The sequence below is a fragment of the Ranitomeya variabilis genome, chromosome 2 (genome assembly GCF_051348905.1).
Source record: "Ranitomeya variabilis isolate aRanVar5 chromosome 2, aRanVar5.hap1, whole genome shotgun sequence".
In the NCBI taxonomy this organism is placed as follows: domain Eukaryota; kingdom Metazoa; phylum Chordata; class Amphibia; order Anura; family Dendrobatidae; genus Ranitomeya; species Ranitomeya variabilis.
This window is the reverse complement of record NC_135233.1, coordinates 1,055,679,408-1,055,823,586: the sequence shown is the minus strand read 5'-3', so window position 1 is coordinate 1,055,823,586 and position 144,179 is coordinate 1,055,679,408. Positions and strand designations below refer to the sequence as shown.

Sequence of the window (144,179 nt, the reverse complement as noted above, 5' to 3'; positions counted from 1 at the left end):
CTCAACTAAGGGTACCGTCACACAGTGCAATTTTGAATGCTACGTTCTAGCGATATCGTTATGATATCGCAGTGTCTGACACGCAGCAGCGATCAGGGACCCTGCTGAGAATCGTACGTCGTAGCACATCGTTTGAAACTTTCTTTCGTCGCTGGATCTCCCGCTGTCATCGCTGGATCGTTGTGTGTGACAGCGATCCAGCGATGAGTTCGCTGGTAACCAGGGTAAACATCGGGTAACTAAGCGCAGGGCCGCGCTTAGTAACCCGATGTTTACCGTGGTTACCAGCGTAAAAGTTAAAAAAAACAAACCGTACATACTCACCATCTGATGTCTGTCAGGTCCCTTGCAGACTGCTTCCCTCTCTGACTGAGCGCCGGCCGGAAAGTGAGAGTAGATCACAGCGGTGACGTCACTGCTGCGCTCTGCTCTCAGTGTACGGCCGGCACTGTCAGAGCAGGAAGCAGACTGCAAGGGACCTGACGGACATCAGATGGTGAGTATGTATGTTTTTTTTTTTTTTTACTTTTACGCTGGTAACCACGGTAAACATCGGGTTACTAAGCGCGGCCCTGCGCTTAGTAACCCGATGTTTACCCTGTTTACCAGCGAACCTCGGCATCGCTCCAGCGCCGTGATTGCAAAGTGTGACCGCAGTCTACGACGCTGGAGCGATAGTCATACGACGCTGCGACGTCACGGATCGTGCCGTCGTAGCGATCGTAATTGCACGGTGTGACGGTACCCTAAGTGATCAGCAGCAACAGCATTTAGGGGTGCCGAGGCTACCAGAGATGCCCTCGACACCGGGCCGCTACCCCCTCCCACTGAGAAGTGCACCACAGTATCGTGGCCTGACTGTTCGCCCACCGCCGGGCCACCCTCACTGTCCAGCCTTTCAGCTGATGCACCTCCTGCTACGTCCCCACTACTACAAGCAGAGACGGAGCTCTGCGCCTCACTACCATGCTCTGTACTCTCCCCACACCTTTGCATTGGATCCACAGCAGAACCCGGGCTCAGCTGGGCAACGGGGGCTTGACCCTGCAGTCGACTCAGGGGGTACAAGGAGGAGGCATGCACATAGCTTACCACTTCCTGTAGCTTTGGCCTTTTTCTTCTGGCTCCCAAGTGCCTCCTCCGATAAATCATCACCAAGATGGAAGTTCTGAAGGCACCCTGAGGACTCCAGGAGCTTTTCCTCTGCCATTAGTGCCCCTCCCTGGCCACTGTTATCACTGTCTTCCCCAGAGCCAACAACTGCGCCCAGATGTCAATGACGCCTGTCTTGCAGGGAGCTCGCTCCAGGTGGCCAGCGGGTGACTTTGCAGGCTGCCAGGTGGGGCTTTCTGGTGGTCATCATCCTCATAATCATCATCCACCTGGCTCTCAGGCTGCAGCCCCATCTGCCGTACAATCTCTTCATCTTTGAGCTAAATTTCTTTGTGCAGATTTTCATTCTCCTCCAGTACTTCATATGGTGCCGTTCTCCTTTCCAATACTGGTATGTGGGATTTTCTTTCACCATAAGTTGATAAGCTTTATTTGAACAGTCTTTATTCTCCCTTTGCTCTAGCCTCTGGGTCAATAGGAACTTCCACCGTTGCCTTCTTTGAGATGATCTGATCATTCCATAGTTTCCTTTTTGTTGAGGTTTTGGTCTCGGTAATACGGCCAACAAGCTGACCAGTGGCAGACTGCTGAATCACCTTAAGAGTCCTCCGCTGTACACTGTCATGTGCTTTGTCATTAAAATAGTCCTTGATAGAAGTAGCCGGTCTGTCCATATCAGTTCTGGTTTTGTTGTTGGAATGCATGATAATTGCTCCAGCACAGGCCACCGATGACATCCAGCACCTTCTGCTTACTACAGAGAAGGCGCTGATGAACTCATGCAGCTCCATTTGCCTTTACTCTCTGTTATCAGCCATTTCTCCAAACCTCTCCTCATTCAGTAGTTTTTCCTTGAAAGGAACACTTTTCTCTCTGATAAATGCTTTTCTGACTTCCAGCTCATTAAGTTCATGATTAAGCCTCCTTACCTCTGCCTGGAGTTGGAGTCTACCTCGGTTTGGAGGCTCCTGCAGCTTTGGCGCTTGTGCAGCGCAGCTCCTCCCGGAGCCTCCTGATGGTCTTGCTCGCTTCTTCATCCTCACGGAGGTGGCTCATGACCCGGGAGGCATAGGTGGACACAGACTCCGGGTGCCTCTTCAGCCCCCACCTTTCCTCAGTGAGGTTGGCCTCACTTCCGTGAGCACTCAGCTTTCCTCCGGAAGGACCGTCATCATGCACGCTTACAAGCTTCTCCTCCATGTTGGAAGCCTTGCGGCTTCTCTGGGTCTCTGCAGACCTTGGAAGATTAGGAGCCACATTGCTGCGACTCCTGGTGGAGCGTCTCACCCCCCATGATGTGCAGGCCGGTTGCTGTTTTCTCCCGCTCCCCCCCCCCGGCCTGGTCCGGGGGACAGAAGCCTGAGACTTGGCTTAATTGCTCATCCCAGGAAACCCACTCCCTCCCTGGGTAGGAGAGAGAGCAGGTCCCCAGGAGGAGAGTTGTTGGTTCTCTGGAGCTCAGGAACACACAGAAGGATCAGTAATGACCACACCCACAATTACCAGTGCGAGCAACAGTTGAGCAGAGCTGCACTCACTATTCTGCTGGTGCAGTCACTGTGTACATACATTACATTACTGATCCTGTACTGATCCTGAGTTACATCCTGTATTATACTCCAGAGCTGCACTCACTATTCTGCTGGTGCAGACACTGTGTACATACATTACATTACTGATCCTGTACTGATCCTGAGTTACATCCTGTATTATACTCCAGAGCTGCACTCACTATTCTGCTGGTGCAGTCACTGTGTACATACATTACTGATCCTTTACTACTCCTGAGTTACATCCTGTATTATACTCCAGAGCTGCACTCACTATTCTGCTGGTGCAGTCACTGTGTGCATACATTACATTACTGATCCTGAGTTACATCCTGTATTATACCCCAGAGCTGCACTCACTATTCTGCTGATGCAGTCACTGTGTATATAGGGCGTTGTCTGATCTTTCTTCAGGAGCGCACTGCTCTCTTGCCTCCTGCTTGCTGGGAGGGCGCTCTCCTTATGATTGTGAGTTTGGACCATAGACATCACTGACCCTCAGGCTGGATTTCTGCGCTCCCCTTTACTGTTAGCAGAGACCACTTTGCCTGTGCAGCATTGGAGGAGCACAGAGCGGCAGCTGCAAGCTATAAAGTAAAAAGCCCGCAATAATGCTCCCCGAGCATAGGAAGCTAGCCACCAATGATAGCCTGCAGAGGTGGCCGGTAACCTAGGTAACGAGCTGTATACCATAAAATTCATAATTCTTCCATTCTTGATCACAGAGAATGTTTAATAGGAAGTAAATTGCAAAGTTGTTTGTTTTCACATTTACTTTGCAATTTTGCCCATTTACAAAGTTGAGAAAACCCAAAGTTAGGCTTCTGGTGTGTCCTAGCTAGACAAGTCTCTCCAGTCCCCACCATATAAATGCTGTGGCACCATGTAGTACCAGTATAACCCACGTACCATGCAGTGACGGTGCCCAATACTAGCACAACCTCTGATGATGACGCTTTCAGCACCAGATCCTCCTTTTGCACTCACATGAGGAAGCTTTCCCTAATTGTCCTACAAATTACTCTTTCCTCCAGTTGACAAGTTTTTATTTTTTTGGAGAATCTGCCACCTGCTGTCTGACATTGGAATAACAAAATTGGCAGAATGTGACCTGCGGGTCAGTTTATTATAGGGGATTGGGTGCATCCCTTGTAGGAAAGTGTAATAAATAGGGGGGACAAATCATTAGTGCAATCTGGGGCCCAAGAGGTAAGGGGGCCCCTACCGCCTCCAGATCAGGTGGAATTGTGCATTATAAAGAGCTATTGGACTGCAAAGGGCCCATATATTGCTCCAGCACAGAGACCACTCCTGTTCATGTCTGCCCCTGCAGTGATACATGTAATGCAGAGCTTATACGTGCGGCCTGCGGAGCAATGCTCCGATCCAGGTCTGCGCTGAGCTGTCGGGGCGCCCCGTTATCTGCATTGTACTCCAGTTCTGGCTGCTCCAGGGTTGATCTGACTTTGATCGTATGTATACTGACACCTCTATATAACACTATCTGTGCCATGATATCAGAAGTCTTGGAATTGATGATTCGGAGTCCGGTATTGGCTTAGTGACCATCCCTCCGTGCCTCGCTTATCTTTTCCACCACTCACACAGATGACCCCTCCAATAATCCAACACATCACATCTCACACTATTGTATCCTGATGTGTTGGTAAAATAGGTGATGCCAAAGGGGTTTATGGGAGATGATATCTGTGCCTGCAGTCACATATGTATGGCCAGCTTAAAGGGGTTCTCCAGTGCCTTTAACTACTGTACCAGGAGGTGGCAATGGTGACATTGGCTCAGGTGAATTCTGCCACGTGTGGCGCACGTCGGCAGGTATCATGCATACAACCTAATCTAATGGACAGCACAGGTGCGGCAGCGTACCTGATAGACGGGCACAACACCTGGCAGCTCTGGATGCTTCTCCCCATCTGATGTGGAAGAGACCGGTGCTGGAGAACCCATTTAAAGGAAACTTGTCAGCAGCTTTTCTGTTGTGAAATTGGATTCTGGGCTCCCCCGGTGGCCACTTGTGGAATTGTACTTGTGTGCATCATCCCCTCTGTTCACCTGCTCCTATCAGGATGTGGGAGTCGCTATATAACCTTGCTCCTCTGTCAGTTTCATGCCGGTCAACAATGTAATCAGAAGCCTTCTGTGCATGTTCCTGCTACTAGACAACTCCTAGCTAAGTTGGACTTTTGTCCTTGTGTGTTTTTGCATTTTGTTCCTGTTCACAGCTGCTGTTTCGTTACTGTGTCTGGAAAGCTCTTGTGAGCGGAAATTGCCACTCTGGTGTTATGAGTTAATGCTAGAGTCTTAAAGTAATTTCTGGATGGTGTTTTGATAGGGTTTTCTGCTGACCATGAAAGTGCCCTTTCTGTCTTCATGCTATCTAGTAAGCGGACCTCGATTTTGCTAAACCTATTTTCATACTACGTTTGTCATTTCATCTAAAATCACCGCCAACATATGTGGGGGCCTCTGTCTGCCTTTTGGGAAAATTTCTCTAGAGGTGAGCCAGGACTGTCTTTTCCTCTGCTAGGATTAGGTAGTTCTCCGGCTGGCGCTGGGCATCTAGGGATAAAAAACGTAGGCATGCTACCCGGCCACTTCTAGTTGTGCGGCAGGTTTAGTTCATGGTCAGTATAGTTTCCATCTTCCAAGAGCTAGATCTCATATATGCTGGGCTATGTTCTCTCGCCATTGAGAATCATGACAGTTTGACCGGCCCAAAAAAGGGTTAAATTACTGGCTGAGAAAGGAGAGAAAAAAGAAGTCTGCTACAATTTTTTTTTTTTTTTTTTCTCCTCTAGTTCTGAGTGTGCTCTTAATTGAATCACTTGCTAGTCTGCCTATGCTGCAGCCTTCCTCTCTTTCTCTCCTTCTAATCCTTGAATGGCTCTGTGTTCACCTGTTTCAAATGGATCTTCAGAGTGTAGCTACAGGTTTGAATAATCTCGCCACAAAGGTACAAAATTTGCAAGATTTTGTTGTTCATGCACCTATGTCTGAGCCTAGAATTCCTTTGCCTGAATTCTTCTCGGGGAATAGATCTCACTTTCAAAATTTTAAAAATAATTGCAAATTGTTTTTGTCCCTGAAGTCTCGCTCTGCCGGAGACCCTGCACAGCAGGTCAGGATTGTAATTTCCTTGCTCCGGGGCGACCCTCAGGACTGGGCTTTTGCATTGGCACCAGGGGATCCTGCGTTGCTCAATGTGGATGCGTTTTTTCTGGCCTTGGGGTTGCTTTATGAGGAACCTCATTTAGAGCTTCAGGCAGAAAAGGCCTTGATGTCCTTGTCTCAGGGGCAAGATGAAGCTGAAATATACTGCCAAAAATTCCGCAAATGGTCTGTGCTTACTCAGTGGAATGAGTGCGCCCTGGCGGCGATTTTCAGAGAAGGTCTCTCTGATGCCATTAAGGATGTTATGGTGGGGTTCCCTGTGCCTGCGAGTCTGAATGAGTCCATGACGATGGCTATTCAGATCGATAGGCGTCTGCGGGAGCGCAAACCTGTGCACCATTTGGCGGTGTCTACTGAGAAAACGCCAGAAAATATGCAATGTGATAGAATTCTGTCCAGAAGCGAGCGGCAGAATTTTAGACGAAAAAATGGGTTGTGCTTCTATTGTGGTGATTCAACTCATGTTATATCAGCATGCTTTAAGCGTACTAAGAAGCCTGACAAGTCTGTTTCAATTAGCACTTTACAGTCTAAGTTTATTCTATCTGTGACCCTGATTTGTTCTTTGTCATCTATTACCGCGGACGCCTATGTCGACTCTGGCGCTGCTTTGAGTCTTATGGATTGGTCCTTTGCCAAACGCTGTGGGTATGATTTGGAGCCATTGGAGGCTCCGATACCTCTGAAAGGGATTGACTCCACCCCATTGGCTAGTAATAAACCACAATACTGGACACAAGTGACTATGCGTGTTAATCCGGATCACCAGGAGGTTATTCGCTTTCTGGTGCTGTATAATCTACATGATGTTTTGGTGCTGGGATTGCCATGGCTGCAATCTCATAACCCAGTCCTCGACTGGAGAGCTATGTCTGTGTTAAGCTGGGGATGTAAAGGAACTCATGGGGACGTACCTTTGGTTTCCATTTCATCATCTATTCCCTCTGAGATTCCTGAATTCTTGTCTGACTTTCGTGACGTTTTTGAAGAACCCAAGGTTGGTTCACTACCTCCGCACCGGGAGTGCGATTGTGCCATAGACTTGATTCCGGGTAGTAAATACCCTAAGGGTCGTTTATTTAATCTGTCTGTGCCTGAACACGCGGCTATGCGAGAATATATAAAGGAGTCCTTGGAAAAGGGACATATTCGTCCTTCGTCATCTCCCTTAGGAGCCGGTTTTTTCTTTGTGTCTAAGAAAGACGGCTCTTTGAGGCCGTGTATTGATTATCGACTTTTGAATAAAATCACGGTTAAATATCAATATCCGTTACCACTGCTTACTGATTTGTTTGCTCGTATAAAGGGGGCCAAGTGGTTCTCTAAGATTGATCTCCGTGGGGCGTATAATTTGGTGCGAATCAAGCAGGGGGATGAGTGGAAAACCGCATTTAATACGCCCGAGGGCCATTTTGAGTATTTGGTGATGCCTTTTGGTCTTTCAAATGCCCCTTCAGTCTTCCAGTCCTTTATGCATGACATTTTCCGCGATTATTTGGATAAATTTATGATTGTGTATCTGGATGATATTCTGATTTTTTCGGATGACTGGGACTCTCATGTCCAGCAGGTCAGGAGGGTTTTTCAGGTTTTGCGGTCTAATTCCTTGTGTGTGAAGGGTTCTAAGTGTGTTTTTGGGGTTCAAAAGATTTCCTTCTTGGGATACATTTTTTCCCCCTCTTCCATCGAGATGGATCCTGTCAAGGTTCAGGCTATTGGTGATTGGACGCAACCCTCTTCTCTTAAGAGTCTTCAGAAATTTTTGGGCTTTGCTAACTTTTATCGTCGATTTATTGCTGGTTTTTCTGATGTTGTAAAACCATTGACTGATTTGACTAAGAAGGGTGCTGATGTTGCTGATTGGTCCCCTGATGCTGTGGAGGCCTTTCGGGAGCTCAAGCGCCGCTTTTCTTCCGCCCCAGTGTTGCGTCAGCCTGATGTTGCTCTTCCTTTTCAGGTTGAGGTCGACGCTTCTGAAATCGGAGCTGGGGCGGTGTTGTCGCAGAGAAGTTCCGACTGCTCCGTGATGAGACCTTGTGCCTTTTTTTCCCGTAAATTTTCGCCCGCCGAGCGGAATTATGATATTGGGAATCGGGAGCTTTTGGCCATGAAGTGGGCTTTTGAGGAGTGGCGTCACTGGCTTGAGGGGGCCAGACATCAGGTGGTGGTATTGACTGACCACAAAAATTTAATTTACCTTGAGTCTGCCAGGCGCCTGAATCCTAGACAGGCACGCTGGTCGTTGTTTTTCTCTCGGTTTAATTTTGTGGTGTCTTACCTACCGGGTTCTAAGAATGTTAAGGCGGATGCCCTTTCTAGGAGTTTTGAGCCTGACTCCCCTGGTAATTCTGAGCCCACAGGTATCCTTAAAGATGGAGTGATATTGTCTGCCGTTTCTCCAGACCTGCGGCGGGCCTTGCAGGAGTTTCAGGCGGATAGACCTGATCGTTGCCCACCTGGTAGACTGTTTGTTCCTGATGATTGGACCAGTAGAGTCATCTCTGAGGTTCATTCTTCTGCGTTGGCAGGTCATCCTGGAATCTTTGGTACCAGGGATTTGGTGGCAAGGTCCTTCTGGTGGCCTTCCCTGTCACGAGATGTGCGAGGCTTTGTGCAGTCTTGTGACGTTTGTGCTCGGGCCAAGCCTTGTTGTTCTCGGGCTAGTGGATTGTTGTTACCCTTGCCTATCCCGAAGAGGCCTTGGACGCACATCTCGATGGATTTTATTTCGGATCTGCCTGTTTCTCAGAAGATGTCTGTCATCTGGGTGGTGTGTGACCGTTTCTCTAAGATGGTCCATCTGGTTCCCTTGCCTAAGTTGCCTTCTTCTTCCGAGTTGGTTCCTCTGTTTTTTCAAAATGTTGTTCGTTTGCATGGTATTCCGGAGAATATCGTTTCTGACAGAGGGACCCAATTCGTGTCTAGATTTTGGCGGGCATTCTGTGCTAGGATGGGCATAGATTTGTCTTTTTCGTCTGCTTTCCATCCTCAGACTAATGGCCAGACCGAGCGGACTAATCAGACCTTGGAGACATATTTGAGGTGTTTTGTGTCTGCGGATCAGGATGATTGGGTTGCTTTTTTGCCTTTGGCGGAGTTCGCCCTCAATAATCGGGCCAGCTCTGCCACCTTGGTGTCCCCGTTTTTCTGTAATTCGGGGTTTCATCCTCGATTTTCCTCCGGTCAAGTGGAATCTTCGGATTGTCCTGGAGTGGATGCTGTGGTGGAGAGGTTGCATCAGATTTGGGGGCAGGTGGTGGACAATTTGAAGTTGTCCCAGGAGAAGACTCAGCTTTTTGCCAACCGCCGTCGTCGTGTTGGTCCTCGGCTTTGTGTTGGGGACTTGGTGTGGTTGTCTTCTCGTTTTGTCCCTATGAGGGTTTCTTCTCCTAAGTTTAAGCCTCGGTTCATCGGCCCGTACAAGATATTGGAGATTCTTAACCCTGTGTCCTTCCGTTTGGACCTCCCTGCATCCTTTTCAATTCATAATGTTTTTCATCGGTCATTGTTGCGCAGGTATGAGGTACCGGCTGTGCCTTCCGTTGAGCCTCCTGCTCCGGTGTTGGTTGAGGGTGAGTTGGAGTACGTTGTGGAAAAGATCTTAGACTCTCGTGTTTCCAGACGGAAACTCCAGTATCTGGTCAAATGGAAGGGATACGGTCAGGAGGATAATTCTTGGGTCACTGCCTCTGATGTTCATGCCTCCGATCTTGTCCGTGCCTTTCATAGGGCTCATCCTGATCGCCCTGGTGGTTCTGGTGAGGGTTCGGTGCCCCCTCCTTGAGGGGGGGGTACTGTTGTGAAATTGGATTCTGGGCTCCCCCGGTGGCCACTTGTGGAATTGTACTTGTGTGCATCATCCCCTCTGTTCACCTGCTCCTATCAGGATGTGGGAGTCACTATATAACCTTGCTCCTCTGTCAGTTTCATGCCGGTCAACAATGTAATCAGAAGCCTTCTGTGCATGTTCCTGCTACTAGACAACTCCTAGCTAAGTTGGACTTTTGTCCTTGTGTGTTTTTGCATTTTGTTCCTGTTCACAGCTGCTGTTTCGTTACTGTGTCTGGAAAGCTCTTGTGAGCGGAAATTGCCACTCTGGTGTTATGAGTTAATGCTAGAGTCTTAAAGTAATTTCTGGATGGTGTTTTGATAGGGTTTTCTGCTGACCATAAAAGTGCCCTTTCTGTCTTCATGCTATCTAGTAAGCGGACCTCGATTTTGCTAAACCTATTTTCATACTACGTTTGTCATTTCATCTAAAATCACCGCCAATATATGTGGGGGCCTCTGTCTGCCTTTTGGGAAAATTTCTCTAGAGGTGAGCCAGGACTGTCTTTTCCTCTGCTAGGATTAGGTAGTTCTCCGGCTGGCGCTGGGCATCTAGGGATAAAAAACGTAGGCATGCTACCCGGCCACTTCTAGTTGTGCGGCAGGTTTAGTTCATGGTCAGTATAGTTTCCATCTTCCAAGAGCTAGTTCTCATATATGCTGGGCTATGTTCTCTCGCCATTGAGAATCATGACACTTTTCCCTTTAGATTCTGCTGTCGTTGCCTTATATGCTTCATTACTCACAATCCCTTTAGGTAGCGCAGAACTTGCTTGAAAAATAGTTTTCTAAAGATCCCGCTGTGCATGCATGTCTGTGCCAAGCTGTCATCCTTGGGGAGCCTCCAGACTGTACCTTTCAGCCTCCCCTAACTGACATCTTTACCTTTGATCGACGTATGATACAGATGGTACTAACCATCAGGGGCGTAACGAACATGGTTGCAGAGGTTGCGACCACGACCGGGCCCGTGCGGGTTGGGGGCCTGCTGACATCAGCAGAAACTTCAACTGGACGTGCGTACATCCAGATGAAATGTATTGTATTGAGTCTGTGCCCGGCATTACATGCTACCAGCCAATCAGAGGCCATCAGCTGATGTCGTCATGCATTTGACTGGGGGTGCATGGCAGTGACGTCATGCGCCGCCATCGCTTGCACGCTGAAGTCAGTTGCCGGTTTCAGAAGAGGACACCGCACAGCGGGGGAGCGGAGGGAAGGTGAGTAGAATTGTTTCTCTTTTTCTATGCATCAAAGAACAGCACCAGAATGGGGGAGATATACCAAGATGGGGGATATATATACCAGGATGGGGGACTTATTACCAAGATGGGGGATATATACCAGGATAGGGGGCATATACCAAGATGGGGCCCAGGATAAGGAACATATACAAGGATAAGAGACATATTACCAGAATAGGGGATATATACTGGACAGGGCCCAGGATAAGCGACATATATACCATGATAGAGGACATGTGTATATATATATATATATATATATATACACAGTATATAATTATACCAGGGTGTGGGGGCCCGTTCCAAATCTTGTGACCATTGGACTCTAGTTATGTCACTGCTGACCATCAAAGACAGAGAGGTTATCAATTAAGAGCAGAGGGTTGGTGCTGCGAGCCATCTGTAGACACGAATTGGAGCACTCAGCACACATCTGCAGCACGAGACCTTTATAAAAGTTTCAAACTATAAAACTGTATAAAAATATTTTTCAAGGTATGCCGCAGTACTATAAGGATATAAAGGGTCTGTAGGGACATGCGTTACATTGCATATTAAGTGGTGACTGCGGTATATAAAGAGAAAACATGCTGACATTTTCCCTTTAAGAGAAATATAGCATATATATAATTTTGGACTGTGATATATGTGACAGACACAAAGATTACACAAACATTGCAACTATCAATAGTTAACTGGGTCAGTCATGTTGTGATCAGCGATCTGCCGCAACCGCAATGTGACCTGAAAGCAAGTGTTGTATGATCATAGTAATCAGAGTTCTGCTTTTTAACAAGTGTTTATCTCACTCCAGAGCGGGATTCACAGTTACGCTGCTCAGTATTGCTGTATAATCTCCCCAATGCTCCTGCTGCTCCTGTCTGTGTGCTATATAGAGACAGGAGGGCAGAAATCCCTCATATCTTTATGTGCAGTGTATGGGAAACATCACAGCAGTTAAGCTCTGTTCACACACAGCGTTTTTCCAGTGTTTTGGGGGTTTTTTGCTACATTTTTTATGTGTTTTCCAGTACCAACAAGAGCTCTGAGTTTTCAGAAATCAAAAATGTTTTTTTTTCCTGACTGAATTTGAGAACTGCAGCGTTTTGTTTTTTTAATCTGCAGAGCGTCGATTCTTTCAGTATTTTTGCAGCATTTTTTTCACACGTAGAAAGCAATCAAAAATTGCAAAAACTCTACAAAAAAAAGCAGTAAACTGTTTTTTGCTGCGTTTTTGGTGAATAAAACTATGTACTGTAGACAAATCACACACATAATCCGTACCCTAAAAAAATACCAAACTACAGACCGCCGCAAAAATTGAAAAAACTCACCATAAAGTGCTGCAAAAATAACAAAAAAACCTCTATTTTGAATGCGGAATTTTTACTGCCAAGAGAGCAGGTTTTAGCTGCTGAAAAAAATACGTTTGTGACCATTGCCTTAGTCTCCCCCACTAGCTCAGAGACAACTGAAAGCTGGAGATGGAGCGAAGAACGGGTGAAAAACGCAGAAGACGAGTTTCATAACGACACAGACATAAAAGCATATTCTGATTGGACAGGTCCGCTTCTGATAGGCGGCACTGAATGTTATTTTTCCATTTTTGTGTCTGTTCCCTTTACACATACCGTACAATTTCACCTGCCTATGAAGACAAATATTTTCCCAGGAAGGCGTCCGATCAGCCATCAGCCCCACTACCCTAATTCCGGCGCACAATGTTGGTGGGTTCCAGGCTCATTCTTGTGGTTTCGGACATTTTCTGGAGTGATGTCATTGTGAGTTTCTCCGCTCTGGGACACGGAACATCTGCATCCTGTTATTGAGAGGAAATCTAGAGAGGAGATTACCTTTAGGATCCTCGTAAATTCAGCAGACGCAGGTAGAGGACAAAGAATCATTCAGTCTGGAACACAGGGGCCATTCACTGTCCACGGCGGCTAAAGAGAGCCCAGGCTCCAGCAGCTGATAAACTCTTTTGTGGTCGCCCTGCTTCTCTGCTCCTCGTCTAAGAATCGAAGAAAGTGATGAGATCATGAAGAAGCCAACCCAAGACCCAGAGGGGAAATCTATGGAAAGCCTTCGAAGAGCTTAACTCTTTAGCTCTGACAATAATATGTTCTTGGAGGTTGCAATCGTTGGTTCTAGACCTGCGGCCTCCAACCCGTTGCTCTCCATCTGTTTCCAAACTACGACCCCCAGGTTGCACTGGAAACCTGCAGCAGTTTGTGAATGTTCAGGAGTGAACCAGCAGGAGAGTCATAGGCTGGAGGCCACAGGTCTAGAGCTGCTGTAATGTCACAAGAAGACCAGCAGGAGGCGATAACGAGCCTGTGCTGGATGCTGGAATTCACTGATTATTATTATTATTTATTGTTATAGCGCCATTTATTCCATGGCGCTTTACATGTGAGGAGGGGTATACATAATAAAAACAAGTACAATAATCTTGAACAATACAAGTCATAACTGGTACAGTAGGAGAGAGGACCCTGCCCGCGAAGGCTCACAATCTACAAGGGATGGGTGAGAATACAGTAGGTGAGGATAGAGCTGGTCATGCAGTGGTTTGGTCGATCGGTGGTTACTGCAGGTTGTAGGCTTGTCGGAAGAGGTAGGTCTTCAGATTCTTTTTGAAGGTTTCGATGGTGGGCGAGAGTCTGATGTGTTGTGGTAGAGGGTTCCAGAGTAGGGGTGATACGCGAGAGAAATCTTGTATGCGATTGTGGGAAGAGGAGATAAGAGGGGAGTAGAGAAGGAGATCTTGTGAAGATCGGAGGTTGCGTGTAGGTAAGTACTGGGAGACGAGGTCACAGATGTATGGAGGAGACAGGTTGTGGATGGCTTTGTATGTCATGGTTAGGGTTTTGTACTGGAGTCTCTGGGCAATGGGGAGCCAGTGAAGGGATTGACAGAGGGGAGAGGCCGGAGAATAGCGGGGGGACAGGTGGATTAGCCGGGCAGCAGAGTTTAGAATAGATTGGAGGGGTGCGAGAGTGTTTGAGGGGAGGCCACAGATTTTGTATGTAAAGCGCTGTGGAATTAATGGTGCTATATAAGTGACTCAAATAAAAAATAAAGACATTTTGCAGAAAAAATTTTACTGGAAATTGCACATAAACTGATATTTTTTTTAAATATGCAAATGGTAGTGGAAGTAAAGATCAAATATAGAATAAATAGACCCTTAAAAGATATGAACATATTTTTTATTTAAATGCAAGTATTTTTTTTTGCTAAAGATCATTGGGTTTTATTAAAAATGTTGCAAATTTTGCTGCAGAATGAGTTCACTGAGAATCCTCCAGTGAGCTGGTATTGATGGGAGCGTGTATAACTCTTACCTTCCTGCTGAGCTCTTCTTAGCTGCTTTATGACCACAAAATTTAGCTCAAATTGTAAGTGGTCACGAATCAGCTCAGCGGTCAGTACGAGCTCACAGACAGAGTCTTAGGTAATGCATGGGGCAGAGGTCCGGGCTCTGTGCGGTCGGTCACGTTTTTCCACACCAAACTTCCCCCAACCAGGCCTGTGTGTGGAGCTTGTGCGCTGGGTGCAGTCATTGGGAACAGAAAAGGACCTTCCCAAAACTGTTCCCACAAAGCTGGAAGCTACAATGAGCTGTGGTATTAAGACTTCCATTTACTGGAACTAAGGCCGACCCCTGAAAACAAGCCCATAACATTACCCCTCCTCCACCAAACTGTCCACCCGGCACAGTGCAGTCAGGGGGTAACGTTCTCCTGGTGTCACCTAACCCAGACTCCTCCATCAGATGTCATATAGAAAAGTGAGATCCATCACTGCACAGAACACGTTCTCTCCAGAGTCCAGTGGTGGCACCAGGTTTTCATGGGCCCACCGCCCCTTTATCACATACCACAATTCATAATGCACTTATACGGCAGAGAAATATAGGTATAGCACAATGCCAAACATTTCACTTACTTCTTACATTAAATGAGTGAAATCTATTGTGCATTCTACATTAGCTCAGAAACCGGACAGTATAGTCCTCTATACAGAATAATGAGCCCCATATATTGCTCCAAACAGAATAATGAGCCCCATAAATTGCCCCATACAGTATAATGGCCCCATATAGTGCTCCATACAGTATAATTGGCACCACATAGTCCTCTATACAGAATAATGAGCCCGATATATTGCTCCAAACAGAATGATGAGCCCCATATTATGCTCCAAACAGAATATTGAGCCCCATATATTGCTCCATATAGTATAATGGGCAGCACGTAGTACTGCATACAGAATAATGAGCCCCATATAATGCTCCATACAGTATAATGGGCACCAGAGTGCTCCATACAGAATGAGCCGCATATATTGTTCCATATGGAATTGACTCCATATAATGCTCCATACAGTATAGTGAACCACATATAATTCTCCATACAGTATATGATGGGCCCCATCTATTGCTCCATATATAATGGGCCTCATATAATGCTCCATACAGTATATAATCGGCTCCATACAGTATACTGAGTCCCATATAATGCTCCATACAGAATGGGCCCCATATAATGCTCCATACAGAATGGGCCCCATATAATGCTCCACACAGAATGGGCCCCATATAATGCTCCATACAGAATGGGCCCCATACAATGCTCTATACAGAATGGGCCCCATATAATGCTCCATACAGAATGGGCCCCATATAATGCTCCTTACAGAATGGGCCCTGTTATGATCCTAGTGGCAAGGATCGCAAATCTGACTAGCTAAGAAACTGAACCGACGACTAGCTCTGGGGAAGTGGTAACTGGATTGACCACAACCTGATCCTATCCACACACAACTATAGGTAGCCGTGGAACGTTACCTGGAAATCCTAGACGTCTCGTCACGGCCTGAGAAACTGACTATTCCTAGAGAGAAAGTAAGTCCTCACTTGCCTCAGAGAAATGACCCCAAAGATATAGAAAAGCCCCCCACAAATATTAACGGTGAGTTAAGGGGAAAGCACATACGCAGAGATGAAATAGATTTAGCAAATGAGGCCCACTAACACTAGATAGCAGAAAATAGGAAGGGAACTGTGCGGTCAACGAAAAACCCTATTCAAAATATCCACGCAGAGATTGCTCGAGCCCCCGCACCAACTAACGGTGCGGGGGAAGCAACTCCGTACCCCAGAGCTAACCAGCAGCAAGAAATCACATATTAGCAAGCTGGACTAAACTCATCATAAACAGAAATCATATTGCAGACAGATGAGCAAAAAATAATCAAACAGAACTTAGCTTCTCACGAAGAGACAGAAAACGAAGATATTCAGGAGTAATCAGAATAGCACTGAATACATCGACAGCCGGCAACAAGTGGAGGTGAAGCAGAGCTAAATAGGAACCTCCCTAGAGAATAACGAGGCAGCTGATCCAGCCACAGACCCGCAAGATAACAAACAAAGCCACCAGGGGGAGCCCAAAAACAAAACTCACACAATACCACCTGTGACCACAAGAGGGAGCCCAAAAACAGAGTTCACAACAGTACCCCCCCTTGAGGAGGGGTCACCGAACCCTCATCAAAACCCCCAGGGCGATCAGGGTGAGCCACATGGAAGGCACGAACCAAATCGGCCGCATGAACATCAGAGGCGACAACCCAGGAATTATCCTCCTGACCATAGCCCTTCCACTTAACCAAATACTGAAGCCTCCGTCTAGAAATACAACAGAATCCAAGATCTTCTCCACCACGTATTCCAATTCACCCTCAACCAGCACAGGGGCAGGAGGCTCAACCGAAGGAACCACAGGCACCACATACCTCCGCAACAACAACCGATGGAACACATTATGAATAGCAAACGATGCTGGGAGGTCCAAATGAAATGACACAGGGTTAAGGACTTCCAAAATCTTATAAGGACCGATAAACCGAGGCTTGAACTTAGGAGAGGAGACCTTCATAGGAACAAAGCGAGAAGACAACCACACCAAGTCCCCAACGCGAAGTCGGGGACCCACACAGCGACGACGGTTGGCAAAGCGCTGAGCCTTCTCTTGTGACAGCTTCAAATTGTCCACCACATGATCCCAAATCTGATGCAAGCTATCCACCACAATATCCACTCCAGGACAGTCAGAAGTCTCCACCTGACCCGAGGAAAAACGAGGATGAAACCCCGAATTACAAAAAAAAGGTGAAACCAAAGTAGCAGAACTAGCCCGATTATTAAGGGCAAACTCGGCCAATGGCAAAAAAGTCACCCAGTCGTCCTGATCAGCAGAAACAAAACATCTTAAATAGGTTTCCAAGGTCTGATTAGTTCGCTCGGTTTGGCCATTCGTCTGAGGATGGAAGGCCGACGAAAAAGACAAATCAATGCCCATCTTAGCACAAAAGGTCCGCCAAAATCTAGACACAAACTGGGATCCTCTGTCGGAAACAATATTTTCAGGGATCCCGTGCAAACGAACCACATTTTGAAAAAACAGCGGAACCAACTCGGAGGAGGAAGGCAACTTAGGCAAGGGCACCAAATGGACCATCTTAGAAAAATGATCGCACACCACCCAGATGACAGGCATTCTCTGAGAGACAGGGAGATCTGAAATAAAATCCATGGAAATGTGCGTCCAAGGCCTCTTCGGGACAGGCAAAGGTAACAACAAACCACTGGCACGAGAACAGCAAGGCTTAGCCCGAGCACAAATTCCACAAGACTGCACAAAGGAACGCACATCCCGCGACAAGGAAGGCCACCAAAAGGACCTGGCCACCAAATCTCTGGTACCAAATATTCCAGGATGGCCCACCAACACCGAAGAATGAACCTCGGAAATGACTCTACTGGTCCATCTACCTGGGACAAACAGTCTCTCCGGTGGACAACGGTCAGGTCTATCCGCCTGAAACTTCTGCAGCACTCGTCGCAAATCTGGGGAGATGGCAGACAAAATCACCCCTTCTCTGAGGATACAAGCCGGCTCTGAATCTCCAGGAGAGTCAGGCACAAAACTCCTAGAAAGAGCATCAGCCTTCACATTCTTCGAACCAGGCAGGTACGAGACCACGAAATCAAAACGAGAGAAAAACAACGACCAACGAGCCGGTCTAGGATTCAGCCGCTTGGCCGACTCGAGATAAATCAGATTTTTGTGATCAGTCAAGACCACCACACGATGCTTAGCTCCCTCGAGCCAATGTCGCCACTCCTCAAATGCCCACTTCATAGCCAACAATGTTGTGAACTCTGTTTTTGGGCTCCCTCTAGTGGTCACAAGCGGTACTGTGTAGTGTTGTCTTTCTGCAGGTTGGCAGCATCAGCTGGTTCGTTATCCTTGGTTGGTTTCCTATTTAGCTCACCTGGATACTCAGTTCCTTGCCTGCTCTCAATGTATTCAGTGTTATGACCCCAGTGGACAGGGTCTCAGAGGAACGTGTAAGTCTGCAAGATACAAAAATCCAGCTCATAGGGCTGTGGTAACTGGGTTGACCAAATAGCTACTCCTAACGCCAACACTAGAAGTAGCCGGGGATCATGCCTACGGTGATCGCTAGATGACTCGCGCCAGCCGGAGAATCTAACTACCCCTAGGAGAAGAAAACAAAGACCTCTCTTGCCTCCAGAGAAAGGGACCCCAAAGCAAGATACAAGCCCCCCACAAATAATAACGGTGAGGTAAGAGGAAATGACAAACACAGAAATGAACCAGGTTCAGCAAAGAGAGGCCAGCTTACTAATAGCAGAATATAGCAAGATAACTTATCTGGTCAACAAAAACCCTATAAAAATCCACGCTGGAGATTCAAGAACCCCCGAACCGTCTAACGGTCCGGGGGGAGAACACCAGCCCCCTAGAGCTTCCAGCAAAGGTCAGGATACAGATAGGAACAAGCTGGACAAAAATACCAAACAAAACAAAAGCAAAAAGCAAAGAAGCAGACTTAGCTTGAAAAACAGGAACCAGGATCAGAGGACAAGAGCACAACAGATTAGCTCTGATTTCAACGATGCCAGGCATTGAACTGAAGGTCCAGGGAGCTTATATAGCAACGCCCCTGAACTAACGGCCCAGGTGAGGATATAGAAAAAGACAGACGCTCCAGAGTCAAATCACTAATGACCACTAGAGGGAGCAAAAAGCAAAATCACAACAGTACCCCCCCTTAGTGAGGGGTCACCGAACCCTCACCACGACCACCAGGGCGATCAGGATGAGCGGCGTGAAAGGCACGAACTAAATCGGCCGCATGAACATCAGAGGCGACCACCCAGGAATTATCTTCCTGACCATAGCCCTTCCACTTGACCAGGTACTGAAGCCTCCGCCTGGAGAGACGAGAATCCAAGATCTTCTCCACCACGTACTCCAACTCGCCCTCAACCAACACCGGAGCAGGAGGCTCAGCAGAAGGAACCACAGGCACAACGTACCGCCGCAACAAGGACCTATGAAACACGTTGTGGATAGCAAACGACACAGGAAGATCCAGGCGAAAGGATACAGGATTAAGAATTTCCAATATCTTGTAAGGACCAATAAAACGAGGTTTAAATTTGGGAGAGGAAACCTTCATAGGAACAAAGCGGGAAGAAAGCCACACCAAATCCCCAACACGTAGTCGGGGACCCACACCGCGGCGGCGGTTGGCAAAGCGCTGAGCCCTCTCCTGTGACAACTTCAAGTTGTCCACCACAAGATTCCAGATCCGCTGCAACCTATCCACCACAGAATCCACCCCAGGGCAGTCAGAAGGTTCCACATGACCCGAAGAAAAACAAGGGTGGAAACCAGAGTTGCAGAAAAACGGCGAAACCAAGGTGGCGGAACTAGCCCGATTATTAAGGGCAAACTCAGCTAACGGCAAGAAGGTCACCCAATCGTCCTGATCAGCAGAGACAAAACACCTCAAATAAGCCTCCAAAGTCTGATTAGTTCGCTCCGTCTGTCCATTAGTCTGAGGATGGAAAGCAGACGAAAACGACAAGTCAATGCCCATCCTACTACAAAAGGATCGCCAGAATCTGGAAACGAACTGGGATCCTCTGTCTGACACAATATTCTCAGGGATGCCGTGCAAACAAACCACGTTCTGGAAAAACACAGGAACCAGATCGGAAGAGGAAGGCAGCTTAGGCAAAGGAACCAAATGGACCATCTTGGAGAAGCGATCACATATCACCCAGATAACAGACATGCCCTGAGACACCGGAAGATCAGAAATGAAATCCATGGAGATATGTGTCCAAGGTCTCTTAGGGACAGGCAAGGGCAAGAGCAACCCGCTGGCACGAGAACAGCAAGGCTTAGCTCGAGCACAAGTCCCACAGGACTGTACAAATGACCGCACATCCCTAGACAAGGAAGGCCACCAAAAGGATCTGGCCACCAGATCTCTGGTGCCAAAAATTCCTGGGTGACCTGCCAACACCGAGGAATGAACCTCGGAAATGACTCTGCTGGTCCACTTATCAGGCACAAACAGTCTGTCAGGTGGACAAGAATCAGGCCTATCAGCCTGAAATCTCTGCAACACACGTCGCAGATCTGGAGAAATAGCTGACAAGATAATACCATCCTTAAGAATACCAACAGGTTCAGCGACTCCAGGAGCATCAGGCACAAAGCTCCTGGAAAGAGCATCGGCCTTCACATTCTTTGAACCTGGTAAATACGAGACAACAAAGTCAAAACGGGAGAAAAACAATGACCAGCGGGCCTGTCTAGGATTCAGGCGTTTAGCAGACTCGAGATACATCAGATTTTTGTGATCAGTCAAGACCACCACACGATGCTTAGCACCCTCGAGCCAATGACGCCACTCCTCAAATGCCCATTTCATGGCCAACAACTCCCGATTGCCCACATCATAATTTCGCTCCGCAGGCGAAAACTTCCTAGAGAAAAAGGCGCAAGGTCTCATAACAGAGCAACCAGGGCCTCTCTGCGACAAAACGGCCCCTGCTCCAATCTCTGAAGCATCCACCTCAACTTGAAAGGGAAGCGAGACATCAGGCTGGCACAAAACAGGCGCCGAAGTAAACCGACGTTTCAACTCCTGGAAAGCCTCCACGGCAGCAGGAGCCCAATTAACCACATCGGAGCCCTTCTTGGTCATATCCGTCAAAGGTTTCACAATGCTAGAAAAGTTAGCGATAAAACGACGGTAGAAGTTAGCGAAACCCAAGAACTTCTGAAGACTCTTAACTGACGAGGGCTGAGTCCAATCAAGAATAGCTCGGACCTTGACTGGGTCCATCTCCACAGCAGAAGGGGAAAAAATGAACCCCAAAAAGGGAACCTTCTGTACACCAAAAAGACACTTTGAGCCCTTGACAAACAAAGAATTTTCACGCAAAATTTTAAAGACCATCCTGACCTGCTCCACATGCGAGTCCCAATTATCAGAAAAAAACAGAATATCATCCAGATAAACGATCAGAAATTTATCCAGATAGTTCCGGAAAATGTCATGCATAAAGGACTGAAAAACTGAAGGGGCATTAGAGAGCCCAAAAGGCATCACCAAGTACTCAAAATGACCTTCGGGCGTATTGAATGCGGTTTTCCATTCATCCCCTTGCTTAATGCGCACAAGGTTGTACGCACCACGAAGGTCTATCTTGGTAAACCACTTGGCACCTTTAATCCGGGCAAACAAGTCAGACAACAGCGGCAAAGGATACTGAAATTTGACAGTGATCTTATTTAAAAGCCGATAGTCAATACAAGGCCTCAAAGATCCGTCCTTTTTAGCCACAAAAAAGAATCCCGCACCAAGAGGGGAAAAAGACGGACGGATGTGTCCTTTCTCCAGAGACTCCTTGATATATGAACGCATAGCGGTATGTTCAGGTATCGACAGATTAAACAGTCTTCCCTTAGGAAATTTACTGCCTGGAATCAAATCTATTGCACAGTCACATTCCCTATGAGGAGGCAATGCACTGGACCTGGACTCGCTAAAGACATCCTGATAATCAGACAAGTACTCCGGAACTTCCGAAGGCGTAGAAGAAGCAATAGACACAGGCAGGGAATCCTCATGAATACCACGACAGCCCCAACTAGACACTGACATAGCCTTCCAGTCAAGGACTGGATTATGGGTCTGTAACCATGGCAGCCCCAAAACAACCAAATCATGCATTTTATGTAGAACGAGAAAACGTATCACCTCGCGGTGTTCAGGAGTCATGCACATGGTAACCTGTGTCCAATACTGCGGCTTATTTTCTGCCAATGGCGTAGCATCAATACCCCTAAGAGGGATAGGATTTTCTAATGGTTCAAGAATAAAACCACAGCGCTTAGCAAATGAGAGATCCATAAGACTCAGGGCAGCACCTGAATCTACAAACGCCATGACAGGATAAGATGACAGTGAGCAAATCAAAGTTACAGACAGAATAAACTTAGGATGCAAATTACCAACGGTGACAGGACTAACAACCTTAGATATACGTTTAGAGCATGCTGAGATAACATGTGTAGAATCACCACAGTAGTAGCACAAGCCATTCCGGCGTCTATGAATTTTCCTCTCATTTCTAGTCAGGATTCTATCACATTGCATCAAATCAGGTGTCCGTTCAGACAACACCATGAGGGAATTTGCGGTTTTTCTATCACATTGCATCACATCAGGTGTCTGTTCAGACAACAACATGAGGGAATTTGCGGTTTTGCGCTCCCGCAACCGCCGGTCAATTTGAATAGCCAGGGACATGGTATCATTCAGACCTGTGGGAATGGGAAAACCCACCATAACATTCTTAATGGCCTCAGAAAGGCCATTTCTAAAATTAGCGGCCAGTGCACACTCGTTCCAATGTGTCAGCACGGACCATTTCCGAAATTTTTGGCAATACACCTCAGCCTCGTCCTGGCCCTGAGACATAGCCAGCAAGGCTTTCTCTGCCTGAATCTCAAGATTGGGTTCCTCATAAAGTAAACCGAGCGCCAGAAAAAACGCATCAATATCAGCCAATGCCGGATCTCCTGGCGCCAACGAAAAAGCCCAATCCTGAGGGTCACCCCGTAAGAATGAAATAACAATTTTTACTTGTTGAGCAGAGTCTCCAGACGAACAAGGTTTCAGGGACAAAAATAATTTACAATTATTCCTGAAATTCCTAAACTTAAATCGGTCTCCTGAAAACAGTTCAGGAATCGGAATGTTGGGTTCAGACCTAGGATTTCTGGTAACATAATCTTGTATACCCTGCACACGAGCGGCAAGCTGGTCCACACTTGTAATGAAGGTCTGGACATTCATGTCTGCAGCAAGCTTAAGCCACTCTGAGGTAAAGGGGAAAAGAAAAAAAAAAAATGAGAGAGGGAAAAAAAACCTCAAAATTTTATTTCTTATAATCCCACTTCTGCAATGCATTAAACATTTAATACTGGCCTGGCATACTGTTATGACCCCAGTGGACAGGGTCTCAGAGGAACGTGTAAGTCTGCAAGATACAAAAATCCAGCTCATAGGGCTGTGGTAACTGGGTTGACCAAATAGCTACTCCTAACGCCAACACTAGAAGTAGCCGGGGATCATGCCTACGGTGATCGCTAGATGACTCGCGCCAGCCGGAGAATCTAACTACCCCTAGGAGAAGAAAACAAAGACCTCTCTTGCCTCCAGAGAAAGGGACCCCAAAGCAAGATACAAGCCCCCCACAAATAATAACGGTGAGGTAAGAGGAAATGACAAACACAGAAATGAACCAGGTTCAGCAAAGAGAGGCCAGCTTACTAATAGCAGAATATAGCAAGATAACTTATCTGGTCAACAAAAACCCTATAAAAATCCACGCTGGAGATTCAAGAACCCCCGACCCGTCTAACGTTCCGGGGGGAGAACACCAGCCCCCTAGAGCTTCCAGCAAAGGTCAGGATACAGATAGGAACAAGCTGGACAAAAATACCAAACAAAACAAAAGCAAAAAGCAAAGAAGCAGACTTAGCTTGAAAAACAGGAACCAGGATCAGAGGACAAGAGCACAACAGATTAGCTCTGATTTCAACGATGCCAGGCATTGAACTGAAGGTCCAGGGAGCTTATATAGCAACGCCCCTGAACTAACGGCCCAGGTGAGGATATAGAAAAAGACAGACGCTCCAGAGTCAAATCACTAATGACCACTAGAGGGAGCAAAAAGCAAAATCACAACAATTCAGTGCTCTTCAGATTCCTTGTGACTACCTTGCTCCCAGTCTCTCCAAGACAAGCTAAGTTTTTGTTTGATCATTTTTTGATTATCAGCATTTATTATGTTTTTAGTCCAGCTCGCTAAAATGTGATTTCCTCGCTTGCTGGTTGCTCTAGGGGACTGAGTTTCTCCCCCCACACCGTTAGTTGGTGCGGGGGTTCTTGAAATCTCAGTGTGGATATTTTGTAAGGGTTTTTTACTGACCGCACAGACCCCTTTACTATTTTCTGCTATCTAGTATTAGTGGGCCTCATTTGCTAAATCTGTTTTCACCCCTGTGTATGTGCCTTCCTCTTACCTCACCGTTATTATATGTTGGGGGCTTCTATATCTTTGGGGATTATTTCTCTGGAGGCAAGAGAGGTCTTTCTTTCTCTCTAGGGGTAGTTAGTTCCTCAGGCTGGCTCGAGACGTCTAGGATTTTTAGGCACGTTCACCGGCTACTTCTAGTGTGTTTGGATAGGTTCAGATTTGCGGTCAGTCCAGTTTGCCACCTCCCTAGAGCTTGTCCTATGTATGTTACTTAGCTGGAGTAATTTGTGATCCTCAACCACTAAGGATCATAACACAACAACTCCCGATTACCGACATCATAATTCCGCTCGGCAGGCGAAAACTTTCTTGAAAAGAAAGCACATGGCTTCATCACAGAGCCATCAGAGCTTCTCTGCGACAAAACAGCCCCCGCTCCAATCTCAGAAGCATCAACCTCGACCTGGAAAGGAAGAGAGACATCTGGCTGACATAAGACCGGAGCCGAAGAAAACCGGTGCTTCAGCTCCCGAAAGGCCTCCACAGCCGCAGGAGACCAATTAGTAACATCAGAACCCTTCTTGGTCAAATCCGTCAAAGGCTTAACAACACCAGAAAAATTAGCGATGAAGCGACGGTAAAAATTAGCAAAACCCAAGAACTTCTGAAGACTCTTAACAGATGTAGGCTGAGTCCAGTCATGAATAGCCTGAACCTTGACTGGGTCCATCTCAATAGTAGAAGGAGAAAAAATGAAACCCAAAAAAGAAACCTTCTGGACTCCAAAAAGACATTTTGAGCCCTTCACAAATAAAGCATTGGCACGCAGGACCTGAAACACCATCCTGACCTGCTTAACATGGGACTCCCAATCATCAGAAAAAAACAGAATATCATCCAGATACACAATCATAAATTTATCCAGATATTCGCGGAAGATGTCGTGCATGAAGGACTGAAAGACAGAAGGAGCGTTAGAAAGTCCAAAAGGCATCACCAAGTACTCAAAGTGGCCTTCGGGCGTATTAAATGCAGTTTTCCATTCATCACCCTGCTTAATACGCACAAGGTTATAAGCACCACGAAGATCAATCTTGGTGAACCAACTAGACCCCCTAATGCGAGCAAACAGATCAGATAACAATGGCAAAGGATACTGAAATTTGACCGTGATCTTATTTAGAAGGCGATAATCAATACAAGGTCTCAGGGAACCATCCTTCTTAGCCACAAAAAAGAACCCCGCACCAAGAGGGGAGGAGGAGGGGCGAATAAGTCCTTTCTCCAAAGACTCCTTTATATAACTCCGCATAGCAGCATGCTCCGGCACTGACAAATTGAAAAGTCGTCCCTTAGGAAACTTACTACCAGGAATCAAATTTATAGCACAATCACAATCCCTATGAGGAGGTAGAGAACTGAGTTTGGGCTCATCAAATACATCCTGGTAGTCCGACAAAAACGCAGGGACTTCAGAAGGAGTGGATGAAGCAATTGACACCACAGGAGCGTCGCCATGAATTCCCTGGCAACCCCAACTTGACACAGACATTGCTTTCCAATCCAGGACTGGATTGTGAGTCTGCAACCATGGCAGACCCAACACGACAACATCATGCAAATTATGCAGTACAAGAAAGCGAATCACCTCCTGATGAACAGCAGTCATGCACATGGTCACTTGCGTCCAGTACTGAGGTTTATTCATAGCCAATGGTGTAGCATCAATTCCCCTTAGTGGAATAGGGAATTTTAAAGGCTCCAAAACAAAACCACAGCGCCTGGCAAATGACAAATCCATCAGACTCAGGGCAGCACCTGAATCCACAAAAGCCATAACCGGGTAAGATGACAGGGAACAAATCAGGGTAACAGACAAGATGAACTTAGGCTGTAAAGTACCGATGGTGACAGATTTATCAATCTTTTTTGTGCGCTTAGAGCATGCTGAGATAACATGAGCTGAGTCACCACAGTAAAAGCACAACCCATTTTGCCGTCTATAATTTTGCCGTTCACTTCTGGTCAGAATTCTATCACATTGCATAGACTCAGGTGTCTGTTCAGAAGACACCGCCAAATGGTGCGCAGGTTTGCGCTTCCGCAAACGCCGATCAATCTGAATGGCCAGAGTCATTGACTCATTCAGACCTGCAGGCGTAGGGAACCCCACCATGACATTCTTAATGGCTTCAGAAAGACCTTTTCTGAAATTTGCAGCCAGGGCACACTCATTCCATTGAGTAAGCACCGACCATTTCCGAAATTTCTGGCAATACACCTCTGCTTCATCTTGCCCCTGAGAGAGGGCCAACAAAGCTTTTTCAGCCTGGTTCTCAAGATTAGGTTCCTCATAGAGCAATCCAAGGGCCAGAAAAAACGCATCCACACTGAGCAATGCAGGATCCCCTGGCGCCAATGCGAAGGCCCAATCTTGAGGGTCGCCGCGCAAGAAAGAAATAATAATCTTAACTTGCTGAACGGAATCCCCAGAGGAACGAGGTTTCAAAGAAAAAACAATTTGTAATTGTTCTTAAAATTCAGGAACCTAGATCTATCTCCAGAAAACAACTCCGGAATAGGTATTCTAGGCTCTGACATCGGACTGTGAACAACAAAATCCTGAATACTTTGTACCCTTGCAGCAAGATGATCTACACTGGAGGCCAAACTCTGGATATCCATGTCAGCAGCTGAACTCAGAGCCACACCAAGATTAAGAGGAGGAGAGAAGCTAGACACACGGCAACAAAAAAAAAAAAAAAAAATTCTCAAGGCTTCTCTTCTCCTGCTTCTGCCATGCAATTAACACTTTATGGGCCGGCTGTACTGTTATGATCCTAGTGGCAAGGATCGCAAATCTGACTAGCTAAGAAACTGAACCGACGACTAGCTCTGGGGAAGTGGTAACTGGATTGACCGCAACCTGATCCTATCCACACACAACTATAGGTAGCCGTGGAACGTTACCTGGAAATCCTAGACGTCTCGTCACGGCCTGAGAAACTGACTATTCCTAGAGAGAAAGTAAGTCCTCACTTGCCTCAGAGAAATGACCCCAAAGATATAGAAAAGCCCCCCACAAATATTAACGGTGAGTTAAGGGGAAAGCACATACGCAGAGATGAAATAGATTTAGCAAATGAGGCCCACTAACACTAGATAGCAGAAAATAGGAAGGGAACTGTGCGGTCAACGAAAAACCCTATTCAAAATATCCACGCAGAGATTGCTCGAGCCCCCGCACCAACTAACGGTGCGGGGGAAGCAACTCCGTACCCCAGAGCTAACCAGCAGCAAGAAATCACATATTAGCAAGCTGGACTAAACTCATCATAAACAGAAATCATATTGCAGACAGATGAGCAAAAAATAATCAAACAGAACTTAGCTTCTCACGAAGAGACAGAAAACGAAGATATTCAGGAGTAATCAGAATAGCACTGAATACATCGACAGCCGGCAACAAGTGGAGGTGAAGCAGAGCTAAATAGGAACCTCCCTAGAGAATAACGAGGCAGCTGATCCAGCCACAGACCCGCAAGATAACAAACAAAGCCACCAGGGGGAGCCCAAAAACAAAACTCACACAATACCACCTGTGTCCACAAGAGGGAGCCCGAAAACAGAGTTCACAACAGGGCCCCATATAATGCTCCATACAGAATGGGCCCCATATAATGCTCCATACAGAACGAGCCCCATATAATGCTCCATACAGAACGGGCCCCATATAATGCTCCATACAGAACGGGCCCCATATAATGCTCCATACAGAATGGGCCCCATATAATGCTCCATACAGAATGGGCCCCATATAATGCTCCATACAGAATGGGCCCCATATAATGCTCCATACAGAATGGGCCCCATATAATGCTCCATACAGAATGGGCCCCATATAATGCTCCTTACAGAATGGGCCCCATATAATGCTCCATACAGAATGGGCCCCATATTATGCTCCATACAGAATGGGCCCCATATAATGCTCCATACAGAATGGGCCCCATATAATGCTCCATACAGAATGGGCCCCATATAATGCTCCTTACAGAATGGGCCCCATATAATGCTCCTTACAGTATATGATTGGCCCCATATAATGCTCCATATATAATTGGCCATATAAAATGCTCCATATATTAGTCCCATAAGATGCTCCTCTGTCTCTGCATCAGAGCTCTGATTTCTTTTTGCAGGGCGCGTTGTTCACTGTAGCCAGCGGTTTCTGCTACCTGTTGTAACAAGACAATAACTTCTGCAAGACAATTTTCTATAACTTTGGTAGCGATAGTCATCATGGGATTACATTCACGGCGGTCAATATCAACAATTACAATCCCTTGGGATTTCAATTCCACCCGCCCCACCTTGATGGTGACCTCTTTATACCCCACTTGTGGCAACGGCTGACCATTACTGGCTATGATGGTGAAATCATCATCAGGGCCACGAGTAATATCGGTGTCCTCCTAATACCGTTTATAAAGCACGTACAGCATGGTCGTCACCTGAGAACAGGTGTCCAGCAGAGCATTCATGGGGATACCGTCGATCACAACGGGAAGAACGGGTCGCCCTCCAACGTATTTGGCTCTCCAATGCTGCGGGCCTGATCGTCCTACTCCTGGGGGTTGGCCCTTTGCCCCAGGGGTTGCTCGTTTAAAGGACAGTACCTTGCAAGGTGGCCCACCTGGTGAAAGCGGCGGCAGATGGGTCGTCCGTCCCGATGGAAGCGGTCGTTGTCCCGGCCTCTGGTCGGCGGAGTCCTCCTCTGTCGCATCCAGGGGACATCTTCTGGTCTGGAGGCCAGCTGGATCTTCTCCTTGGGGGCTTCCTGTAGGGACTGCACCGTCCGGGCTAGGGCAGCAACGCTCTTGGTCAGCTCCTGCATCTGGAGGCGGAGTCCTGCAGGGGAGTCGTGCTCTGGGCGTCGGCCTCGGCAGCGACTGGGGCATCCGGCGCCACCTCCTGGTGGTATGTGAGAGCGGGATGCCTGGGTGGTATTGCACGGCTGGACTGTCGCTCCTGTAGCGCCTGGACAGCTTTATCCTTGAATTGCGCAAAAGTCAGGTCTGGATTCTGCATGGCCAAGAAGTGTAATTGGCCCCTTTGGTGACTGCACAGGAGCCCCTCAATGAACCGCTCTTTCAGGAGTTTATCCTCATCTTGCATGCTGCCGGGGTCACTCTGCTTAATGGCCCGCAGCGCCTCCTGGAGATTAAGGGCATAGTCCCGTAAGCTATCCTGCAGTCTCTGTTTGCATCCATAGAAAGTCAATTTAATTTCTGTAGCAGTACGGGTATCGAAGGTGGCTTTAAGCTTTGCAAAAACCTGCTGTGCAGTTCCCTTATCCGCGGCGGGCCAGGACTTCACTTCTCTCAGAGCCGCCCCAAAGAGTTGGCCAATTATCATATGAACCTTCTGAGGCTCTGTCAGGGGATAGAACTCAAGCAGGCTGCAGATCCTGTCATGGTTCCCAATGGCAGGGGAACGTCAAAACACAAAAATAACGGACGAGCTCTGGGTGATGGAATCTCGAGCTGACCGTGAGCTAAATCTACCACACAACTAATAGCAGCCAGGGAGCATACCTATGATTATCCCTAGATGCCACGCGCCAGCCGGAGGACTAACTACTCCTGGTAGAGGAAGAAACAGACCTGGCTTACCTCTAGTGAAATACCCCAAAGATGATAGAAGCCCCCCACATATAATAACGGTGAGTTCAGAGGAAACTACATACACAGTATGAAAGTAGATTTAGCAAAGAGAAGTCCACTTACTAGATAGCAGAAGGATACAAAAAGAGGACTTCACGGTCAACTGAAAACCCTTTAAAAAAAACCATCCTGAAATTACTTTAAGACTCCTGTGTCAACTCATGACACAGGAGTGGCAATTTCAGCCCACAAGAGCTTCCAGCTACAGAGAATTACAAAACTGCAAACTGGACAAAGATACAAAAACAAAAGGACAAAAGTCCACTTAGCTGATCAGCAGACTAGTAGCAGGAACATGCAACCGAAGGCTCTGGTTACAATGATGACCGGCAAGGAAATGACTGGAGAGCAAGGCTAAATAGGAAACTCCCAAACACTGATGGGAGCAGGTGAACTGAGACAGCAAAGCACACACAAGTCATCAGTACCACCAGCAACCACCAGGGGAGCCCAAAAGCGGATTCACAACAGTACCCCCCCCTTAAGGAGGGGGCACCGAACCCTCACGAGAACCACCAGGGCGATCTGGATGAGCCCTATGAAAGGCACAAACCAAATCCGAGGCATGAACATCAGAGGCAGTTACCCAAGAATTATCTTCCTGACCATAGCCCTTCCATTTAACCAGATATTGAAGTCTCCGTCTGGAAATACGGGAGTCCAGGATCTTCTCTACAACGTACTCCAATTCACCCTCAACCAGCACAGGAGCAGGAGGTTCAGTAGAAGGAACCACCGGTACCTCATACCTCCGCAACAACGACCGATGGAATACATTATGGATAGCGAAAGATGCCGGGAGGTCCAAACGAAAGGACACAGGGTTAAGAATCTCCAAAATCCTATAAGGACCGATGAACCGAGGCTTAAACTTAGGAGCAAAAACCCTCATAGGGACAAAACGGGAAGACAACCACACCAAGTCCCCAACACGAAGGCGAGGACCAACACGACGACGGTGGTTAGCAAACTGCTGAGTCCTCTCCTGGGACAACTTCAAATTGTCCACCACTTGTCCCCAAATCCGATGCAACCGATCCACCCAGCATCCACTCCCGGACAATCCGAAGATTCCACCTGACCAGATGAAAAACGAGGGTGAAACCCTGAATTGCAAAAGAAAGGGGAAACAAAAGTGGCAGAACTAGCCCGATTATTAAGAGCAAATTCTGCCAACGGCAAAAAGGCAACCCAGTCATCCTGATCCGCAGACACAAAACACCTCAAATAAGTCTCCAAAGTTTGATTAGTTCGCTCCGTCTGGCCATTAGTCTGAGGATGGAATACAGACGAAAAAGACAAATCAATGCCCAACCTGGCACAGAATGCCCGCCAAAATCTAGACACGAACTGGGTTCCCCTGTCAGAAACGATGTTTTCCGGAATACCATGCAAGCGAACCACATTTTGAAAAAATAGAGTGACCAATTCAGATGAGGAAGGCAACTTAGGCAAAGGTACCAAATGAACCATTTTAGAAAAACGGTCACACACCACCCAGATGACAGACATTTTCTGAGAAACAGGGAGATCAGAAATAAAGTCCATAGAGATGTGCGTCCAAGGCCTCTTCGGGATAGGCAAGGGCAACAATAACCCACTAGCCCTAGAACAACAAGGCTTAGCCCGAGCACAAACATCACAAGACTGCACAAAAACACGCACATCTCGAGACAGGGAAGGCCACCAGAAGGACCTAGCCACCAAATCTCTGGTACCAAAAATTCCAGGATGACCTGCCAGCGTAGAAGAATGAACTTCCGAGATGACTCTACTGGTCCAATCATCAGGAACAAACAGTCTACCAGGCGGACAACGATCAGGTCTATCCGCCTGAAATTCTTGCAAAGCACGTCGCAGGTCTGGGGAGACAGCAGACAAAACCACCCCATCCTTAAGGATACCAGCAGGTTCAGAATCCCCAGGAGATTCAGGCTCAAAACTCCTAGAAAGAGCATCAGCCTTCACATTTTTAGAACCCGGTAGGTATGAGACCACAAAATTAAACCGAGAGAAAAACAACGACCAGCGTGCCTGTCTAGGATTCAGGCGCCTGGCCGACTCCAGATAAATCAGATTCTTCTGATCAGTCAAAACCACCACCTGATGTCTGGCACCCTCAAGCCAATGACGCCACTCCTCAAACGCCCACTTCATGGCCAAAAGCTCCCGATTACCAACATCATAGTTCCGCTCGGCGGCCGAAAATTTTCGAGAAAAGAACGCACAAGGTCTCATCACTGAGCAGTCGGAACTTTTCTGCGACAAAACCGCCCCCGCTCCGATCTCGGAAGCATCGACCTCAACCTGAAAGGGAAGAGAAACATCAGGCTGGCGCAACACAGGGGCAGACGAAAAGCGGCGCTTAAGCTCCCGAAAGGCCTCCACAGCAGCAGGGGACCAATCGGCAACATCAGCACCCTTTTTAGTCAAATCAGTCAAAGGCTTAGCAACGCCAGAAAACCCAGTTATAAATCGACGATAAAAATTAGCAAAGCCCAAGAATTTCTGAAGACTCTTAAGAGAAGTAGGCTGCGTCCAGTCACAAATAGCCCGAACTTTGACAGGGTCCATCTCAATAGAAGAAGGGGAAAAAATGTACCCCAAAAAAGAAATCTTTTGAACCCCAAAAACACACTTTGAACCCTTTACACACAAAGAACTAGCCCGCAAAACCTGAAAAACCCTCCTGACCTGTTGAACATGAGACTCCCAGTCATCAGAAAAAATCAAAATATCATCCAAATACACAATCATAAATTTATCCAAATATTCACGAAAAATATCATGCATAAAGGACTGAAAGACTGAAGGTGCATTAGAAAGGCCGAAAGGCATTACTAAATACTCAAAATGGCCCTCAGGCGTATTAAATGCGGTTTTCCACTCATCCCCCTGCTTAATTCGCACCAAATTATACGCCCCACGAAGATCAATCTTAGAGAACCACTTAGCCCCCCTTATGCGAGCAAACAAATCAGTCAGCAAGGGCAACGGATACTGATATTTGACTGTAATTTTATTCAGGAGTCGATAATCAATACAAGGCCTCAGAGAGCCATCTTTTTTAGACACAAAGAAAAAACCGGCTCCTAAAGGAGATGAAGAAGGACGAATATGTCCCTTTTCCAGGGACTCCTTGATATACTCTCGCATAGCAGTATGTTCAGGTACAGATAAATTAAACAAACTACCCTTTGGAAATTTACTGCCAGGAATCAGATCTATGGCGCAATCACAATCTCTGTGGGGAGGGAGTGAACCAATTTTAGGCTCCTCAAAAACATCACGATAATCAGACAAAAACGCCGGAATCTCAGAGGGAGTAGATGATGAAATGGAAACCAAAGGTACATCCCCATGAGCCCCCCGACATCCCCAGCTTATCACAGACATGACATTGTTTTCCAGTCAAGGACTGGGTTATGAGATTGTAACCATGGTAATCCAAGCACTAAAACATCATGTAAATTGTACAACACAAGGAAGCGAATCACCTCCTGATGGTCTGGAGTCATACGCATAGTCACTTGCGTCCAGAACTGTGGTTTATTCATAGCCAAAGGTGTAGAATCAATACCCTTCAGAGGTATAGGGACTTCCAGAGGCTCTAAATCAAACCCACAGCGCCTGGCAAAGGACCAATCCATAAGACTCAGGGCGGCGCCAGAGTCCACATAGGCATCCACGGTAATAACTGATAATGAACAAATCAAGGTTACAGACAGAATAAATTTAGACTGTAAAGTGCCAATTGAAATAGACTTGTCAACCTTCTTTGTGCATTTAGAGCATGCTGATATAACATGAGCAGAATCACCACAATAGAAGCATAACCCATTTTTACGCCTATAATTCTGCCGCTCGCTTCTGGACAGAGTTCTGTCACATTGCATATTCTCTGGCATCTTTTCAGAAGATACCGCCAAATGGTGCACAGGCTTGCGCTCCCGCAAACGCCGATCAATCTGAATAGCCATTGTCATGGACTCATTCAGACCTGTAGGCGCAGGGAACCCGACCATAACATCTTTAACGGCATCAGAGAGGCCCTCTCTGAAATTTGCCGCTAGGGCGCACTCATTCCACTGAGTAAGCACAGACCATCTACAAAATTTTTGGCAGTATATCTCAGCTTCATCTTGCCCTTGAGATAGGGCTATCAAAGCTTTTTCAGCCTGAATCTCCAAATTAGGTTCCTCATAAAGCAACCCTAAAGCCAGAAAAAACGCATCCACATTGAGCAACGCAGGATCCCCTGGTGTCAATGAAAATGCCCAATTTTGAGGGTCACCTCGCAGCAAAGAAATTACAATCTTAACCTGCTGGACAGGATCTCCAGAGGAGTGTGGTCTGAGAGAAAGGAATAATTTACAATTATATTTGAAATTCAGAAACCGAGATCTATCTCCGGAAAACACCTCTGGTGTAGGAATTTTAGGTTCAGACATAGGAGTATGTATAACAAAATCTTGTAAATTTTGAACCTTAGTAGCAAGATTATTTAAACCTGCAGCCAAACTCTGAGGATCCATCTTTAAACAGGTGAGATCAGAGCCATTCAAGGATAAGAAGGAGAGAAAGGCAAAGGCTGTAATTAGAGCTGAAATACAACTGATCCAACTATGGAGCAAGCATAGGGGAGAAAAAAAAAAAAAATCTGCAGACTTCTTTTTCTCTCCTTTCTTCTGCCAATAACTTTAACACGGGGCCGGTCATACTGTCATGGTTCCCAATGGCAGGGGAACGTCAAAACACAAAAATAACGGACGAGCTCTGGGTGATGGAATCTCGAGCTGACCGTGAGCTAAATCTACCACACAACTAATAGCAGCCAGGGAGCATACCTATGATTATCCCTAGATGCCACGCGCCAGCCGGAGGACTAACTACTCCTGGTAGAGGAAGAAACAGACCTGGCTTACCTCTAGTGAAATACCCCAAAGATGATAGAAGCCCCCCACATATAATAACGGTGAGTTCAGAGGAAACTACATACACAGTATGAAAGTAGATTTAGCAAAGAGAGGTCCACTTACTAGATAGCAGAAGGATACAAAAAGAGGACTTCACGGTCAACTGAAAACCCTTTAAAAAAAACCATCCTGAAATTACTTTAAGACTCCTGTGTCAACTCATGACACAGGAGTGGCAATTTCAGCCCACAAGAGCTTCCAGCTACAGAGAATTACAAAACTGCAAACTGGACAAAGATACAAAAACAAAAGGACAAAAGTCCACTTAGCTGATCAGCAGACTAGTAGCAGGAACATGCAACCGAAGGCTCTGGTTACAATGATGACCGGCAAGGAAATGACTGGAGAGCAAGGCTAAATAGGAAACTCCCAAACACTGATGGGAGCAGGTGAACTGAGACAGCAAAGCACACACAAGTCATCAGTACCACCAGCAACCACCAGGGGAGCCCAAAAGCGGATTCACAACAAGATCCCTTCTTTCAAGTCAGTGAACGTGTGCGACTCCCCGGAGTATCGTGGGAGCCAGGCCACTCCGGGCAGGTACGGCATAGAGAAGGGCATTATGGCCTTTGTGGTAGCGGCAGTGTCCGACTGGCTGATGGGGGCAGCAGGTTCTGCGGCAACTGGTGGTGGTATTAGGGCCGCGGCTACGTCCGCTGCGGGGACCGGAGCTGCCCCCGTGTCCACGGCTGCGACCGCCGCCTCCGCTCCTCCCGACTCGGACATGGCTGTCCCTTCCTCCCACTAACCTGCTGGAGGTCGGGGTTCCTCTTCTGGGGTTGGCGCTTTGCCGCGCTTTCTCGTTCCGCGCTTCTTTTGACCAGTTCCGCCCACGAAGCTAAGGCTCCTCCCTCCGTGCGCGGCGATGGCGAATTGTGGCGGGAATGGAGCGCCCCCACACCGCCGCAGGGCCGAGGGGTACCCGGAGCCGGGCCTCTGGGTCTCAGTCCTGGGGTTGTCACGGTGGCTAGACCCGGTCCGTGGCCCTGTCTGTCAGTGGGGGACGTCCGGTGCAGTAAGTGGTGTTGTAACGGTGCAGTTGTGGGGTGCAGGTCGCGGTAAATAACGAGGACACCAGGTTGCAGTCTCTTTACCTCTTTACTGGAGATCTCTGAGTCCTCAGTCCAGAATACGGTTCACCAGGCTGCGCAAGTCCGGCCGGTCCAATGGCACCTCCAGAGTTCACTTCACAGGTGGAAATCGGTGCCTTCCTTCTTAGCGCTATGTGTTGTAGTCCTCCCCTGCTGTGCTTACGGAAAGTACCCCACAACCGTTGTGTCTGTTTCTTAAGTTCCCTCACAACTCGATTAAATGATGTTCTTCTAATCTTCCGTCCCTTCCTGATGTTACAGTTAGAACGGCACCCGTTTGTCGGATAGGCCTGGAGTTCTTCCGGGACCCTAGAGACGCCCCTCTCCCGCAATTGCCTCCCAAGACTTCATAGGTGATATGTGTTAGACAGCCCGCCTTAAACTGACTGTCCTGCCGCTGTTTAGAGTATTGCTTGAAGCTGAATGTTATAATACTCCCTCGGCGTTCCGGCCACCGGTAGTGCGCCTCAGTAGGGTGTTGCTCCGTCCTTACAGCACGACCCCTACTGGAATTCTCCTATTGCTTGATCTCGTTTCTCACTCAGCACAATCTATCTCGCTTCTAGTCCTTTCTTGGGCACCGCCGCTATACTGAGCAGGCACGGTCCCGTTACGTTCTCTCCAATTGCCAGGCCTCTGTCAGGATCCCACCCCTGACAGGGACCCTACCAAATCTTCCCCCACAACACCCTCTGCCACAAGGTGTTGCCTGGTTCCAACCCAGTCAGCTTTCTCTCCTAACTTCCTGCCTGACCCCCAGTTTTACCAGTATGTGAGGAGTGGCCTAATGAATAGAACCCTTAGCTCCCCCTGGAGGCCCGGCTGTGAAATGTATTGGTGTCTGTGATACCTGGTCAGATGAACTCATTCAGTGCCATCAGACGTACCATGGCTCCCCATAGTGGCGGAGCCACAGTACTGCAACGACCAGGACTCTGGGGCGCTGCACTCCCCCCTGGTTAAACACAGTACTCCGGGACTGGGAAGAAAACAACAATACAAGTTAGCAAAAAGACATACAATTTTGTTGAGTGCAATGACAATAAGTATACTTGAACAGGCTTCCCTTTATGGGAGGTAAGGACACTTGAACGTTACAAACATGGCAAAAATGTCATAGCAACATGCTATAATTAACTTTTCTTACCCAACCGGGTATTCTACTAAGTGCAAACATTATTGAACAATAATTTAACTTTGCCTTTAAGGACATACACTCTTTATCCACTAAAGACCTTCCTATAATCACATTATAAGGCATTTTAACTTTCTCATTCTCCTACTTTGGATCTGCAGGACCGCCTGTCCTATTGGCACCAGACCTACTGCCTCTCCTTTCTGCTACAGGACCGCCCCGTTCAGCCAGGGCCTACTGCCTTTTCAACTACTATACACAGTATAGAACGTAACATACTTTCAGTTTGAGAGCACTGAGCCATCTCTACATGACTCCTATGAGGACTCAGGGTTTACCTTCTATCCTAACTTTCTATCAGCATTATCAAAACATTTTCTATCGAACATTAAGCCTTCTCATTATCTTTCTTCCTTTCTTGCATGCTGGACACCCCATCTATCTCTACGGGCCCACTGCATCCTTCTTCTATCTTTCACCTTTCACTTCTCAGAGCACATTATCAATATTTCTTCACATTTAACCAGTTAAACACATATAACTTTTCTCATATAAACATTATCATCATTTCCTTTGGTCAAGACATTATTGCTACTCATCTTAAGCAATATTACTATCGAAGCGTGACAAATGAACATCCCCTTTAAGAGAGGACCAAGTCTCTGTGAGGTAGCGTATCTTCTCAAGCTACCAGTCCATACTCATCAAAGGTTCCAGTGCGGTATCTTCGCAAAGAGTCCTTGTTTAAGTAAAACCAGTAGGGAGCGCCTTTAATAAGGTGCAAACTATATACAGGAAGTTTGTATCATGCACTGTTCATGATTACGGCAGTTCTTATAACATTGTGGAACAAAAAAGCAAAAACGAAAGTGAAGGCAAAAATAAAAAGCAATAGGGATCCCGGGTAAACAAAGGGATCCCTTTAAGAGTTAACCCAGGACGGGTTTTAGCAGCAAAATAGCAAGGAAATAAACAGTTAACTATTTACAGTTTCAGGTTTCCGAGGCTTAGTTGGACGGCTTCCAGGGCTGCACCTGGCACTTAACCCTTCTTGGCCTGGGCAAAGTGAGGTCCAGGGTTACACCCAGTGCTGGACAAACGCCGTTAATCCGTCTTTCATGTACGATTAAATCATGCGCAGCGATGGAGGTCTGCGCAGCTTGAGTATGGGCATCTGCTGCAGCAGAGGTAGCGGCTGCTGCAAGATCAGTCACTGGAACGGAGTCAGCAGCTGTGGCACTAGCAGTCACTGGAGTGGTGTCGGTCGTCAGGGCAGGGTGGCTCTTCCTACCTGCTTCAGATGCGGTTCCTCCGTTGCCGGTCTGCTCCGTCTCCGCTGGGGTCTGGAACGCTGGCTGCGGGGCCTTGTGCTGCGACGCTGTCATCTCTGCTTGCAGCACCTTGCTTTCCGGCAGGGCCTTGCTTTCTGGCTTCGGAGCGCTGGAACTTCTTTCTTGCTCCGGACCAGACGAGGCTGCCGACAGACGTCTGGCGAGGCTCCCGATGATGGTCTTCTTCCACCCGGCCTCAGTGCTCAGCTGCATCCGCCGGGGTTGATGGATCAGCCCGTCCGCTCCGGTCTGCAGGAGGTCAGCGTCAACTGTGGAGGTCTGGCTGCGGTGCCTCTCCGGGTAGCTGGGGGAGTCCTCGGCTCCGACCCCACGCTCCGGCTCCGGGCGGCTGGCCATGGCGGCCTCCATGTTGCTCGCTCCTTCTTCCTGGTCCTTTTCCCGCTCTCTTCTTCGTGGGCGGTTTCGTTTTCGTTGTCTCTGCCCACCATTAAGGATCAGGAGGCGGACCTCGGCTGCTGACGGACACGTCCTCAAGGGGCCGAGATATTTAGACTGGGCGGCCATTGTCTTTCGCGCTCTTCAGCTTCTTCACGCCCACTTCCACGCCCTTCTTCTTCTCCTGCGCTCTCCTTAGCGCTGTAATGGCGGCGGTTTTGGCGGGAACTTCTGGCGGCAAGTGGCAACACACAGTCCTTGTAATAAAGCACAGTCCAAGCACGATAAATCACAGTTCCAAGGCACACATGACCTGATTCTTCAGGCTTAAGTAGATCCTGTTCGTGACGCCAAGTTTGGAGCGCCCCCACACCGCCGCAGGGCCGAGGGGTACCCGGAGCCGGGCCTCTGGGTCTCAGTCCTGGGGTTGTCACGGTGGCTAGACCCGGTCCGTGGCCCTGTCTGTCAGTGGGGGACGTCCGGTGCAGTAAGTGGTGTTGTAACGGTGCAGTTGTGGGGTGCAGGTCGCGGTAAATAACGAGGACACCAGGTTGCAGTCTCTTTACCTCTTTACTGGAGATCTCTGAGTCCTCAGTCCAGAATACGGTTCACCAGGCTGCGCAAGTCCGGCCGGTCCAATGGCACCTCCAGAGTTCACTTCACAGGTGGAAATCGGTGCCTTCCTTCTTAGCGCTATGTGTTGTAGTCCTCCCCTGCTGTGCTTACGGAAAGTACCCCACAACCGTTGTGTCTGTTTCTTAAGTTCCCTCACAACTCGATTAAATGATGTTCTTCTAATCTTCCGTCCCTTCCTGATGTTATAGTTAGAATGGCACCCGTTTGTCGGATAGGCCTGGAGTTCTTCCGGGACCCTAGAGACGCCCCTCTCCCGCAATTGCCTCCCAAGACTTCATAGGTGATATGTGTTAGACAGCCCGCCTTAAACTGACTGTCCTGCCGCTGTTTAGAGTATTGCTTGAAGCTGAATGTTATAATACTCCCTCGGCGTTCCGGCCACCGGTAGTGCGCCTCAGTAGGGTGTTGCTCCGTCCTTACAGCACGACCCCTACTGGAATTCTCCTATTGCTTGATCTCGTTTCTCACTCAGCACAATCTATCTCGCTTCTAGTCCTTTCTTGGGCACCGCCGCTATACTGAGCAGGCACGGTCCCGTTACGTTCTCTCCAATTGCCAGGCCTCTGTCAGGATCCCACCCCTGACAGGGACCCTACCAAATCTTCCCCCACAACACCCTCTGCCACAAGGTGTTGCCTGGTTCCAACTCAGTCAGCTTTCTCTCCTAACTTCCTGCCTGACCCCCAGTTTTACCAGTATGTGAGGAGTGGCCTAGTGAATAGAACCCTTAGCTCCCCCTGGAGGCCCGGCTGTGAAATGTATTGGTGTCTGTGATACCTGGTCAGATGAACTCCTTCAGTGCCATTAGACGTACCATGGCTCCCCATAGTGGCGGAGCCACAGTACTGCAACGACCAGGACTCTGGGGCGCTGCAGGAACTCTTGGCGGCAATAGTAATGCACAGTCTTTGCAATAAGTCACAGTCTAAGCACAATAAATCACAATTCCAAGGCACACATAACCTGATTCTTCAGGCTTAAGTAGATCCTGTTCGTGACGCCAAGTTGGAGCGCCCCCACTGCCGCAGGGCCGAGGGGCACCCTGGACCGGGCCTCTGAGTCTCAGTTCTGGGGTTGTCACGGTGGCTAGGCCCGGTCCGTGACCCTGCTGAGGGGCGTCCAGTGAAAGTTGAGAATGTGATGATGTTGTGGTGTGGTGCAGGTCGCGGTGAATAACGAGGACACCAGGTTGCAGTCTCTTTACCTCTTTACTGAAGGTCTCGAGGTACTCAGTCCAGAGCACTGTTAACAGGGCTGTCTGAGACCGGCCGGTCCGAAGGCACATCAGGAGTCCCCTTAACAGGTGGGAATCAGTATCTACCTTCTAGCGCCTGTGTGTTGTAGTCCTTCCCTGCTGAGCACCCCGGGATAGTCCTCACAACTGATTCTGTCTGCCTCTGATGTTCGTTCTCTCCGTCCCCCAGATGATATGGTTAGGACGCACCCGTATGACGGGGTAAGCCTGGAGTTCTTCCGGGATCCAAGAGTCGCCCTTCTCCCACAGCTGCCTCCGTTGTCTGCTTAGGTGATTTGGGTGAGACAGCCAACCTATAATTGGCTGTCCGGCCGTGGTTTGAAGTAATGCTTAGAGTCTCTTACTTGCTCGGCGTTCCGGCCACCAACTGTTTGCACCTCAGAAGGATGTTGCCTCGATCTTACAGCACGACTCCTTCTGGTCCTATCGCCTATTTGCTGTATTCCCGTTTTCTCACTTTTTGTCCTTTCTTAGGAATCTGTCAGGATCCCATCCCTCACAGGTCCTCTCTCTGACTCTTCCCAGTTACTTCTCTCTGTCTTCCTGTCCAAACCCCTAGTTTTACCAGAGTGGTGAGGAGTGGCCTACTAGATAGAACCACTCCCCTTGGTGGCCGGAGTGTGAAGTGTAGTGTGTGTGATACCTGGTTAGGTGAACTCCTTTAGTGCAATCAGACGTACCAACACCCCCCTTAGCGGCGGAGCATCAGTACTGCAACGACCAGGACTCTGGGGCGCTGCAAATGCATAAGGAAACAGTATGGCAGGACGAACTGAAGAATGTGAAGTGGGTTTTCCTGTGGCCATCCAATATCTGGGTTCAAAGGCTTATTGGGGTGCATATGACTGGGTAGCAGGGAAGGCCTTGCATTCAATACATAAGAAAACAGTATGGCAGGACCAACTGAAGAATGTGAAGTGAGCTTTCCTGTGGCCATCCAGTACCTGGGTTCAAAGGCTTATTGGGGTGCATATGACTGGGTAGCAGGGAAGGCCTTGCAGTCAATACATAAGAAAACAGTATGGCAGGACCAACTGAGGAAAGTGAAGTGGGTTTTCCTGTGGCCATCCAGTACCTGGGTTCAAAGGCTTATTGGGGAGCATATGACTTGGTAGCAGGACAGGCCTTGCATTCAATGCAACATTTTTTCAGGAAGCCCTCCTGTACCTCTCGTGAAAGGGGTATTGTGGTGCGTCATAATTCTTGGTAGCCCAGCCACTCACTTCATAGGCAATAACAGCATAGGAGACCCACTGTTTAATAATGGCCGTTTAAGAATATTAATGCCGTCTGATGCCCCTCTAAAAGTAGGCTTTGTGACTTTAAGCGTCCCTCCTTCATAAATGAAACAAGATGGGTCTGCTTATGTGTCACACACCACATGGCCAGCTAGGGGTGTTAAATGTTACAATTACATTTCCCAGTGAATGCATTTGTATTGGTTGAAAGCAATGTTAAAGTTCAAAAACACATCAAAAACGCTGCGTGTGAACATAGCCCAAGTGGGGGAGGAACATTTTGGTCTTTTGCCTTATATACAAGTTATTAGGCTGGAATGGATGTACCTTAACATATTTCCCAGCAAAATCCATTTTTATTACGTTATTGTATGTTTGTTGGTGCACCTGTGAAAGTCTGACAACATTGCTTACAGCTGTGACCTAGGAGTCAGAAATGCTTCCAGTGGCGATCCTCATGATGTTCCTGCGTCATTTGTGGAGTCTTTTCATCATTTTCTGACGTTTTTAGACCTTAAAAGGACCCCCGTGGGGGATAGCGGTAAAAATACTTGGGTTTCCCATAGACTTACATTGGGCTTGTTGCTCGGGTCGAGTACCCAAGTATTCCAATTTTCTTAATCCGAGCAACGAACACCCGAGCATTTTAGTGCTCACTCATCACTAGTGCCTTTGTTTTAGAGGGGGCGGAGTCTATAGCATTAATTGGTATAGGTCTAGACAATGTATGTGGGTCTAGGCCTTGGTCCTGGATGAACATTGCGTCGACCACATTAAACCCCACCCTACTGTCCAGGAAGGCGGAACCGTCCACCTTATTAAACCTCCCCGCAACCCGGGGTCACTAGTTTTCCAGCCGTTGCTTAAACTGAAGTTGAGAAGGACATGTGCTCATAAAATTACCCTATTTGCCACAACAGAAACATACACCTCCCCTACACCGGACAACCGTCAATTTGCCAGGTTGAGACGCCTCACCCACCTACATGGGTTCCACAGTTAGCTTAGTACGGACCACTCTCAACCCTGGACTTCCCACCCCCAGAGGTGACTCCCTATGTCTCTGGTGAAAACGGCGATCAACCCGGATCGCCAGAGACATGGCTGCCTCAAGGGAGTCAGGAGTCTCATAGAGAGCTAAAGCATCTGTTACTCTCCCTGAGATGCCCTCACAGAACTGACTACTGAGGGCCGGGTCATTCCAACTAGTGTCCGTGGCCCACCTCCGAAGTTCGGAGCAATATTTCTCCGCCAGGAGGTCTCCTTGCTGGATTTGGCACAGAGAGGACACAGCCAGGGTAAAGCGATCAGGGTCATCATACGCCAGCCCCAGAGCCTGAAAAAATCCCTCTACCATCAGAAGTGACTGTGAGTCAAACGGGAGTGAAAACGCCCAAGCTTGTGGGTCCCCCTGGAGGAGCGAAATTACAATCCCCATCCGTTGCTCCTCTGTACCAGAGGATACTGGACGCAACCTGAAATAAAGTTTGCAGGCCTCACTGAACACAACCAACTTGTCACACCCTCCAGAGAACCTGTCTGGTAAAGTGACCTTCGGCTCCACAAAGGTTTGCCTGGAGAGCAATATCCCCACACCAGATGTAATAGGGTGCTGTAGAACCATTGTGCGCAAATCGGCCACCTCTAGACTGAGCTGCTGCAACTGCCCCAACTGTCAGAGCCACGATAGGATCCATCATGGATCAGAAAAATTGATTGTGGTCAGAGTTAATGTCACGATTCGACTGACGAGTGAATTGGAACCAGGGGACAGCTTTCCTGGCCCTAACACTAGGGGGCGCCCTAGCTTGCCATATTACACGGGATACTTCAGATGGCGAAGATATCGGGGCCTCCACCCTTGCCTTATGTCATCTAACAGCTCTCCTTCTGTCTCCTTCCCCCACCCGGGGAAGAGAGGCGCTACTGTGTACTGCAGTACACCAACCCGACAGACAGGGTGACAAAGACAAGGGTAAAATGAAAACTCCACACACAAAAAATATACACTCACATATAACAGAGGTATTCAACAGGGTGTGTAGGGAGGGTGAAAGGGTGAAGAAATTAAAACGGGAAAGGATAAGGAATTTCCAAGCGTACAAACCAGGCAACACTCGCTAGAAAACTTCTCCAGCTCTGCTTCACAACATCAGCCTCTCCCACTCCAAGATCAATGTAGGTATTGCTAACTCTGACAATGACTTGGTAATCGAGCCCAAATTTTATTATTATTATTATTATTATTATTATTAGTTATTTCTATAGCACCATTAATTCCATGGTGCTGTACATGAGAAGGGGTTACATACAAATTACAGATATCACTTACAGTAAACAAACTAACAATGACAGACTGATACAGAAGGGCGAGGACCCTGCCCTTACCGGCTTACATTCTACAGGGAAAGGAGTGGCTAACCAAGCACAGCTGAATGTATTAGCTTTCCAATATTGACGATTAACCCCTGTTCTGTTGGAAGAAACAACCACGCGACCACCAGTCAAACCACAGTAGTAGGAGCAACCAGACGCTGCGGTCTTCTGAATCCGCTCCATTTCTGTAACCCCGTGACAACCGCCTACACTCTCTTTACACTGTTCTGGCTTTAAGAGTGGTGTCCTGCAACCCCCTGCAAAGTGGAACAGGATGCTAGGTCTCATGGATCAGTGTGTTTGCTGTGTTCCTGCAGCATGGAATAAACTCTGCCTATATGCCTCTAATCCAAAACCACTTGAGAATGGCGCTTGAGCACCCGCGATACTCAATCGAGTAATAAGTGTAACCAAGCACCACGATGCTTGATCGAGTATCGAGCAGTGGCAAGCACGCTTGCTCATCACTTCTAGATGCACCCCTGGCTCATACTGTATATAAGGGGCTATGCGTGGTCTCATACTATATACAAAGGGCTATGTGAGGACTCATATTGACCACAGAGAGGCTATGTAGGGACTCATACTATATATAGAGAGGCTATGTGGATTCTTACAATGTATATAGATGGGTTATGTGAGGACTCATACTGTATGTAGGAAGCTAGGTGTCAGCTTTTACAGTATATACAGGTATAGAGGGGAGCTGTATATGCGCTCATATGGTATGTAGGGGATGTCAGCATACTTAATTCTGCTCAATATTAAGTTATACAAATATTATTAATATAAAATAATAATTGTAACTAGATGGGTATTTCCTGAAGGAACTACAGATAGTGCTTTGGAATGGTGCCCGGGCTGCCCCTGCAAGACTTTCACACTTGGGTGCCCCTCAGGCGGTCCGATTTGGTGGGTTGGGTCAATCTGGGTCTGATTTTGTGGGCGGGGTAAATCTAGGTCCGATTCGGTGGGCGGGGTCACTTTTGGTCCGATTCTGTGGGCGCGGCCACTCTGGGTCCGATTCGGTGGGCGGAGCCACTCTGGGTCCGATTTGGTGGGCGGGGCACCTTAGGGACCAATTTGGTGGGTGTGGTCACTCGGTCCGATTTGGTGGGCTGGGCACCTCAGGGTCTGATTTGGTGGGCTGGGCACCTCAGGGTCCGATTTGGTGGGTGGGGTCACTCTGGGTCCGATTTGGTGGGCGGGGTCACTCTGGGTCCGATTTGGTGGACGGGGTCACTCTGGGTCTGATTTGGTGGAAGGGGTCACTCTGGGTCTGATTTGGTGGAAGGGGTCACTCTGGGTCCGATTTGGTGGGCGGAGCCACTCTGGGTCCGATTTGGTGGGCGGGGTCACTCTGGGTCCGATTTGGTGGGCGGGGTCACTCTGGGTCCGATTTGGTGGGCCGGGCCCCTCGGGGTCCGATTTGGTGGGCCGGGCCCCTCGGGTTCCGAATTGGTGAGCGGGGTAATCTACTATATAATTGTCTAAGGGCACTTCCGTCTTTCTGTCTCACAACACCGCTACGTCATCATCTCGTGAGACCGCAATGCACTCTTGGGACCGGAGCGCGCAACAAGCATCGGGTACCGGCCACTCCAGGTGCAACAAGCATCGTGTACCGGCCGCTCTAGGAGGTGCAACAACCATCAGATACCGGCCACTCCAGGAGGTGAGTATGTAACTTTTTTATTTTAATTCTTTTTTTTTTTTTTAACAGGGATATGCAGTATACTATGTGACTGGACAATTTACTACGTGACTGGGCAGTATAACTACGTGGCTCTGCGCTGTATACTGCGTGGCTCTGCGCTGTATACTGCGTGGCTCTGCGCTGTATACTACGCGGCTCTGCGCTGTATACTACGCGGCTCTGCGCTGTATACTGCGCGTTCTGCACTGTATACTGCGCGGCTCTGCGCTGTATACTGCGCGGCTCTGCGCTTTGTACTGTGCGGCTCTGCGCTATATACTGCGTGGCTCTTCGCTGTATACTACGCGGCTCTGCGCTGTGTACTGCGCGGCTCTGCGCTGTGTAATGCGCGTGTCCGTGCTGTGTACTGCGCGTGTCTGCGCTGTATACTGCGCGGCTCTGTGCTGTGTACTGCACGGCTCTGCACTGTGTACTGCGCGGCTCTGTGCGGTATACTGCGCGGCTCTGCTCTTTATACTGTGCGGCTCTGCGCTCTGTACTGCGTGGCTCTGCGCTGTGTACTGCCCGGCTCTGCGCTGTGTACTGCGCGGCTCTGCGCTGTGTACTGCGCGGCTCTGCGCGGTATACTGCGCGGCTCTGCGCTGTGTACTGCACGGCTCTGCGCTTTATACTGCGCGGCTCTGCGCTGTGTACTGCGCGGCTCTGCGCTGTGTACTGCGCGGCTCTGCGCTGTGTACTGCGTGGCTCTGCGCTTTGCCCTGTGCCGCTCTGCGCTGTGTACTGCGCGGCTCTGCGCTGTGTACTGCGCGGCTCTGCACTGTGTACTGCGCGGCTCTGCGCGGTATACTGCGCGGCTCTGCTCTTTATACTGTGCGGCTCTGCGCTGTGTACTGCGCGGCTCTGCGCTGCGTACTGCGCGGCTCTGCGCTGTGTACTGTGCGGCTCTGCGCTGTGTACTGCGCGGCTCTGCGCTTTGCACTGCGCCGCTCTGCGCTGTGTACTGCGCGGCTCTGCGCTGTATACTGCGCGGCTCTGCGCTGTGTACTGCGCGGCTCTGCGCTGTGTACTGCGCGGCTCTGCGCCGCTCTGCGCTGTGTACTGCGCGGCTCTGCGCTGTGTACTGTGCAGCTCTGTGCTGTGTACTGCGCGGCTCTGCGCTGTGTACTGCGCGGCTCTGCGCTTTGCACTGCGCCGCTCTGCGCTGTGTACTGCGCGGCTCTGCGCTGTATACTGCGCGGCTCTGCGCTTTGCACTGCGCCGCTCTGCGCTGTGTACTGCGCGGCTCTGCGCTGTGTACTGCACGGCTCTGCGCTGTGTACTGCGCGGCTCTGCACTGTGTACTGCGCGGCTCTGCGCTGTATACTGCGCGGCTCTGCTCTTTATACTGTGCGGCTCTGCGCTCTGTACTGCGCAGCTCTGCGCTGTGTACTGCCTGGCTCTGCGCTGTGTACTGCGCGGCTCTGCGCTGTGTACTGCGCGGCTCTGCGCTGTGTACTGCGTGGCTCTGCGCTGTGTACTGCGCGGCTCTGCGCTGTGTACTGCGCGGCTCTGCGCTTTGCACTGCGCCGCTCTGCGCTGTGTACTGCGCGGCTCTGCGCTGTGTACTGCGCGGCTCTGCGCTGTGTACTGTGCGGCTCTGCACTGTGTACTGCGCGGCTCTGCTCTTTATACTGTGCGGCTCTGCGCTGTGTACTGCGCGGCTCTGTGCTGTGTACTGCGCGGCTCTGCGCTGTGTACTGCGCGGCTCTGCGCTGTGTACTGCGCGGCTCTGCGCTTTATACTGCGCGGCTCTGCGCTGTGTACTGCGCGGCTCTGCGCTGTGTACTGCGCGGCTCTGCGCTGTGTACTGCGCGGCTCTGCGCTTTGCACTGCGCCGCTCTGCGCTGTGTACTGCGCGGCTCTGCGCTGTGTACTGCGCGGCTCTGCGCTGTGTACTGCGCGGCTCTGCACTGTGTACTGCGCGGCTCTGCGCGGTATACTGCGCGGCTCTGCTCTTTATACTGCGCGGCTCTGCGCTGTGTACTGCACGGCTCTGCGCTTTATACTGCGCGGCTCTGCGCTGTGTACTGCGCGGCTCTGCGCTGTGTACTGCGCGGCTCTGCGCTGTGTACTGCGCGGCTCTGCGCTTTATACTGCGCGGCTCTGCGCTGTGTACTGCGCGGCTCTGCGCTGTGTACTGCGCGGCTCTGCACTGTATACTGCGTGGCTGTGCAATATACTACGTGGACATGCATATTCTAGAATACCCGATGAGTTAGAATCGGGCCACAGTCTAATAATCATAAGACTACGGATAGTGTTTTGTAATTGTGCTGTACTGTCACTTTAAGAGCTGATATTATCTGACAAAACTTGTGACCTGGTGAGCTGATGTAGAGTTCATAGGCGTTGGCATAGTAACTGTGTCTGACTGCGCATATCAATGAGCTAATCAGCCAGGTGGCAGTTATTTTTAGAAATTGCCTCAGAAATCAGGCCCATTATAAACGTATTGGAAAATTTCTCTATTGAAACGCATTGAAAGACTTTTTTCAAACACAAATTGCGCAAAAACTACAAATCCGATCGACACGAAAAATACTTAGCACACCTCTCAGGAACGCTGGCTTCGAAATGACACCTCACTGGAGTCTGTGAGTTTAGCGGTTCGGGCCGCATTACGTGCGGACTGAATAATAAGAATAAGAAGAAGTTTACCACGGTGGAATAACAGTATAGTGCTTTGTTCCAAAGCACTATAATAAGAAGTTATCCACGATGGAATAACAGTATAGTGCTTTGTTCCAAAGCACTATAATTAATATGTTACAGTCTCTCATTTTGCCCCTTGGGAAAATTAATAGCCCAACCCTGGTATATATAAATCAGATATGTAAACCACTTATATGTTAAAGTAATGCGTCATGCACTCAAATTGACATAAATCATCCACGAAAAAACAGTGCAACAAAAGACTTATTATAAAATTATTATTTTATTAGAATTCATACATATAAAAAAACTAAATTTGATCAAATAAAGCTGATATACAAAAACACAAATGTAATGGTAAAAATAGACGCCACCTAAACAAAATACATTAATAACATTAACTAGATGGGTATTTCCTGAAGGAACTACAGATAGTGCTTTGGAATGGTGCCCGGGCTGCCCCTGCAAGACTTTGACACTTGGGTGCCCCTCAGGCGGTCCGATTTGGTGGGTTGGGTCAATCTGGGTCTGATTTTGTGGGCGGGGTAAATCTAGGTCCGATTCGGTGGGCGGGGTCACTTTTGGTCCGATTCTGTGGGCGCGGCCACTCTGGGTCCGATTCGGTGGGCGGAGCCACTCTGGGTCCGATTTGGTGGGCGGGGCACCTTAGGGACCAATTTGGTGGGTGGGGTCACTCGGTCCGATTTGGTGGGCTGGGCACCTCAGGGTCTGATTTGGTGGGCTGGGCACCTCAGGGTCCGATTTGGTGGGTGGGGTCACTCTGGGTCCGATTTGGTGGGCGGGGTCACTCTGGGCCTGATTTGGTGGAAGGGGTCACTCTGGGTCCGATTTGGTGGAAGGGGTCACTCTGGGTCTGATTTGGTGGAAGGGGTCACTCTGGGTCCGATTTGGTGGGCGGAGCCACTCTGGGTCCGATTTGGTGGGCGGGGTCACTCTGGGACTGATTTAGGGGGCGGGGTCACTCTGGGTCTGATTTGGTGAGCCGGGCCCCTCGGGGTCCGATTTGGTGAGCGGGGTAATCTACTATATAATTGTCTAAGGGCACTTCCGTCTTTCTGTCTCACAACACCGCTACGTCATCATCTCGTGAGACCGCAATGCACTCTTGGGACCGGAGCGCGCAACAAGCATCGGGTACCGGCCACTCCAGGTGCAACAAGCATCGTGTACCGGCCGCTCTAGGAGGTGCAACAACCATCAGATACCGGCCGCTCCAGGAGGTGAGTATGTAACTTTTTTATTTTAATTCTTTTTTTTTTTTAACAGGGATATGCAGTATACTATGTGACTGGACAATATACTACGTGACTGGGCAGTATAACTACGTGGCTCTGTGCTGTATACTGCGTGGCTCTGCGCTGTATACTGCGTGGCTCTGCGCTGTATACTACGCGGCTCTGCGCTGTATACTACGCGGCTCTGCGCTGTATACTACGCCGCTCTGCGCTGTATACTGCGCGGCTCTGCGCTGTATACTGCGCGGCTCTGCACTGTGTACTGCGCGTTCTGCGCTGTATACTGCGCGGCTCTGCGCTGTATACTGCGCGGCTCTGCGCTTTGTACTGCGCGGCTCTGCGCTGTATACTGCGGGGCTCTGCACTGTATACTGCGCGGCTCTGCGCTGCATACTGCGTGGCTCTACGCTGTGTACTGCGCGGCTCTGCGCTGTTTACTGCGGGGCTCTGCACAGTATACTACGCGGCTCTGCGCTGTATACTGTGCGGCTCTGCGCTGCATACTGCGTGGCTCTACGCTGTGTACTGCGCGGCTCTGCGCTGTATACTGCGCGGCTCTGCGCTGTATACTGGGTGGCTCTGCGCTGTGTACTGCGCGGCTCTGCGCTGTGTACTGCGTGGCTCTCCGCTTTATACTGCGCGGCTCTGCGCTGTGTACTGCGCGGCTCTGCGCTGTGTACTGCGCGGCTCTGCGCTGTGTACTGCGAGGCTCTGCGCTGTGTACTGCGCGGCTCTGCGCTGTGTATTGCGCAGCTCTGCGCTGTGTACTGCTCGGCTCTGCACTGTGTACTGCGCGGCTCTCCGCTTTATACTGCGCGGCTCTGCGCTGTGTACTGCGCGGCTCTGCGCTGTGTACTGCGTGGCTCTGTGCTGTGTACTGCGCGGTTCTGCGCTGTGTACTGCTCGGCTCTGCGCTGTGTACTACGCGGCTCTGTGCTGTGTACTGCGCGGCTCTGCGCTGTGTACTGCGCGGCTCTGCGCTGTGTACTGCTCGGCTCTGCGCTGTGTACTACGCGGCTCTGTGCTGTGTACTGCGCGGCTCTGCGCTGTGTACTGCGCGGCTCTGCGCTGTGTACTGCTCGGCTCTGCGCTGTGTACTGCGTGGATCTGCGCTGTGTACTGCGCGGCTCTGTGCTGTGTACTGCGCGGCTCTGCGCTGTGTACTACGCGGCTCTCCGCTTTATACTGCGCGGCTCTGCGCTGTGTACTGCACGGCTCTGCGCTGTGTACTGCGCGGCTCTGCGCTGTGTACTGCGCGGCTCTGCGCTTTATACTGCGCGGCTTTGCGCTGTGTACTGCATGGCTCTGCGCTGTGTACTGCGCGGCTCTGCGCTGTGTACTGCGCGGCTCTGCGCTGTGTACTGCGCGGCTCTGCGCTGTGTACTGCACGGCTCTGCGCTTTATACTGCACGGCTCTGCGCTGTGTACTGCGCGGCTCTGCGCTGTGTACTGCACGGCTCTGCGCTTTATACTGCACGGCTCTGCGCTTTATACTGCGCGGCTCTGCGCTTTATACTGCGCGGCTCTGCGCTGTGTACTGCGCGGCTCTGCGCTTTATACTGCGCGGCTCTGCGCTGTGTACTGCGCGGCTCTGCGCTGTGTACTGCGCGGCTCTGCGCTGTGTACTGCGCGGCTCTGCGCTGTGTACTGCGCGGCTCTGCGCTTTATACTGCGCGGCTCTGCGCTCTGTACTGCGCGGCTCTGCGCTGTGTACTGCGCGGCTCTCCGCTGTGTACTGCGTGGCTCTGCGCTGTGTACTGCGTGGCTCTGCGCTTTGTACTGTGTGGCTGTGCAATATACTACGTGGACATACATATTCTAGAATACCCGATGAGTTAGAATCGGGCCACAGTCTAATAATTATAAGACTACAGATAGTGGTTTGGAATTGTGCTGTACTGTCACTTTAAGAGCTGATATTATCTGACAAAACTTGTGACCTGGTGAGCTGATGTAGAGTTCATAGGCGTTGGCATAGTAACTGTGTCTGACTGCGCATATCAATGAGCTAATCAGCCAGGTGGCAGTTGGCAGTTATTTTTAGAAATTGCCTCAGAAACCAGCCCATTATAAACGTATAGGAAAATTTCTCTATTGAAACGCATTGAAAGACTTTTTTCAAACACAAATTGCGCAAAAACTACAAATCCGATCGGCACGAAAAATACTTAGCACACCTCTCAGGAACGCTGGCTTCGAAATGACACCTCACTGGAGTCTGTGAGTTTAGCGGTTCGGGCCGCATTACGTGCGGACTGAATAATAAGAATAAGAAGAAGTTTACCACGGTGGAATAACAGTATAGTGCTTTGTTCCAAAGCACTATAATAACCCTCCATCATGGTATAAAATAAACCAGCACTAATTTCCACAAAAATAGGACAATATGTAATAATAAATTGAGCAGAAAATGAAATAAGTATTCATTTAAAAAACAAAATACGTGTAAAAAAGTATATATATATATGATGTGTATATGATCAAAGTGCAATGTGCTATATAAAGTGCCAAAAATTTCACACCTGGGCCTATAATACACGGGCCCATAAAATTATATGCACTACCAAACAGAAGTAAGTGCAATGTGCTAGATAAAGTGCCCAAAATTACTGCTCAAAATATTTATATTTCAACTGGGCCTATATTGCACAAGCCCATACAAAATAACTAATATAGAAGGTGCAAATGTGCTAAATAAAGTGGCTACACAATATATATTGCACTGCATATAAAAGCACAAAGGATAACACTATATAGGTCATAAGGTACTCGGTGCTAAAGTGCAAACAGTGCTGGACAGATAAAATCAATTACCATACAAACATACCAGGGAGGATAATGTTAAATAAATACAGTGGCTCATAATACCTACATGTGTACAATCCCTACGCGCGTTTCGGCGCCTGCCTTCTTCCGGAAGAAGGCAGGCGCCGAAACGCGCGTAGGGATTGTACACATGTAGGTATTATGAGCCACTGTATTTATTTAACATTATCCTCCCTGGTATGTTTGTATGGTAATTGATTTTATCTGTCCAGCACTGTTTGCACTTTAGCACCGAGTACCTTATGACCTATATAGTGTTATCCTTTGTGCTTTTATATGCAGTGCAATATATATTGTGTAGCCACTTTATTTAGCACATTTGCACCTTCTATATTAGTTATTTTGTATGGGCTTGTGCAATATAGGCCCAGTTGAAATATAAATATTTTGAGCAGTAATTTTGGGCACTTTATCTAGCACATTGCACTTACTTCTGTTTGGTAGTGCATATAATTTTATGGGCCCGTGTATTATAGGCCCAGGTGTGAAATTTTTGGCACTTTATATAGCACATTGCACTTTGATCATATACACATCATATATATATATACTTTTTTACACGTATTTTGTTTTTTAAATGAATATTTATTTCATTTTCTGCTCAATTTATTATTACATATTGTCCTATTTTTGTGGAAATTAGTGCTGGTTTATTTTATACCATGATGGAGGGTTATTAATGTTATTAATGTATTTTGTTTAGGTGGCGTCTATTTTTACCATTACATTTGTGTTTTTGTATATCAGCTTTATTTGATCAAATTTAGTTTTTTTTATATGTATGAATTCTAATAAAATAATAATTTTATAATAAGTCTTTTGTTGCACTGTTTTTTCGTGGATGATTTATACCTGGTATATATAGTAACATTGGCTATAGTGTCCTCTTCTATTTACTGGCCATTTATCCTACAGTAGCATGTCCACCTCTACATCCAACCATCCATATAATCTAATCTTCTGTAAAACTGGGATATATACAGTAGGTTATTATTGTTGATTTATCAGTGTTCAAATTAGTAGAAACTACTCCGGAATTACATTGTATGGTAATAATGACATTGTGGCATTTTATAAAAGTTTTAAGAGGTCAAGGTGGATAATTAGAGTCCATTTGATTTATATGGTAATGAATTGGTTGTATGGCCTGCTCTGGTCTCTTTAGATAACAACTGCTGCTCTTGCTGATGATGTCACAGAATGTTGAGGTTTCTGGCTCCGCCCCCTCCATTATGACATCACACACATTGTGTAAGGAGCTGCAGAGCCAACATTCCATGTGACAGTTGCAGACGGTGGAGAGAGAGGTAAGTCGGCTCTATGTCGTCTCTTGCTGTGTCCTTCATTGTCTTCTATCATCTATTTCTCATTTATTTTTTATTCATTAAGGAGTCTTTATTCTATATAATATAAGCAGGCCCAAAATAATTAGTGAACCCCTCATATTAGGAGATGTGCACATTTTACAGCATTTCTTCCAATAGTAAAGAGATCTATAGAATGTGACGGGATTTATCTTCAAGTACAGAAAAGACAATGATTTACCGATTATCCATCACATTTTATTAGTTTCTGACTTTCTTGCTCATCAGGTCCATAGATTAGTTATAATTGAGAAAATCCCCTCAGCCACAAGTGGAACATGACGACTTCTCGATTTTTAGGCCATAAATTGTTATAGAATCATCCAAATCTGGGAGATTAAAGTTATATCCTGTAAAGGGAACACATGTAACATGAAGATAATTATGTAATTGTCGGATGTTATTGAGACATATAGTAATATACAGTTCAGATCAAAAATATAAATCCAACCAATATTGGGAAATCCTTGTACAACACCGATGTATTTACATATTAGCTCCATATGTAGTAAAGCTATTCAAATATTCCCCACATTGGTAGGATTCCTATTGTTTGATCTCTAGTATATTATTGGGCATTGTACTTCAATGGAAGTGAGGTTGTTGGATCCGCACCCATTAGCTGCTACTTGTGATGTCACGGAATGTGCTGGTTGTTGGCTCCGCCCACATTAGCTGCTCCTTGTTATGTCTTAGAGTGACGGGATAGTTTATTCCGCCCCCATTAGATGGATAATATGATGCCACGGAATGCTATGGTTCTTGGCTCCGCCCACATTAGCTCTTATTTGTAATTTCACAGAATGTTTTGGTTGTTAGTTTTGCCCCCATAAGCTACCACTTCTTATGTGACCAAATGTTTTGGTTGTTGGGTTCACCCCCATTAGCTTCTACTTGTGATGTCACTGAATGAGGATGGTAGCCCCTCAGAAGAGAATGGCTCTTGACTGCCTGCTAGCAATTGAAGGGGCACTAGTGCTGTTATAGGTGAGGAATAGTGTTGAGCGATACTGTCCGATACTTGAAAGTATCGGTATCGGAAAGTATCGGCCGATACCGGCAAAGTATCGGATCCAATCCGATACCGATACCCGATACCAATACAAGTCAATGGGACTCAAGTATCGGACGGTATTCCTGATGGTTCCCAGGGTCTGAAGGAGAGGAAACTCTCCTTCAGGCCCTGGGATCCATATAAATGTGTAAAAGAAAGAATTAAAATAAAAAATATCGCTATACTCACCTGTCCGACGCAGCCTGGACCTCAGCGAGGGAACCGGCAGCGTTGTTTGTTTAAAATTCGCGCTTTTACTTGGTTACGTGAAGTCCCAGCTTGTGATTGGTCAGGGCGGCCATGTTGCCGGGACGCGGACCAATCACAGCAAGCCGTGACGAAATTACGTCACGGCTTGCTGTGATTGGTCCGCGTCCCGGCAACATGGCCGCCATTAACCAATCACAAGCCGGGACGTCACGGGAGGCTGGACACGCGCCCATTTTAAAAAGCGCGCGTGTCCAGCCTCCAGTGACGTCCCGGCTTATGATTGGTCAGGGCGGCCATGTTGCCGGGACGCGGACCAATCACAGCAAGCCGTGACGAAATTACGTCACGGCTTGCTGTGATTGGTCCGCGTCCCGGCAACATGGCCGCCATTAACCAATCACAAGCCGTGACGTCACGGGAGGCTGGACACGCGCGCTTTTTAAAATGGGCGCGTGTCCAGCCTCCCGTGACGTCCCGGCTTGTGATTGGTTGCGCCGCGGTCAACCAATCACAAGCCGGGAGGCTGGACACGCGCGCATTTTAAAATTTTAAAATGGGCGCGTGTCCAGCCTCCCGGCTTGTGATTGGTTGACCGCGGCGCAACCAATCACAAGCCGGGACGTCACGGGAGGCTGGACACGCGCGCTTTTTAAAATGGGCGCGTGTCCAGCCTCCCGTGACGTCACGGCTTGTGATTGGTTAATGGCGGCCATGTTGCCGGGACGCGGACCAATCACAAAGCCGGGACGTAATTTTAAAATCCTTAAGGACCTGAAATTACGTCACGGCTTGCTGTGATTGGTTGCGTCTCCCATGTGACTGCGACGCAACCAATCACAACGCCGGAACGTAATTTTAAAATCCTGAAGGACCTGAAATTACGTCACGGCTTGCTGTGATTGGTTGCGTCCCGGTCACATGGGCGGCACGCAACCAATCACAAGCCGGGACTCACGTAAAGGAAAGAAAAGCGCGAATTTTAAACAAAGAACGCTGCCGCTTCCCTCGGTAAGGTGCAGGCTGCGTCGGAGAGGTGAGTATAGCAATATTTTTTATTTTAATTCTCTCTTTTACACATTTTTACATTAATGTTGTTTCGATACCGATACCCGATATCACAAAAATATCGGATCTCGGTATCGGAATTCCGATACAGCAAGTATCGGCCGATACCCGATACTTGCAGTATCGGAATGCTCAACACTAGTGAGGAATGCTGCTCCTAGATAGAAGATGCACATGATTCAATAGATGGATAAAGTAAAGGAGCTGCAGCAAAAAGCTAGAGATATATCCAAAGAGGGATGGAATCCCTTTTTCTGGATGGTGTCTATCAGAGTTGGGTTAAACAATTTACTCTCAACTTTTCAAAAGCCCATAGTGGTAGTGATAGGATTGATTGCATTGAGCTTGATTGCCTGGAAATTATTAATGTGATGTGATTCTCATTACAGGAAATTAATTATACATTGGAGCCACTGGAAAACCCAGACAGAAGAGGGACACTGTGCATGGACAATATATGGACCCTTTGCAGCACAATAACTCGTCACAATGCACAATTTCATCCTATTAGATAGATAAGAATTAATATATGTGTGTTTATGCTTTATAGGGAATCTTTTATCCCCCTAGACGTGTATGACCTATATCCCCTTACCTCTTGGCCAATGTGCAGTTGCACAAGTTGCACCAATAACATGTCTGCCCCTGTCCACCCCTGAATGTAACCATAGGAAAGATGACACTACAGCTACAGAGGTGACCGTCTGATAGCCTAGCTCGACTACCCACTTCTCCTGAAGACCCTTTCAGCTTTTTGAGACTTGGGTGGAGGACATCATCCCTGAAATAGGGTCCCACAAATGCACCCCAACAGTTTGAGCAGCACTCTTTCCCGGGATTAATTCATAGTGTTTCTTGTGGTGGGATGCAGGTCTGGTCAGCCGTCATCATCCTATTAGATAGATAAGAATAAATATATTTGTGTTTCTGCTTTATAGGGAATCTTTTATCCCTCTAGACTTATATGACCTATTAATATGGGCATACATGTAATAGAAATGTTAAGCTAGTCCTACCTGTATGCCTCATATTAATGGTTTTGTTGTGGAGAAATGTTATAATCTGTCTTTATCCTAATGATCAGCCCAATAACTCAATCACACACAATTTCATCTGCTTTGAAAGTGGAAATATGTCCCCTTACCTCTTGACCAATGTGCAGTTACACAAGTTGCACCAATAACATTTACGCCCCTGTCCCCCCCTAAATAGAACCATAGGAAAGATGACATTACAGCTACAGAGGTGACCGTCTGATAGCCTAGCTCGACTACCCACTTCTCCTGAAGACCCTTTCAGCTTTTTGAGACTTGGGTGGAGGACATCATCTCTGAAAATAGGGTCCCACAGCTGCACCCCAACTGTTTGTGCAGCACTCTTTCCCGGGATTACTTCAGAGTGTTTCTTGTGGTGGGATGCATGTCTGGACAGCTGTCGTCATCTTATTACATAGATAAGAATTAAAATATGTGTGTTTATGCTTTATAGTGAATCTTTTATCCCCCCAGATGTATATGACCTATCAATATGGGCATACAGGTAATAGAAATGTGAAGCTAGTCCTACCTGTATGCCTCATATTAATGGTTTTGTTGTGGAGAGATGTTATATTCTGTCTTTTTGTTAGATTTCTTTCAGGCTCCAGGGCGTGTGCTTGCCTGGAAGAAATCCTCGCCGATAAGGCGCAGGCGCAGGATTCCGAGGCCATAACTGACGCTGATGGGAGCAGGGTAGTACTGTAATGAGGACAGAGGGCAGGGATTTCTTCCAGGGAACGAACGCCCCAGACCCTGGAAGAAATCATTAACATAAAGACAGAATATAACATCCAGCTGTTTTTATATTATGTTTCTCTGATCTCACAAAATAACCTTATTTTCATTGTGTTGATTGGTTTTATGTGCTGTCTTTTTTTTGTCTGTTTTCTTTGTTTGTTTTCTCTTTTGTTATGAGCACTAGGGTTGAGCGACTTTCATTTTTTTAAGATCGAGTAGGGTTTTGGGAAACCCGATTTTGTCCAGAGTCGAGTCGAGTGCAGTCGGCCGATTATCGCTAAAAGTCGGGGATCGACCGAAACACGAAACCCAATGCAAGTCAATGGGGAAGCATAGTCGGCAGTGAGTGGAGGCCAGGAAAACACCTACAGTGCCCATTTTAATGCCAAAAACATCCATTCTTGTTTCTGAAGCTTGCCAATCTTAATTAACTGTATAATAATAGTTGGGCATAGGGAATTGGGGGAAAGTTGTGGGGGGAGTAGGGCTGGCTCAAGTTTTTCGTGGGCCCAGGAAATGCGGACTACGTCACGGCGGTGTTGCAGGGAAAGGTAAGTATTTAAACGTTGCAAGTGCTGTGATCCTGAGCAAGCAGGGGGGGGCCCACTCGTTCGCATTGCCACTGGCACAGGGCCCCTCAAAGTACGGCGGTGTGTTTGCATGGCGGGGGCGCCTCCCACCAGCAGCGACACTTTTGCGTACTCTGAGGGGCCCTGTGCCAGTGACGTCGCCAACGAGTATGCCCCCCCACCTGATGAAGGAACCTGCACTTTCATCTGCACCTTCCTCTTTGTCCCTGTGTAAGGTGGTATAACATGCGGGAAGGGGAACCTTACTTTCAGCAGGGACAGATTCTGGCTGTGTAGAGTACAAGGGGAATGTAGTGGTCTAGGTCAATGTACCAGCAGACTCATTTAGCAGTGGCTGGGCAATGGGCAGGATGAGGAGGAAACAGATATAGGGCCAAAGAATAAAGTAGGCTACATGCAGTTCAAAATTGGTAACAGGACTAAACAGGCGGCATTGCTTTGTTCAGTGGAGTAGCAAACCCAAGAGCAGCAGACACTGTTTCAAGGGCCTAACCACACTAGTAGGCCAAATGCAGTTTAATATCTGATAGTATAGGGCGAAAGCCAGAATGTGGAAGCTCAGCTTTGTTCAGTTGAGGACAACACCAGGGAGGGGCAGACACCTTTAGTAGGCCGGAAAAGCCTATTGCATTTTTTAAAATGGTAATTTGGAGCAGAAGGTTGAAGCTCAGCTTTATTTAGTTGAGGGCAACACCAGGCAGGGGCACACAGACAGACACCTTTAGTAGGCCGGAAAAGCCAATTGCATTTTTCAAAATGGTAATTTGGAGCAGAAGGTTGAAGCTCAGCTTTATTTAGTTGAGGGCAACACCAGGGAGGGGCAGAAGCCGTTAGTAGGCCCTAACCACCATTTTTTTTTTTAAAACCACTTAATGAGAGCCGGAAGGTTGAAGCTCAGCTTTATTTAGTTGAGGACAACACCAGGGAGGGGCAGAAGCCGTTAGTAGGCCCTAACCACCATTTTTTTTTTTAAAACCACTTAATGAGAGCCGGAAGGTTGAAGCTCAGCTTTATTTAGTTGAGGACAACACCAGGGAGGGGCAGAAGCCGTTAGTAGGCCCTAACCACCATTTTTTTTTTTTAAAACCACTTAATGAGAGCCGGAAGGTTGAAGCTCAGCTTTATTTAGTTGAGGACAACACCAGGGAGGGGCAGAAGCCGTTAGTAGGCCCTAACCACCATTTTTTTTTTTTAAAACCACTTAATGAGAGCCGGAAGGTTGAAGCTCAGCTTTATTTAGTTGAGGACAACACCAGGCAGGGGCACACAGACAGACACCTTTAGTAGGCCGGAAAAGCCTATTGCATTTTTCAAAATGGTAATTTGGAGCAGAAGGTTGAAGCTCAGCTTTATTTAGTTGAGGGCAACACCAGGCAGGGGCACACAGACAGACACCTTTAGTAGGCCGGAAAAGCCTATTGAATTTTTCAAAATGGTAATTTGGAGCAGAAGGTTGAAGCTCAGCTTTATTTAGTTGAGGGCAACACCAGGCAGGGGCACACAGACAGACACCTTTAGTAGGCCGGAAAAGCCTATTGCATTTTTCAAAATGGTAATTTGGAGCAGAAGGTTGAAGCTCAGCTTTATTTAGTTGAGGACAACACCAGGGAGGGGCAGAAGCCGTTAGTAGGCCCTAACCACCATTTTTTTTTTTTAAAACCACTTAATGAGAGCCGGAAGGTTGAAGCTCAGCTTTATTTAGTTGAGGACAACACCAGGGAGGGGCAGAAGCCGTTAGTAGGCCCTAACCACCATTTTTTTTTTTTAAAACCACTTAATGAGAGCCGGAAGGTTGAAGCTCAGCTTTATTTAGTTGAGGACAACACCAGGCAGGGGCACACAGACAGACACCTTTAGTAGGCCGGAAAAGCCTATTGCATTTTTCAAAATGGTAATTTGGAGCAGAAGGTTGAAGCTCAGCTTTATTTAGTTGAGGGCAACACCAGGCAGGGGCACACAGACAGACACCTTTAGTAGGCCGGAAAAGCCTATTGCATTTTTCAAAATGGTAATTTGGAGCAGAAGGTTGAAGCTCAGCTTTATTTAGTTGAGGGCAACACCAGGCAGGGGCACACAGACAGACACCTTTAGTAGGCCGGAAAAGCCTATTGCATTTTTCAAAATGGTAATTTGGAGCAGAAGGTTGAAGCTCAGCTTTATTTAGTTGAGGGCAACACCAGGGAGGGGCAGAAGCCGTTAGTAGGCCCTAACCACCATTTTTTTTTTTAAAACCACTTAATGAGAGCCGGAAGGTTGAAGCTCAGCTTTATTTAGTTGAGGACAACACCAGGGAGGGGCAGAAGCCGTTAGTAGGCCCTAACCACCATTTTTTTTTTTAAAACCACTTAATGAGAGCCGGAAGGTTGAAGCTCAGCTTTATTTAGTTGAGGACAACACCAGGGAGGGGCAGAAGCCGTTAGTAGGCCCTAACCACCATTTTTTTTTTTAAAACCACTTAATGAGAGCCGGAAGGTTGAAGCTCAGCTTTATTTAGTTGAGGACAACACCAGGCAGGGGCACACAGACAGACACCTTTAGTAGGCCGGAAAAGCCTATTGCATTTTTCAAAATGGTAATTTGGAGCAGAAGGTTGAAGCTCAGCTTTATTTAGTTGAGGGCAACACCAGGGAGGGGCAGAAGCCGTTAGTAGGCCCTAACCAAAGTTGAAGGCCAAATGCAGTTTAATTTCTGATACTATAGGCCGAAAGCCAGAAGGTGGAAGCTCCGATTTAGACAGTGGAGGACAATTTGAATTAGGGACTGCAGACAGACTTAGTAGGCTGTCCCCTGTGGACCATGCATCCACCACATTAACCCATTGCGCCGTAATGGACACGTAATCTTCCGTGGCCATGCCTACAGGTCCATGCGTCTGTTGTCAGGTGCACCTTTGTACTCACAGATTGCCAGAGTGCATGGACAATGCGGTCTTCTACATGCTGGTGGAGGGTTGGGATGGCTTTTCTCGCAAAAGAAGTGTCGACTGGTTAGCTTGTAGCGTGGTACAGCGTAGTCCATCATGGCCTTATTAATAGTAAATAAAATATATAACTAGGCTCTATGAACTTTTAAATAGGTTCCAGGGGTACACGGGCAGCATTGGTGTGGTCAGTGGAGGAGTATTGCAAGTAGGGGCTGCAGACAGGCTATCAAAGGCCTAAAATAACAAACAGTAGGCAGTCATGGCAGTTTTACATCGGTTACATGGATACACAGGCAGGCACTCCAGGCAGCATTGTGGTCAGTGGAGGAGTATTGCAAGTAGGGGCCGCAGACAGGCTATCAAAGGCCTAAAATAACAAACAATAGGCTCATGGCAGTTTTACAGCGGTTACATGGATACACGGGCAGGCAGCTTGGTGGTCAGTGGAGGAGTATTTAAAGTAGGGACCGCAGACAGGCTTCAAAGGCCTAACATAAGAAAATGGGCTGGCTGTAGGCACTTTATAATTGGTTCCAGGGGTACACGGGCAGCAGTGGTCTGGTCAGTGGAGGAGTATTTAAAGTAGGGACCGCAGACAGGCTATCAAAGGCCTAAAATAACAAACAATAGGCTTATGGCAGTTTTACAGCGGTTACATGGATACACGGGCAGGCAGCTTGGTGGTGAGTGGAGGAGTATTTAAAGTAGGGACCGCAGACAGGCTATCAAAGGCCTAACATAACAAACAATAGGCTCATGGCAGTTTTACAGCGGTTACATGGATACACGGGCAGGCAGCTTGGTGGTGGTGAGTGGAGGAGTATTTAAAGTAGGGACCGCAGACAGGCTATCAAAGGCCTAAAATAAGAAAATGGGCTGGCTGTAGGCACTTTATAATTGGTTCCAGGGGTACACGGGCAGCAGTGGTCTGGTCAGTGGAGGAGTATTGCAAGTAGGGGCTGCAGACAGGCTATCAAAGGCCTAAAATAACAAACAGTAGGCAGTCATGGCAGTTTTACATCGGTTACATGGATACACAGGCAGGCACTCCAGGCAGCATTGTGGTCAGTGGAGGAGTATTGCAAGTAGGGGCCGCAGACAGGCTATCAAAGGCCTAAAATAACAAACAATAGGCTCATGGCAGTTTTACAGCGGTTACATGGATACACGGGCAGGCAGCTTGGTGGTCAGTGGAGGAGTATTTAAAGTAGGGACCGCAGACAGGCTTCAAAGGCCTAACATAAGAAAATGGGCTGGCTGTAGGCACTTTATAATTGGTTCCAGGGGTACACGGGCAGCAGTGGTCTGGTCAGTGGAGGAGTATTTAAAGTAGGGACCGCAGACAGGCTATCAAAGGCCTAAAATAACAAACAATAGGCTTATGGCAGTTTTACAGCGGTTACATGGATACACGGGCAGGCAGCTTGGTGGTGAGTGGAGGAGTATTTAAAGTAGGGACCGCAGACAGGCTATCAAAGGCCTAACATAACAAACAATAGGCTCATGGCAGTTTTACAGCGGTTACATGGATACACGGGCAGGCAGCTTGGTGGTGGTGAGTGGAGGAGTATTTAAAGTAGGGACCGCAGACAGGCTATCAAAGGCCTAAAATAAGAAAATGGGCTGGCTGTAGGCACTTTATAATTGGTTCCAGGGGTACACGGGCAGCAGTGGTCTGGTCAGTGGAGGAGTATTGCAAGTAGGGGCTGCAGACAGGCTATCAAAGGCCTAAAATAACAAACAGTAGGCAGTCATGGCAGTTTTACATCGGTTACATGGATACACAGGCAGGCACTCCAGGCAGCATTGTGGTCAGTGGAGGAGTATTGCAAGTAGGGGCCGCAGACAGGCTATCAAAGGCCTAAAATAACAAACAATAGGCTCATGGCAGTTTTACAGCGGTTACATGGATACACGGGCAGGCAGCTTGGTGGTCAGTGGAGGAGTATTTAAAGTAGGGACCGCAGACAGGCTTCAAAGGCCTAACATAAGAAAATGGGCTGGCTGTAGGCACTTTATAATTGGTTCCAGGGGTACACGGGCAGCAGTGGTCTGGTCAGTGGAGGAGTATTTAAAGTAGGGACCGCAGACAGGCTATCAAAGGCCTAAAATAACAAACAATAGGCTTATGGCAGTTTTACAGCGGTTACATGGATACACGGGCAGGCAGCTTGGTGGTCAGTGGAGGAGTATTTAAAGTAGGGACCGCAGACAGGCTATCAAAGGCCTAAAATAACAAACAATAGGCTCATGGCAGCTTTACAGCGGTTACATGGATACACAGGCAGCTTGGTGGTGAGTGGAGGAGTAGTGCAAGGAGTGTCTGTCCCAGTACTCCCAAAATATAAATAGATGTTAATGTCTCGCAAAACAACCACAACAAAAAAAAAGGTGGCATACTTAGGTACAGGGGTGGGCTCATCTACTGAGTTTCTGACATAGTAATTTGGCAGTAACTATTTAATGGTGCCAATATAGGACACAGACACAGACTACTTTAAGTTGCATCATAGATGTCTACAAATTTGTATTGTCAGTGCCAGACATTGAATGATGTCAGCGAATAGGCTAAAGATTGGTGGAGCTGTGCGACATAATTTTGCACGTGGTAGAGCACATTTTGAGCTGGGGTAGGGGGGAACTCTCTTGAGGCCGGCGGGACCGCCCCAGGGCCCCTCATGTTACAACGGTGTGTCTGACGTTGGGTGCGCACCACCACCGCCAGAGACACTACATTGTACTATGAGGGACCCAGTAGCAATGCCGTCAACCAAAAGCGAGCACACCCACCTCTTCAGACAAACAGCAGTCTCACGGGTGCTTGCGCCAAGTCGCGATACCACGGCCCCGTGTGGGGAGTTTTGCCATTTAGGGAGGTGTAAACATGTCGTATGCTGTACAATCAGCTGCAGCAAATTAGACATTAGAAAAGTAATTCACAGGCAAGAGCTTTTCATAGGAAAGCTAGGTGTCGGCCGGGCAAGGTGGGGCAAAAGATTTCGAAATCCAGTTGTGGTTCATTTTAATGAATGTTAGATCGTCAACATTTTGGGTAGCCAGACGAGTCCTTTTTTCGGTTAATATTGAACCTGCAGCACTGAATACTCTTTCTGATAGGACACTTGCTGCCGGGCAAGCAAGCTCCTGCAATGCATATTCTGCCAATTCTGGCCAGGTGTCTAATTTGGAGGCCCAGTAATCAAATGGGAATGACGGTTGAGGGAGAACATCGATAAGGGATGAAAAATAGTTAGTAACCATACTGGACAAATGTTGTCTCCTGTCACTTTCAATTGATGCAGCAGTACCTGTCCTGTCTGCGGTCATAGCAAAATCACTCCACAACCTGGTCAGAAAACCCCTCTGTCCAACGCCACTTCTGATGTGTGCACCCCTAACACTCCTAGTCTGCTGCCCCCTGGAGCTCGTGTGAGAACGATCACGTGCGCTGTGTGCTGGGAATGCCTGAAGCAAACGGTCAACAAGAGTTGATTGTTTGGTTGCTAATATTAGTTCCAAGTTCTCATGTGGCATAATATTTTGCAATTTGCCTTTATAGCGTGGATCAAGGAGGCAGGCCAACCAGTAATCGTCATCGTTCATCATTTTCGTAATGCGTGTGTCCCTTTTTAGCATACGTAAGGCATAATCCGCCATGTGGGCCAAAGTTCCAGTTGTCAAATCTCCGGTTGTGATTGGTTGAGGGGCAGTTGCAGGCAAATCTACGTCACTTGGGTCCCTCAAAAAACCAGAACCCGGCCGTGACACGCAACCAATTTCCTGTGCCCCCGGGAAAGGTTCGGCATTAAAAATATACTCATCCCCATCATCCTCCTCGTCCTCCACCTCCTCTTCGCCCGCTACCTCGTCCTGTACACTGCCCTGACCAGACAATGGCTGACTGTCATCAAGGCTTTCCTCTTCCTCTGGTGCAGACGCCTGCTCCTTTATGTGCGTCAAACTTTGCATCAGCAGACGCATTAGGGGGATGCTCATGCTTATTACGGCGTTGTCTGCACTAACCAGCCGTGTGCATTCCTCAAAACACTGAAGGACTTGACACATGTCTTGTATCTTAGACCACTGCACACCTGACAACTCCATGTCTGCCATCCTACTGCCTGCCCGTGTATCCTCCCACAAATAAATAACAGCACGCCTCTGTTCGCACAGTCTCTGAAGCATGTGCAGTGTTGAGTTCCACCTTGTTGCAACGTCTATGATTAGGCGATGCTGGGGAAGGTTCAAAGACCGCTGATAGGTCTGCATACGGCTGGCGTGTACAGGCGAACGTCGGATATGTGAGCAAAGTGCACGCACTTTGAGGAGCAGGTCGGAGAACCCAGGATAAGTTTTCAATAAGCACTGCACCACCAGGTTTAAGGTGTGAGCCAGGCAAGGAATGTGTTTCAGTTGGGAAAGGGAGATGGCAGCCATGAAATTCCTTCCGTTATCACTCACTACCTTGCCTGCCTCAAGATCTACTGTGCCCAGCCACGACTGCGTTTCTTGTTGCAAGAACTCGGACAGAACTTCCGCGGTGTGTCTGTTGTCGCCCAAGCACTTCATAGCCAATACAGCCTGCTGACGCTTGGCAGTAGCTGGCCCATAATGGGACAACTGGTGTGCAACAGTGTCATCTGCCGATGGAGTGGTTGGCAGACTGCGTTCTGTGGAAGAGCTGTAGCTTCTGCAGGAGGACGAGGAGGAGGAGGAGGAGGGGGTGCGAACGCCTACAGCCAACTGTTTCCTAGACCGTGGGCTAGGCACAACTGTCCCTAAATTGATGTCGCCTGTGGACCCTGCATCCACCACATTCACCCAGTGTGCCGTGATGGACACATAACGTCCCTGGCCATGCCTACTGGTCCATGCATCTGTAGTCAGGTGCACCTTTGTACTCACAGATTGCCTGAGTGCATGGACGATGCGCTGTTTAACATGCTGGTGCAGGGCTGGGATGGCTTTTCTGGAAAAAAAGTGTCGACTGGGTAGCTCGTATCGTGGTTCAGCGTACTCCATCAGGGCTTTGAAAGCTTCGCTTTCAACTAACCGGTAGGGCATCATCTCTAACGAGATTAGTCTAGCTATGTGGGCGTTAAAACCCTGTGTACGCGGATGCGAGGATAAGTACTTCCTTTTTCTAACCAGAGTCTCATGTAGGGTGAGCTGGACTGGAGAGCTGGAGATCGTGGAACTTTCGGGTGTGCCGGTGTACATGGCAGACTGAGAGACGGTTGGAGACGGTATTGTTTCCGCCGGTGCCCTAGATGCAATATTTCCTCCTACAAAACTGGTGATTCCCTGACCCTGACTGCTTTTGGCTGGCAAAGAAACCTGCACAGATACTGCCAGTGGTGCGGAAAATGGTGGCCTTACAGTGACGGAAGGGATGTTGCGTTGCTGACTAGCTTCATTGGCCGAGGGTGCTACAACCTTGAGGGACGTTTGGTAGTTAGTCCAGGCTTGAAAATGCATGGTGGTTAAGTGTCTATGCATGCAACTAGTATTTAGACCTTTCAGATTCTGACCTCTGCTTAAGCTAGTTGAACATTTTTGACAGATGACTTTGCGCTGATCAGTTGGATGTTGTTTAAAAAAATGCCAGACTGCACTCTTCCTAGACTCGGATCCCTTTTCAGGGATTGCAGACTGAGCTTTAACCGGATGGCAACGCTGTGCTCCAACAGGTTTTGGCTTTGACACGCGTTTTGGGCCAGATACGGGCCCGGCAGATGGAACCTGTTGCGATGTTGATGCCTGCTGCGGCCCCTCCTCCACCTCCGCTTCTGAACTACTGCCGCCTGCACCCTGTTCCCCCAATGGCTGCCAATCGGGGTCAATAACTGGGTCATCTATTACCTCCTCTTCGAGCTCGTGTGCAACTTCGTCTGTGTCACTGTGTCGGTCGGTGGTATAGCGTTCGTGGCGGGGCAACATAGTCTCATCAGGGTCTGATTGTGGATCTGTACCCTGAGAGGGCAATGTGGTGGTCTGAGTCAAAGGAGCAGCATAGTACTCTGGCTGTGGCTGTGCATCAGTGCACTCCATGTCAGAATCTACTTGTAATGGGCATGGCCTGTTAAATGTTTCACTTTCTAAGCCAGGGACGGTATGTGTAAAGAGCTCCATGGAGTGACCCGTTGTGTCGCCTGCTGCATCCTTCTCTCTTGTTGTAGTTTTTGCTGAGGAGGACAAGGAAGCGACTTGTCCCTGACCGTGAACATCCACAAGCGACGCGCTGCTTTTACATTTACCAGTTTCGGAAGAGGAGGCAAAAGAGCTAGAGGCTGAGTCTGCAATGTAAGCCAAAACTTGCTGTTGCTGCTCCGCCTTTAAAAGCGGTTTTCCTACTCCCAGAAAAGAGAGCGTTCGAGGCCTTGTGTAGCCTGACGACGAAACTGGCTCCACAGCTCCAGACTTAGGTGGAATATTTTTATCCCCACGACCACCTGATGCTCCACTACCACTACCATCATTACCAGCTGACAATGAACGCCCACGACGACCTCTTGCACCAGACTTCCTCATTGTTTTAAAATCTTAACCAAAGTAACTTTATTTGTTGCTGTCAAACAACTTACACGGTGAGCTATAACTTCAGTAAGATTTCAATATCCCTTAACAGGTTGGTGAGACCACAAGGAAAATCAGGCACAATGTTACACACTCTGTTTTCTGTGGCACAAAATCACAGAGATGACACACACGCAGGACTGTCACTCAAGCACTAATGTCAATATTAATCTCCCACCTAATTTATGTTTTTTTTTTTTTCAGGGAGACTTTAGAAACCAAATAATAAGAAAATAAATAAATAAATAAATAGGCTTTCTATAGCCCACTGAATGAGAGATAGCACACACAGCAGTGGCACACAAGCCCTGACTGAGGCCAATATTTTTCTCCCACTGATTGATGTAGTGTTTTTGTGTTGAGGTAGAATTTAGAACACAAATCACGGGAAAAATAAATAGGCTTTCTATGGCCCACTGAATGAGAGAGAGAGGTGGCACACCCAGGAGTCAAGACTGGCACACAAGCTGAAAGGGCAATATTACTCTCCCACTGTTTTTTTATGTATTTTTTGTTTTTTAAGGGAGACTTTAGAAACTCAATAATATTTTAAAAAAAAAATAAATAGGCTTTCTATGGCCCACTGAATGAGAGGGAGAGAGGTGGCACACCCAGGAGTCAAGACTGGCACACAAGCTGAAAGGGCAATATTACTCTCCCACTGTTTTTTTAGGTTTTTTTTTTTTTTCAGGGAGACTTTAGAAACCAAATAATATTAAAAAAAAATAAAAAAAAAATAGGCTTGCTATAGCCCACTGAATGAGAGATAGCACACACAGCAGTGGCACACAAGCCCTGACTGAGGCCAATATTTTTCTCCCACTGATTGATGTAGTGTTTTTGTGTTGAGGTAGAATTTAGAACACAAATCACGGGAAAAATAAATAGGCTTTCTATGGCCCACTGAATGAGAGAGAGAGGTGGCACACCCAGGAGTCAAGACTGGCACACAAGCTGAAAGGGCAATATTACTCTCCCACTGTTTTTTTATGTATTTTTTGTTTTTTAAGGGAGACTTTAGAAACTCAATAATATTTTAAAAAAAAAATAAATAGGCTTTCTATGGCCCACTGAATGAGAGGGAGAGAGGTGGCACACCCAGGAGTCAAGACTGGCACACAAGCTGAAAGGGCAATATTACTCTCCCACTGTTTTTTTAGGTTTTTTTTTTTTTTCAGGGAGACTTTAGAAACCAAATAATATTAAAAAAAAATAAAAAAAAAATAGGCTTGCTATAGCCCACTGAATGAGAGATAGCACACACAGCAGTGGCACACAAGCCCTGACTGAGGCCAATATTTTTCTCCCACTGATTGATGTAGTGTTTTTGTGTTGAGGTAGATTTTAGAACACAAATCACGGAAAAAATAAATAGGCTTTCTATGGCCCACTCAGTGAGAGATGGCACACACAGGGATGGCACTGTAGCAGAAATGCCAATCTTAATCTCCCACAAAAAAAAACAAAAAAAAACAAAAAACTGTCCTACAATTACTATCTCCCTGCAGTAATGTAAGCCAGGTATGGCAGGCAGCAATAGGAGTGGACTGATGCACAAATTAAATAAAAAGTGTGGACAAACTGAGGGAAAAAAAAAAAAAAAATAGCTTCCACAGTCCCTGCACACCGAATGTGGTGTTGGACAGTGGAAATCGCTGCAGCACAAGCGGTTTGGTGGTTAGTGGACCCTGCCTAACGCTCTCCCTGCTTCTGACGAAGCGGCAGCAACCTGTCCCTAAGCTCAGATCAGCAGCAGTAAGATGGCGGTCGGCGGGAACGCCCCTTTATAGCCCCTGTGACGCCGCAGACAGCAAGCCAATCACTGCAATGCCCTTCTCTAAGATGGTGGGGACCAGGATCTATGTCATCACGCTGCCCACACTCTGCGTTCACCTTCATTGGCTGAGAAATGGCGCTTTTCGCGTCATTGAAACGCGACTTTGGCGCGAAAGTCGCGTACCGCATGGCCGACAAGCACAGGGGTCGGATCGGGTTTCATGAGACGCCGACTTAGCCAAAAGTCGGCGACTTTTGAAAATGATCGACCCGTTTCGCTCAACCCTAATGAGCACTGTAATTTTGCACTTTATGTAATTGACCAATGGATTTAACTAAATGACTCTTATGAAAATAGATTTAGTTAGCAAAATATTTAGTGGGAAAGTGTTATGAAGCTTTTCTGCTTTGGGCATTGACAACTCTCTGGTTAGTGCAAAAATTCAGCATAGCCTATATTTCCATTTACCATATTTCATATTTGGTGCTGAAATTCAAGAAAGACCATATTAGTAAGAGTCCTATCATCTCAAACACATTTATCAACAATAACCAGAACATGGCCAATCCTTTTAATCATAGTCTAATGTTTTGCAAGAATTTACTTTAAAGTATGTCACCCCCTATAACATAAAATAATAAATAAACAGAAATGACTTTTCTAATAGACTGGCATGCCCAGAAGAGATCCTTTATTAGCAGTCACCTCATTAACATAATAAGCAGGATTACAATGAGAGATAACAGAATCCACCATTCACAGAAGGTAGTGTCACAGCCCACCTCTTCCCCCATGCTGTACAATGACATCTGCATGTCACTAAACATGAGAACATGAATAGAAATATCTCCCAAGGAAATAGAGTCCCCTATAATGTCTTATGATATATATACACATGTATATGTCCAATGTCCATATCTCCAAACAGGCAAGATAGCAGCTTCCATAAATGTACAGGAAACAGAATACAATAATCTGCAATCAGAAATACAGAATATACAAAAGATTATAACAATCTGATTTCAATTAGTTTAAAAAAAATGTATGAGACACATTCCCTTAGAGAAAAGTAAATACAAATATACCTAAAAAGATTATTGGATATTTTAAGAAATGGTTAATATGTTAGAGTAGAGTAGGGCCCTGCCAAAAGAGTCTACCTTGTCGTGGTGGCAGGCTTAAATAATCTGTTGGTCAACACAAAAGCTGATGGTTATGTGACATGGTTCCATAGGAACTGTTACTGTGTGATTGGTGAGGACAAGGCAGAAGAGTTTTTCCAAGAGTGGGCGGTGGGACAGTGGAAAGTTTGAGGGGTCTAGGCAGTGCTTGGGTGGAGGCAGAACTGGGGTGAAGCCTGGACGGAGTCTCAAGGGAGCCATTACGGGGTCCTGAAATTCTTTTTGGCAGCCCTTATCAGGAACATAGCTAGCTTACATAATATGTGACAATGAAACTATGGTGAGATACTGTGATAGAAATGATAATTCTATTGTCTTACCCTTGACCTTAATATCTCTTGGTACATGCATCAGAAATAGAATAACTGTTATTGCTTTGCGATAGTTCCGTCTCCCGTTTTCCTTTATTTTCCCTTGCCTCCCCATATTTTTCAGTTTCTTTTCCTCATGTTGTTTAAATCCATTTTGTATAATAATTAGAACATTCTCAATAAAAACTATTTGAACAAGAAATACAAAACCCGCTTATTAAAAAATTGCTTTTGTGACTCCTTCATGAATATCATGTTCTAAAGAAGAGCCCCGTCCAGCAGAACCAAGGTGAAGAATGATAATGGACTTAATCTGGTCACTTCACGAACATTCTTGATGGGGCCCATCAGGAGGTGGCCAGTTGCTGTGATTTTTTTTCTCATGCCGAATTAGAATGAGAAAAAAATTGCAGATCTGCTCTACCCCATGGTATAACATTGGGCCTAGTGCTATCTGATAAGACACTTGACAGTTCTAGGCCATATTATATGGTTATGTGAACAAACTCTTAATGTAATAAACTAATTTTCTTTTAATTTTGAACAGCTGTGATCATGTTGTTTTTTTTAATCCAAAACAGGACCCCCCTGTCTTACAGACAGCTGTAGAGGGTCACTTAAGTCCCCGTCTCACATAGCGAGATCGCTAGCGAGATCGCTGCTGAGTCACTAGTTTTGTGACGCAACAGCGACCTCAGTAGCGATCTCGCTATGTGTGACACGTACCAGCGATCAGGCCCCTGCTGTGAGATCGCTGGTCGTGTCGGAATGGCCTGGACCTTTTTTTGGTCGTTGAGGTCCCGCTGACATCGCTGAATCGGTGTGTGTGACACCGATCCAGCGATGTCTTCACTGGTAACCAGGGTAAACATCGGGTTACTAAGCGCAGGGCCGCGCTTAGTAACCCGATGTTTACCCTGGTTACCAGCGTAAATGTAAAAAAAAAAAAAACAGTGCATACTCACCATCTGATGTCCGTCAGGTCCCTTGCCGTCTGCTTCCTGCTCTGACTGAGCGCCGCAAAGTGAAAGTGAAAGTACAGCACAGCGGTGACGTCACCGCTGCGCTCTGCTCTCACTGTACGGCGGCTCAGTCAGAGCAGGAAGCAGACGGCAAGGGACCTGACGGACACCGAAAGGCGAGTATGTACTGTTTGTTTTTTTTGGTAACCAGGGTAAACATCGGGTTACTAAGCGCGGCCCTGCACTTAGTAACCCGATGTTTACCCTGGTTACCCGGGTGCTGCAGGGGGACTTCGGCATCGTTGAAGACAGTTTCAACGATGCCAAAGTCGTTCCCCTGATCGTTGGTCGCTGGAGAGAGCGGTCTGTGTGACAGCTCCCCAGCGACCACACAACGACTTACCAACGATCACGGCCAGGTCGTATCGCTGGTCGTGATCGTTGGTAAATCGCTATGTGAGACGGGGCCTTTACACGCCTGCAGTAAACATATTTCCCTTCTGTAATCCCTATCCCTCTTCTAACTGCTGGTATGTGGGAACTGTCTCCTAATCTGAACTAGCTACTGCACCCTCTGAATCCCTTATGCTTCTATCCCTCTTCTAACTGCTGGTATGTTGCTGCTTTTTCCCTGACTTTAATTCCATGTTTCATACTTCAAGCTTGCTGAATGCATATTGATATGCACATGTTCCTCACACCTAGCTCTATCCACCCATCTTATCCTATCCTTCACCAATCTTGATGCTAATCAAATGTACTATTAACTGCGATCTGTGAATTGCTCCCTGCTGTGAACTATCCCCCACCTCCTTTCTCCTCCCTCTTCCTCTCTTACCTGGCTTCATTTCATGGACTCTTCAAATGGTATAAGTTGCATGGTACTGGTCAGATATGGCCTTGGTCAGATGTGCCATCATTTGAAGTGACATCTTTAAAGTGTCATCAGAAATATTGCAGAAATCGTCCAGAAATCGTCCAGACGGTAAGACTAATCACTATCTTCTAAATTTACTTGCCTTTCTTTTCCTCCCCTGCTCTTTACCATGCTCACATTATCCCCACCGTTTTTGCTCCAGTAATCCTCACTTTCCTTCACCCACCTGTTTCCCTTTCTCCGCTTATTCTCACTGCTGGTGACACATCCCCCAATCCTGCCCCCACCTCATACATTACTACCCCTTACCCTATCCTTCTCACACTATGAGGAACTATCGCAACCCCTCACACTTAAAACCTGTGCCACTGACCCCCACCACACTGCTTCCCCTCTCTGGAGCACTTTGGAATGCCCGCTCTGTCTGCAACAAGCTCCACATGGTCCATGATCTCTTCACTTCTCGCAACATTTTCTTCCTGGCCCTCACTGAGACCTGGCTGACGCCCCCTGACACGGCCTCGCCTGCAGCACTGAGTTACGGTGGCCTCCAATTTACCCACACTCCTCGCTCTGTCAACAGACATGGTGGAGGAGTGGGTATCCTTCTTTCTAAAAACTGCTCCTTCAACCCTATCCAACCCCCACCCTCCCTTATCCTCCCTTCTTTTGAGGTTCACTCTGTCCGTATTTAGGCTCCCTCCAATCTCCAAATGGCCATCATATACCGACCACCTGGCTCAGCCACTGCCTTCATCGACCAATTCTCCACCTGGCTCCTTCAGTTTCTCTCTGCCGACATCCCCACCATCATCATGGGTGACTTTAATATCCCTAATGACACCCACCAGCCAAGCAGCCTCCAAACTACTGGCCCTTACTTCATCCTTTGGACTCACCCATTGGTCCACCACAGCAACCCACACAGACGGACATATGCAGCTCCCCAGAGTCCTGGTCGTTGCAGTACTGATGCTCCGCCACTAAGGGGGGCTGTGGTACGTCTGATGGCACTGAAGGAGTTCACCTGACCAGGTATCACAGACACCAATACACTTCACAGTCTGGCCTCCAGGGGGAGCTAAGGGTACTATGTATTAGGCCACTCCTCACAATCTGGTAAAACTGGGGGTTGGATAGGGAGTTAGACAGAAAGCTGACTGAGGATCGAACAGGCAACATCCCGTGGCAGGGGGTGTTGCGGGGAGAGATTCAGGGGGGTCCCTGTCAGGGGTGGGATCCTGACAGAGGCCTAGCGAACTAAGAGAACGTTACGGGACCGTGCTTAATAATGTGTTAGAGAATGAGGACAGGAAGTGAACCTAGACGGGGTTAGTCAGTGAGTCTTCCTAGGAGCCATACAGAGATGGCTCAGTGATCTTGAACTGAGAGATGGATGATACGTTCTATACTGTGTATAGTAGCAGAAAGGCAGAAGGCCCGGGCAGAAAGGGGCGGTCCTGTAACAGAACGAGAGGCAGTAGGCCTGGAGCAGATAGACAGGCGGTCCTGCAGATGTAAAGATGGAAAATGAAGAAAAAGTTGATTAGCCTTATAGTGTTCTATAAGAAGGTCTTTCGTGGATTCAGCGTGTACGTTCTTAAAGGCAATGTTAAATTATTGTTCAGAAATTTGCACTAAGTAGAATACCCGGTTGGGTAAGAAAAAGTTATTTATAGTATGTTATTCATAATATTTAACCATGTTTGTAACATTCAAGTGTCCTCACCTCCCATAAAGGGAAGCTCTGTTCAAACTTACTTGTTATTTGCATTTTCAAAATTGTATGTCTTTCTGCTGACATGTATTGTTGTTTTCTTCCCAGTCCAGGAGTACTGGATTTAACCGGGGGGGAGTGCAGCGCCCCAGAGTCCTGGTCGTTGCAGTACTGATGCTCCACCACTAAGGGGGGCTGTGGTACTTCTGATGGCACTGAAGGAGTTCACCTGACCAGGTATCACAGACACCAATACACTTCACAGTCTGGCCTCCAGGGGGAGCTAAGGGTACTATGTATTAGGCCACTCCTCACAATCTGGTAAAACTGGGGGTTGGATAGGAAGTTAGACAGAAAGCTGACTGAGGATCGAACAGGCAACATCCCGTGGCAGGGGGTGTTGCGGGGAGAGATTCAGGGGGGTCCCTGTCAGGGGTGGGATCCTGACAGAGGCCTAGCGAACTAAGAGAACGTTACGGGACCGCGCCTGCACGATATAGCGGCGGTGCCCTAAGAAAGGACAAGAAGCGAGGTTTATTGTGCTGAGTGAGAAACGAGATCAACGCAACAAGGAGAATACCAGTAGGAGTCGTGCTGTAAGACGAGGCAACATCCTACTGAGGCGCACAACCGGTGGTCGGAACGCCGAGGAAGTATAGAGCTCCAGGCCAAACTTCAAACTACAGCAGGACAGTCAGTTATAGGCGGGCTGTCTCACACAGATCACCTAGGAAGACACAGGGAGGGCAACAACAGGAGAGGGGCGACGCTAGAGCCCAGGAGGAACCTCCGAGCCTCCCCGTCATACGGGTGCGTCCTAACCATAGCATCTGGGGGACGAAGAAGAACATCAGAATACAGTTGTGAGGGAACACGAGAAACAGACACAACAGTTGTGGGGACTATCCCGTAAGCACAGCAGGGGAGGACCACAACACACAAGCGCTAGAAGGTAGGCACAGATTTCCACCTGCAAAGGGAACTCGGGAGGTGCCATCGGACCGGCCGGACTTGCACAGCCCGGTTAACCGTATTCCGGATTGAGGACCCTGAAGCCTTCAGTAAAGAGGTAAAGAGACTGCAACCTGGTGTCCTCGTTATTTACTGCGACCGGCACTTCACCGCACTACCACCACAATCCACACCTATTATTGGGCGCCCCTCAGCAGGGTCACGGACCGGGTCTAGCCACCGTGACAATCCCAGAACAGAGACTTACAGGCCCGGTACCAGGTATCCCTCGGCCCTGCGGCAGTGGGGGCGCTCCACATACACTAGACCTCATCTTCACCCGCCTTTGTTCCTTATCTAATCTCACAACCTCTCCCTTCCCCCTATCTGACCACCATCTACTCACCTTCTCATCCTTGTCCTCCTCACCTGCCCCCGTGTCCAGCCATTACCACATCCTTGCAGAAACCTTGCACATCTAGACACTCACAGACTCTCAGACTCTCTCCTACCCCTGTCCTCCATATCTTCACTGCACGACACAGACAGCGCCACCACTTTCTATAACTCGACCCTCACATCAGCCATAGACTCAGTCGCCCCTCTCATGCATGGCACAGTGCGACAAACCAATAGTTAACCTTGGCATAACAATGTCACAAAAAAACGTCGACAAGCATCGAGGGTTGCGGAGCGGCGTTGGAAGAAAACACGCCTGCCAGATGACTTCACTGCCTTCAAACAAGCTACATTTGACTTAAAATCAGCCCTCACCTCTGCTAAACAGACCTATTTCACTAACCTTGTATCTTCACTATCCTACAACCCAAAACAACTATTCAGCACATTTAACTCTCTCCTCCGCCCACCACTGCCACCTCCAACTCCCTTCATCTCTTCCGAGGACTTTGCCACCTACTTCAAAAACAATCGACCAAACAAGGCAAACCTTTACTTGTCCACCACCCCAACCACTCCATATACCAGACCTCTGCACAGCATAGAATTAGCCCCATATAATGCTCCATATATTGCTCTAAATATATAAAAAAAATGAAATGCTCACCTCTCGTTGCTTGTTGCTGCTCTGGACTCCTCACCGTCTTCCTGCTCTCTGTGCTGTGACTGCTCAGGCAGAGGGTGCGCACTAGTGATGTCATCGCGCCCTCTGACCTGAACGTCACAGTCAGGGAAGGAAGACGCTGCAGCGCTGGAAATGGGAGAGGTAAGTATCGCAAGTGCCGGGGGCCGGAGTGGTGGGGGGGTGTCCACTCGGGGGGGGGGGGGGGGCGGCACCAAGCTCCCATAGCACGCCAGTGTCCCCGATGGCGAGTGGGACCCCTGCATGCTCAGGGCCCCGGCACTTGCCCGGGTGCTGACGCCGGCCCTGGGTGGCAGCTTTACACCACTCCATCTGACGCACAGCATTGTGCTTGGTGATGTAAGGCTTCATGCAGCTGCTCGGTGTCAAATTCCTTCTCGGCACCTCCTTACTTACTGCATTTGTAGGGATGTGGACTGTCTTGCCCTGTTCCGACCCCTGAAGGCAAGAGACGTGCCATGTTAACACCATCGTACAGTTTTATATGTAAAAGTAATATGTGTCTAATATAATGTATTATGGGGATGTACAGCATGTAAAGTGTTAATGCATAATGTGAGAATAGCATAAGAATAATAGGTTTGGCGTATAAGATAGGAAATGGCTAAGAATAGGATTAGCCCAGTGGGTGGGAACTAGTGCTGATAAAAGGGGGGCACTTCCTGGTTAGAGGGAGGTCACAGTAAGTTCAGGTGCGGTGGGCTTGGTGTCCTACACATTGTGTGCGGCGGCTCCAGAGGACGGAGGTCTAGAGGTAGTGGAGGTCTAGGGTCTACAAGTGAGTGTGATGCACCCCACACCCTACAGCACACTGGGACTGGGACTGGGACATCCCTTGTCTGTAAAGTGCCGGAGCGGACAGCAGCTCAGTCACGACTACCGCTCTGTCACCACTCTGCTTCCCCAGTGTCACACCACGTTCCTGTGCTGCGGTGTGCTCACTGCCAGCTCTGCCCCCAGAGAATCTGCCCCTGGCTATAGGGAGGCGCGGAATACATGAATGTAACCCTGCTGTGCCCTGCTGTAGAATTCCCTGATTTCCAACTACTAGTTGCCATGTATAAGCTCGGCTTCACCTGGAGAACACCTTTTACATCCGCTCATGGTTTTCTAGGACCTTTCCTTTTATCGACCCTGGCCCATATGCTGACAATCCTTTCACCTGACGTTTCTGCTGCTGTTCCGGACCTCCTGGTATTGATGCAGCTTCCTCATCATTGTCTTTCAGTTTGCTCCTCTGGCCATTAGCCTGGCTGTTTAACCCCTTCACCCCAGAGGTTTTTTCGTTTTCGTTTTTCACTTCCCTTCTTTCCAGAGCCATAACTTTTTTATTTTTCTGTCAATATGGCCATGTGAGGGCTTATTTTTTGCGAGACACGTTGTGCTTTTGAATGATACCCTTGGTTTTACCATGTCGAGTAACAGAAAACAAGAAAAAAATTCCAAGTGCGATGAAATTGCAAAAAATTTGCAATCCCACACATGTTTTTTGTTTGGCTTTTTTGCTAGTTTCACTAAATGCTAAAACTGACATGCCATTATTATTCTCCAGGTCATTACGAGTTCACAGACACCAAACATGTCTAGGTTCTCTTTTATTTAAGTGGTAAAAAAAATTCCAAAATTTGCTAAAAACAAAAATATTGCGCACTTTTCCGATAACAGTAACGTCTATATTTTTCGCGATCCGGGGTCGGGTGAGGGCTTATTTTTTGCGTGCCGAGCTGATGTTTTTAATGATACCATTTTGGTGCAGATACGTTCTTTTGATCACCCATTATTGCATTTTAATGCAACGTCGCGGAGACAAAAAAAACTAAATTTGGCGTTTCGATTTTTTTTCTCGCTACAACATTTAGGGATCAGGTTAATCCTTGTTTTTATTGACAGATCGGGCGATTCTAAACGCGACGATACCAAATATGTGTAGGTTTGATTTTTTTTTTATTGTTTTATTTTGATTGGTGCGAAAGGGGGGTGATTTGAACTTTTATATTTTTTTAATATTTTTAAACACATTTTTTTTTTACATTTTGGCATGCTTCAATAGTCTCCATGGGAGGCTAGAAGCCTGCACTACTCGATCACCTCTGCTACATAGAGGTGAAGCACAGATCACCTCTATGCAGCAGAATTGCAGGCTTGCTATGAGCGCCGACCACAGGGTGGCGCTCATAGAAATCTGCAATCAACAACAGTATAGGTCTCAAGGAGACCTATGGTTGTGATGGCAACGCACCGATGACCCCAGATCACGTGAGGGGTCAGTGGTGTGCATACTTCCGGCCTCGTGGCCGGCAGCGCTTGTTAAATGCCGCTGTCAGAGTTTGACAGCGGCATTTAACTAGTTAATGGGCGCGGGCGGATCGCGATTCCGCTCGCACTCATTGTGCGCACATGTCAGCTGTTTTGCTGACATGTCGCGGCTTTGAGGTGGGCTCACCGCCGAAGCCCACCTCAAAGCGGGGGTTCTGCCAGCTGACGTACTATTCCGTCAGCAGGCAGAAAGGGGTTAAGAACTGCCAGTCTACCACACAAAGCCCCAGTGTCACTATTACTGGCAATTTTAGATTTCAGAATCTCATGAAGACAAAACTTTCCAACCAGATGATTAGATTTTTGCCTTTTACAAACTTTTAGAAGTTTATGAAAAAAATACATACTGCGGGGATGCCTCTTTGGCTCTGTTTGGACAATCTTCAAGGCAGTACAGGTACTACTGTCAGAGGTAACTCACCTGTGGGCTGCCCATGGTTATGTCTCACCTGTTGAGGTTGATCCTCAAAGCCCTTAATCCAGGTGAGTATTTGTTATGCAGCATGGACAGATGACAGTGGTGAAGCAGTGATATCCCGATGGATAATAGCAGAGCTGAGTTTGTCTTAGAGTCCAAAGCAGAAGTAGCCCGTGGTACAGCAGCGTTGTGCCGGAGTTCAAGGCCGTACTGGTCCATGGTATAGCCAAATACCCAGCAATGTAACAGAGCTAGGCTTGTCACAAAGTTCAAGACGGAATTGGCTAGTGGTATAGAAGGATACCCAGAGATGTAGCAGAGCTGGGTTTGTCACAAGATCTATGGAAGGCAGTTTGTGGTATTGGTGACAGTGCCAACATGCTGAACACTCAGGTGGTGTCCTGCCACCTGAGCCCACCTTTTTGGCTCAGAAGCCAGGAAACACTATGTCAAAGGTTGACCTGCTCTATCAACCCCAGTGAGCCTAAGAGCAGAGATGGTGCGTGAAAGTCACCAGTCACTGCATGGTACAAATATAAGGAGCAAAACGTGTGGTGTGAATGCTCAGACCTCTCCATTAAGGCGGCAAAACCACGAAGGAACAAATATGTAAGCAAGGAAACAAGTGTGAAACAAAACAGAATCTGCGTTACACCTTAGATTCCTCAACATGTCCTCCTTTTGCTCCAATGACAGCTTTACACACCATTGTTAATGTCTTTCTCTTTATTCCTTATTTCCATGTGTGTTCGTTTCTGATTTTGTTGCCTTCAGTCTGAATCTACAATGTGCACATTCCAATAAGCAGAGGAAAACAAGTGTGTCCAAACTTTTGACCAGCACTGTACGTATCTACATAGTAAAAATCTAGTACTCAATCACGTTGGCTTGGACGCCTGACACTTTGTATTTGTGCTGCCTGTGAGCTTTGATGTGAGCAGATCTACAAAGAGGAAGGTAGGAGAATGATTCAGAGCAGCCGCATCTGCAAACAATGCAGACGATCTAATGGCTGGTCAGACGGCTTTTATACGTCATGGTAACAAAAGCCTTGGACAGAAATGTTAGATCAAAGTATTTAGACATAATACATGTGAGAGCTGGGCGCATTGAACCTGTGCGTCATCATACGGGTCCATGTAGTTCCATCCTTGTGAGTGCCGCCACATGGTACCTCTGTAAGGTGCCGTACTCCCCTTTAAACCATTGCTCTTCGGAGAAGATATCTGTAGTTGATCATCTCAGATTTTTTCAACCTGTCAATAGAACCGATAGCCCGTTTACGTTGTGATATGTCTCAGCTGATGTGGCAGATCCTATACGCTTGGTGCGGAGGAGCAGTTTTTATGCAGCACGGACCAAAGACGCTGATGCAGCAGGGAGATCCAGATGAAATAACAGATGTAGTGTATCAGGAGGAGCAAACTGGAACCAGTAAATCCAATGAGGCAGAGATGAGGTTAGGGCAACAGGCGTAGTTTTTACCAAAGTTCAATGCAGAGATCTCACAGGGTGAAGGCAGAGATAGCAGAACTGGATATCTCAGAAAGTTAAAAAAATAAGAGAGCAGTCCATGATAGTTGCTTGGCTGGCAACTTCCTGAATACTCAGGCAGTGTCCCGCTGTCTGAGCCGGACTATATGGCCTGGGAGAAGGAGATCACATACAGTCATGGCCGAAAGTACTGGCAACCTTGAAATTGTTCCAGAAAATGAAGTATTTCTCCCAGAAAATTATTGCAATTACCGTACACATGTTTTGTTATACACATGTTTATTTCCTTTGTGTGTATTAGAACAACACAAAAAAAACAGAGTAGAGAAAAAGTTTTGGTGTTATCATTCATATTCTCTGAAAACAAACCAAGAAAGCAAAAATTCTGAATGGGTATGTAAACATTTGAGCCCCACTGTAAAAATACAGGAGTTTGTTAAAGAGATGAATGCTGGTGAGGAAAACTCCAAAGCTTAAGTGTATACAAGCTTGCTGGATACTCAGACACACCAGCTGTCTGCATCATTTGTTTTTCTTACAGCAGATGAAGGGTTAATCAGCAGGTCTCAGTTACTCAGCCAGTACGTAAATTCAGAAATAGAGAACATACAGTATACATACAGTAGTTGAATGCTGGTGAGGCAAACTCCAAATTATAAGTATATAGAACCTTACTGGAAACTCAGACACACACAGCTGTCTGCGTCATTTGTTTTTCTTACAGCAGATGAAGGGTTAATCAGCAGGTCTCAGTTACTCAGCCAGTACGTAAATTCAGAAATAGAGAACATACAGTATACATACAGTAGTTGAATGCTGGTGAGGCAAACTCCAAATTATAAGTATATAGAACCTTACTGGAAACTCAGACACACACAGCTGTCTGCGTCATTTGTTTTTCTTACAGCAGACGAAGGGTTAATCAGCAGCTCTCAGTCACTCAGCCAGTACGTAAATTCAGAAAATAGAGAACATATACATACAGTAGTTGAATGCTGGTGATGCAAACTCCAAAGCATAAGTGTGTAGAACCTCACTCAGACACACACAGCTGTCAGATTCAACCTCAAAAGACCTTGAGTGATGATGTCATGAGGGTCCGTTGGCATACTTGAGAAACCTAGCATGGACCACCGCAAAAGGCAGTGGCTATAGGAGAAGGGAACAGAGAAGGGCCCGTCCCAGGAGCCGAGACATGTGAGTAACAATCTAAAGAGTTACAGAAAGAAATCTTTCGTCAAATTTTCCATTTTTCAATAGAAAAAGTGGAAAAAAAAGTGTCACAATAGAGACGCCTGACCTAACGAATATACCAGTTGGCCATTTTGTAATTTAAAACCTGTTAATTCACGGTGGCCTAGTCAACCCTAAAGGGCGCTGAGTGGCAGAAAGAGTTCAAGAAAGTCCTTCTACGTCTCCCGTCTAGCCCTTTTATTTTTTTTTTCCCAGGCTCAGCGGTTGACCCAGGTCTGATTGGCAGAAAATGAAAAGCACATTTCTTGTTATGCTTAGAAATAAGTCAACTTTTAGGAACAGAAAAAAAGGGCCGTAAAGTTGGCTGTAAAACGTCTAGTGCAGAGCGTAATAAGGACCAGGTGAGAGGTCTCCCTTGACTTCCTTTGTAACCACCTTTATGTGTATTTTCCTTGGCTTGCACCCCTCCAGAATTGTAATTAGAACCTAACGTTTCAAGCCATGCAGATCTGGACATTAATCTCTTGGTTTCCTTATTGGGGCATCTGTACTCTCTCGGCTCCTTTTTTCCTGGTCTCAAGCTTTAAGGAATTTACTGCGCTGATGTCACTCAGGAGGACGGCGGTCTACTGATTTACAGCCTTATGGATGACCTCTTGGAAAAATGAAACCAGGGAGAGATTCATTGCTGTTTTCTGCAGAGGATAAATGAAGTGGTAAGCCCAGACCGGCATCAGGTGGCAAAGGAAATTAGAGCAGCAAAAAAATAAAAAAAAAAACTTCAAAAAAGACTTATGACTCATGTATATTTCTTAAAGAATCTTCATTGAGGACATTGAGAATGAATCTGATTAACTGAACGTAGACTGGTCATTGCAAGTAGTGACATTTTGTCAAGACCTGCAGAAGTGTGACTGAAGGATCCCCACTGTTTTCATGACTGGTAAATACCTCAATGGTCACATCCTACTGATCAGCAGGTAATGGTATTCCTTAGCAATAAACCTTCACCTCAGATGCGTAGCTAAGGTTTTGGTTCAAGGTGAAACTTCTGAGTGGTCTCCTAACCAGGTAACCTGGATTACAACTGGGTGACGCACCCTAATAGAGGATGGAGGAGAACCTCAGCAGATGACTACTCTATTACTGAAAATAATCTCTATACAAAGACCAACACTGATAATACTGCCATACAGTGACCATATAGTGGTAGATACCAGTGCTGCAGAACATATAGAGATGACAGTACAGTTATAGATGGTGACTTACACCTGACATTCTTTCTAATTGAGTCGTTCACTTTTCCCGTCTTTTCCATCTGGCTCAGACTGACATGACAACTTCTTTCAGACAGACACATTTGACTTCTCACATTTAATGTATTATCGCCATCTATCCCCAACCTGCATAAACTCCTCATCCTTCTCATACCCCAATACTGAGCCGCTGCTGCCGTATGTGTCCCTATTACTGCACCTGATACCCCGATACTGAGCCACTGCTGCTGTATGTGTCCCTATTACTGCACCTGATACCCCAATACTGAGCCGCTGCTGCCGTATGTGTCCCTATTACTGCACCTGATACCCCAATACTGAGCCGCTGCTGCCGTATGTGTCCCTATTACTGCCCCTGATACCCCAATACTGAGCCGCTGCTGCCGTATGTGTCCCTATTACTGCCCCTGATACCCCAATACTGAGCCGCTGCTGCCGTATGTGTCCCTATTACTGCACCTGATACCCCAATACTGAGCCACTGCTGCCGTATGTGTCCATATTACTGCACCTGCTCTGTAGAATAATGTGCCTCTAGCTGGTAAAACAAATCTCTAGATTATAGTAATGTCCTGTGCAAGTGTCCACATTTTGCCCCCTACAAAGGTAATAATGCCCTCTGTGTGCCCCTTTGACAGTTACAATACCCTGAGTTCCCTGATAAAAATAAGAGCCTCCTTAAAATGTAAAAATGTCCCGTCTTCCCCCTGTAGAGCTCCCTTCTACACAATATCATGCTCTCTTATACACAGTATAATGCCCCCCCCCCCCCACTGTATAGTGCCCCTACACAGTATACTGACCCCTTAGTAGCCTCCAAACTGTTTGATGGCTTGAACACTGCATGATGGCCCCGACACTGTACATACACCCCTCATTAGCTCCCACCCTGTATGATGGTCCCCTCACTGTAATTCCCACACTGTATGATGGTTCCCTAAATAGCCTCCATATAGTATAATGTACCTCATAGGGGAAAAAGGAAGAATTTACCTTGGCATTCCCATCCTGATAAAATGGTAAAGTTTATTGATTCAGATAAAAATAAACATAAAAGAAACCTGACTTAATGAAAACTTAAGCCAATGGCTTGACGAGCACCTTCAGCCCTTAATTGCTAGGACTCCGGGATATATTAGAGATACCACTACAGTTCTTCAGGTTTTGCCACATTTGAATGGCATGATAATTTGTCCTTTGTAACCAGTGAGGTCATCAATCTCTATTCTACTATCCTCCATTTTTTGGCCCTAACTGCTATTAAAGCTTGATAAAGAACAACCGTGTTCGAAACGCGTTGCTTGCTCTTGTTCCTGTCCACCATTTTTTTTTATTGTTTTTTGATGGAATAAAGATTACTCTGAAAATTTTACCAGAAGCTGGAACATTTTTTCTTCTTTTTGCTATTAAATACCACCTGGACATGTACAGTGCATACTCTGTTTCCCTAAAATAGTTCATTTTGGCCGTTCTGAATCATCTGCTTCAACATAATTTTTTTTGTTTCAATGATAAAATTTATTAGCAGGTATTAGGTGCCCCGATGGGCTCTAAATTTTCCCCATCCTTAGCAATTCATTACATGTCCTGGTGGGAAGAAAAATATATTTTTAAGGACAGCAATCCCCTTTTTGCCGAATATAAAAGGGTTTGGTAGATATGTAGACGATCTGTTGTTCGTTTGGGAGGGCTCCACTAATACATTTGAGGGATTTCTACCACATATCAACCTCAATGATTTAAATTTACGGTTCACTGTCACTTGTCCTTCCATTCAGAACCCTTTTTTAGACATCATTCTCAAAGGGAATCCTGCAACCAATAAGGTGGAAACATCACCTTACCGTAAGGATGTTTCAGGTAACACCATTCTCTTCACTAATAGCTCTCAACCCCGTCATGTCACCCAGGGAATTTATGCGAGCGAGACGTATTTGTTCCACTGAGGAAACTTTCTGCAAGGAAGGCACAACCATTGCTAACAGATTAACTACTCGTGGCTACAGACAGTCTAACAGGTTCTTGCTAAAGTGTCACGGTATTCTAGGGCCTCCCTTCTATCTAAGAAGGCATCCATTGTGTGCAGTCACCAATCCTCAATCATATTTCCGACAGCCTTCAGTCCACAATTTCATGATATTAGGAAAATCGCTCTTAAATACCTACCCATCATGACCCAGGACACATTACGTTCCAGCCTAACTAATGGTTGTAGAGTCGTTAGAGGGCTCACTGTCACGATAATGAAAAAATGTCATGTCCGGAGTAATTTTCCAGAAGGTCCCAAGGATCCAGACACACGCTGCAGAATCGACCCCCCTCTTTTTCCCCCACTGCATCCGCTGATACAAAAACAAAGCCCTATGGCAGACACACGCTGTTGGCTCTCTGACCCCTCCTCTTCTCTCTGCCTGTCAGCGTGGTGAAATTCTAAGCCACTCTTTTTCCCCTCCCTCAGGAATGTTTTTCTTTGCAGGGGTGAAACTGAAAGTAAAGAGTAGCAACGCATGGCAATCCCTTTGTGTACCTACAGTGGTCCTTTAAGACCAAATATATCGAAACAGGATATTCCAAGAGATAGGCAGGTCATATTTCTGGAAACTGCAGGGACAGGACTCCTAACTGGTGGGTTTTGGGAGCTCAGCGCTTAGCAGAAATTGAGAAATGCATTACTGCTTAATTGGGGCTTATAGCAAAGATGTGTTAAAAACTTAAATTAACCTTCAGGTCTTGCTGAGCATAGTGATAACTTTGTCTTTCTGCTACAAGGTTCATACCCCAAGATATGTGCAAAAATGGCTTTTCATGATTTTAAGAAAGGGAAGTATTCAGCCTCTGAGTGAGGTCACCACAGTCGGAGTGTCTTGGTTTTGGGCACAGGGATAAGTTAGTGAGATGTCAGTCTTCATTAGTCTTTTGTCCAGGGTCTAGCTGGGAGACACATCTGCAATGCATCTTGATGCATCGCCCCTCCCCCGAGCCGCATGGTCAGCCATGATATGAAAGAACCGTAAGTCTATTTTCATCCGTTAATCCCTTTTTTGTTTGTAATCATTCTGTATATATATAATTGTCTCATTTTATAATATCTTTTTAGACTTTTGTAAAACACTGCCTATCTTTTAGAGTAAAATATATAAAATTACTAGCTTCGCTTCTCCTAGCTCTGTAACGTACTGTCACGTCCTCTGAAGTGAATTACGCTACTAATTGGGTTGGCCCCGGACCAGTTATTGATTACAAAATCGGAGCTGGTGGCAGCGGAAATTGTCCTGCGTTTTTGGGGAAACTGGCAGCGACGGATGGCGTCGATAATTATTGTTCCCGCCTGAGTGGGAGTAGTTATATCGACCTCGCTGCAGTGTGCCCATTGGCCAGTACATGGTAAGGCAGCATTCCTGGTGACTAATTATCCTAAGTTCAGTACCCTGACTGACCTGAGGGTAAGGGGGGGGGGGGGGCACCAGAGAGCTGCAAGTTCCAAATCGGAACTGGGAAGTGGGATATAGATAAATCCCCTTCAGAAAAGAATCGGGGCAACCAAACAACCCCAAGTTAGGACACATTGGTGTAAGCGGTGGGGATGATAAAAATATCCCCCTGTGATTCGTGACACTCACTTTAGGCAACATGTTATCTTCCAGCTAGTTAAGATCATCCCCTCCCCCCTCAACTTGGTTGACTATCAAGGGCTTTTATAAATGTGCTGGTTCTAAGTGTAATGTGTGCCGGCATGCCCTCGATAAAACACATACATTCACCGTTCCTCTGAACATTCCGCACACTATTGGTTCCTTTATCATTTGTGATACTAAATATGAGATTTATTGTATTATCTGTGTGACCTGCAAAGTCTATTATGTAGGACAAAGGATCAGGAAACTGAAACAGAGGATTGCAGAGCACAGCGCCAATATTAATAGTAAAAACTGTGCGTATTCTGGGGCGTGTAAGCATTTTGTTTCTGTTCACAACAGTGATTTGTCCCACTTTGTATTTTTTGGAGTGGAAAGGGTGCCATGTCCCAAACGTGGTGGCAACTGAGAAAGGGAACTTGCTCTCAGGGAAGCATATTGGATTTGACGCCTTAACACTAAGTTCCCTAATGCAGAGGTCCCCAACCGCCGGTCCGCGGGTTTTTCAGCCGGTCCGCGGCGCCGCTCACAGCTACTTTAGCGGCTAAACACGCCGGTTGTGCGGCCTCCATTTTGTCACACTCCAGCGCCGCAGCGTTCGTCATTCCCCCTTTGGTGGGCGGCCGTGGAGTTCGGGCGGAAGTCTCCTCCCCCTCATCCGCCACTCCCTCCTCCCATCTCCCGCTGTACGAGCAGGGCAGGCGGCTTCCACAGCCCGCCATGTATTTCCGGAGTCACCAAGGGTGAGTCATATCCGGCCTGTGCGTGTGTGCGGGAACAGCGGGCTGGGCCCCTCTGAATGAAGGTATTACCGGCGGTAATTTTGTTGATAGGATTTCATGAAGTGGCCATGAAACTTAATAAATAACAAACTCAGCTCTGCTACATCAGTAAAAAAACAATTGATTAATCATTAATCAATTGGTTTTTTACTGATGTAGCAGAGCTGAGTTTGTTATTTACTGTTTGTTACTCATGTGCTCTCAAGAGAAGTTATCGGTCCACACTGCACTGATAAAAGTACCACAAAGCTTTAGCATGAGGCCAGATGTAGCAGAGAGGAATGTGTCACTTGTAGATTTCATACACAGAGTGATTCATTTGTCGGGTTTATGAAACACTGAACACAGATGTAGCAGTGCTGATGGTGTCACAGCAGGGTACATTCATTAACACCATCAGCTCTGCTACATCTGTGTTCAGTGTTTCATAAACCCGACAAATGAATCACTCTGTGTATGAAATCTACAAGTGACACATTCCTTCGTGCCGGAGGAAATGTTATGGAATGATCAGGAAACTGTCAAGGAGCGAAAGAAAAAGAACAAATCCAGCCCTGCTACATCTGAGTTACAATATTATTAGTGAACCATCACACAGCAGAGGGTTCGTCATAATGTATCAGTGCAGGATAGTGGTCTCTGACCTATCGCTTGTGGGACTATAACAACCAGCATGCCTAAATAGAAAGTCAAAAACATTGATTACTGGTAGTATGTGTCGCACAGCGCCACTCTCTGGCGGAGGCTGGTACAGCAGGTGATGATGTCTTCTCTCCTTTTTAGTGTATAAGTATGCACTAAGCTCCATCCCTCCATAACCCCACCCCCATATGACCAAAGCCCCGCCCCTGCCCCACCCCCACCGGGCCATGGAAAACTGGTCTTGCTTAAAGCCGGTCCCTGGTGCAAAAAAGGTTGGGGACCTCTGCCCTAATGGAATAAATTATAGAAATGACTTATATTACATTTACTAATAGTGTGTTAGTTTCATTGTTGGTTGCCCGACACTGCTGTCTGCGAGTTATTGCCTCACCTGCCTGACTTTGTAATTAATCACTGGGTTTCCAGGATTGGTTAAAGCTTTCTTTATATGTTCATGCCTATTTTCATTTCTTTACCCTATGACTAAGGGCACTTTTCTGTGCCAGAAATGCGTCGGGTTTCTTTTATGTTTTTTTTTTAATCTGAATCAATAAACATTACCATTTTATCAGGATGGGAGTGCTGAGGTAAATCTTTCCTTTTTCCTCATTGTGGCTGCCTTCACCAGCCGGTTCAGCACCCTCCGTTAATTATCAAACCACCCTGCATACCTTCAGGCTACGTCTGCAGCTCCCGGAACTCCCCCTCCTTACTCCTCCTATAATGTGCCCCCATAGGCCTTCATATAGTATAATGCACTCCCCATATTCCTTCATATAGTATACTGCACTCCTCATAGTACTCCATATAGTATAATGCACTCCCCATAGTCCTTTATATAGTACTAGATGGTGGCCCGATTCTAACGCATCGGGTATTCTAGAATATGCATGTCCACGTAGTATATTGCCCAGCCACGTAGTATATTGCCCAGTGATGTCGTATATTGCCCAGTTACGTAGTATATTGCCCAGTTACGTAGTATATTGCCCAGCGACGTAGTATATTGCCCAGTTACGTAGTATATTGCCCAGTGACGTAGTATATTGCCCAGTTACGTAGTATATTGCCCAGTGATGTCGTATATTGCCCAGTTACGTAGTATATTGCCCAGTTACGTAGTATATTGCCCAGTGACGTAGTATATTGCCCAGTTACGTAGTATATTGCCCAGTGACGTAGTATATTGCCCAGTGACGTAGTATATTGCCCAGCCACGTAGTATATTGCCCAGTTACGTAGTATATTGCCCAGTGATGTCGTATATTGCCCAGTTACGTAGTATATTGCCCAGTTACGTAGTATATTGCCCAGTTACGTAGTATATTGCCCAGTGACGTAGTATATTGCCCAGTTACGTAGTATATTGCCCAGTTACGTAGTATATTGCCCAGTTACGTAGTATATTGCCCAGTGATGTCATATATTGCCCAGTTACGTAGTATATTGCCCAGTTACGTAGTATATTGCCCAGTGACGTAGTATATTGCCCAGTTACGTAGTATATTGCCCAGTGACGTAGTATATTGCCCAGTGACGTAGTATATTGCCCAGCCACGTAGTATATTGCCCAGTTACGTAGTATATTGCCCAGTGACGTAGTATATTGCCCAGTTACGTAGTATATTGCCCAGTGACGTAGTATATTGCCCAGTTACGTAGTATATTGCCCAGTGACGTAGTATATTGCCCAGTGACGTAGTATATTGCCCAGCCACGTAGTATATTGCCCAGTTACGTAGTATATTGCCCAGTGACGTAGTATATTGCCCAGTTACGTAGTATATTGCCCAGTGACGTAGTATATTGCCCAGCCACGTAGTATATTGCCCAGTGACGTAGTATATTGCCCAGTGACGTAGTATATTGCCCAGTTACGTAGTATACAGCACAGAGCCACGTAGTATATTGCACAGCGACGTAGTATATTACCCAGCCACGTAGTATATTGCCCAGTGACGTAGTATATTGCCCAGCCACGTAGTATATTGCCCAGTGACGTAGTATATTGCCCAGTGACGTAGTATATTGCCCAGTTACGTAGTATACAGCACAGAGCCACGTAGTATATTGCACAGCGACGTAGTATATTACCCAGCCACGTAGTATATTGCCCAGTGACGTAGTATATTGCCCAGTTACGTAGTACATTGCCCAGTGACGTAGTATATTGCCCAGTTACGTAGTACATTGCCCAGTGACGTAGTATATTGCCCAGTTACGTAGTATATTGCCCAGTTACGTAGTATACAGCACAGAGCCACGTAGTATATTGCCCATCTACGTAGTATATTGCCCAGCCACGTATGTCACAGGTTAAAAAATTAAAAATAAATATATACTCACCTTCCGAGAGTACACTTGTAGTTCTGTCGCCTGTGTGCGGTGCAGGCGGCAGCTTCTGGTCCCAGGGTGTGATGATGTCGCTCTCGCGCAGGCGCGCAGGGCCTGTGATGACGTCACGGTCACATGACCGTGACGTCATGGAAGGTCCTTCTTGCAGACCATCCTCAGCACCGGAACCTGCCGCTTGCATGGACCGGTCACCGGAGCATTGCGAGGAGCGGGAAAGGCGGCGGAAGGTGAGTATATAATGATTTTTGGTTTTTTTAATTATTTTTAACATTAGATGTTTTTACTATTGATGCCGCATAGGCAGCATCAATAGTAAAAACTTGGTCACACAGGGTTAATAGCGGCGGTAACGGAGTGAGTTACCAGCGGCATAACGCGGTCCGTTACCGCTGGCATTAACCCTGTGTGAGCGGTGACTGCGGGGAGTATGGAGCGGGTGCCGGGCACTGACTGCAGGGGAGTAGGGAGGGACTAATCGGACTGTGGCCGTCGCTGATTGGTTGCGGCAGCCATGACAGGCAGCTGGCGAGACCAATCAGCGACTTGGATTCCATGACAGACAGAGGCCGCGACCAATGAATATCCATGACAGACAGACAGAAAGACAGACAGACAGAAAGATGGAAGTACCCCTTAGACAATTATATAGTAGATACTGCACTCCCCATAGTCCTTCATATAGTATAATGCACCCCCATAGTCCTTCATATAGTATAATGCACTTCCCATAGTCCTTCATATAGTATAATGCACTCCCCATAGGCCTTCATATAGTATAATGCACTCCCCATGGTTCTCCATATAGTATAATACACTCCCTATAGTTCTTCACATAGTAATAAGCACTCCCCATAGTCCTCCATATAATATGCACACACAGCCGGTGACAACTCTTGTCCAGACAGCATCGCCGCCAACAGTAGTGACCGAGCAAGCGCTGACTGCTGCTCCTTAACCCCTTAAAGGAGGTCTGCAGACACTCTATGTAACTGCGGCCTTGTGAATCCTCACATGCAGTCAGGAATCTCCAGCACTGGGAGCAGGCAGCCATGTGACCACAAGTAAGTGATTTGCATACTACTGGTCACATCCTGACTAGACTTGTCCGCCTTGTATTGAGAGAGGCCATACACAACTAGTTGGCACGTGACCGCATGTATGCAAATCGCAGAGCTGTGGTCACATGACTTCCTGAGACTCCTGACAGTGCACGTGAGGAGCCACAAGTCTGCAGTCACATGGGCCCCTCTGAGGGCCAGAGCTCAGTCTCTGCCACTGGCCATTCAGTGCCTGGGTCACAGGACACACCAGGCGTGGGGTAATAGCCCACCGCCCACCCAGGGACACTAGTCCCATGATGCCCCGCGGGGCGACTGTCCGCAGCTTCTCCCCACACTTTTTATAACTTTATTTATACAGTTCAACACAACACAGAAAGAAAAGTTTTCAGGACTCAGCAGCAGCTGTCAGCACAAGCGCAGAGCAGCGACACCTGGCGGCCAACGCGTGCGTTACATCAACAACACCGGAAACTAACGAACTCTGATTGGATCATACTTTACCATGCCAACATCAAAGATGGCCGCTAGGATCTGGGAAGCGTTATTTGCCCTCTGCAAAGATGGCGCCCCAGGTCTCTGGCCCCGCCTCCACGTCCGTGACGAAGCACGTTAACGTGTGACGTCCAGGGCTCTTCGTGTAGAATCCGACAAGAAGAAGAAGCAGTAACGGAGGGAGAGAGATACGCAGCATGAATCTGAAGCGGAGCCGGGACCGGCTGTACAGCACCAGGTGCTGCGGCTGCTGCCATGTCCGGACCGGGACCATCATCCTGGGCACTAAGTACATGGTGAGGAGGACGGGGAGCCCGGTGCTGGCGGCGGCCGGCAGGAGCTCTGCAGCCCAGCAACGTGCGGGAGCCCGGGCCGTGCTGTGACGGAGGAGGCGAGGGGCAGTGCAGGGAGGCGAGGGGCAGTGCAGGGAGGCGAGGGGCAGTGCAGGGAGGCGAGGGGAGGACATGGGGCAAGAGGGGCAGTGCAGGGAGGCGAGGGGAGGACATGGGGCAAGAGGGGCAGTGCAGGGAGGCGAGGGGAGGACATGGGGCAAGAGGGGCAGTGCAGGGAGGCGAGGGGAGGACATGGGGCAAGAGGGGCAGTGCAGGGAGGCGAGGGGAGGACATGGGGCAAGAGGGGCAGTGCAGGGAGGCGAGGGGAGGACATGGGGCAAGAGGGGCAGCGCAGGGAGGCGAGGGGAGGACATGGGGCAAGTGGGGCAGCGCAGGGAGGCGAGGGGAGGACATAGGGCAAGTGGGGCAGCGCAGGGAGGCGAGGGGAGGACATAGGGCAAGTGGGGCAGCGCAGGGAGGCGAGGGGAGGACATAGGGCAAGTGGGGCAGCGCAGGGAGGCGAGGGGAGGACATAGGGCAAGTGGGGCAGCGCAGGGAGGGGAGGACATAGGGCAAGAGGGGCAGCGCAGGGAGGCGAGGGGAGGACATAGGGCAAGAGGGGCAGCGAGGGGAGGACATAGGGCAAGTGGGGCAGCGAGGGGAGGACATAGGGCAAGTGGGGCAGCGCAGGGAGGCGAGGGGAGGACATAGGGCAAGTGGGGCAGCGCAGGGAGGCGAGGGGAGGACATAGGGCAAGTGGGGCAGCGCAGGGAGGCGAGGGGAGGACATAGGGCAAGTGGGGCAGCGCAGGGAGGCGAGGGGAGGACATAGGGCAAGTGGGGCAGCGCAGGGAGGCGAGGGGAGGACATAGGGCAAGTGGGGCAGCGCAGGGAGGCGAGGGGAGGACATAGGGCAAGTGGGGCAGCGCAGGGAGGCGAGGGGAGGACATAGGGCAAGTGGGGCAGCGCAGGGAGGCAACAGACAGTCAGGGGGTGGCCAGGGGGGACATAGTGCATGAGGCAGCCGGGGGTCATATGGTAGGCTGTGTGGGTGGTAGAATAGGGGCACAGGGCGGCTAGGGGGAGGCAAGAGGGCCATATGGTAAGATACTTGGGACGTACGTACAATATACGGTAAGGTACGGGGGCAGCGGGTGTACATAAGATTGGGGACGAACGTAAAGTAAAGGGCAACAAGGAGGCCTACGTATAACATGGGCACAGTGCAGCTGGGGGACGTATGTAAGATATGGGCACTGTGGCTAGGGGGCAGGATATGCATAACGGGGGCCAGCAGTAGGGCATACATACGGGGAGGATGTAAGGGGCAGCAGATGTACATAAGAGGGGCACAGGGGGGGGGCGTATGTGAGATGCAGGGGGCTGAACATAAAGGACAGGGTGGCCTGTGTAAGAAGCAGGGACGGGGGGGTGGACGTGTGCGTGAGACGCAGGCACGGGGTGGACGTGTGCGTGAGACGCAGGCACGGGGTGGACGTGTGCGTGAGACGCAGGCACGTGAGATATGGGGAGAGGAACGTGAGTGACACGGGGCCGTGATGGGCTGTGAGAGGTAGTAGGGAGAGGTCAAAAGAAAAGCATCAAAATCCAGGGACAAAATAGTGAGTGGTACAGTGTAGAGGGGTATAGGGTGTGACAGGTGGGCACATGCGCTGATGGGGTGCAGGCGGTACGTGGCACATGATGGTGAGGGGACGGAGGAGATGGCCACAATGTGCAGCTAGGAGGTCCCGCAGCCTCCTCGTCCTCTATGGCAGGTGCGGCCTCCGCCATGTCTCCTCCACATCTGCAGCATTTCCTCCTTGGTTTCTATTTCTACTGAACTATCTGGTTAGTTATGTGGTTTGGTGATTTCGCCTCCTGCAGGGAGGGGTGTCTTCTTGTCTCCTGGTATCTTCCTGTCTTCTGATATGTTCCTGACCCGCACACAGAAGCTTCCCCTGTGAGTTACTGCAGGGTGATGCCCTAATGTCAGGATGCCTCCACTACTAACACCCTCCTAATGTAGCGTGTGCCTGGTGGGTGTATGGAGGAGCACAGGGGCAGGGACCTCTCCTTACTGCGAGTCCTGGCTGTTACCTAACCGATGCCGTCTGTAGTGACAGCGATCAGAGCTCCAGTCGCTGCTGGTAACTCCTCATCTTCTCTGTATACATTAGTGTTTATTGCTGTGTATATACAGGAGCGTCTCACAAAATTATATAATCAACAATATAATTTATTTCAGTTCAATACAAAAAGTGAAACTCATATTATATATGGTCATTACAGACAGAGTGATCTATTTCAGGTGTTTATTTCTGTTAATGTTGATGATTATGGCTTACAGCCAATGAAAACCCAAAAGTCATTATCTCAGTCAATTAGAATACTTTATAACACCAGCTTGAAAAATGATTTTAAAATCCGAAATGTTGGCCTACTGAAATGTATGATCAGTAAATGCACTCAATACTTGGTCCGGGCTCCTTTTGCATCAATTACTGCATCAATGCGGCGTGGCATGGAGGCGATCAGCCTGTGGCACTGCTGAGGGGTTACGGAAGCCCAGGTGGCTTTGATAGCAGTATTCAGCTTGTCTGCATTGTTGGGTCTGGTCTCATCTTCCTCTTGACAATATCCTATAGATTCTCTATGGGGTTAAGATCAGGCGAGTTTGCTGCCAGTCAAGCCCAGTGATACTGTTGTTTGTAGACCAGGTATTGGTACTTTGGGCAGTGTGGACAGGTGCCAAGTCCTGCTGGAGAATGACATTTCCATCTCCAAAAAGCTTGCCAGCAGAGGGAAGCATGAAGTGCCCTAACATTTCCTAGTAGACGGCTGCGCTGACTTTGGTCTTGATAAAACACAGTGGACCTACACCAGCAGATGACATGGCTCCCCAAACCATCACTGATTGTGGAAACTTCACACTAGACCTCCAGCAGCTTGGATTGTGGCCTCTCCACTCTTCCTCCAGACTCTGGGACCTTGATTTCCAAATGAAATGCAAAATTTACTTTCATCTGAAAACAACACCTTGGACCACTGACAACAGTCCGGTTCTTTTTCTCCTTGGCCCAGGTAAGACATTTCTGGCATTGTCTATTGGTCATGAGTGGCTGACACAAGGAATGTGACACTTGTAGCCCATGTCCTGGATACGTCTACATGTGGTGGCTCTTGAAGCAATGACTCCAGCAGCAGTCCAATCCTTGTGAATCTCTCCCAAATTTCTGAATGGCCTTTTCTTAATCCTTTCAAGGCTGCGGTTATCCCGGTTGCTTGTGCACTTTTTTCTACCACACTTTTACCTTCCACTCACCTTTCCATTAATATGCTTGGATACAGCACTCTGTGAGCAGCCAGCTTCTTAGCAATGACCTTTTGTGGCTTCCCCTCCTTGTGGAGTGTGTCAGTGACTGCTTTCTGGACACCTGTCAACTCAGCAGTCTTCCCCATGATTGTGGAGCTACTGAAACAGACTAAGGGACCTTTGTAAATGCTTAGGAAGCCTTTGCAGTTTTTTTTTGTTAATTATTCCAATTTACTGAGATAATGACTTTTGGGTTTTCAGTGGCTGTAAGCCACAATCATTAACGGAAATAAACACATGAAATAGATCACTCTGTGTGTAATGACTCTATATAATATGAGTTTCACTTTTCATATTGAAGAACTGAAATAAATTTTTGATGATATTCTAATTTTGTGAGAAGCACAAGTGATAAGATGATCACAGGATCAAATCCCAAAAGGGACTATAAATTAAGGTGAAAAGAAGAAACCAAGGTTTTTAAAAATATTCAAATATAAAAAAAAAAAAAAAAAAAGATCTTACAAATTTCTGACATTGTCATCTCTGAAATTAAAGGAAACCTGTCACCTCCAAAATCGATGGTGAGGTAAGCTCACCCTCATCAGAGGCTTATCTACAGCATTCTGTAAGGCCATGTGCACACGTTAAGTATTTTTCGCGTTTTTTTCGCGTTTTTTGCTATAAAAACGAGAAAAAAACGCTTACATATGCCTCCTATTATTTTAAGTGTATTCCGCATTTTTTGTGCAAATGTAGCCTTTTTTTCCGCGAAAAAATCGCATCGCGGAAAAAAAAGCAACATGTTCATTAAAATGCGGAATTGCAGGGGATTCCGCACACCTAGGGGTCCATTGATCTGCTTACTTCCCGCACGGGGCTGTGCCCACGATGCGGGAAGTAAGCAGATTATGTGCGGTTGGTACCCAGGGTGGAGGAGAGGAGACTCTCCTCCACGCACTGGGCACCATATAATTGGTCAAAAAATAAGAATTAAAATAAAAAAACAGTCCTATACTCACCCTCGATGTCTTCCCGCCTCCACTGCACGCTGTCGCTTCGGTTCCTGTAGCTGGTGTGCGGTGAAGGACCTGCCGATGACGTCACTGTCCTGTGATTGGTCGTGAGCGGTCATGTGACCGCTCACGTGACCGTGATGTCACGGAAGGTCCTGTGCGCACAGACCAGCTATAGGAAGAGGAACGGACGCCGGTGAGGAGATGTCTGGGTGAGTATAAGCATTTTTTTATTTTTTTTATTATTTTTAAACATTCTATCTTTTACTATAGATGCTGCATAAGCAGCATCTATAGTAAAAAGTTGGTCACACTTGTCAAACGCTATGTTTGACAAGTGTGACCAACCTGTCAGTCAGTTTTCCAAGCGATGCTACAGATCGCTTGGAAAACTTTAGCATTCTGCAAGCTAATTACGCTTGCAGAATGCTAAAAAAACGCGAAAAAAACGGAAAGAAAACGCAAAAAAAAAAAATGCGGATTTCTTGCAGAAAATTTCCGGTTTTCTTCAGGAAATTTCTGCAAGAAATCCGCAACATGTGCACATACCCTAATGCATTCTGTAATGCTGTAGATAAGCCCCCGATGTAACCTGAAAGAGGATAAAAAGAGGTTAGATTATACTCACCCAGGGGCGGTCCCGCTCCGATGGGCGTCTCAGGTCCGGTACAGCGCCTCCCATCTTTTTATGATGACGTCCTCTTCTTGTCTTCATGCCGCGGCTCCGGCGCAGGCGTACTTTGCTCTGCCCTCAACAGGGCAGACAAAGTACGCCGGGGCCGCGGCGTGAAGACCAGAAGAGGACGTCATGGAATGAAGATAGGAGGCGCCGGAGCGGACCTGAGACACCCATCGGAGTGGGACGCCCCCCGAGGAAGCCCAACGCGAAACGCGCGTTGGGGCAGCGGGACTGACACTGGCACCAACAATAATGGGTAAGACAGACATGGCTCTATCGGTCCTTTAATTTGGCCTATATAGGCATAAAGGGTTACATGGGAGACACATATTCCGTCAGATATGGTCATCTGAACCGTACTCAGCTTTATACTGAGCGGTTCTCTGCCTGTTAGTGTTTACATGGTGTTACTTGCAGTAGTCAGGGTCCCTGTACGTGTATGCTATGAGCACTTTGTTTATGTATTTTTGTTCTTTTATGTATGCTATATTATAATATTTGAATTTTAGTAAATTATACTTTTGGGTGTATATTTACTCCAGGCTTCGTTGTAGGATTTACATCGGGGGCTTATCTACAGCATTACAGAATGCTGTAGATAAACCCCTGATGAGGGTGAGCTTACCTCCCCATCGATTTTGGGGGTGACAGGTTCCCTTTAAAAGTACAGTATATATTTAGGTGTGACTTTGCTGTAATCGTACTTGTGATCATTGCTGCCTGTAATTAGTTTGTTCTGTCATTCATGCACGACCATTTTATCCCCGTCAGTATTTTCCAGTCACTCCTCTATGAAAAGCGCTTAAATCGAGGAATCTTAAAGGGTTAATAAACTTTGAGAAACATTTGACATGTCATAGCAACAAAAGGCGAGAGTGCTCAGTGGAGCGCTGCGCCCCTACAGTTGTGTTTAGCTCTACTCATCCATGGAGAGAGTAAGCAGAGCGTTGACTGCGCAGACATCTGGCTATGCACAGCGCTGGAGCCGGTGAAGGGCTCCAGAGATCAACAGGTCAAAACATCTGACATGTTGCTCTGATGTGAAAAATGTACTTAAATCAGTCATTGTACAGGAGGAGGAGGAGGTGAGCTGTGACATCACCTATTGTGAATGGTGGATCCTGTGTTATCTGCTGTATATAGAGGTGTTATCAGTCATTGTACAGGAGGAGGTGAGCTGTGACATCACCTATTGTGAATGGTGGATCCTGTGTTATCTGCTGTATATAGAGGTGTTATCAGTCATTGTACAGGAGGAGGAGGTGAGCTGTGACATCACCTATTGTGAATGGTGGATCCTGTGTCATCTACTGTATATAGAGGTGTTATCAGTCATTGTACAGGAGGAGGAGGTGAGCTGTGACATCACCTATTGTGAATGGTGGATCCTGTGTTAGCTACTGTATATAGAGGTGTTATCAGTCATTATTCAGGAGGAGGTGAGCTGTGACATCACCTATTGTGAATGGTGGATCCTGTATTGTCAGTCATTGTACAGGACCTCGGGATTTGCTGCACTTTTCAGCAGTAGGACCGCCACCGGTCAGACAGTGATAACTTTATGGCAATATACCATGAATATTTTGGGTGGTGACTCCACTGAAGGTTTCTTCCTACACATTGCACTTTATCCTGTGGCTGGCCGTTTCGGAGCTGTTGTTTGGCACGGCCTCCCCTTACACTGCATGGTGCTTGTGTTCTGTGCAGTCAGTGACTGCGGGAGGATCCCGGGGTTTATATTCTGCCTCTCACAGGCCGCAGTCACTGGTCTATGTGTCAGTCTGTGATTCTCGGCCTGGCGGTGGGGGTCTCGAGACCCTGACAGCCTATAGGTGGGATATTCAGATCAGGAGACCCCCTACAGTTTCGTGCCACAGACGCGTGAAGGGTTTGGAGATGTGAAGTTGGTGCTTATGGTGAATAATTTCCTGAATTGTGAAATTAGGAGGTTTTTCCGGTCGGTAGTTCTCTTTTGCATTTCTGCCTTCGGTTTACAGATTGCCATTTTTCCTTTTGGAGTATTATGTATCAGTGTTTGCACTTCCCTGTGGAAATGTGATAGCGTTTCTCTAATGGGAACAGGTTCTCAGACGTCCTATTACTTTAGGAGGCTTTTTAGGTTGATACTGCAACTGTGATCCATGTGCATTGTCGGTGTGCTGTCTTTTTTTTGTTTGTTTTTTTTTCCCCATTCTGTATATCTTGTTCTGAACCTCAAAATAGGAGGAGCTTTGAGTTTTTGTGACCTCGTGCTCTGATGTATATCCACTTTATGCGCATATGACATGGATGTGCCTGAGATTGGCTCCTGATGTAATGGCCTCCAGGGCTTTCCAGGACCTCATCAGTCCTGACCTTATGTCTGGCGTATTAAGTGCGATGTCGGTGTAATCTCTGCTGATGTAACGTGCTCTGACCTCCGACACTGTCGGTCACACAAGTAGTGCTCCTGGCTGTCCAGTAGTCATTTCCTGATGTTCTTCTTCATGTCTGTGTTTTGTTTTCTTGTTCTTTTCCCATGAAATTGCCTGGTCTGACCTTATCGTCTTGTCCTACATGGTGGAAACATCCTGGAGAGACTTCCTCTGTGTGTCCGGGCAGAACCGCAGCTGGTGGCAATGCCAGGAGAACGTTGTTACCTCCATCTGGGCACCATTCTTCTACTCTCTGGTATCGGGAGCAGATGTTTTCTTATGGCTTTCTCCAACGCTGCCTCCTGCAGATTCCTCCTCGCTATGGGATAACGGGGCACTCAAAGAAAATGAATTTCATTGCGTTATTTCCTTTTGTTGCTCGAGCTCCTTGGTCATTTTACCAGTCATCTGGGCAGCATCCATTGAGCCCGGACAAGACCCAGGAGAACATAAAAACTCCAAGCAGATGTTCTTGGCCTGGACTGCAAAGCGACAGTGCTGACCGCCGAGCTTCTAAGATGGTCATCAGCTACTGCCATCCTGAATGCAAATGGTTAGCCATTATAGTAGATCACCAAGGAGCCGCAGTTGAGAAATTCACCAATCTAGGTGGGACTGGAGCGCCTGCTGCCCCCTTACTTATAGGGGCGAAACGGTGCCTGACCAGAAAAGGGGGAGTGAGCTCAGGTGGGAACCATTTCTGCAATTCTGATCTTAACTTTCCCACCTACAGGTTTTCACTCCATCTCCACCCCCTCTTTTTTTTTTTTTTTTTTTGTGTGATTTAGCTCTGGTTTTATATTTCTAGAGCCAGAGAAGGGATAGCAGGAAAGCAAGTAGGTGGGAAGGTGCACGTAGATGTGTGGCCCCACCAAGGGTGCACCGTGCGCCTGTGCTTGGTCATTCTGTGCTGCCGGGCTCCATTCAAAGAGAATCTGCTCTCAGATATTGAATTCATTTTTATTAGAAGCTTCTCTAGAGAATTAGAGCGCCACCTTAGGATAAGTGAAGCGTTACCCCATGCTTTACTGCAACAAGTGGGATGTTTGTGTACGGCACGGACGTGCCAGGTTCTCTAGAAATGCACTTTACACCCACTCACCCTGCCAGGGCATTGAGAAATTTAATTTTCTAATCAACAACTTTTTTTTTTTTTTTTTTACGATTGGCTTAGATAAGGAATTTGGAAGAATTGGCTTTTATATGGTCGTCTATTTCGCAACTGGTGTTCCTGAGTATTCGGGTGTGCCCTTTACCATGGTCAGGACTGGGCACAGAAGGCGGCAACACTAGCAAAGCCGGAGCATGGCCGTAGTTGGGTGTCCCCCTTGGCAGCTGGGTGTCGGTGCTCTAAAAAGTTGTATTTCATATCCGGCAACTGTGGCAGGGCTGACTTGGGGGCTACAAGCCCACAATTAAAGGGACTTTCAATCATGTATTTTTGTTTTTTAAACAAAGCAAAAAAAAGTAATGAGCTAACAAAGCAACTTGTTACTAATCCAGCGACCTGGGAATGGTGGCACTGGGGAGGGGAGGGAACGGTGGCACTGGGGAGGGGAGGGAACGGTGGCACTGGGGAGGGGAGGGAACGGCGGCACTGGGGAAGGGAGGGAACGGCGGCACTGGGGAAGGGAGGGAACGGCGGCACTGGGGAAGGGAGGGAACGGCGGCACTGGGGAAGGGAGGGAACGGCGGCACTGGGGAGGGGAGGGAACGGCGGCACTGGGGAAGGGAGGGAACGGCGGCACTGGGGAAGGGAGGGAACGGCGGCACTGGGGAAGGGAGGGAACGGCGGCACTGGGGAAGGAAGGGAACGGCGGCACTGGGGAAGGGAGGGAACGGCGGCACTGGGGAGGGGAGGGAACGGCGGCACTGGGGAAGGGAGGGAACGGCGGCACTGGGGAGAGGAGGAGCGAGAACAAGATTTCTGCATTGTGAATCAGCAGAAATCAGACTGCACTGTCATCCCGAGTGGAGTCCTCCTTTCCCCCCCTCTCCAAAGTATCGGTAGAATTCTATGTGCGAGTGTGATGCAATCCAAAATTGGCACCGTACAATCACAAGGCTGCAAAGGATGCTTTAGGGGGAAAAAAAAACTTACCACTTTTTCAGGACACATTTCAGGAAGATGAAAATTACCCAAAAGAGGTGTTTCCTGAAGTGGTTTCTGCATGAAAATCGTACATATTTTGAATGACTGAAATAAAACTGAGCACATAGCCGAAGACATTGACTTTGCCCCGGGCGAGTGTTATGGCCTTGAGAGATCCAGTCTGGGCAGTTTATGTATAAACCAAGAAATGCTGAAGCCATGATGAATGCCAAGGGTTTGTGCAAAACAAGTTTTATTGAGCAAGTGATGCCTTAAAGGAAACCTGTCACCGTGACTTTGTAAAGACATGGCTGCAATGGAGCCGTAACACGGATTACATTTATTTACTAAATTTTTGTCGTTCTTTAAAGACTACACTCTGCTTTTTAATTTTTTTTTCTTCTCCGTTTTGCAGTTGTTGCATCTGTGCAAAACTTATACATAGCTCGCTGTCCTGCCGTTGGCTCTATGCTCTATCCATCCCTTCTCTCAGTATTAGAGGTTGCCGTGGTGGGGTCAAAGTGTGGAGGGGGGGGAAGGCATCAGTTATTAGGGAGGGCAGAGCATGCTGTAGAAAGGGAGGAAAGTTTTAGGAAGATCTGTCACGTCCAGAAATGCTAATTACCTGCAGATATAGCAGTAATCTACACGAGTTTAAATCCTATATAGCCGAATTACTGGAACAGGGGCTGCCGGTATAAAGTGAAGTAGTATTCTCTTTACAGCCACTCACTTTCCATCACCGATCGCTGCACCGTGAGCATGGCCGTAATCAATGTGCTGGTGAATGATTACAGACAGCACACCACCTCGATGACCTAGAGGGTGAATAAAACCTCACTTTCTTCTGGTAGCCCTGATCCAGTATTCCTGTTACACAGGATGTAAGCATTCGATTCCTGCATGTTCCCTTTAGGTAGACTGCAGTGTGGAGAGGCGGTTACTTACTCCTCGGCATCATTACAAGGAGGCAGCGACCCTTCCTGGGCTGTAGAGGGAGAAATCGGTTTAGGAATGAAGCTGTGCAGATGGGAAAACAAAAAAGGAAATGTATTACTGACGGTTGTGGAAATTTGGGTGTCTGGTCAGTAAAGCAAAGCCATGAGTAGGGTCAGATGTGGCGATCACACCATCGAAGTTTGGCTTCTGACATCAGTTTTTCAGCTGTGTATGATCTTGCGTTGATAGTGCAGAAGTGCTTGTTACGTCGGGCTTAGTTCAGTCTGAATGTCAGCCGTGCTGGCGGGGAACCAGGTTATCGACCTTGTCGCAGAGTTTGTTTTCCTTACAAATATGAGATTGTTGCCTGGGAATATCGGGGATGGGAGTGAAGAGTGGGAAGCTGCTGTAGTGAGTGTGCAGTACTGGAGGCAGGACATTCCCTGCCGGCCTGAAGCACCCATCCATCCCTGCCTCGCGCTGCGTAGAATAGATAGGGTGGATATGTGCACTGCAGACCTCGCTCCGTCACAGCATTGGGGTCCGTTCACACTGAGTATCTGACCTTTAATTACAGCCAAATCGATGCTGAACCCACACACCGCTGACTAATTCGGGAGAGAAGTGCTTCAGAGGTTGTCCACTACTCGGACAACCCTTTTCTTTAGAAGCCCTAATAAAATAAGAAAAGCTTATATTTTCCTCCAGTGATGTTAGCGCTGACTCTGAGCGCTGCAGCCATTCAGTGACTGGCTGCCGCTCATCCGTATTGTCAGATCAGACGTCCGCTCTAAAGGCTGCAGTCAGTCAGCGATTGCTGATTGCAGCCCTCACGTGACCTAACAATTGCAACTGGGCGCAGACATCACTGGAACGGTGTCGGTGTGAGAGGTGAATATAAGCTTTCCTTATTGTAGAAATATTCTTAGATTGAGCTGCGGCGTGGATTGCACTTGTAGTACGCCGGTTCGTCTGTGTCCTGGCTGTCCTAGTCCGGCCACTCTCTTCTCGCTGCCTCTGTCTGATGTGGAGTCATCAGTGCAGCCGGCGTTTTACAGTTTAACCAGATTTTCGTTTTCCCTCTTGTAGGTGGTGAACCTGCTAATGGGAATACTTCTGACCGTGAAAGTCACCCACCCCGACACCGTGCCCTCAGTCGACATTCAGTATGAAGTGATCGGGAACTATTACGCCTCGGAGAAAGTGGCAGGTGAGGAGTTACCGCGGGAGATGGATATAGGTTGTCTGTATACAGGGAGGTCTCAGGGCTCTCAACTCTGCAGATGACCCGAGCCTTCTCTAAATCGATGATCTGCTCAAAGATGATGGCACATATAGATAAACCCTATGGGAGGAAAAACACATTGTGGAATGACATGATATAGTGTATTGAGGTTCGATTTATAAGAGAAGTGATGTTAAAATGGAGCTCAACACCTACAGCAGAGAGGAGCAGAATGTGGTGTGCAATAGTGCAGAGCGGTTCTGTTTCTCCATGTGTGTGGGGTGTTGTGTACAGGAGGCTGTATATAGGGGCTATGGGGCTGGGGGGCTTTTACATTATGTGGGTGTTGGGGGGGCTCATGCTGTATATAGGAGCTATGGGGCTGGGGGTCTTTTACATTATGTGGGTGTTGGGGGGCTCATGCTGTATATAGGAGCTATGGGGCTTGGGGGGGCTTCTGCAGTATATGGGTGGGGGCGCTCATGCTGCGTGTGTGTGGGGGGCTCATTATGTATGTCGGTGGGGTCAGGACTCATGGTGTGTGTGTGGGGGGGGCTCGTGTTGGGGGGACGCTCATATAAGGGGCGCGGGGTGTGGGCTCATGCTGTATATAGGGGCTGGGGGGGCTTTTGCAGTATATGGGGGCGTGCTTATACTGTATGTGTATGGTGGTCATGCTGTATGTAGGGGGTGTGGGCTCATGCTGTATGTAGGGGGTGTGGGCTCATGCTGTATGTAGGGGGTGTGGGCTCATGCTGTATGTAGGGGGCGCGGGGGGGTGGGCTCATGCTGTATATAGGGGCTATGGGGCCTCAGAGGAGGGGCTCATGTTGTTGTATATAGGGGGCTATGTGGTGGCTCATTGTATTAGATACATGGAGTATAACATACAAGCTGCCTGTAATGTTACTTTCCTGCTGAGCTGGAATCACGGGTGCACTTTTATTTTTGTGACAAGGCCAGAATGGCGCCCGGCCAGCTGAGGCAGTAGACCTTTTCTTTCTCCCACACTCTCTTTGATTCCAGTCCTTCCTGGCTTTGGCTGCGTATAAATGGCACGGCTTAATACTGAGTGACGTAGGTGTTTGCACGGTCTGTCCTGTGACGTCCCGCTGCTTTGTTTTGCAGAGAACGCCTGTGTCCTGTTTGCCATCTCCCTGCTGATGTTTACTATGAGTGCAATGATGGTTTACGGAGCAATCACTGTGAGTACATAAGAGCCGCAGCTAACTAGTGAGCTGCCGAATAATCCCATGATGACTAGTAGTGTCTGCTGAGCCCAGGAGAGCTACCGATCATGTCATATAATGGTCATGCCAAATCCTCGGGGGCGTCCGTATGAGACTTTGCATTTGCTTTAAACCCCACAATGTATAAGTTGAGAATGTGTACAGTTTATAATAGCTTTCTCTGGAGTCACTGGATAGGGGCAGATCACTTCCAATGGAGATACACCTGGCCTGTCCCATGTGATGGATATGCAGTCATGGCCAAAAGTGTTGGCACCCTTGAAATTGTTCCAGAAAGTGAAGTGTTTCTCCCAGAAAATTATTGCAATTACATGTTTATTTCCTTTGTGTGTATTGGAAACAGGAAAAAGACAAATTGGACATAATTTCACACGCAACCTCAAACTTGTGGGTAAACTACTTCTGTTTCAAGCATGTGATGCTCATTCAAACTCGCCTGTGGCAAGTAGCAGCAATATGGAAATCACCTCTGAAACCAGATAACAATGGGAGAAGTTGTCTCAATCTTTACGGTGTCTGTGTGTGCCGCACTAAGCATGGAGAATAGAAGGAGAAGAGAACTGTCTGAGGACTTGAGAACCAAAATTGTTGAAAAATATCAACAATCTCAAGGTTACAAGTCCATCTCCAGAGATCTTGGTGTTCCTTTGCAACATAATGAAGGTTACAACCCATGTCACTGTAGGTAATCTCCCTGGATGTGGATGGCAGAGAACAATTTATGGATGGTGGATAAGCAGCCCAAATCAAGGTCCAAAGAAATTCAAGCTGTCCTGCAGGCTCAGGGTGAGTTGGTGTCAGCGTGAACTGTGTCGACATTTGAATGAAATAAACTGGGTCTCTTGCCATAGCATTTTATCAAAATGTACTTGAGTAAGCAAAAATCCTTCTGGGAAAGGGTCTTGTGGACAGATGAGACCAAGATAGAGCTTTTTGGTGAAGCACATCGTTCTACTGCTTACCGAAAAAAGAATGAGGCGTACAAAGAAAAGAACACAGTACCTACTATCAAATATGGCGGCGGTTCAAATATCAAATATGGTGGCGGTTCAAATATGTTTGAGGCTATTTTGTTTCTCCTGGGTGCCTTGTCTGTGTGCAAGGCATCATGAAATCTGAAGATTACCAAAGGATTTTGGGTTGCAATGTAGTGCCCAGTGTCAGAAAGCTGGGTTTGCATCCTAGGTTATGGGTCTTATAGCAGGACAATGACTCCAAACATACTTCAAGAAGCCCCCAAAAATGGATGGAAGCAAAGCGCTGGAGATCTGTGGTGAGATCTTAAAACTGTTGTTGGGAGAAGGCACCTACAAATATGAGACCTGCAGCAGTTTGCAAAAGAGTGGTCCAAAATTCCAGGTGAGAGGTGTAAGAAGCTTGTTGATGGTTATAGGAAGTGATTGCAGTTATTTTATTCCAAAGAGTGTATATAACCAAATATCAAGTTGAGTGCCAACACTTTTGTCTGGTCCATTTTAAGGTTTTTGTGTGAAATTATGTCCAACTTGCCTTTTTTTTTTCTTTTTCTTTTTGTGTTGTTCCAATACGCACAAAGGAGATAAACAAGTGTATAACAAAATGTGTAATTGCAATAATTTTGTGGAAAAAAAATACTTAATTTTCTGGAATAAATTAAAGGGTGCCAACACTTTCGGCCGTGGATGTAGGTGTGTATTTTGTTCAAGTAGGCTCACGCCCAGCAGATTTATTGCAAAAATCTCCAGCAGAGGTGGCCGCGTATTCCGGGCTTCACCATTCAGGTGTATGGGAACCATGGCTGTGGATCTGCCATCAATGTACTGAGGCGGGGGATCCTGTTGTGACGTGTCTCTCTCCCGTAGCACCGTGGCGGCTGGCTGATCCCGTTCTTCTGCTACCAGCTGTTTGACTTCGCCCTCACGTGTCTGCTCACCATCAGCTCCCTCACATACTTGCCGGGGATTAAGGACTATTTGGAGCAGTTGGTGAGTACGGACTCTCCCTGTGTGGTAGTGAATGGTGGTGTACGTTATTACCTCCGAACAGAGATCTAATGCTCCGAGAGGGACACGATCCTCTACTGATCAACCTACGCCAGTTATACTCCAGATCTTGGCTGGACAAGAAGTGGTTAAAGGCGGTGTCCCATTTATGGTGTTTATTTCCCTTCCTCAGGATGCCTATATGCTGCTGGGAATGGAGCCCAAGCGCTGGTGAGCATGTGCGGCCCCTGCTCCATGTACATACAGCAGATGACTCCAAGAGAAAGCCTGCTCGGTGGCTGCGCCCATGCTGTGGCGGTGGCTGCGCCCATGCTGTGGCGGTGGCTGCGCCCATGCTGTGGCGGTGGGCACACGAGTGAAATTTCAGGCCTGACGCCACTGGACAAAATTAAACCAAGCCGTATCCACTAACCCCTTCCCGATAGCAGATAGGGTGAAAGGGTTAACTCCGATTTCACCCGATCTGCAGGGACAGGGGGAGTGGTACTTCACACACCCCCCCCCCCCCCGTGGCTACGATCGCTCTGATTGGCTGTTCAAAGTGACGTTTCACTTTCAATCAGAGCAATCTTAATATTTCACCAATGAAAATTGGTGAAATATTACAATCCAGCCATGGTTGATGCTGCAATATCATCGGTCATGGCTGGAAACCGCGATCTGCCACCGCCCCCGTCCTCCGTCCTGTGCTTCGCTCCCCTCCGTCCTCCTGTCCGCTCCCCCCGCAGTCCGATCTCACACCCCCCCGCTGTCCGATCCCACCCCCGCATACTTACCGACCTCCAGTGTCCCTCCCGGTGTCCGTCCGTCCTCTGCATGGGCGCCGCCATCTTCCAAAATGGCGGGCGCATGCGCAGTGTGCCGCCGAATCGGACGGCAGATTCATTCCAGGTACATTTTGATCGCTGTGATAGGTTCTATCACAGCGATCAAAATAAAAAAAATAATAAATAAACCCCCCCCCCCCCTTTATCACCCCCATAGGTAAGGACAATATTAAAATAAAGGAAATATATTTACTTTTATTTTTCCACTAGGGTTGGGGTTAGAACTAGGGTTGGGGTTAGAACTAGGGTTGGGGTTGGAAATAGGGTTGGGGTTGGAAATAGGGTTAAGATTAGGATTAGGGGTGTGTTGGGGTTAGGGTTAGGCTTGTGGTTAGGGTTATGGTTAGGGTTGGGATTAGGGTTAGGGGTGTGTTGGGGTTAGGGTTGGAATTAAGGGTTATGGCTAGAGTTGGGATTAGGGTAGGGGTGTGTTGGGGTTAGTGTTGGAGTTAGAATTGAGGGGTTTCCACTGTTTAGGCACATCAGGGGTCTCCAAACGCGACATGGCGCCACCATTGATTCCAACCAATCTTGCGTTCAAAAAGTCAAATGGTGCTCCCTCCCTTCCGAGCCCCGACGTGCGCCCGAACAGTGGTTTACCCAAACATATGGGGCACAAGCGTACTCAGGAGAAATTGCACAACAACTTTGGGGGTCTAATTTCTCCTAATTTTTTTTTTTTTTTTTTTTTGGTTGGGGGGGGGGGAGAAAAAAGTACTTTTTCATTTTTACAGATCAATTTGTGAAGCACTTGGGGGTTCAAAGTGCTCACTATGCTTCTAGATAAGTTCCTTGGGGGGTCTAGTTTCCAAAATGGGGTCACTTGTGGGGGAGCTCCAATCTTTAGGCACACGGGGGCTCTCACGCAACATGGTGTCCGCTAAAGATTGGAGGCAATTTTTCAGTGAAAAAGTCAAATGGCGCTCCTTCCCTTCCGAGCCCTGTCATGCGTCCAAACAGTGGTTCCCCCCACATATGGGGTATCAGCGTACTCAGGACAAATTGTACAATAACTTTTGGGGTCCAGTTTCTCTTTTTACCCTTGGGAAAATAAAAAAAATAATTGTTGCTAAAAGATCATTTTTGTGACTAAAAAGTGAAATGTTCATTTTTTTTCCTTCCATGTTGCTTCTTCTGCTGTGAAGCACCTGAAGGGTTAATAAACTTCTTGAATATGGTTTTGAGCACCTTGAGGGGTGGGGTGCAGTTTTCAGAATGGTGTCACTTTTGGTATTTTCAGCCATATAGAACCCTCAAATTGACTTCAAATGTGAGGTGGTCCCTAAAAAAATGGTTTTGTAAATTTTGTTGTAAAAATGAGAGATCACTGGTCAAATTTTAACCTTTATAACTTCCTAGCAAAAAAAAAAAAAAATTGTTTCCAAAATTGTGCTGATGTAAAGTAGACATGTGGGTAATGTTATTTATTAATTATTTTGTGTCACATAACTCTCTGGTTTAACAGAATAAAAATTCAAAATTTTGAAAATTGCAAAATTTTCAAAATTTTTGCCAAATTTCCGATTTTTTTTATTTTGTATTTTTCCCCACAAATAAACACAAAAATGATCGACCTAAATTTACTACTAACGTGAAGCCCAATATGTCACAAAAAAACAATCTCAGAACCGCTAGGATCCATTGAAGCGTTTGAGTTATAACCTCATAAAGGGACACTGGTGAGAATTGCAAGAAATGGCGAGGTCATTAAGGTCAAAATAGGCTGGGTCATGAAGGGGTTAAGGGGTCAGTCCTGCTTTGCATTGAGCTGAGCAGAACAGGTGACACCGCTTCTCTTGAGACCTGCCGGGACGCTGGTGCGATCACCAGGTATCGTGACACCTGTCTTGCTCATTACATTGGGAGTCTAGTACACAGATTTTGGAACAATATGTACGATTGTTCTTAGGGCAAGGTGCCCTTCTGAGATGTGCTTACTTCATAATGGCCCTTAACCCGTTTAAGACTAGGCACATGCAGTTTTAAGGGCTCAAAAGATTAAAAAAAATAAAAAAAATTCTCATTCAGCATCCTTTTTTTTTTTTTTTTTCGTGCTATGTGTAGCCTTGTTTCATTCATTTATTTATTTATTTATTTATTTATTTATTTTTTATTTCACATATTCCCTCCCCCTCCCACCCATAAGATCATTTAGGCTATGTGCGCACTTTGCGGATTGGGGTGCAGAATTTTCCGCACAAAATCCGCATCTCCTGGCAGAAACCGCAGGTGTGGTTTTGATGCGGAATTAATGCAGATTTTCTGTGGTTTTTACCACCGCGGATTTCTATAATGGGAGGGTGCAGAAACGCCACAGTTCCACACAAACGAAGTGACATGCACTTCTCTTCAATCCGCAGCGGATTTTTCCGCACCATTAGCACAGCTTTTTTTTTTTTTCCCTATTGATTTACATTGTACTGTAAATCACTATGCGGAACTGGAGCGTTTCTGCGCAGAAAAATCCGCTACGGATCCACACAAACTCCACATCGTGTGCGCACAGCCTAAAGGCCTTTTTGGAGGTGAATTTCAATCTTTAAAAAATGTATTTTATTTTTTGTCCCTGTAACTAGGGTTGGTATATTATCCCTGATTACAGGACAAATTCTGCCTCCTGCTTCCACAGCAGAAGTGATCTGGGTCTGTGGGGATCCAGCAGCTCCTGCTCCCTCCGGACAGTCGGCAATCACGTGATTATAGCACATGTCATGAAGGGGGTCGAAGAAGACCTTTTAACTTTTAATAACATTTGCGTTACATCACATGTAAAGATCCCTGAGCTTTCCTTATTCTGCTGCTTTTTTCCATTTTGCGCTCCATTGCGAAGATATTCACGTGTTGGTTTTGGAGCTCAGTATGTGAAATCTCTGCTGGGCGTTTCTTAGTCTTCTCTGGCTCTCTCATGTACATCTTTTATGGTAATATAAATATTCTTAACCTAAGATAATTTTTAGTCCCTCTGTTTCTCACAGCCGGAGTTTCCATATAAAGATGACATGCTTGCCATGGACTCCAGCTGCCTCCTGTTCATCGTCCTGGTTGCTGGCGCCTTAATAATTATTCTAAAGGTAAGACTTTGCGGATACTTATCATTGTATAGAGACCCTGCAGCTCGACTGGTTACCCACCTGCTGCCCGTTACAGCACTCCTACGGTCACTGCCTATAGATGGGCTCCGAAACCTACCGGAGTCTTCAAAACCTTTACAACACCACCAATAATCCGATAAGTAGATTCTCTGCGTCAGTGATTGGGTCAAAACCAAATGTATACATTTATGTAAACCTTTGCCAGCACTTGACGCTTTTACACCGGTCCCGGACAGTTCCACCAACTTATTCAAAATGTTTGCTGATCTCAGATGGGACATGTTCAAGAGCCTCCGACAAATTCATCATCATTTAGACCAGCAGAGTGTGTGCAGAAATGTACGCCAGCCCCTGAATATAGTAATAACTTCTCAGTCGGTGAGAAGATACATCATACTTCAGAACGCACCCACCTGCAATATGCTGCTCCCGCTGAATCTGGCCTTTAGTGTTGATTTTTGTTTTTGATCATACGACCATGCTTGGATATGGTGTGTTCTCCGAGCGCTCGTGTGCTAACCGAGTGTCTTCGGCATGCTCGAAAAATATGTTCGAGTCTCCACAGCTGCTCGACAGCCACAACCCATACTGGGATCTGATCACAATGCACGGACTGGCTGCAGGTCTCCAAACCCAGCGTGACAGCTTCATATATTTTTTTATGAAATTGTCATGCTCAGGTTGGCAGACCCACGGCCAGTCCATGCATTGCGGTCAGATCACAGACCAATTAGCATGAATAGCTGAACCCGCACTTGGAAGCAGCATTTCCTATAGTCCAGCTCGTGTTCCCCTGCGGGAAGTTTGTCTGGTACCAATAAATTAATGGAAATTGGGCCTCCCGTCATGCATACTACACAGTGTCCTCTGGTTGGCCCCACCGCTTGGACCTGATAATGTCATGGTACCGCCATCTGTATCCATAAAAGACTTTTTTCTTTTTGGCATCTCTGGGGCTTGTATACATCAGTTTTTGGGCATCACCTGGCCCAGTGATCATTAGTCCTTGGCTTCCTCCGTTCCATTCCTTCTCGTGTGTCATGCCTTTCCATAACCTGTGGTTTCCCCGTGCAGGCCTATCTGATCAACTGCGTGTGGAACTGCTACAAGTACATCAATAACAGGAACGTGCCGGAGATCGCAGTGTATCCCGCCTTCGAGACCCCTCCACAGGTAACCGCACACTCGCTGCTGACCACCTGTCGTTTTTTTTGTTCGTTCATCTTCTCAACACTTGTTTACACTGACCGATCCTTTCTCTTGCAGTACATCCTTCCTACATACGAGATGGCCATAAAGATGCCAGAAAAGAAGGACCCTCCCCCACCTTACATCCCCACACAGAAGGATGTATAACCTGGCCGCACGTTATCGTCGCCCCTGCTCACCCTGCAGAATAAACCCCTCTACAGAGACCTCATTGTTTTTTATGTAACCCAACGCTTGCGTTGCCTTAACCTTTAACATGAAGATGACTTACATTTTAAGACAATCTCTTACTGATTATCGTTTACGAGGGAAGTAGTTTTGGGGGGGAAGATGATTACACCCGGTACTTTTTATATTTTATTTCGTTGTCATTTTATTTTATTTTTTTTGGTTGCTTCTCGTCTGTCTTTTCATGCCTTAACACTTTTAGTCCTGGAGATCCTTGTGACATATCGTTGACCATGCTTGGGTGATTCCCTCAGCAGTGAAAGATTGAATAAGAAATATTTTTCTTGAGTAAAATAAATTTAAAAAAATATATATAAAGACCCAGACTTTTTTTTTAACATTTTCTGACTTTTTATGCATATTCGTAAAACAAATAAATCATTAGCAAGAAATATGGGGCAGATGAGTGACTATAACTGCAGGACCAGACTACACAGGGTTTGTTTGTAGTCTGTAACCATGGAGATGCATAAGCCTGGATAAGAACTTTTGCACACTAAACAGTATCCGACTCGGAAAGAAATATTGGGATTATCACTGCAGTTAACCCTTTCACTGTTTAATATCTTTGGACACTTTGAATATCTGAATGAAACAAGCACCCCTACCCCAATATATTCAAAGAGAAAGGGACCAAAATCCAATTTTTGTCATTTCCATGGGAGAAAAGTGGATCCTGTGGATAGTTTTTATCTAACAGGAAATATTACAAAGTGAGTGATTTGGATCTAGTCAATTACATGCTGTAGTCTCCCACATGAAGAGATCAGGCTCTGGTTGGTAGAGGGTGGATACACTAGAAGTTCAGTTTTGTACGTTTTCAGCTTAGAGAGAGGACATGATGTTGGAGAGAGTCACTGGTAATTACAGGTACGGGAGTCATGTCAGGAGAAGATGTGTATAACTTGGTGTCATCAACGTAGAGTGAGTACTGAAAGCCAAAACTTGTAGTGGTGTGTAAATATTAGTGTATACAATTTTATTAAGATCCCCCCCCCCCCCCCCCCATCCTGCATTGGAATAACAAATCTCAACCCACCATATACAGCGCAATACAGCAATATATCAGTCCTGTCAACCCCTCTATACACAGCCCCATTCTGCAGTATTTCACTCCTTTTTAGCCCCTCTATACAAAGCCCCATCCTGCAGTATATCCTCTCTCCTTTCATTCCCTCTATACACTGTCCCATCTGCTCCTTTCCTTGACATCATCACTCACAGGAGCAGCTCCGTTCCGCATATGACGCCAGTTGTGAGACTTTACTGCGCAAGAACAACCAGGAGCACTGGAACGACAGCAAGATGGTTCTAATGGCAACTAAGGGGTTAATACAACCTGGAGGGGAATCCTTCACAAGTGATATGGGGCAGGTTTAAACTGCATTATGTTGGATAAAATGATTAAATGTGTGTGTGTGTACATTAATTATAAGACCACATAGTGATTTGGGGACATTCCCTTTAAAATCAAGAGTGTAACATACTAAACAGGAGCGGGGGATCAACAGTTTATATTATTCTAAGGGTCAAGTTGATCGCGATCAGTAAGATGGCGGACTAGGTGAGGGTAGACTAAGTGTTAAAAAATAAAAACTATAAAATACTGTTTCAGACTTTCTTAAAGCCAAGTTCAGATATGTAGATAGAAATCTTGGGGCTCCACAGCAAGTGTTCATATATAGTCAAAAAAATATTTTAATAAATAATTTCCACTATATGATACACATTACTCATGGCCTTATTACAGATGCTTAAACAGGACCTTTCACCAGGTGAAGCATCCAGTTTTTTTTTCTCTTATTTCCGGTGCTGCCCTGAATATTTTGGTGTTTTTTTTTGTTTTTTTTTGTTTGTTTTTATTTAAATCTGCCACGTATATCCAGAGATATGGGCCTTTTTATTTAGTTCAAATTATTAGTCTTTAAAAGGAGGCATGGCTTGTGGGATCCTCATGGGCGTGTCTTTAGGCTGCTCTGCATTACTACCCTTCAGAGCCACTCCCCCTTGTACAGTTTGCAAAAATTGGCAGTAAATAAAAAGGCCCCATATCTTTGGAAGTGTACGATGAATTTAAAGAGCAAAAAACAATACGCAGGGGAACAACCAGAATAAGAGCAAAACGAATCACTGTTAATCTTGTGACTTGTCCTTTGTGCGGTTTTTTTTTTTTATTATTATTATTTTAATCACAAAAAATGGCTGCAAAAATGTTGAGATTGAACTCTGACTGCAATGTGTGAACACAGCCTAAAACGCTGCAGCTGTGATGCCGGCCTTTGTTGCAGACCCACTGTAATATGAGCAGCACGTTATGGGTGCGTTCACATGGAGCCATTTTTGGACATTCGTGAATACAATGATGTGACCAATTAAGAGACTGAGGAAGTGGTTTGAAAGAAAATTTTGCTTTGCTGCCCATAGCAACCAATCACAGCGCAGCTTTCATTCTGTATTCTGTTCTGGAGAAATGGAAGCTGCACTGTGATTGGTTGCTATGGGCAACAAAGACAGATTTCCCCATTTTTGTGCATTGTAATGTCACATTGTTCTAGACTATGAGTCTGTTCTACGATGTCTGTTCTTGTCTAACAATGCTCCGCACCAGCCTTTAATAGTCTCTTACTAGAACTGGTAGCGCAAGGCATCCGTCAGCAACTAAAACGATGTGAAATGGCTCACACAGTTAGAAGGCCTCGTTCAGACTTACTTTTTTTTTTTTTTACCAACATGGACCCATTATAGTCTGTGGGACTGTTTACCTGTCCTTGTGCCTTTGTAGGGACGTTAAGGGTATGTGCACACGTTGCGGATTCTGCTGCGGATTTTTCCGCAGCGGATTTGGAAAATCCGCAGTGCAAAACCACTGCGGTTTTCACTGCGGATTTCATCGTGGTTTCTTCTGCGGATTCCTCTGCGGGTTTTCAACTGCACTTTCCTATTGGTGCATGTTGAAAACCGCTGCAGAATCCGCAGAAAGAATTGACATGCTGCGGAAAATAATCCGCTGCGTTTCCGCGCGGATTTTTCCGCAGCATGTGCACAGCCGGTTTTTTTTCCCAAAGGTTTACATGGTACTGTAAACTTTGGGAAAACTGCTGCGGATCCGCAGCAAAATCCACAGCGTGTGCACATACCCTAATAGGTCCGTGGAAAGAATAAAAAAAACCATCACTGCCCTCCTTGTCATCTGAGGGCTGTAGGCTTTATACTGTTTTATTATATCTACTATATAATTGTCTAAGGGTCACTTCCTTCTGTCTTTCTGTCTGTCACGGATATTCATTTATCGCGGCCTCTGTCTGTCATGGAAATCCAAGTCACTGATTGGTCGCGGCAAAACAGCCACGACCAATCAGCGACGGGCACAGTCCGGCGGCAAAATGGCCGCTCCTTCCTCCCTGCAGTCAGTGCCCGCTCCATAATCCCCTCCAGTCAGCGCTCACACAGGGTTAATAGCAGCGGTAACGGACCGCGTTATGCCGCGGGTAACGCACTCCGTTACCGCAGCTATTAACCCTGTGTGACCAACATTTTACTATTGATGCTGCCTATGCGGCATCAATAGTAAAAAGATCTAATGTTAAAAATTAATTAAAAAAAAATAAATCGTTATATACTCACCGTCCGTCGGATCCAGAACTGGCCTTTCCCGATCCTCGCGATGCTCCGGTGACCACTCCATGCATTGCGGTCTCGCGAGATAATGACGTAGCGGTCTCGCAAGACCGCTACGTCATCATCTCGCGAGACCGCAATGCACTCTTGGGACCGGAGCACGCTAGGAGCCTCGGTAATCGCTTCGCTTGGATCCGGTGCCAACGGAAGGTGAGTATATAACTATTTTTTATTTTAATTCTTTTTTTTAACAGGGATATGATGCCCACATTGCTATATACTGCGTGGGCTGTGCAATATACTACATGGCTGTGCTATATACTACGTGGGCTGGGCAATATACTATGTGGGCTGGGCAATATACTATGTGGGCTGGGCAATATACTATGTGGGCTGGGCAATATACTATGTGGGCTGGGCAATATACTATGTGGGCTGGGCAATATACTATGTGGGCTGGGCAATATACTATGTGGGCTGGGCAATATACTATGTGGGCTGGGCAATATACTATGTGGGCTGGGCAATATACTATGTGGGCTGGGCAATATACTATGTGGGCTGGGCAATATACTATGTGGGCTGGGCAATATACTATGTGGGCTGGGCAATATACTATGTGGGCTGGGCAATATACTACGTGGGCTGGGCAATATACTACGTGGGCTGGGCAATATACTACGTGGCCTGTGCAATATACTACGTGGCCTGTGCAATATACTACGTGGCCTGTGCAATATACTACGTGGCCTGTGCTATACACTACGTGGCCTGTGCTATACACTACGTGGCCTGTGCTATACACTACGTGGCCTGTGCTATACACTACGTGGCCTGTGCTATACACTACGTGGCCTGTGCTATACACTACGTGGCCTGTGCTATACACTACGTGGCCTGTGCTATACACTACGTGGCCTGTGCTATACACTACGTGGCCTGTGCTATACACTACGTGGCCTGTGCTATATACTGCGTGCGTGGGCTGTTAGATACTACGTGAGCTGTGTTATATGCTATGTGGGCTGTGTTATATGCTATGTGGGCTGTGCAATATACTACGTGGGCTCTTATATACTACATTGCCGGCCGTGAACAATCAGCGACAGACGCAGTCCGGCCGCGAATTGGCGCGGGATTTGAACCACGCTTCACTAATTGGTCGTGGCCGGCTGAATCCTGTGTATTCAATGTATTCTAAAATCTTCAAAAATAAACTACATACATATTCTAGAATACCCGATGCGTTAGAATCGGGCTACCATCTAGTGGAGATAAATAACTGGTGTTGTTATAAGCAGTACAATGGGGGCATTATTAAAAGGAGATATAGTTGGGATATTATAAGAAAGCAACATGTGGAGAAATGGCATTATAAAGAGGCACAGTGAGGGGCATTCTGACAATAGAGTCACTAACGGACATTATTATAAAAAAACAAAAACAATGGGGGAAATTGGAAGCACAGGGGGTGTTAATTTTATACAGAGACACTGGGGCATTATTTTAAGGAATGACGTACAGACATTACCATAGGGGGTAGTATACTGTATAGAGGCACATGGGGGCATTTTGCCTATGAGGAGGCACAGACTGGGGTACTATTACGATGTAGAGGTCCAGAGTGAGCACTAATATGTGAGGCACAAAAGGAGGCTACTTTTACTTTCCAGGGCATTAATACCAATTAAGGGAATTTATTATAGCACTATATGGTTTGGGTAGAAGTGGGGGGAATGTGAGGAGGGGGCTGGAAAAGCAGTGAGCCAAAGTGGTCTCGCGTACATTTTGTAGGGACAAGTTACGGATGGGGGAAGTGGTTATGGTGGTCTGAGCTGAATGAGAACAAAAATGGAAAGTGAAGGACTGCGGTCAGAGAGACGTCACTGCTGAGATCCAGTACAGTACATATATTGTCCGCAGAGCACTGGAGCAGACCTGATATTACCATTATGTGGTCACTGGTGGGGATATCAGTCTTAGTACAGTGGTTTTGAGTAAAGGTAATTATGGTATTATCACTACTATAGATGCTGGTAATATTTGTTTATGGTCTGGGAAAGTGGGGTGCGGCATGGCCCTGTGCGCTTTCGAATGACAGGACTGAATTTGGGTCCCAATCTGCCCGTTTCCTACCATCTCCATTATGTGGCGATGGGAACTGAGGAGGCGCTGTAATGCGATCTGTGGGGGCTCCGTTTCGGGAGGTTGAGGATTCTGCGGGGGGTCTGTTTTGGGAGGTTGAGGATTGATTCTGCGGGGGGTCCGTTTTGGGAGGTTGAGGATTGATTTTTATTTTTTTTTTTAACTGGTTTAGCTTTATTTATATAAATCTGGAAAACTTCTTAAATGTAGGAAAGTGCACTGCTCTTTCCAGGAATCTGTCCTTCATGTATTTGGTTTTTAATGCAATTTTTGGAAAGTGGTGCATCAATTGGAGCCTCTGTATAAGGGGTCAGCCTGACTGTACAGGGTGGGAGGCAGGAGAGGGGCAGGGTGGGTGGGATTTCCAGTGGTGGGTGCTGACACCTGGCAGACATCTCCTCTGCAGACACTATCTCCTTGCAGCAGTTTGCAGGCACAGATCCTGGACTTCGGCGTGTCCTCAGCATGGATCCGTTTTTGAGCAGGGCTCTACTTTATACATTTGGCTTTTTGCTGGTGGGTGTTCATGGGACCCATTACAGGATGTACGGCTACCCCATCCATAACAGCTACATGTTTCCACCAATGGTTCACGGCAGCGCAGTATTACCAGTGATGGTGCCCAGACCCGGAATATTGGCCAGCCCTCCACACACTGCAAATGTGCGCCCCAAGCCCGACACCAGGACCCTCCAAGTGAACCAGCCGACAGGTAGGAGCATCCCATTAATATGAAGAGCTACATTCCGGTTTACTAATAAAGTTTACTTTGATTTTAGCCAAGCAGATACAATGAAGCCATGAGCTGAATTTCCCCCAGAAATTAATTTTGCCAACTCGTTAAGTGGCTCACAAATTTCCAGCGCTCAGAGAATAAGGGACGATTCATTTTGAATTGGATTTTTTTCTAAAATTTGGTAGAAATTTGCTGACATATTTAAATTACCTCTGAAAAAAAAAAATATATAATTTCTTTCTTTCTTTCTGAGGGAATATATAATATATACCGTAACTTTACATTATTTATAGGTTGTCGAACATTGTGTATTGTAGTTATTGTTCTTAGATTAAACTGTTAGATGTTGAGATAATTTGCTAAACCATGTAGAATTCTCAAATGCTAATAAGTCAACTTAATATAAATATTTTTTTATAATATATATATGGCATATTATATACATTTTCTTTACAAATATTCTCAAATACTAGTAAAGTCAACCTAATAAAAAAAAATATATATATATATATATTTATTTTACTTACATATATGAAAAAGAAGAATTGAGAAACTGGCAGAGCTTAGACTTTTTGACAAATAATAAGTCTGACTAAAAGGATTCTATACTTCTTTGCTTAACTTGAATATATATTTGACAGTCCTTGAAAGGGTGTTTTCATCTAAAAAAAATATATGAAATGTCCACCTCTCCAGTTTGTGACCGGATGGTGCTGACCCACCTGATGGAATGGGGTGTCAGGGAGCCCCTATTTTCCCCTAATGGATGAGGGCTCCAGTAGAGGAACTCAATCTATAAGGGTATGTGTCCATGTGTCCATTTTTCATCAGGATTTGTAAGCCAAAACCAGGAGTGGAACAATTAGAGGAAAAGTATAACAGAAACATATGCCCCACTTCTGCATTTATCACCCACTCCTGGTTTTGGCTACAAATACCGATGAAAAATCCTGACCAAATCCTGATGCAATCCTGAACGTGGACACATACCCTAAGGCATACATTGCATTTTCTGTGGAAACATCCTTAATCACTGCAAAACAAATGTCCTTTTAAAGGGAATCTATCAGCAGGTTTTTGCTACCCCATCTGAGAGCAGCATGATGTAGAGACAGACACTCTGATTCCAGCGATATATCACTTACTTTATTGGGTGAAGCAGTTTTTATTAAATACTGTTTTCTCTGCTGCAGATCTACCAGTTGTCTGAATGCTGAGCTCTGTATAACCCCGCCCACGTCACTGATTGGCTGCTGTCTGTATTCACTGCGCTTGGACAAAAAGCTGCCAATCAGTGGTGGGGGGCGTGGTTGGACTAACTGGCAGCAGGTTTTCTAGTCCTCTAATAATTTGCTGATAAAACAATGATTTTATGAAAACTACACCACGCAGCCCAGTAAGTAACACATCGCTGGAATCAGGGTCTCTGCCCCTACATCATGCTGCTCTCAGATTAGGTAGCAAAAACCGTGCAAAAGATTCCCTTTAAATGCTGTCAAGTGTATAGAATATGAGTAGCTTTCCTCCAGACCGATCTTTCTGTATGAACGTATCCGCCCTTTATTTAATCTAAGGCTGTATGTGCTAAAACACACACACAATTACAATTGCCCCCAACTCTGCACTTGGTGAATAACTTCGCACCAGTGTACTGTAATTGTAAGCATATTTACAGGAGAATCCTAGAGCTAGGACGCTACACCCAGACTCCAGGAGTACACATTTTACCTAACATTTTCTGCTGGTCCTTATTTTTTGGCCATAAAACTGTTCTCGTTGCCCATTGTAACCAATCACTGCTCAGCATTTATTTCTTAACCTGCAGTGATTGGTTGCAATGGGCAATAAAGCTAGTGTATTCTGATAAATGCGGGCCCACATACATTGGTGATAGGGAGGGGAGAAGCGCAATATAATTTCCCATTTCTCATCTTTTTGTTTTTAATAAAACTCTTACAAGCTCTGTTATTGGTCCAATTAAGACCAATGGTCTTAAAGGGATTGTCTACTTTGGGTAACACCTTTAAGTAATCTAAAGACCTTCCAGGTTGTCCTGAGCGAGAGACACTCTTTGTTGTCTCTGGCTAATAAATGAGGAACAAGAGACCCTCCGAGTTTTTTTTCTGTTTTTTTTTTAAACTTTTTACAATTGCATTTCAATTGATTACAAGTGTGAGACCCAAGCGATCAGCTGGCGGAACCTGGTAGCAGGTGTTCAATTTCACTGCAGCGCCACCACGGGCAAAACAAGGCATTACAGGGTGCTTCCTAAAATCAATGGGACACGCTGGGTCCTCCACAGGGATACACAGTTTTCGTTTCTTTCCTATCCAAGCATTACAAGAGGACTTGCACAGGAATCTTCCTTCCTTGATGTTGAAACCTTACATTGAAAAGGGGCTTTCAAAATCAGACAGACCCTTTAAAGACTCCTTAAAAAAATAATTAGCACATTTTAAGGTATTTTGTAAGGGTCCACACACAGGCTATTATATAGCTGCCATATGTAAACTAATATAATGTTAGTGTAGAACTATATTTTAAAAGTAAAAAGCGTAAAGAAAGGAGGATGTATGTAATGCCTGAGCAAACATAGATAGTACAGCTCCAGGATAGCTGAGTTTCCTTCATAGGGTAAATGTTTGCATTGAGCTCAAGAAGCAAACAGTCCTGATTGATGGAGGAGCTGTGAACACCATGCGGATAATGCAGCTCCCAGAGGTCCCTCCACCGTCCAACGTATGTGGAAGGGCTGACTGCCAGATTCACTGCTCTGTGTCCCAACCCGGCACCACTAGAGTCACGGTGATCTCCCACAGAGGTATAACTAGAGTCTGATGGGCCCCAGTGCAAGATTTGGACTGGGACCCCCATCCTGGCATGTATAAATATCCCCCATCCTGGTATATATGTTCCTCATCCTGGCTTATATACATGTCCTCCATTCTGATACATATGTCCCCCATCCTGTTGTGTATATATGCGTCATCTATCCTGGAATATATGTTCCCCTTCCTCGTCCCATCCTGTTATATATATCCCCATCCAGATATCTATGTCCCTTATCCTGGGTCCCATCCTGGTATATATATCCCCCATCCTGGTATATGTCCCTTATCCTACACCCCATCCTGGTAACATCAACTTCACGGTGCCATTGAAGGAATAAAAGAATCCACACTATAAACAGATGGTGAGGGAACACTTAGCTTATTTACATGAATCTAAATATCCTGGTCCAGATGAATTACATCCTATGGTACTGTAAGAGTTAGCAGAGGAAATTGCAGAACCACTAGTCAGAATCTTTGAAAAATCCTGGAGAACAGGAGAAGTCCCAGAAGATTGAAGAAGGGCAAAAGATGTCCCTCTCTTCAAAAAAGGAAAGAAAATGGAGCCAGGAAATTGCAGGCCAGTGAGCCTTACTTCTATACCAGAAAAGTTCTTTGAACAAATTAATAAACAGCATGTATGTAAGTACTTGGACAATAACACAGTGATTAATCAGAGCCAGCATGGGTTTGTAGCAAACAAGTCATGCCAGACTAATCTAATTTCCTTCTATGATGGAATCACTGACTAGGTGAATCAGGGAAATGTGGTAGATATAGTATGTCTCGACTTCAGTAAAGCATTTGATAAAGTATCTCATACTATCCTTATTGAAAAAATGACCAAGTTTGGGATTGACAAGGCTACGGTTAGGTGGATTCATAACTGGCTCAGTAATCGTACTTAGGCCTCTTTCACACGTCAGTGTCTCCGGTACGTGTACTGACAGTTTTCTCACGTACCGAAGACACTGACACACGTAGACCCATTCAAATGAATGGGTCTATGCACATGTCTCCGTGTTTTCACGGACCGTGTGTCCGTGTGCAAAACACAGAGACATGTCCGTGTTTCTCCGGCAGCACGTACAGCAATACGTCCTGCACACGTGCACACGGAGAACAGTGTGCACTCTCCTCCGTGTGCACGTACCGCCCGCAGGAGAGACAGCGCTACAGTAAGCGCTGTCCCCCCCCCGCTGTGGTGCTGAAGGCGGCATTCATCTCTTCTCCCCTTGCAGAAGAAATACTCACCCAGCTCCCGCGATGTCACCTCTCTCCTCTCAGCGCAGGCAGCTTGTCCTGTGTGAGCGGTCACGTGGGACCGCTCATTACAGTGAGGAATATGCGCATATTCCTCACTGTAATGAGCCTGCACAAGGCAATCTTGCCTTACGCAGGCGTGTACTATGGAGGACAGAGAATGAACTTCAATATTGCAGCCAGCATGCAGCCAGCGGGTAAGGAAAGGGTGAATCAAACACCCGAAAACCCCGCCCCTATGGCTGAAAATTGTTCCCTCCAAATTCAGGTGACAGTGTCCCTTTAATGTATAGAAAAAAAAACCAAGATACTCACCTTCCCTCCGATCCCCCGCTGCACGGCGTCCTCTTTTGAAGCTAACAGCTGACTTCAGCGTGCAAGTGACAGTAGCACATGACAACACTGCCATGCACCCCCCGTCATGTGCATGCCTACAAAAGCAGGTGGAATTGTGCATTATGATGAGCTATTGGGCCGCAAAGGGACCATATATTGTTCTTTCACATCGGCCTCTTCTGTTTGTTTTTGACTGTGATTGAAGGACAGTTATAGTTTAACCCCTTCATGACCTTGGGATTTTCCGTTTTTCCTTGTTCATTTTTCGCTCCCCTCCTTCCCAGAGCCATAACTTTATTATTTTTCCGTCAATATGGCCATATGAGGGCTTATTTTTTGCAGGACGAGTTGTACTTTTGAAGTACATCATTGGTTTTACCATGTCGTGTACTAGAAAATGAGAAAAAAATTCCAAGTGCGGGGAAATTGCAAAAAAAGTGCAATCCCATGCGTGTTTTTTGCTTGGCTTTTTTGCTGCGTTCACTAAATGCTAAAACTGACCTCCATTATGATTCTCCAGGTCATTACGAGTTCATAGACACCAAACATGACTAGGTTATTTTTTATCTAAGTGGTGAAAAAAAATTCCAAACTTTGCTAAAAAAAAAAAAATGTGCGCCATTTTCCGATACCCGTAGCGTCTCCATTTTTCATGATCTGGGGTCGGGTGAGGGCTTATTTTTGCATGCCGAGCTGACGTTTTTAGTGATACCATTTTGGTGCAGATATGTTCTTTTGATCGCCCGTTATTGCATTTCAATGCAATGTCGCGGCGATCAAAAAAAACTTAATTTTGGTGTTTCAAAATTTTTTCTCGCTACGCCGTTTAGCGATCAGGTTAATGCTTTTTTTATTGATAGATCGGGCGATTATGAACGCGGCGATACCAAATATGTATATATTTGATTTTATTTTTATTGTTTTATTTTGAATGGGGCGAAAGGAGGTGATTTAAACTTTTATATTTTTTTTATTTATTTCATATTATTTTAAACATTTTTTTTTCATGGGAGGCTAGAAGCTGGCATAGCCTAATCGGCTCTGCTACATAGCATCGATCATGAGATCGCTCCTATGTAGCTGAATTACAGGCTTGCTATGAGCGCCGACCACAGGGTGGCGCTCACAGCAAGCCTGGATTAGTGACCATAGAGGTCTCAAGGACCTTTATGGTTACTATCCTGATGCATCGCTGACCCCCGATCATGTGACGGGGGTCGGCGATGCCCTCATTTCCGGCCGTGAGGCCGGAAGCGGCAGTTAAATGCTGCTGTCAGCGTTTGACAGCGGCATTTAACTAGTTAATAGTGGCGGGTGAATCACGATTCCACCCGCCGCTATTGCGCGCACTTGTCAGCTGTTCAAAACAGCTGACATGTCCCGGCTTTGATGCGGGCTCACCGCCGGAGCCCACATCAAAGTGGGGTATCTGACCTCGGACGTACTATCCCGTCCGAGGTCAGAAAGGGGTTGATGTCCAGTTTACACAGGCTGATCCCTCTAGACAGTCTGCAATAGATCGTTCAGTGCAAATGGTTCTCAGTAGCGCGAGACCTGTTTACACTGGATGATGCGCTGCTGAGAACAGTGAACTTTTGTGCAAATAAAAATATAATTCTTCCCAGGAAACATGTAATTTTCTTGCTGATCGAGTGATTTGAAGCCTGTTTAGACTGCACGATTAATGGGAAATGAGCGGTCCTTGGAACACGATAATGAAGCATTGTAAATGAGCCTTTAGATTCTAGTTCAGATTGAGCACCAAGGCTGAGAAGTTTCAATGTATATCTCTTGGACATCACCTTATTGTTTTCGTTGCTGACTGTCTTCCAGAAATATCTGTCGGAATTCTAGAATAAACCATTATTTCCTTGCACCATGACTTGACTATCCATAGATGAAGCAGCCATGGTGAAGAGATGCATATTAATGGAGGGGCAGAGAAGGGGCATGGCCTGTAAAGAGGACATGATTTTGCTTCATGGCCTCTGGAATCTTCTACAAAACCATTAAAAAAAGGCAAGTATAGGTAAAACTAGCCTAGTTTTTATCAATAGGTCTTGGAATAATAATAATTTCCACAATTGGATGTGTTTAAATAAAATGTTCCTGTGCTGAGATAATCTTATAAATGTGCCCCTGCGTTGTACTGTGTAATGGCTGTGTCTGACCATGCAGGAACATGGTCTGATCATACCACAGCTCCAGGGCAGGGGAGAGAAAAGAGTATACAGACAGTGCAGCACGGGATCACAGATGATTCTTTCTTTCAAGCAAAACATTGTTTAAAAACAGGCAGGGAAATGTTCTACCTTTCAAAAAGAATCGGCTGCGATCCCATGCTGTTATGTCTCTATACTCTCTTTTTCTCTCTCCCTCCACATGTCCAGCAGCTGTGATATGATCAGACCATGTCCCTGCACGGTCAGACACAGCCATTACATAGTACACAGCAGGGACACATTTATAAGATTATCTCGGCACAGGAACATTTTATTTAAACACATCTAATTGTGGAAATTGTTATTATTCCAAGATCTATTAATTAAAATCAACTTTTGTGCGTGGGAAAACCCCTTTAAGTCTTCCAAACCGTAGGTCAATGCTGCTCATCTTTTCTTTGCCTAATTTTGTTAATTCTTTTACCTTTGCCACACACTTCAGTTGTCCCATCTAAATGCCCAACAGAGTCCCAGGCGCCACCAGTCGTGACTCCAGCACAATATTTCTGTTCTACTCCCCAATCCCTCTGTCTGGGGGGATTACCGTTTAATGATTTAGGGCAGGGAGGGCTCCTAGCATGTTACACTTTGTGTATTTTATTGTTATTTTCAGTCTTAGAAGGAATGTATATAGTACAGTGTAGGATCCTTACTAAGCAAAAAACGGCAAAAACTATATAGATAAGGCGTGTGGGACTAAAACTCATTAAATTTGCCAAAATTATGAATTACTTGCACTTATTTTTTGGCAAAAAAAAATGCTTTAAAGTATGCCAGCTAAGAAGTGTGATGAAGAAGAGATAAGTGTCTAATAAGGTGTACCATCGTAATAAATTTGGCACAGTTTCTTCCTGTCATTAGGACTGAAATTAATCTGCCCCAATGTCTGTAGCTTCTTATAACATGTATTTGTGGGCTCCTATCTTTACAGACAATGCTTGTAAGAGCCGGCCCTTGGATCTGGTGTTCATAATTGACAGTTCCCGCAGTGTCCGTCCTCAGGAGTTTGAGAAAGTCAAGATCTTCCTTTCAGACATGATTGATACTTTAGATACCGGTGAACGTGCAACTCGGGTAGCCGTGGTAAACTATGCCAGCACAGTCAAGACAGAATTCTTCTTGAAGACCTACTTTAATAAAGCTGCAATGAAGAAGGCCGTCTCCTTGATTAATCCACTGTCCACTGGCACCATGACGGGTCTAGCCATTCAGACAGCCCTAGATGAAGCATTTACTGAAGAATCAGGCGCTCGCCATGTGTCCTTCAAGATACCTAAAGTAGCAATCATTGTGACAGACGGCAGGCCTCAAGACAGGGTACAGGATATAGCTGCCCGGGCACGGACCTCTGGTGTAGAGATCTATGCCGTGGGTGTAGACAGAGCAGATATTCAGTCTCTTAAACTGATGGCCAGTGAACCCTTAGATGATCATGTATTTTATGTGGAAACTTACGGCGTCATTGAAAAGCTCACCTCAAAGTTTAAGGAGACTCTCTGTGGTAAGTTATCTTTCCCTCATCTACCCCAATTTTAGGCTAAAATTTGTGGTCAAGGGAATTTTAAAAAAAAATAGAGAAAAAGAAGCCAGTAATTTTGTGAGATGTAATAGAGAGAAAAAGACAATATTTTGGTGAAGGAAATCTGGTCAGGGTATCAAAGAATGTATAAAAGAAGTATAGAAACAGTTCCTGTAGGTAATCATCTCTCCTAACATGAAGGAAGAAGAACCTTTCTATTTTTACAATGGCCACACAAGCAACTAGAATAGTATGAGACACGATAAACCCTGGGAAATCCTTGAAAAAAGCACTGAGATAGATCAGCATTCAGAGCTAGCCTTCTGAGGGAACACTGGAAACATAATTGAATCCAGATATCTAGTGTATAAATAAATGGGCATTTCCACACGATGTAGCGGATAGGGTTTGAGATCATCAAATGGTAGAAGATAGTATATTCTTTTCTACTTCTCTATGTTAGCTGGATATCCGGGTCACCTATCATGTCATTTGGACATATTAAATTAATTTGTTATATGCATGGAGTCTGTTTTTTTATCTTTGGATTTTGTTGGAGGAAAACCTTTGAACACATTTCCAAAACTTCCAAATTGGCAAAGAACACTTCCATCTAAATAGTATAATATCATTATGGGCCCTATGTATCCCTTAGTCCATCAGTTCCTACAAAAAAAAAAGAACACAGGCCCGATAAAGAACACCTTTTCTGAAGTCATTGAAACTTATTGGGGTTTGTGCAGACCCCATTATTGTTCCAGGACCTGAATTACTACAGTTATAGTTTCCGAACAGACTATAAGGCAGAAGTACTAATTATGTCTAACTTTTACACAGCACAAGCTTAACTTAGACAGTTTTAAAATGTGCCAAAAATATCACAGTGGTTCATGTGAGATTATCAGTTTGGTACATCTTTAGATACCTTTACACCTTTTGTCTTTTTGGCAATAATTTTTGCCAAAACAGTGCATGATGCTATTTTAAGCTATTCCATAATTCTGCTAAGGCTTCTTTCACACTTCAGTTGTTTGGCGTCAGTTTGAATCCGCCGTTTTCATCAAATAGTGGATCCGCCATTTTTTTGGGCGGATCCGCTATTTTCCCATAGACTTGCATTAGCGATGGATTGTGACGGATCGTTGTCCGTTCCATCCGCCATGTGACGGATCCATCGAAATTTGGCGGACGTCATCTAGACATAGACGGACATTATAACGTTTTTTGTCTGCGCCGAAATGGCGGTTCGCGACGGATCCGTCGCGTCCGCCATTCAATAGAATGGCCACCTATGGGCGACGGATCCGTCGTGACTGTCATTTCGACGGATCTGTCGCCCCAATCCGCTTTTTCAGTTGCGCATGCTCCAAAAATTAAATGCTTTCCCCAGACAACCCCCAAGTAACGGATCCGTCAAAAAAACGGATCCGTTAGAACCGTTTTCTCAACAATTGTGACGGATCCGTCGATCTGTCACTATGTCGGAGCAGACTGACGCCAAACAACTGAAGTGTGAAAGAAGCCTTAGTCATACCCCTTTGCACCAATTTTTAATTGCAACATTCTTCTTACCTGAAGTTTAAACCCCTGTAGGTATTCACTCTCACGTAGTCATTAGGTAGCGTTCAAACAGGAAATGTTGTTTGTTTCAAACATGTGCAGTTTTATTGCTTTCATAAAACTCTAAGGGATTCAAAAAATAAAAACAGCCTTTTCTGGACACAATGGTATCACAAGAAATAGACAGTTTATTCGACAGGCACATATATGTCAATGTGTGCTCACCTACACAGATTACAGTCCTTTCTGCTGGAGCAAACTTCCTACACAGGAGAGGCCCAATCCCACCAGTCTAAGTTTTTCCCTCAGCCCGAGCTTCAGTAGCCTCTAGTGCTAAACCAAAATGTTCAACTTTGGGCACAGTTCACACTGAACAGGCTGCTGACGGTTCTCTGCAGATCCCACAAACACATTGCTCAGCTGACCCATGCAGTCTTCATTCAGAGAGAGACACCAACACACCTCTCTCAGCTGCAGCTCACATTTTGGCTGATCATTCACCAGCAGCACACTTGACTCCATCCAATAGACTATCACACCTAGTGAGCACAAGCAGTGGTTCTTGATTAAACCTAGCTGGGTGCATCTAATTAAGACCTGCAGTATTTGGATGTGCTCGGAGATTTAGTTTCTGTCTCAGTAGCTGCATGATTTGTGGCTGTTAAGACAGCCTGCATACATGTGGGAATTCCCTAACAACCAGGCAATCCCCACATGTACTCAGGCTGTCTAGCAGCCTCAAATCATACAGCTGAGGCGACAAACTAAATATCCGAGCACATCCAAATACTCGGACATCACCCGAGCGTGCTCGGGAAATCTCGCTCACCACTAGTGATTATCTTCCAGGTTTCATGAGAAATCTAAATTTTAATGTAGTCGCCAGTGCCCACGAAACTGCTTCTTCATGTGCAGTCTGCACTGAATGCTCCCATCTCATTCCTTATTTCTCATCAGACCAACTTTACATGATACAAGAACAATCGCATACAAAGAAAAGCGGGGGTCACACAAAATATACAAATGAGACTAACATGATGCTCGGCTTTACCACCCTGGACAGAAGACCCTTGTGTTTGCTTTGACCCCATTTCATAATCCTTAGGCCAATTTTCTAGGAGTGGGGACTCCTACATGTTTTCACATCCACTAACATTTTAGAAGAATGGCCAAACCAGGGCTGCCCCTTTTTTCTAATGACCGTATAGCTGCTGCCTATTCTGTCTCCGTTTTATGAACACCCTTACCCAAGAATTTTATTTCATTAGTATTCCTGAAGCTCAATATTGAGCTGTAGCCTCCACAACTGAGGTAAACCCCCAACAGTAGTTGAAACGGACACCTGTACACCATTTGAAATGAATTACAAAAGTCAAAAAATGTATCTCTGTGCCGCAAACTGCAATCCTTAGATATATCTAAAACCAGGCTAATAGCATCGATAAAAGAAATAAAGTACATAACATCAAGGATTTCGTTACACACCTGTCCTTGGTATCCCGAGCTTTGCTCTTTTCTCCTGGATCTGGTGGTCTGTTGTGCTCCAGGTCAGGTTTTGCATGTTACGCGGCGTGGATCAAGTACATCAACTCCCTAAACCTATATTTAAGGCCCATTGATACACACCTGTTTCTTGGGATTGAGTCTGTAGACCTCTATGTTTGGTGTGCTTTACTAGCTTCCATCTCTGTTGGGTTCCACTTCATCCGTCCTGCTGCTCCTTAGATTCGTGAATGTGCCAAGTTCTCAGTGCGGCCTCAATGCTCGAGGTCTGTGGCTCTTAGGGGATCCACCTCATCTGATGAGCCTACAACAATGTGCAATATGAATATATAATACACATTACTGTATGAATGATGCCACTTCCCAAAAAAGTCATCCCATTAGATACCAAAGTCCTCTCCAGGAATTATTGGGCTGCAATAAAGTCCTATGTACAATGTGTGTCTTGAAGCTTGGCAAGGCCAAAGGTACAATTAATAATGGATGCCTAGTAGTTTAGTGGACCTATGGTCTTTCTACGGGACATACACTGTGCATATGCTTTTCTTGTAACCCATTCATTCCCGGAGAGGACTTTGGTATCTAATGGACTGATTTTTTTGTTAAGTTGCATCATCCATACACCAATGTTTTTTTATTGCCCATTGATGTATCAATCCTTGATGTTGTGTATTTTATTTATTGTGTGGCTCTACATGCTATAAAATGTAGGGATTGCAGTTCATGGTACCCAGGTGTACAGATATGTTTTTTTTGTCTTTTATATTCCTAAAGCTCGCCTATTGCTTTGAGCACTTTTACTTTTAACCTTAGAAAAAGCTTAAACGGGGTGACAAAATTCTGTACATTAGATGCAAATTTTGCTCCAGCAGTTTTCAACTAATGCACAGCAAAGGGGAAAAGTCTTCAGTTTTTAATCACAAAAATTAATGCAAGTGTCTAAATCTACAGAATTCTCTATATTCTGTGCAATATTTTCTGCTACACGGTGAGGGTGATTTAGAAACCCCATCCACTAGTGTTGTACTGTAAATTACTGCAGAGCAAAACTGCATCAAAACCACCACTTCTGAACATGGCCTAAAATATTTAGCCCATTGGGTGATCCCTCATTGTTAAAATCCATGATCTTATTTATGAATCCACCATCATCGAAACACATTTGTTAAATGGAACATGAAAAATTAAAAGTTACATCAATGTTTGCCATTAACCGACTCATGTGATACTGAACGTATTCTCTACTATGTTGGGCACTCCAAAAGTAGACTTTTAAAATGAATGAAAATTGAACAATCCTGTATTCTCAGATGAAAGTTTTATATCTATATAATTGATATTTCATGCTCTGTAGGAGTTGATGTATGTGCTCTGGGTAGACACGACTGCGAACACATCTGTACGGCCACCGCTACTTCCTATCAGTGCAAGTGTCGTAACGGCTACATACTGAACCCGGACAAGAAGACCTGCTCACGTAAGTTTGTTGATTTAGTCACATGAATGTGATTCATACATAAATGCTCTATGGAAAATTTGCTACATTTACCCTTCGTTATATTTTCTTGTCATTTCGATCGGCATGTGAATCAATGGTAGACATTCAACAACAAATGTAGAAAAGAAGGGAATCGGTGAAAGGAGAGTCGGTTCACCAACAACGCAGTAGCATGGATCCTGCTGTGAATCTCGCATGGATGAGCCTGGGATTTGGCTGAAGATCAATAAAACAAGAGGAAAATCCAGCGAAGCAGCAGGCACGTGTGAATAAAATCCAAGATTTATTACAAACTTTAAAAAATACAGTTCCTGGCGGGTCCTGCAGTGGTTATAAAACCTACTTGTTTCAGCTTGTAGGAGCCTCATGAGTAAGGAGCTGAAACGCGTAGGTTTTATAGCCACTGGAGAAACCGCCAGGAACTTTATATTTTATAGGTTGTAATAAATCTTGGATTTTATTCACACATACCTGCTGCTTCGCTGGATTTTCTTCTTGTTTTACTTATGGTAGACATTGGTACAAATTTAAATCAATGATAACACAGTTTTTAATCAGTCTTAACTCCAACTTAAACGTTTCTGAGATGTAGCTTAATGGCCTGGGAAAACAGGATTATGATTTCCAACAGGCTCCCAAAAATTCTGGAGTGTCCCTTTATTTATAACCTTCATGAATTTAGGTGTTCTGTACATAAATTTAGGAGATTTACACACGATATCAAATAGAATACATAGCTGCATAATAAGTAAAAACACTCTCTATATCCACCCAGCTAACTACACCTCCTCAACAAGTCTTTGTTTCAGTGTGTTCCAGTGAGAATTACTACATATTTTGAGATTTGGCAGGAATGAAGACATTAACCCTTCCTTACTCTAACATGTTCCCTTCTTTTTCTTTATGCCTGTCAAATAACTCTTGTCCCTTCCTAACAGATGAAGTTGGTTAACCCACCCCTACTTCACACGGTAAGAGGATAACCCTACAGGCTAGGCATCACTACTCATCCCTTTCCCTGTGTTAACTACGGATTCCACAGTAGATGCAGTGGGTAATATTCTGGGGATTGGTTCGACCAACGGCTGTGACATCTTTTGGTAAAAGGTGGTTGAGATGCTGCTGCTCTGCTGGTCAACTGGTCATGATGGATGAGAAGGACAGGAGTGTTGTTATACTTTGCTACAACAGAAAAGGAATTATTAGATAGATTTCTGGAAACATTTGGATAGCCTTTTTTGCACAAGCCGGTACACAGATCATTATAATGCAAATTACGACCTATTTAATTAATCCTGTAGCAGCACTTGTGCTACCAATTGTAATATTCCTGAAAACCAACCACCTAGACCATTGACCCAGTTAGTTGGATTTAGCCAGTATAGCCAACTGGACCTTTCAGGATTCCAATCTTCTTGTGAATTAGCCTTTAGGGAATTGTTCTTTCAGTTTCCTTGCCTACTATAATCAGTAATATTGTCAAAGCGTCAGCTAATTTTTCTAAGAACTGTAAGTGCATTTTTAACAGCTATGCCTGCAATTGTGAGAGACAACCCAAATTTATTTTCCCATGGTAAATCGACGTCCATCCCGGCCTTGGCTTTCACTCCGTCTCATATCACTAACTTATGTGCTGACACGATCCCTTAACCCCTTCTCGACCTGTGACACAGCGTATGCGTCATGAAAGTCGGTGCCAATCCGACCTGTGACGCAAATGCTGTGTCACAGAATGATCGCGTCCCTGCAGATCGGGTGAAAGGGTTAACTCCCATTTCACCCGATCTGCAGGGACAGGGGGAGTGGTATTTCAGCCCAGGGGGGGTGGCTTCACCCCCCCGTGGCTACGATCGCTCTGATTGGCTGTTGAAAGTGAAACAGCCAATCAGAGCGATTTGTAATATTTCACCTATGAAAATGGTGAAATATTACAATCCAGCCATGGCCGATGCTGCAATAGCATCTGCCATGGCTGGAGACCCCGATCTGTCCCCACCCCACCCCACCGATCGCCTCCCCAGTCGTCCTTTTTGCCCCGATCTCCTGTCCGCTCCCCTCCTCCCTCCTGTTGGCTCCCCCGGTCCTCCTGTCCGCTCCCCAGGTCCTCCGATCCCCCCCCCCCCCCCCGTATTCCGATCCCACCCCCCAATACTTACCTAGCTCCGATGTCCCTCCCGGTGTCCGGCCGTCTTGTCCATGGGCGCCGCCATCTTGGAAAATGGCGGGCGCATGCGCAGTGCGCCCGCCGAATCTGCCGGCCGGCAGATTCGTTCCTGCAGATTTTGGTCGCTGTGATCATCACAGTGTTCTATCACAGCGATCAAAATAAAAAAAATAGTAAATAAATCCCCCCCTTTATCACCCCCATAGGTAGGGACAATAATAAAATACAGAAAATATAATTTTTTTTGTTTTTCCATTAGGGTTAGGGATAGGGTTAGGGGTAGGGGTAGGGTTAGGGGTAGGGTTAGGGGTAGGGTTAGTGGTAGGGTTGCACTTAGGGTTGCACTTAGGGCTTGGGGTGCACTTAGGGCTAGGGGTGCACTTAGGGCTAGGGTTGCACTTAGGGCTGCACTTAGGGTTGCACTTAGGGTTGCACTTAGGGCTAGGGTTGCACTTAGGGCTAGGGTTGCACTTAGGGTTGCACTTAGGGTTAGGGTTGCACTTAGGGTTAGGGTTGCACTTAGGGTTGCACTTAGGGCTAGGGTTGCACTTAGGGCTAGGGTTGCACTTAGGGCTAGGGTTGCACTTAGGGTTGCACTTAAAGTTAGGGTTGCACTTAGGGTTGCACTTAGGGCTAGGGTTGCACTTAGGGCTAGGGATGCACTTAGGGCTAGGGATGCACTTAGGGCTAGGGTTGCACTTAGGGCTACGGTTGCACTTAGGGCTACGGTTGCACTTAGGGCTAGGGTTGCACTTAGGGCTAGGGTTAGAATTAGGGTTAGGGTTAGAATTAGGGTTAGAATTAGGGTTGCAATTAGGGTTAGGGTTGGAATTAGACTATGTGCACACGGTGCGGATTTGGCTGCGGATCCGCAGCGAATTGGTCGCTGCGGATTCGTATCAGTTTTCCATCATGTTTACAGTACCACGTAAACCTATGGAAAACCAAATCCGCTGTGCCCATGGTGCGGAAAATACAGCGCGGAAACGCTGCGTTGTATTTTCCGCAGCATGTCAATTCTTTGTGCGGATTCCGCAGCATTTTACACCTGCTCCATAATAGGAATCTGCAAGTGAAATCCACACAAAAAACACTGGAAATCCGCGGTAAATCCGCAGGTAAAGCGCAGTGCGTTTTACCTGCAGATTTTTCAAAAACTGTGCGGAAAAATCCACAGAAATCCACAACGTGAGCACATAGCCTTAGGGTTGGAATTAGGGGTAAGACTAGGGTTAGGGGTGTGTTGGGGTTAGGGTTGTGGTTAGGGTTGGGATTAGAGTTAGGGGTGTGTTGGGGTTAGTGTTGGAGTTTGAATTGAGGGGTTTCCACTTTTTAGGCACATCAGGGGGTCTCCAAACGCGACACGGCGCCACCATTGATTCCAGCCAATCTTGCGTTGAAAAAGTCAAATGGTGCTCTCTCCCTTCCGAGCCCCGACGTGTGCCCAAACAGTGGTTTACCCCCACATATGGGGTACCAGCGTACTCAGGAGAAACTGATCAACAACTTTTGGGGTCCAATTTCTCCTGTAACCCTTGGGAAAATAAAAAATTGCGGGCTAAAAAATTATTTTTGAGGAAAGAAAACGTATTTATTATTTTCACGGCTATGCGTTATAAACTTCTGTGAAGCACTTGGGGGTTCAAAGTGCTCACCACACATCTAGATAAGTTCCTTTGGGGGTCTAGTTTCCAAAATGGGGTCACTTGTGGGGGGTTTCTACTTTTTAGGCACATCAGGGGCTCTGCAAACGCAACGTGATGCCCGCAGAGCATTCCTTCAAAGTCTGCATTTCAAAACGTCACTACTTCACTTCCAAGCTCCGGCATGTGCCCAAACAGTGGTTTACCCCCACATATGGGGTATCACCGTACTCAGGAGAAACTGGACAACAAGTCTTGGGGTCAAATTTCTCCTATTACCCTTGGGAAAAAAAATTCAGGGCTAAAAAAAAATTTTTGAGAAAAGAAAAATTATTTTTTATTTTCATGGCTCTGCGTTATAAACTTCTGTGAAGCACTTGGAGGTTCAAAGTGCTCACCATACATCTAGATTAGTTCCTTGGGAGGTCTAGTTTCCAAAATGGGGTCACTTGTGGGGGAGCTCCAATGTTTAGGCACACAGGGGCTCTCCAAACGCGACATGGTGTCCGTTAACGATTGGAGCTAATTTTCCATTCAAAAAGTCAAATGGCGCGCCTTCCCTTCCGAGCCTTGCCATGCGCCCAAACTGTGGTTTACCCCCACATATGAGGTATCGGCGTACTCAAGAGAAATTGCCCAACAAATTTCAGGATCCATTTTATCCTGTCGCCCATGTGAAAATTAAAAAATTGAGGCTAAAATAATTTTTTTGTGAAAAAAAAGTACTTTTTCATTTTTACGGATCAATTTGTGAAGCACCTGAGGGTTTAAAGTGCTCACTATGCATCTAGATAAGTTCCTTGGGGGGTCTCCTTTCCAAAATGGGGTCACTTGTGGGGAAGCTCCGAAGTTTAGGCACACAGGGGCTCTCCAAACGCGACATGGTGTCCGCTAACGATGGAGATAATTTTTCACTCAAAAAGTCAAATGGCGCTCCTTCCCTTCCGAGCCTTACCATGTGCCCAAACAGTATTTTACCCCCACATGTGAGGTATCAGTGTACTCAGGAGAAATTGCCCAACAAATTTTAGGATCCATTTTATCCTGTTGCCCATGTAAAAATTAAAAAATTGAGGCTAAAAGAATTTTTTTGTAAAAAAAAAAGTACTTTTTCATAATTACTGATCAATTTGTGAAGCACCTGGGGGTTTAAAGTGCTCACTATGCATCTAGATAAGTTCCTTGGGGCATCTAGTTTCCAAAATGGGGTCACTTGTGGGGGGGGCTCCAATATTTAGGCACACAGGGGCTCTCCAAACGCGACATAGTGTCCGCTAAAGATTGGAGCCAATTTTTCATTCAAAAAGTCAAATGGCGCTCCTTCCCTTCCGAGTTCTGCCGTGCGCCCAAACAGTGGTTTACCCCCACATATGAGGTATCAGCGTACTCAGAACAAATTGGACAACAACGTCCGTGGTCCAGTTTCTCCTTTTACCCTTGGGAAAATAAAAAAAATTGTTGCTAAAAGATCATTTTTGTGACTAAAAAGTTAAATGTTCATTTTTTCCTTCCAAGTTGCTTCTGCTGCTGTGAAACACCTGAAGGGTTAATAAACTTCTTGAATGTGGTTTTGAGCACCTTGAGGGGTGCAGTTATTAGAATGGTGTCACTTTTGGGTATTTTCAGCCATATAGAACCCTAAAATTGACTTCAAATGTGAGGTGATCCCTAAAAAAAATGGTTTTGTAAATTTTGTTGTAAAAATGAGAAATCACTGGTCAAATTTTAACCCTTATAACTTCCTAGCAAAAAAAAATGTTGTTTCCAAAATTGTGCTGATGTAAAGTAGACATGTGGGAAATGTGATTTATTAACTATTTTGTGTCACATAACTCTCTGGTTTAACAGAATAAAAATTCAAAATGTGAAAATTGCAAAATTTTCAAAATTTTCGCCAAATTTCCAATTTTTTCACAAATAAACGCAGAAATTATCGACCTAAATTTATCACTAACATGAAGCCCAATATGTCACAAAAAAACAATCTCAGAATCGCTAAGATCCGTTTAAGCGTTCCCGAGTTATTACCTCATAAAGGGACACTGGTCAGAATTGCAAAAAATGGCCAGGTCATTAAGGCCAAAATAGGCTGGGTCATGAAGGGGTTAAGGCAGATCTTTTTCTTCCTCAACCCAAATGGCTGGCTGAAGCCAGGTCAAGAATTATGTTCCCTCAGGTAGCCATTATGTCAACAAGCAACGTAAACTTCAGAGGGTAGTTGGCATCGTGTCTCATTAGTTAACATGTCAACCAGACTAATAAAAAACTAGAACTGTTGAAGAAACACCAATGATCGTCAATGTTGTTAGCCAGGGGTTTATACACTGCTCAAAAAATAAAGGGAACACTTAAACAACAGAATCTAATTCCAAGTAAATCAAACTTCTGTGAAATCAATCTGTCAACTTAGGAAGCCACACTGATTGACAATTTCACATGCTGTTGTGCAAATGGAATAGACAACAGATGCAAATTATTGGCAATTATCAAGACACCCTCAATAAAGACACCAGGATTGGCAAATTTGCCACTGGCGCCCTGTACTCTTCACAGATGAAACAGGTTCACACTGAGCACATGTGACAGACGTGACAGAGTCTGGAGATGCCATGGAGAGCGATCTGCTGCCTGCAACATCCTTCAGCATGACCGGGTGCCAGTGGGTCAGTAATGGTGTGGGGTGGCATTTCTTTGGAGGGCCGCACAGTCCTCCATGTTCTCGCCAGAGGTAGCCTGACTGCCATTAAGTACCGAGATGAGATCCTCAGACCCCTTGTGAGATCATATGCTGGTGCGGTTGGCCCTGGGTTCCTCCTAATGCAGGACAATGCCAGACCTCATGTGGCTGGAGTGTGTCAGCAGTTCCTGCAATATGAAGGCATTGATGCTATGGACTGGCCCGCCCATTCCCCAGACATGAATCAAATCGAGCACATCTGGGACATCATGTCTCCATATACCAACGTCACGTTGCACCACAGACTGTCCAGGAGTTGGCGGATGCTTTAATCCAGGTCTGGGAGGAGATCCCTCAGGAGAACATCCGCCGCCTAATCAGGAGCATGCCCAGGCATTGTAGGGAGGTCATACAGGCACGTGGAGGCCACACACACAATACTGAGCATCTTTTCCTTGTCTTGAGGCATTTCCACTGAAGTTGAATCAGCCTGTAATTTGATTTTCCACTTTGATTTTGAGTATCATTCCAAATCCAGACCTCCATGGGATATTCATTTTGATTTACATTGGTCATTTTTATGCTATATTGTTCTCAACGCTTTCCACTATACAATGAATAAAAATTTGCAACTGGAATATTTCATTCAGTGATATGTAGGATGTGGTATTTTAGTGTTTTCTTTATTTTTTGAGCAGTGTATTATACAGCAATCAAAGAATATCATCCATTGTTTTTCCTGAACCTGCTCCCATGGTCTGTGTGCAGCAAGTTCTCGAACCTGCTCCCCTATTCCGTGTGCGGCCAGTATCTGAACCTGCTCCCCTGGTCCGTGTGCGGTCAGTGTCTGAACCTGCTCCCCTAGTCCGTGTGCGGCCAGTGTCCGAACCTGCTCCCCTGGTCCGTGTGCGGCCAGTGTCTGAACCTGCTCCCCTGGTCCGTGTGCGGCCAGTGTCTGAACCTGCTCCCATGGTCGTGTGGGCAGTTCCTGAATCTGCTCCCCTGCTCCGTGTGCAGCAAGTGCTCAAACGTGCTGCTTCCCTGGTCTGTGTGCAGCCAGAGTCTGAACCTGCTCCCCTGGTTCATGTGCAGCCAGGGCCTCAACCTGCTCCCCTGGTCCATGTGCAGACAGTGCCTCTACCTGCTCCCCTGGTCTGTGTGCAGCCAGTGCCTGAAACTTCATCCCCTGGTCTGTTTGTATCTGGCCTACGAGAACCAGTCTCCGAATCAGCCAAGTCTGAGCGTAGCCTGAATCCATGGCAGTGACCATTCTGTAGAGGAGCCAAAACCTACTAGTCTGAAAGGAGCCCTAGTCCTTAATCAGTGTCAGCGAACCTGTTCCCTTGGGTCAGCCTAGGAGAGGTACCTGGCGGCTACCTGCTGCCCAGCCTGTCTCTACCATCAGGAGCTCCAGGGAACACCTGGTAGCTGCTTAGCTACTCCCCTTCCTAGGCAGGCCTGGCCCTGTGACATAGCAGGTTCACAAATCACGTGTGCCACCGTTGGACGTAACACTGCATACACCTTAATCCACTTATATTTACACACACAGAAGCACTTTTGGCATTCTCGCTCTCTTTTGTGAGCTCATACAGGTGATAATACTCAACTACTTAGCCACAGACAAACCAACAACTGGATTAAAATTGTTTGGATGGAATGAGCACACACCTGAATTGAATCTGGACAGGAAGGACGAGAGGAACAGTCGCTGTAAAAAACAAAAGTCTTACCATGCCGGCTCTTTGTGCTTTCCTCTCATCCTTACCTGTAGTCCCTGTCCTTGTCTTCTCCATGCTTCTACCACTGACCCAAATCTTGATATTTTCCTTATCTACCACTTATTACATCCATAGCTCCCAGCCATAACAGTATATGACATGTCTTATTGTTTGGACTTGAGGTCCCCATTGCTTCCCTCTAACTAATTCTAGATACCTTGGAGTGATCCTAGTCTCAGAATCTGGATCCCTTCTATATGACTAATTTCAGGTATCTCCATATGATCATAATCTATGGGACTAGTTTCAAACACCTCAAAATAATCCTGATTTTAAACTCTGACCCCAAACTCTGTACTGAGAGTACGTTCTCCATTATCTATCTCAGTGTGAGCACTCCTATATTTGGCTTTGAGGAAGAAGTAGAACTTAGAAAAAAGACAAATGATGTCTCGGACTGTATCAAGGGAAAAGTGCAGTCTGTCAGATTCTACTCTTCAAGTCAGTCACCCGTCTTCCCCATGCTTACTGTGCCATGTTTCTTGGACTGTTTCTTATATCTTTCTATGTCTAAAAATATGTCATAGCAAAAAGAAAAGTCCAGCTCACCATAGTCGTTGTCCCAAGAAACTCGGAGCACGGAAACGCTGTGTCAAGGCGTGAAGAAACCAAAAATGAAGAAAGAATTCCAGCTCAACGAGACGGTGAAAAAGTAAAAACTGGGTACTTTATTCACTTCATATCAGAAGCAGAGGATAAAACATAAGCACAATGTAATAAAAACACTATCTACGCGTTTCAGGTGGCACAGCACCCTTAATCATGATATCGCGATTAAGGGTGCTGTGCCACCTGAAACGCGTAGATAGTGTTTTTATTACATTGTGCTTATGTTTTATCCTCTGCTTCTGATATGAAGTGAATAAAGTACCCAGTTTTTACTTTTTCACCGTCTCGTTGAGCTGGAATTCTTTCTTCATTTCTAAAAATATGTCACCTGTCATGGTTAGTCCTGGGATTGTATGACAATAACAGAACACATTCACTGAGGAGAAGACATAGGAATCCTCCTTTTTCCTTCCCACTAAAATTTGTTGTCTTTCCTCCCTCTGTCCATACCATATATCCATTTCTATTCCTTTTCTTTTGTTGTTTAGGGTGTGTATTTGTTTGTCTTTGTTCATAAAAAATATAAAATTAATAAAAATGATTGAAAAACAATTAGAATTGCAGGGGTCCCTATGCCGACTCAATGGACCTCTTTATACACTGCCACTTTTTACTGCTGACTCAGACAGCTATCATCCTTATCCTCTGAGAGTCAGGGACATCCTGGCAAGACTACTGCTGTCCCTGAGGTTGGTCTTTACTCTCAGTATCAAAGGGGACAATATAATCTTATGACAATCATTTACTCAATATATGCCAGATAACAATTAAAATATAAAATATCATCATCAAAGTTCTATAAAATTCTCGTACTAACGTCCCACGACTGACTGGGGTAGGTCCTCAGAAGAAGGAGAGAGCATATTTGCTGTTTTTATGTTTGTATCTTTCTTTCTCTGAAAACATCCCTTTTTCACGTCTCAGGAGGTGTTCTATGAATCTCAGCAGGGCCTCCAAAAAGTTATAACATTCCCCACTACAACTTAAAAGTTTCTGCGATTCATTTTATGGATGATGAGAAAAGAGAAATACAAAATCTTGTGATTACCAACAGTTTCCCTAAAATACAGGAGTCTCCTTATGTTTCTAACTTTCATGAATAGAGGTGTTCTGTACATAAATTTAGGTGGTTCATACATTGTGGCAAACAGAAGGATTCATAGCTGCATAATAAGTACATGCAGTCCCTCTGTATCCACTCAGCTTAGTCACACCCTTCAAAAAGTCCATGGTTCAGTGTGCTTTCCTGAGACTTACACTTTAAAAAGTCTTTGTTTCAGTGTGCTTTCCTGAGACTTACACTTTAAAAAGTCTTTGGTTCAGTGTGCTGTCCTGAGACTTACACTTTAAAAAGTCTTTGGTTCAGCGTGCTTTCCTGAGACTTACACTTTAAAAAGTCTTTGTTTCAGTGTGCTTTCCTGAGACTTACACTTTAAAAAGTATTTGTTTCAGTGTGCTTTCCTGAGACTTACACTTCAAAAAGTCTTTGTTTCAGTGTGCTTTCCTGAGACTTACACTTTAAAAAAATCTTTGTTTCAGTGTGCTTTCCAGAGACATACCACACTTTGAGATTTGTCAGGTCTGAAAACATTAAACCTTTCCTTACTCAAACAATAGTATAAAGTGACTTTGCTCTAATAGTTATGGACAGAATGTTATAATTAAACATAACGGCAGGGGGCAAGTTAAGACCGTTTTCTAGCATAGAAAAGTTTCAAACTTTGGCAATTAAGATATATTTCCAACATTTACTTCTCTCACCACTTTTAAAAAGCTGGAGAAAAGTGACATAAAAAAAGAAAATTTAAAAAACTATTCATTTTACTCCTATGACTTTGTCTCTTTGTGACAGGTATAAACGTATGTGCACTAGGGAGACATGACTGTGAACACATCTGTGTGGCTTCGGCTATGTCTTATCAATGCAAGTGTCGGGACGGCTACTCCCTCAACCCAGACAAGAAGACTTGTTCACGTAAGATTTCAGCTCTTCAATGTCATATTTTCTTTTTCTTTCGAGGAAGAAAAGAAATCATGAAGACAAAAAATTAATGCTGTACCATTCTGTATCTACAGAGGAAGTCCGAAGTGTTGTTCAGATAGAAGACCCCTGCAAATGTGAAAATCTGATTGCTTTTCAAGGCCAAGTCAATACTTATATCGAGTCTCTGACTACAAAATATATCCTTTACATGGCATGAGAGCAGTTCGGTTCTGCAAAGAACATTAGTAGAGATATTAAAACCCAGAAATACAGCCCATCACTGCTAAGTAGAGAGATTTCAAGTGAATCGAGGACCCTTGGGCTGTGCGAGATTGTAGAGTTAGGGTAAAGAGGTTGGGTCATGCAGATCTCACCTCCAACATGGTGAAGGCTGCGCCCCCATGTTACCTCTAACAGTGAAA

At 46.5% G+C, this 144,179-nt stretch overlaps 2 protein-coding genes across 2 annotated transcripts; both read left to right on the top strand.

Annotated features, from left to right (window-relative positions):
- Positions 1-93,165: 93,165 nt before the first annotated feature.
- On the top strand, positions 93,166-113,986 carry LAPTM4A (lysosomal protein transmembrane 4 alpha). Its single transcript, XM_077291478.1, has 7 exons — positions 93,166-93,364; positions 104,945-105,065; positions 106,209-106,285; positions 108,172-108,294; positions 112,115-112,210; positions 113,306-113,404; positions 113,498-113,986. The coding sequence occupies exons 1-7, from the start codon at positions 93,266-93,268 to the stop codon at positions 113,585-113,587; spliced, it is 705 nt and encodes a 234-aa protein (XP_077147593.1). The 5' UTR covers positions 93,166-93,265; the 3' UTR covers positions 113,588-113,986.
- A 5,892-nt stretch (positions 113,987-119,878) lies between these two features.
- On the top strand, positions 119,879-143,974 carry MATN3 (matrilin 3). Its single transcript, XM_077281785.1, has 5 exons — positions 119,879-120,143; positions 127,751-128,320; positions 132,756-132,878; positions 143,626-143,748; positions 143,850-143,974. The coding sequence occupies exons 1-5, from the start codon at positions 119,897-119,899 to the stop codon at positions 143,972-143,974; spliced, it is 1,188 nt and encodes a 395-aa protein (XP_077137900.1). The 5' UTR covers positions 119,879-119,896.
- The last annotated feature ends 205 nt before the right edge of the window (positions 143,975-144,179 follow it).

Bases quoted from the DNA above. Each gene is read 5' to 3' on its own strand.
- LAPTM4A (XM_077291478.1), top strand. From the start codon at position 93,266: ATGAATCTGAAGCGGAGCCGGGACCGGCTGTACAGCACCAGGTGCTGC. The intron at 105,066-106,208 runs GTGAGGAGTTAC...TTTGTTTTGCAG, and splicing joins CGCCTCGGAGAAAGTGGCAG to AGAACGCCTGTGTCCTGTTT. The intron at 108,295-112,114 runs GTGAGTACGGAC...TGTTTCTCACAG, and splicing joins AGGACTATTTGGAGCAGTTG to CCGGAGTTTCCATATAAAGA.
- MATN3 (XM_077281785.1), top strand. From the start codon at position 119,897: ATGGATCCGTTTTTGAGCAGGGCTCTACTTTATACATTTGGCTTTTTG. The intron at 120,144-127,750 runs GTAGGAGCATCC...CTATCTTTACAG, and splicing joins CCAAGTGAACCAGCCGACAG to ACAATGCTTGTAAGAGCCGG. The intron at 143,749-143,849 runs GTAAGATTTCAG...CTGTATCTACAG, and splicing joins AGACAAGAAGACTTGTTCAC to AGGAAGTCCGAAGTGTTGTT.